The sequence below is a fragment of the Lutjanus erythropterus genome, chromosome 20 (assembly GCF_056507025.1).
Source record: "Lutjanus erythropterus isolate fLutEry1 chromosome 20, fLutEry1.hap2, whole genome shotgun sequence".
NCBI lineage: Eukaryota > Metazoa > Chordata > Actinopteri > Lutjaniformes > Lutjanidae > Lutjanus > Lutjanus erythropterus.
The window spans coordinates 14,843,106-14,980,000 of NC_139336.1; the positions used below are offsets into that span (position 1 = coordinate 14,843,106).

At 37.7% G+C, this 136,895-nt stretch overlaps 1 protein-coding gene across 1 annotated transcript; it reads right to left on the minus strand.

Annotated features, from left to right (window-relative positions):
- Positions 1-44,546: 44,546 nt before the first annotated feature.
- trabd2a (TraB domain containing 2A) lies at positions 44,547-120,535 on the minus strand. Its single transcript, XM_084746459.1, has 7 exons — positions 119,881-120,535; positions 117,370-117,930; positions 85,978-86,124; positions 85,296-85,470; positions 57,022-57,112; positions 51,540-51,812; positions 44,547-45,399 (listed from the first exon to the last, which is right to left on the minus strand). The coding sequence occupies exons 1-7, from the start codon at positions 119,983-119,985 to the stop codon at positions 45,207-45,209; spliced, it is 1,545 nt and encodes a 514-aa protein (XP_084602585.1). The 5' UTR covers positions 119,986-120,535; the 3' UTR covers positions 44,547-45,206.
- Between the last annotated feature and the right edge of the window lie 16,360 nt (positions 120,536-136,895).

A 136,895-nucleotide genomic window follows, 5' to 3' on the forward strand; every position in this document is an offset into this window, starting at 1 on the left:
CCAGAAAGTCTTGTTAACACGTGAAACAGTAGCAGTTTGTTTGAGTTTAGGCAACAAAAGTGCAAAGATCATGGTTTGGGGTAAATTAAGTGTGTGACAATATGTGCGACATGTGACTCACCTCCTCCAGACACAGAGTTAATACTATGTTGAAAGTCTGGTGTGTCTCATACAGCTGTGAATGGGTTTAAATTCAAGTCATTTGATAGCCAAGTGTGGCACATACAGCCACTAATGGGTACCTTGTGCGTCTGTATGAGTTGCCCAGGGAAAATGGACTCGTCAACTCATAATCTACCAGGACTATACATATTTATTATTGCTAACTTGACTGTGGTGCCCTGCACTTACAAAACTGATGTTAGAGGGGTACCTACAGCATCATAGTTTGAAGTATAGGGCCATTGACCAAGGTGCCATATTAAAAGATTTAAAATAATAATAATAATAATAATAATAATAATAATAATAATAATAATAATAATAATAATAATAATAAAAGAGCCACGTATCAAGTTAGTTTGATTAGTGTGAACCTTGCACTCCATGTGGATCAATGAACCATACTGGAGTCCACTTGAAAAGGTGCTGTTAAGAATGGTTTATGAGTACTGGAAGCTGTGAAGGCTAAGTGTACCTCAGGCTTTTCTTCATTATGGCAACAGCATAAACAAGTGTTGTGTAGGTGATGATGCAAGTGTACTCAGGTACAAAACAACATTAACTAATGTGAAAGCTGACAGGCGAGGGAGCGGAGAGGACAAAGGGTGGGCAACTGTATTCAGGCACAGTATGCAGCAATAATATTTAATGTGAGTTTCAACATCTGCTGGACAACGCTGAGGATGCTACCCTGTTTGCTGTGGTATGCCAGGACAGCAGGCTGAGGGCATAGCAGACACCAACGGAGTCAACAAACTGATCCACGAGGGCAGTGATTTTGTAGGGGTGGAGCTTGAACAATGTCTCCCGCCCACTCCATGACTTGTTAAGTACAGGAGTACATTCAGTGCAAGAGTCCTTCCACACAGATGCACCACAGAGTGTCACAGGAAGTCACTCCTGTCTGTGGCAATCAAACTTTTCAACTCTTCCCTCGAAGTGTCAGACGCTCTGTGTCAATAGATTGGACTTATTTCCCCTTTTTCAGCAGCTATAACTCATGATTTAGTTATTATTTATATTAATTTAAGAATTATTATAATAAATCTTACTCTAAAAAAATAATCCCTTTTGACTTTTGGGGTTTTAAGCAACGGAGACTTAACATTAGGCAAAAGTTAGTGATTACCTTATGCCTGAAGCTACCAAGCTACCTCTTTTTTTTTAAACTTTTCAACTAATTAATTCATGAGTGTTGAAAAATGAAATGAAACTACTCCAAACAGTGCTGAAAAAAGGAGGTACCAAAAGACAGTATGCACCCCAGCCACAGCCTGTTTACCCTGCTAATGTTGAGCAAGAGATAGAGAAGTATCTATTGCCTTTCACCATATTTCGTACACCTGTTTCTTTTCTGAGGGTGTGAAACACCTCAATTCATCCTTCGCAAGCCACCATGAATAAAAGTTTATTTTTTACGAGTTAGAATTTAGTCAAGGATTGGAGGGCCTGTGTTTGTCTATGCCACAAAACAGTTAAATCTGCCCCTGGTCTTAACAGGAGGTGTCAGAAAAGTTACCACAGGGATAACTGGCTTGTGGCAGTCAAGCATTCATGGCAATGTTGCTTTTTGATCTTTCAGTGTCAAATCTTCCTGTCCATGTGAGACAGAATTCACCAAGCGTTGGATTGTTCAACCACTAATAGGGAATATTATCTGGATTTAGGACGCTGTGAGACAGATTAGTTTTACCCAACTGATGATGCAGTAAATGCAGTATGATTCACTGTATAATGCAGATTTTTACACACTTGATATGTACATTTTTTATTTTCCCAGTCTTATAATAATTCTAAATGGTTACACAGTATTTATTGTTTGGATCAGCTGTAATGTAGCCCATTTTCCACCCTTGGGATCAATAAAGTATTTCTGATTCTGATTTAAGGGAGTGATTTGATGCTGTGTGTAGATGGTTATGTTTTTAATCTCAACATGCATTTTTTTACCTTGTAAAGTTCGTAAAGTTTTGCTTTGAATAGAAACAGTAGTGTTGCAGCTTTTTAACAGTGTAGCTCACAACAGCAACCTGTTGATTTCCCGCCATAATGAAAATCTGTGAGTAATGTGCAGTTATTCAGTAGAGTAAAATTAAAGCAGACAGGTTTTGCTGGTGATTACGCTGGAATGAAAGGTAAGGTTGTAAATATGACTTCTTGGGGGTTAGAGCTCAGGTGGAGGTAAAACAATTCCCTACATATGTTAGCCAGCACATGAGTTCATATAACCAATGGATGCGGACTGGCCATCCCGTACACACTGACCCGGTGATCAGTTGCATTTTTCTTTTTAGTAAGTGCAATGGATGCAAAAATATTTCATACATTGACTTTTTTTAATTCATTTTGTTTATTTTGTAGGGGCTTGCACACATATCGCAGTTTTTGTCTTATTGTGTTTAACCATAGCTGTTTTAATTTTTCTGGACTCTCAGTGACAGTCGGTATACAATAAAACTCCAATTCTGAGCAGTTACTACTTAAATTCTGGCAACTAACAGTAAAGCAAAGAAACCATTTTGTGATGTTCTGTAATGTACCCATGACTTAAACTTCAACTTTATTTTTGACATTGGCATTAAAAGTGTCTGTAGGGGTAAGACATGCAAATGACTTCTCTGGGTGGCTGGCAGTTACTGATTAATGTATGTAATGTGTATGTAAATGTTATTTCCAGCAGTACTTGTTCTGTGAAGTTCATGCTGCAGGTAATTGTAAATTATAATTGTAAACATGCTGCCCATTAGAGAGATGATGCTACAGCTTCTATTGTATAGTTATTTTCAGTATAAATAAGATATTTCACAGGTAGTTTCACAAAATACATGTGACTGAACTTTTTCTTAATATTGTCACCTGATTATGTGAATTTGTATTCTGACATTTTACTGTACAGTACTGTGCTCAGATAGAAATAAACCAAGACTTGTAAAAACAGTCTGAAGAACACCTGCAGTAAAAATCAAATTCATCAAAAGTGCAAATCTTGACGGTGGCAGCACACTTTGGAGCTGCAGGGAAGTAAAAGGGAAGTCTTTGATAACATGGTATTTATCTCAGCTGCTGACATTAGAGAGTTTCTCTCCGTAGCAGAGATAAAGAATCCTCAGGAGGGGTAGGGTGGCGGCTGCTGTTTTACAGTTGAAGAGTTTAACTAAGAATTTGTGTCAGAGTTCTGCTTTTGCACTTTTGCACTTATTCTGTCAAATTTTATTTCAGGGTGAGAAGAGAAGACCTTGATTTTTCAAATCAATTACTCAGAAGCCAATTTACACCATATGTCCTCTGGAACTCTTGTGACATTTCAGCGGTGCAGCTACTCATGAATCTCCTCTGTACTCACATGACAGGGAAAACGAGGGGAGGGCAGCGAAGTATGTCTGCCAAAAGTCAGCGGATTCTGTCTGTGTTTGGGATAGAGTGGGGAAACAAAAACAGTGCTTGGGCCACGTCAATTCACCTAATGATGATAAACACAAAACATAAAATGACAGCCAGTCTTCCATCAGTGCAGCAGAATCAGACAACCATCTGTGAGGAGTGATGCAGTCTGCCTGGACTCTGCTCCCTGCTAGTTACTCCTCTGCTCAGTTATTTATGTTTTTCAAAGTGAGGAGGAAAGTGCACAGTCATCCAGCATCTGCTCTTTTGGAAATCGTATCAGCGGAGAGATTACCTCGTTTGAATTTTCCTCACACATCATACCTCAAAACACTAATTTGATTTGCTCCAGTGTGTACAGACACTATACATTTTGCATTTTAAATTTTAACTTTCTCAGCAGTAGGTGGTTGCCGTTAGTTTGAAACATAATGATGTGTCAGGAAGCAACAGCCTTAGATAATGGATATTACGTTAATTAGCTATTTGAATCCATTAGTAGGCAATGCTAAACTTGGCCTTTTAGAAAAACAGTCATGTGGCTCTGTGAGGCTGTACACAGACACAGTGGCCAAATGCTAACGTCAACACAGGAATGAATAGTTCAGATTATATCATGTAAAGTTGTATGAGGTACTGATCGGTAGTCAGTGTATTACAGTATCACAGCAGATATCTACTGTGAGTAATACACTGACTACTGATAGGCACACCTCCAGTATGGCAAAGCAGAGAGGAGTACCAGCACAGAAGCTAAGCACTTCACTGCTGTGGACAGGGCCAGCAACAGAGGATGAACTGGGATATATTTCAAGGACTGCTAAGTGATTTTCCCTCTTCAAAAACATGGCACCGTCAATTATGACTATACTGACAGCTGTCTGCATAGGCGGATACAAGCAGATTTGGAGTAGGTTCAGATGAGATTCTGCCACTTGTTCTTAAGAGCCCATCTCTTTGTTCAACAAGGTCCTGGGTCAAACTTCAGCCTATAGATGCAGCAGGATTTCAGTAGAGGTGCAAGGTTGTTATACTCTTGCTTGTTAGCCCTCAACAAAGGAGTATTTTCTTGAAAAAAAAAACAAAAAAAACACACACACAATTATTACACATGTTAGCACACTCTACACTGCACTGTAGTCCAGTATTGAGCCATTAAATCAAATCAAACCTTGAATGCCAAACAATATGTCAACTTTAAAATGGAATAGGTAGAAACTTCATTCATCAAGAAAACTACACTAGCATAGCACTGAAATGTTACTCATGACAAAGTCACAAATTGTGTCTAAAAAGTTGTTGGTACTTGAAAAGTACATTTGCACTTAAGTATGAAACCTTTGTCAAAACAAGTGAGTAACTTCGAAGGTTACAGTTTAATAATCCCCTTTTGTGTTACTCTCCCTCCACCAAAGGTCAGCACAAACACACTGTCCAGCAAAACAAAACGGAAACTTTGTACAAAAGAGACTGAATTTGGAAGATACCCACTTGATTTTATTAACTCAGAATGCTGAAGCCTCATAATAAATTCACTTTATATTTGCTGCAGTAGATAGTTATATGGCTTATTTTAGTCTGCTGCTTTCAATTCAATTCAGTTTAATCACCGTTGCTTTATTGGCATGAACATTTGGTAAATAATATTGCCATTAATGACACAATTACATAACACAAATACAGTATATTATCATGATAAAAATGACATACAGCATCGCACTTCACTATCACAATGACTTACATAAAGCACTACAATGACTAATTAAATAAAAGGATGTATTATCATTATAATTCAGTCTTTTATTCACTCATTATTCACAATCATAATGAAAGTGCTGTTGTTGAGGAGATGGGGTCGAAAAAAAAATATTAATGTAGTTAGCGTCTTCAAAAGAATTAATTGTCTTAGGATCTTTTATCTTGAAATGGACCACACCAGCATTTACTCTTGTTTCTCTGTCAAAAAAATGAATCTGTTGTTTCTTTTCTTAATTTTTCTTTTTTCTGTATGCAAACTTGTTTTTTATTAGCTGGTAATAAAAAAAAACAATTATATACAGTATTTATTTTTTTTCCACTGTGACTATAAATTATTTAAAAAGAATAATAATCAAACATTAATTGTAATTTTATTATATCTATTCTTGTTTTGCCCTCAGAACAAGCAATTCTGAAATTAATGTGTCGCTCTGCGTACTTTTAGCAGTCTGCCTACCCTGGTAAACTCCCTAACTGATACAACAACTTCATTATGCTTTATAGAAGAGTTGGCTGAAGGAAACATGATTTTAGAGGAACACTCTGCCCATGGATGGACAGCTCAGTATTATAATTGGATTTCACAGCCTTCCCATACGTTCTACTGACCTGCAAGAACCCAAAAACACGTGTTAATGAAAAAGAATAGAGGCAACTAGCGTATGTGTGTGAGAGATTGTATGTGACAGAGAGGAAGACAGGTAGAATGGAGAAGTCAGTGAGAAAACCAGTTGAAAGAGTTCACACTCTGTGATTATGCTCCCCTGGAATAACAGCAGTGTGGATTGGATCGCTGTTGTCATCGCTTATAGCCTATTGTTTCCTGCAGAGCTGATGAAGGTTGGTATTCAGCACCACGCAGAGAGCCAACCAAGAATATCAAAGAAAATACAAAAGCCTGTTTAACTTGCCATCAGCCGTTCAAATATGTTAATGGATTTGAGGCCACCTCGGTTGTGACTGTTACCGCGGTGTGATTATGAATTTGTGCATCAGCAGTGTCAGAGGAGGTCTTGATCAGAAACGCTCCACCAGCTTTCAACCTGTTGCTTTCCATTTGTTTTATGAAATTTCTAACCACTTTTTTGGGGCATTTTTATTGTAATGCACACACTGAAAAGCTACAGTATATTAAATTTATATTACAGGCCTCTCTGTATTTACTTTCAGCACATATTTTACGCCCCACAGACAAAGAACATTTTCTCTTTTTTTAACTTTTCGGGGGCTACAGATAATTCCCTGCCAAGATTTCTCTGTAAATTTATCTGTGCGCTATACTACTATTTATTGGTTACCCCAATAGAAGCAGCATTACCGTACTGAAAATTGGATAATAAAAAATTTAAAGAGACGTGGGGCTGTTAAAAAGACAAGTGGGGCTGATTCAGTTCATCTGCATTATTGTCCTGAAATAACTCAAAAAAGTTGTGTTGCTCAATTCAGAAGCATGGCTCCTTAAGAACAGAAATTAAATATCAGTTTGGTCAATCGCAGTGGTTAAAGAGTAAGTGCAGTATTATTCAGCCTGGACCCCATTTTCCTATGTTTTTGTGTCTAAGTGACTTATGTGGACAACAATTTTTGAAATTGGTTCAGTACTGAGGGAAAGCGCTGCAGCCAGCAGAAGCTAAAACTGAGCTGTAACATAATCCCTCTGGGCAACTGCACACAGTCCCAAGGAAGTCCACTAAAAGTCCGTGTTTTTACCACTGACAGTCTCAAACTGTTATTCTAAATGTCTGACAACATTATGGAGAGGATCGCTACAGAGAGAGAGACCTTTAATGAAAGACCCACATACACTTTGATTAACAAGAAACTATTTTATTGGTCTTGCCAAGCCAAGATGATTTTAGTGAATTTTGTTTTGTTTTTGTCGAGTTTGTAAAAATGTTGTTCAGTCTGGTGAGGGCCTCTCCCTTCACTTTATACAACAGCTGACAAACAAGACACAGGAACTTCTTTGAACTTTATCTGCAGTGTTTTCATGGGCAATTTGTTCATTTCCTGCCATTCAGCTTCACTTCTAAACTTTAATCCCTCTGCTCTGATCGCAAACACCTGTCTGTCCTGAGCGCAGCCGCGGGCACACTTTTTTCCTTTCTCTCCTTTACTCATCCGCTCGCGCTGACAGTTTGAAATGCACAAACCAGACAAAGCCTATATAAACAGATGCTTCATTGCGGTGTGAAAGCTGTCATCATCAGGTGAGCGTGATGCTGACGTGATGTGTGAGGTCTAGGCAAGGGGTTAGAATAATAGTCTGAGCCTGTCAGTGGCAAAAACAAGTACTTTTAATGGACTATACCTTAACTGTGTGCGGTTGCCCGGGGGGACTGTATTGTAACTAGTTTCAATTATGACAGCTGCAGTGCTCTCCCTCGATGCTGGACCAATTTCAAAAACTGTTGTCCCTGTTCATCACTTAGACACAAAAACATGGGAAAGTAGGGTCCACATTGAAAAACACAGAAGTTAACCTTTAACTCCAACAACACTGCAATTGTTTTGTCATTTGGGAGGAGTGTTGTCCTGAAGTTCGGTTTCTTGTTTCATATTCCTTTGACTAGCCGTGACAAGGAAACTGTAATTTTCCTGTCTGTCACCAAGAAACGCCTCTCAAAGAAACAGCCCCTGTTCTATTGTCTTGTTGACTTGCTATTCAAAAAAATGAATATATGCATTGGGCATAGACGCTGATTCTTTGTCGATAAAGTTTTCTGAGGGACTCAACTTTGGCCGCTGATTTTGAAGTAGAGTTTGTCTCATGTACAAGTTGAAGCTGCACATCCCAGTCCTCAAAGCAAGGCAGAATATGAACAAGAGAAGAGAAGAGAAGAGAAGAGAAGAGAAGAGAAGAGAACCTTGTCATCTGCAGTTTACATAAATACAGAGAAAAAAACAAAAAAAACAAACTACACTATAAACCCAAATGTTTCAGCCAGACTCATGCAATGGACTTTCACACTGTTCTCAGGTCTTCAAATTCTGATGTTTTTGGAATGAGATTCAACAAGCAACTCGCTTATCGACCTGTGATTGGCCAAAGTCACTCATAACGGCAAACCCACAGAGAATTATTACCCAACTCTGCAGTTCCTCGATCACTATAGCTATAAAGCTCCTCTGTGGAGCTTTATAGCTTCTTTCAGCTCTTTTTTTTCCCTTCACCCTGACCACTCTCCTAGTGTTGTTTTTTTTTTTTTTTTTGTAACAGCAGGCAGATATTTTCAGTGAAAAAGCTCTAAAAAGCCACCGTGTGCTACCTGCCCAGGAGCATTCTGCAGCTAAAGAGTCAGACATTTCAGTTAGTGAGTTAATGACCTAAAACAGAGCTGAGAGGAGAGTGAATATTAGACCTAAATTCATCTGGTGTGCAGAAACACTCCAAATCACTGCTAATGCATCTTATTTAATTTCTGTAACTTCCTCTGAAAGGTGGTTCATTTGATCTTTCTTCAGATCAGTAGCACACAGTATCGCTTCAAGCAGCCATTCTCAACCAGTGGGTCAAACTCTTTATAGCAGCAGTGTACCTCTAGAGGAAAAGAGTGACAAGAAAACATGAAGGAGTTAACCTTTAAAACTTGTAATACTTGAAATATTGTTCTCATTTGGAACATTATGACTTATTATGAAGAATTGCTTCATGTGAGTCAAGTTTTGTTTTATGGAATTTCCAAATAAAAGAAGAAAACAATCAAATTTGATGAATTACAGTATGGTTATTTTAAATTCTCATATTTAATTTAATTTACATAACAATTACTTTATCATGATATAAACTGTTACCATGATATGAAACTGCATGTTTTGTTTTGGTAATTGCTTATTTCTATATCTAAATGTACCCAATAATTAATTTAATTGAAAAAAAAAAAAAAGTTAATTAATTAGTTTAATTAAAATGTGTGTTTTCAATGATAAGTTCTGTCAATCACAACACATCAACAGCAGTAATGGTAATGTTCCCTTGGTTGCAGTGATACAAAAATAATCTTTTTTTTTTTTCGCATGAAAAAGATGCAGGAGACAACCCTTCACAAGTAAAAGCTCCAAACCCTGAAAATATGACCCTGAATACATTAAACTTGGATTCACAATGGCAGGCAGTGGTGCTGAGCCAAAAGTTCTGTCAAAGTGCAGTTTATTTTTTCTCCTTTTTTTGTCATTTATGTTTTTGTTGTTGCTGTTTTTCCTCATTTATTTGGGAAGATGTTTGCTTTTTTCAACAATCAGAAGGTTGAAAACCTCTAGCTGCCTTAAAGGGATAGTTCACCCAAAAATGAAAATTCAGTCATTATCTACTCACCCACATGCTGACTGAAGGGCGGGTTTAGTTTTCTAATCCACAAAACACTGCTGGAGTTTCACAAGAAAACAGCATTGCAGAATCTCTCAAATAATGGAAGTGAATGGTGGCCAGTTTTCAAATGTAAAAAAGCAGCAGAATAAAAAAATAAAATAACTCCATACTGCTCATATGGTGTAATCCAAGTCCCCTAAAGCCTTCATTGCAGATTCTTAGCTTGGAGCCACATTCACATTCACATGCACACCATCTGAACTGGGTGTGTGTGGTGTGACAGTGTCCAAACAGCATGCTGGGGCTTTGGGAGACTTGGATTATACCAGATGCGGAGTATGGAGGAATTATGTTTTGGGGGTGTTGTTTTTCCATTTGAAAACTGGTCACCATCCACTTACATTATTTGGTAGATTTTGTAATGCTGTTTTCCTGTGAAATTCCAGCAGTGCTTCAGTTGGCATGACAGTGAGTAGATACTGACTGAATTTTCATTTTAGGGTAAACTATCCCTTTAATAATTCTGGCATGTTATAGTTACAAGAGGGAATACAGCCTGAGAGAGATGACTCAGCTCTCCAATGCAGTTGTCTGCACACACCTCTTCTGTAATGATACCGTTTCATGTCATTAAGTCTGAAAGACTCCCTCGGTGCAACAGGTGGAACATTGTCTATCTGCAGATCAGTTAAACTTATTAAATTGTTACAATTGCAATAACATTGATTTGGAAACATTCTCTCAATCACTAGTTGAAACTGAATCCCATGACTCTGCAGTGTGATTTATTTTGTCATTTCCTGCCACAGTTCGAGTTTCTGTGCATACATTTGTGGTTTGTATGGCATTGTTTTTGCGCCTCTCTTCCAGACAATCCTCTGCAGACTTTGGTTTCCTAATAAATGAATTTCACGCCATTCAGCATGAGAGACTCTCTAGTGAAATAAAGACCAAAGCAAAGTGTCTATTCATAGCTCATTAAAGCTAACATAATAGTTACATAAACAGCCTCGGCCAGACAGAGCTTGACAACATCATTTTGAACATTCATTAGAAGAATGTAATCAAGACAGTCAGCTAATTGGCTTGACTACTGTATTAGCATCAGTTTGCTGTTGTGTATCAGCTCTTGCTTTGGTCACTAATGACACTCGCCACAGAAAAATACAATAAACAAGATGTGTGGCTGTGCATTGCAGTGGATATGTGTGTGTGTGCACTTATCCCTATAAATACAGCATAGGCACAATAGTGTGTGTGTGCATATGGGCTCACTTTTTATGCCAGCTCATTTAAATGTCGGAGTTGAAGGCAAGAAAATGAGCCAGCTTGCTTTGAAGTCTGATTTCCTGTCGCGCTGATGTTTAAGCCTCGCCTTTAGGCACCTGTTCAATACATAAAGCACAAGAACACAGCTAGAAATGTGCAAAAAAGGAAAAAAAACAAAACAAAAGTTACATAATAAATCAGAGCACCAACAGATGAGAGTAAAGTCTTTTTTCATCTGTGTACCAGAGTTAATAGGATGGTGGAATTACTGTTGATTAGTAGGTGGTCACCAGCCAAAGAATTTGCATTCAAATTGTGTTTACTTACCGGTTTAGACCTGGAAGAGGTACAAGATGCTTTATTAATTATATTTTGCTCTTCAGTCAGTAAACAGCTCTAGGCCATTAAGTAAGACGGTAATGGAGGTTTGTTTTATGTTGCCCTCAACTGTTGCTTCTTCTAATGACTTTTAATATACGTTCTGTCTATCATCAAAGAAAAACCCTGTGATGTCTCCTGTGTTTTTCAGAAGTGAACTCCTTAGGCGTTTGTTATATATTCTTTAAGAATGCTTTTACAAATTGGAAGTCTTGTAAAATGTGGGATATTTTTATGAATGCAAAAAGAAACTGAATGGGTTTAACCGGGTATTAAAAATACATTCAGGGATGAGTGCTATTGTAATAGGCAGAAAACGCTGTATGTTGAGTTTTTCACTATGAACAAACACCCCCTTATTTTTTTTTGAGATAACACTGTAAAGAACTACGCTAATACAGTTGACTTGAACACATCGTGGATTTACTCCACCAGATCAGTAGATGGCGCTCGCGCGCTCCTGTGGATCAAGCCGAGTAGTCTTTTCTCAAGCCCTTCCTCCTAGCGCGAGTCAGAAAATAAAATGGCGCTGGCTTGATTCAGACGGTAACCGTACGTCTGTCTCTTCATTGATCCACAGGTACTGTAAAAACACCTCACAAAAAAACTCACTAGTTTATGCTCACACAAAAGCGAATGATTAAGAAACAACTACTCTGTGTTTTAGGATGACTGTGACAGATACATAGTGTTTTGGTGTGTAGTTAATTGTGTGTAGCTGCCGAGCGCTGTAGCTATAGCCGACATGCTAGTTAGCATGCTTCGTGGTCAAACAAGGTTGTAATTGTAATATTGTAGATTTCATAGTGATGATTTGAGACATGTAAATGTATTTTCAGGTCACTAAAATGTGTTATTGAGTTTCCAGTGTTTTTAGAAATGAGTTAACCATACACCCTCTTGTTGAGAGTAGTGTTTCTATTGTTCACATTGTTGTTAAACCGCTGCCGCCATGTAGTGTGTTTTGCCAAGAGTGTATTGTGAGTGTTATGTTGAATAAGCGACATTAGCGCAGGATTCGTGATGCAGTCATGTTCAAATAGTTGTTTCTAATTAGTAATCTTTTATTTACACTTATTTTGTATTTGTTTACATTTTATTTTGCACATTTATTTTATATGAACATTTATGCATCTGACTATACATACAATGCAGTTTATAGACCAGTATTGAAATGAAATATTTTTCTACTGTTTAGTGAGTAATATTGAGAACTGAGATGAAGGAAAATATTTTTTATATTGTCAGAAAATAAAATGGCGCTGGCTTGATTAAGACGGTAACCGTACGTCTGTCTCTTCATTGATCCACAGCCAGTGCACCACAGATCCACAGTGCTCTTAAGCCTGTGGATCACATGTCGCCGGCACAGATACCCCTAGGTCTGGCGCCGGTTACACTATAAATCCCTACCAATTGACTCCTGGATAGGTGTGATTCATTTTATTGTGCTTCTGCTATATTCATCTTCCAAATATGTTGCAGGTTTCATTGGTTGGTTGGTTGGTTGGTGGACTGATTGACTAACTGATTCATTCATTCACTGATGTAAAAGGATGAATATCGCTAATTTTGCTTTTGCTTGATCCTTTGACTTGTCATTAAGTGCTATAATCAGGTTAAAAATATTATTTTCTCCAAAAATGTATTTAATGCTAACAGCAGTCGACTGGTTTGGTTTATATTACCTGCAAAAGTAATGACATTGCCATGAGCTCGGGCTATACTTTAAAACATATCTACTAAATATCACAGTAATAGCATTGTTAGCATGTTAGTTGCTATCGCTCGCATCAGCGTACAGCTTCAGAAAGCCTCTAACATGGCTCTAGTTTCTAGGCCATGTTCTTTTCCAGCGTTGGTTAATTGCTTCTGCCAGTTAAAGCTACACTATGTAACATTGTTGTTGTGTGCTTCCATTGTCCCAAACTTTTCCAACAATGGTCAAACAGTGTGTCATTTATTCAAGGAAACAGGGAGTTTCATCAAACTACATCTTTTGTCATTGTTTTAATGTGAGAGAGACCTATCACAGTAGACCTGACTATTCATATTTTTTCTTGAGCTTTTTAGTAGGTATTATGTGTAGTTTAACTGATAAAAAGTCTTTTGGAGGTATTCAAAAAAGGAAAGAGTCTTTCTGGAGTAAAGTTCTGAATTGGAACAGCTCTATGAATCCTATGACACACAATCAGAGTAGAAAGAGTTCACAGCAAAGATTCACGTCTCTCAATTCAAGTTTCTTTTATTACGACAAGGCTAGGCTGGAAGTAATCTCAGTACAGATGGAATGGCTGTAACAATACACTACATAGGCTACAGACATCATCAAAAGATGGTATATATACGGTGTACATATAGTCCAGTGTGGGGAGTTTGCAGACTCTGACCTTTGCTCTGCTTTCTTTATTGTGTGCTTAGGTTTGTCTCCTTACCAGACAGTAATCAATAGTAACAGGATGCTTTGGATGATAGCTAGAGAAAAACTGGACCACTAGACCTTGACTGGCTCTGTGTTTTCTGAGTTGTCTCCTAGGACGTAGAGTCTCTGTTTGCATTTAATGGTTGGCATTGAAGTCAGATATTGTAATTGGTTGGCTGTCAGTGAAGATTGATCGTTTTGTTCTGAAGTCAATGATTGTTTCCAGCAGTCAATTTTCCATTCAGGAACAGGTCATCTTCCCTGCACCAGTTGACTGACTTCTTTAACTCCAGCCTCTAGGTGTCTTCATTGTTATTTGGGACCAGTCCCATGATTATGGTGTCATACATGTTTTTCAGAATCCTGATGGAGATTGATGTTGATCTAATGTCAAAGCCTGTTCTCATTCCTAAGTTGTCAAATACCGACGTCTTGTAACACCCCTCTGCAATTCATACAGACAAAGGACCTTTTAGCTGCTTTCAACATAGAATAAATAGCGAGAAAGGCCATGTACTGAGGAGGTGGGGTTATTAGATTAGATTAGACAAGCACAGGACTTTGACCTATGGGAATGGGGTTTTGGTCCCATGTGAAACCAAAATGATAGTAAAGTTTTAAGGTACATAACGTTACATAAGTTATGTGATTTGCATCTTCCAACTTTCTGTACTTATGTAGCATAACATATGTAAAGCAACGTAATTATTTTAACCCAAAACAGCCTAGCCAAGTATTTTTGCTGTGACCATTTCACAGCATTAACCACGTGTTTAAAAGGCTTTCTGGCAGCATCTCATACAGCTGCTGAAGGCTACCTCGTGCATCAGTATGAGACACCAAGAGACGTAACAAAACAGTATTGGGATTTGCCGAGCTGGGATGAGAATGGTTTTTAAATCACTGGTAAAGAGGGAGAAAAGCAACAGGAACAGAACGCATCCCTGTGGCACCCCAGTACTGGTGGTGAGGGGGTGGGAAGTGATTTTATTGAATCTGACAACTTGGCTCCTATCCTTCATAAGCAGAAATTGTCAAGTCAAGTTGTTTATATATTTTTTTATTATTATTTATATAGCCCAGTATCACAAATCACAATTTGGCTTAAAGAAACATTAGTGTCTTTGCATAAGTATTCATGAGATAAATAATTGCAGCAAGCTAACTCCAAAATGATAATGAAATAATAGAGCTGTCTGTCGTCATATTCACCCCTTTCTGTATGTTCTTCCTGCATTTTACCTTGTAATTCAAGTATTTCCAAAGATTTACAAAAAGGCGGCATAAAGTTAATTTGTATGGCTGACTTAAGTGAAGCTGGCGGAGAGAGAAAGGCAGACTCATGAGATGTGATGTTTTTACAGCTCCTCTCCACACACATACACACCTGGATGGAGCCGTCCAGACACTCCACAGCCAGACTGAACAGCACAGGACTTTTTTTTATTTTTTTTATTTAATCTGTTCTTATCAGTGTTGCTAGACTCGCTGCAGACCCACAGGGGTGACTGGCCCACCGGGAAAACTCCCATCAGTCCAGATGGTCAGTTCACCACATAGTGTGAAAAATAGAGGAGTGGATGTTGTAGGATTGTGTAGAGTGTGTACACATGGGAAGTGACTGGAACAAACTGGCAAATTTGAAGACATAGTAATGATGACTATGACTGCAGGTAAATTTCACAGTAGATTTAACTACGTACAATTAAAACTTTTAATTCTAATGTGATCAGCAAAACTTGCATTAAATAGATTTTGACTAAACCAGAACATTACATAACTCACTGTATATTTCATTGTACAGTGACAAATCAGATTTTGTGAATTGTGGATTAGCCACCATGAAAGAAAAATGTTTCCAAACCACTAAGTCAATTTCAGCATAAAGCCCACATTCAGCCTTGAAGTGCTCTGTTGTCCTTATCGTTTATCAGAGAAGACACGTGTGTGGTAAGGGTTCACCGAAGTACAACCCCTCACAGATTTGTAAGCATCAACACTGCCACCAACAGGTCTTAATACAGAAATATTTCTCGCCCTCTGCGTCTACTACATTGATCCTTCACACCTGCAAGTGATCTCTCTTAAAAGCTCACATATCATGTGCTTTTTTCTCCTCTGCGCTTTGTTTCTCTCCCTGATGATCTCTTTTTCTCTATACAAAAGCAAAATGAAAGTGGAGACAAGTTTGTCTTGATGTGTACGCTGTGCATGTCAGCAGGAAACAGCTGAAAGCAAAATGGATGCAAGATGAGAAACCAGAGATGGAAATAAAAGACAATAAGACAGAGGGGGTAATAATAGTTGCAGAAATGAGATATGACAGCATAAAATAAACATTATCAGTAGGCTATGATCACTCTGAGACCTGAGGGAGTGAAGAGACGGCATGGCAGGTAGAGACACAAGCCAGGCAAGGAGTTACTCCTATTGCATCAAATGTTATCTCTCAGTCTGTCAATCAGTAGGGGAGGCCAGGGAGTGTTGTAACGCTGGGATAGCTGTCACACTGTCAGTTTGTGAGAAACATTGCAGATTTTGCAACCAAAAAATGATTAGGTAAGGTAAGAAATTGTAGATACAATGGTTTGACTTACATTAACTGAAGTAGCAGTTTAATTTAGTTCAATTTGATACTTTGTTTTCATGTTATGGGGTGGGGTGTCATGCTTGGGGTGGGGATAGCTAAAACACATTCATTCATTATGTGCCATCAGGAATATAGTCCATACATAAGTTTTTTTTTTTTTTGGAGAAATATGTTTTTTTGCTGCTTTGACTTGTTTATTTTGTTCAAATTTGTTTATTCTTTATTCTTCAGTAAAGTTCTTTCATGAATTGAAGCTAATTACCTCTAATTGACTTGTGTTGTGGTGGTCAAAGTTTTTGATATCTAGCACAATCAACCATTGTGTTACTGATGTTCAAACAAAAATTGTTACTACCATCCCCGGCCTCCCCTCTTATTGAGATTCTCTTATGGGTTTTAGAATTATGTTTTCTTTGCAAAAGAAAAAGTTGTTTCCTAAACTAGCTGTTGGACTAGAGTTAAGAATCAAAGCTATTGACAAGAATTACAAGAAACACCTACACAGTATCTTTTTATTTTCTTCAAGGAATTTCATCTTAATATCTGCGAGACTGAAAAGAAAAGTCAAGGACGAGAAGGGGACAGAGAAGAAAAAGCTGTAAAACAGCACTGAGAAAAAAAATATTAAGGACACTGACACAATATGCGCAATAAGGTGAGCCAATTAAATAGAAGGGAACAGAAAGAAAAGTACAGTCTTGTATCAGACCCTGGATTTTGATTAAAGCATTCTTTAGCATTGAGAATGAGAGGTCCAGACAATAATATTCTGTTTTGGAAGGTTAAAGTCTTATCTGCATCAGCATCTGCATAACAATGGCATCTCTTTGCTATAATCTATTTTTGCAAACAAACCATTTTACTTTTCATTTACGATTTGAATAGGCACAAATGAAAACTCATATCTCGACTTGTTGACTGGAACGAAGGAAAATTTCTCTCTGAGCGCTGCCATTTCTGTGAAGGCCTAAAAACTCATAATATTTTGAATTGTTAGCAATTTCCCTTTTAATGAAATACATCCACATGAGCGCTGATAGCGAAAGGCAAATCAATTCTTCTCTGTGTGTTTCAGGCACCACCACCCCTCCAGGGTTCCCTCATCCCAACGATGTGCCATTACAGTTTTCATTATCAAACCTCTCAGAGTTTACAATGAGGGTATATTAAAAGTTATGCTGTTGCTCAAAGTGTTTTTAATTTTCAGGTTCCAGCTCAGAGCCAAAGACCTCATACTGTAGCTTGTTACCATTATTCTGAAGGGTCTTGTTGGATGATTGTGTCAGTGGTTTGGAAAAGTCTATTGAATATTTACCGCATTCAGTGCTGGTTACAGCCAAAAAGCTTGTGATTACTGTGACAGATTCTCATTATGTCTGCTGGCTGCTAAAAACAAATCACAGGTTTGTTCCCCTTTGCATGAAATGTGTTTGTGAACCATATCTTTGTCCTAATAAATGTCTCTGCCAAGACTGGATTACCAGTCTGCACTGGGCCCTTCAGGTTCATTGAGTAATTTGGGTTGAGGTTATTTGAGTAATTGCAATTTTGTTCGGAAATGTGTTCCACCAAAGTACAATATCAACTGAGGTAACCTTGTTTTTTAGCCAGTTGTACCTCATGTGGAGGTCCTGTGGGACCAAATCTAGTGTTACGATCTTCATTTTCCTGAATCAATTCAGTTTAATAAACTCTCTGAGAAAGGCCAGGTAACATTCCAGCATCGGCGCACTGGTTTGTTTCTGCGGATAAAAAAAAATATAACGAAGCTGCCACTTTCAGTCTGCTGTCTGCACTGGATTTAATGAAAACACCAGGATACGTGCACCGTGCAAAGAGGTCAGGAGGTGGGTCAGTAAGTACATTTTTTTTCCCATGGGCTCCCTAATAGGTTGACCCAGCCTGCCAACTGCTGTCGTATATTAATGGGGCATCAAATAAATATCAAGTTAGTCCAACATAGATGGAGTTTTTTGAATCAGCAGCTAATAAACACCAGGTGTGCCAGCTGAGTGTGCACTTGTCAGTTAGACTGATGATGTCATAGACTGATGTTGTCAGCCTAATTGATACAACTGAGCAGTCGGCCGGCACACCTGGTATTGATTAGCTGTTGTTTTCTGATACCTCTATCTACTGGAAAGCTTGAAGCTGCAATAATGTTATTTCTTTTTCTTTTGTCCTTTTTTTGGAGTAATTCTTACGTTTCAAATAGAAAATAATGTCTTTGCTGACCTTCAGTTGATTAACTTGTCATTTTTTTTACTATAGTGGTCGGTACCAGCATGCAACATCACTGTTGAGTGGCGGTCAACAGAGCATACTTGTTCTGATCACATGCAGCCACGCCTATTGGTGATTTTTCTGGGAAATGGAAACATGCAAGTAGGAGAGAGGGGAGCATGTGAAAGCGGCATTTTTCTTAAAGGTCCTGGTGGCGAATATTTGCTTGCAACAGACATAGCTAAATAAACAGTATTATTACATAAAAGTTAATCAGTGAAATTTAAAGTAATTTGTGTAAATAGCCCTCGGGGTTTGGGTCAATTCCAATGTCTGACTTCTTCCTTTCAAATAAATATTATACATTTTATGTCATATGTAATCATTTTTAAATGGTATGGGTAATTAGTAGACAGATGTAAGTTTAAAATATAAAATATAAAGTCCAAATAGTATGTGAGAGAAGTGCAAAAAGTGTTGTAACCATCCCCAGTTTCTGCTACAGAGTGAGCTTGTGAGAGCTATGAACATGTAAAATCCAAGAAAAGTAATAACGGAATAGAAAAGGGCTGCTGGAGAGCATTTCTTTTGATATGGAACCTGAAACCTTATCACAGCCTTTGAATTTTAAAACACACATCCGCCTTGTTGGCCAAATTCCTCCTTACAAATACACACAGACACACACGCACATGCAAACTGAACTGAGTTTAATATTCCAGACAAAGATCTGGAAATGAGATGAGGCTGAGGACAGAACCTGATAAGAATCTAGAGGGAGGTAAACACGGCTTCAATCAGCATCGCCAAACAACAGCAATTACAGCAATTGTTACTAAATGAATTTCAGCCTTTATTGCAATGCTTGCAGAAAACAAGACAACTCTGTGTCAAACTGCCATCTAGTGTTCACATGTCTGTCTTCAAGACAGCTTTGTTGAGAGGTTCCTCTTCTTCCCTTTTTTTTTTTTTTTTGTTCGCAAAGCAAAAGCCCTCTTCTCTGCCATGGATCTCTGTAGGCTTCTAACAGTTACCATAAATCCTGGACAGAGGTAGCCATACCTGTTTCGAGGGCTCTTCATGTATCAGCTCTGACGTGCGCCTCCGCATCTCCTGTTCTGTGTCAGTCTCCTTTCTCCCTCTCCGGCGCTGTCACGGCTGTGATCAGTGATGCTTCCAAGAGTCGATGAGGTTCATCTGCTCCAGCTTTGCCTTGTCAGTGTCGGTTATCTGAGCTTCACTCTTGACTGCAGAGAGGAGCCTCGAGTCGAGCTGCAGCATGAGGCTCAATCATCTGCTTCACCCCTGGAAACCAGAATATCTCTAATATGTGGCTGAGCCTACGTGGATATGCAGCGAATGATTAAGCTATTAAAAATTACTCTGTTTGATTGATGGGATAATCCTTGGCTTCTTATTTAAGGCTTCAAGCTATCCAACATGAGTTGAATATTTCATATTTGATACAGAGTTGATTTTTTTAATTAGATTTTCAGGTCGGGACAACCTCGGAGGTTTATTCCCATCCTCTTAACATTATCACCGAGCATGTTTCAGTGTCCAGACAGTCAGTTTGTCAATGTGAGGGTAAGCCTCAAATCCTCCATCCACTGTCAAGTGAGCAGAAAATTAGGCTTAAAATAGAGAAATGTGTTACATAAATCACTCATTTTGTTCACTTCAAACATTTTTAATGATCTCGGCTTGTCCTCGCTTGTCCGGCTCAACACAAAGGAGAACCATCTTAGAAAGGTTTGGTTTCCCACAAAACCCCTTAAGAGAGGTTCCACGGAGACCCTTTCTGTAATGGTTTTACTTGGAACCCTCTTTGGGGTTTCTATCAAGAGCCTTTACACCTTCTGGGTGCTAACAAGAAACCACCCAGGGGGTTCTACCAAGAACTTGTATTATGTTCCAAATGCTTTATCTAGGAACCATCTGGGGGGTTCCACAGAGAACCTTTTTTATTCCAAAGGTTTTGTCTAGAACCCACAATGGGGTTCTACTGCCAACCATCTCATATTCTAAAGCTTTTACTTAGAATCCACCTAGGGAGCTCTACTGAGAACCCTTTAATATTTCAAAGATTTTATCTATAACCCATTTCAGGGGTTCTATAGAGACCCTTCTTTTTATTATAAAGGTTTTGTACAGAACCAATCCAGGAGGTTCTATGAGAACCTTTTATATTTCAAAGGTTTTATCCAGAACCCGCCCAAGATGTTTCATGATCCATTTTAGAGCCCACCAGGGGGTTTCTACCAAGAACCGTCTAATGTTCCAGTGGGTTTATCTAGAACCCAACCAGAAGGTTCTAATGAGAATCCTTTTATATCATGGTACAAAGAATCCTTGACAAACCCATGATGAAAAACGTCTTCAAGGATTTCAACAATTTCAACAATTCTCGAACAACTCTTTCTTTTAAAAAAGGTTTTTGGAGGCAAAAAGGATAGCTTATGGAACCCTCAGTCTTACAAAGAACGCTTGACAAACCCTTTCTTCAACAGATGCAAATGGTTCTGGGTAGAACCAGCTCTACAAGAAAACCATTTTTGGAGCCCCTATTTCTAAGAGTGTACTGCTAATAAGATTAGTTTCTCTTACTGAACATTAACCTTGTGAGTCTTGTCATTTTACAACAAAACCAGAAAAATAAACCCTCAAAATTTCAAATATCTTTTTTGTATAAATACACTTTATTTCTGGATATATTTTTTTGCTACATCTTCAAAGTTAACAATAGTTCTTCAGGATGGGTCACATCTCTCCATTTCACTATTTGCGATCCTCCTCTGGGTTTGTTTTGGCAGCTATCTGTCAGCTGGGACCTTTAAATTGCCATGCTGTATTTCCCTCAACATGATATTTGGATTTCCATGAAACCATGATGACATCTGTTCATGGTGAGCCCAGACGGACAAAAGAACTGCACTTGGAATGTGTCCCTTTCCCATCCCTCTGAAACAAAGTTGAAATTGCAGAAAAACAATTTTCTTTTGTGTCGAGTGAATGCACGACACACAACACAGCAAGATGCAATCATGAGCTATTTGCATTGAGTTGTGCGGGCAGCTAAACTGTGGTGGCGTGCCTCGATGAAAGCCAGGACACTCATTTCAAAAGAGAAGCTTTTAGTTGAAATTAGTGTGAAGGACAGTGATGGGAAAGCGTTAGAGAGAGGAGAGTGTCATTGTGAAAAACATGCATTTCTAAATCACAGAAAGTAACAGGAAACTGTTGCACTCTACAGTTTTATGGTCATCTTTTGGGAGCTGAAATGCACTCCACATTCCTCGTTCTCCCCCTTTTTCAATTCTTGAAGAGATAAAAATAGATAAACTGATAAAAAATAAACTTCATTTCATTGTGGAGTATGGAAGAGGAATTGAGGAGTCTCAGTCTCAGGAAAGAAGCTTTTCTGAAGTTTCAGCTGATGCGTCTGTATCTCTTGCCAGACAGCCGCAGGGTGAGTGTTGCCTTTTGGTATCCTCCCACTTCCACCTTTTTTCAGCACAGTTGGTGTAGCCCAGTAAGGTCATGGAATATTCCAAGGTGGTGGGGAGGCCCTGAGACACATTCTGATGCCATTTTAGTGTATGGTTTATAGAAAGAGAATCAATTAGTGAAAAGTTTCTTTAAAAAAATCTTAACCATAAGTTCATGTGGCATTTAATGGGGCCCTTGTTGTTGGGGCCAAAGGCAATGTAGTCTTTCTAAGCTATGGAAGATTAAACTTCCTGGTGTCCCTAAATAAGATGAGTGGAGAAGAGGAGTCTTAGGTCTCAACCCACAAGAGCACATAAGGAGCAACCAGTTCATGCTATTAATGGCTCCCTGTGGAGTCCTCAGTGATACAGTTAAACTCTGTCTGCTTCGCAAAACTTGTGTAGCCCTGAGTTACTTGTTAAACTTTTTCCTGCAGGTCAGAGAAGCCCAGAGATCACAGCAGCAGGTCCAGCATACCAAATATGACATTGATAAGAATCTGTAGCTAGATGGGTAAAAGTTCTTTCAGATACTCTGGTTCCCATTGGAATAAGGTTGTACAATGGGAAGTATAATGGGAATAGTGTACTTTGACCTGTTGTCAGAATAATGGTCAGTAATTACCAATGTGAATATTTTCTGTATATTGAATCTTCTTTGTGCTTTTGTAATTTCATACTTCGCTGTCTTCATGCACAAGTATGCACACATACACATCTCAACAACATTTAACTACAACAAAGACCACAACTGAAATAAGTCCTTTCTTGGGTCCTCCTCGATGCTCTTTTAATTGGTCTTGCAACCATGTAATTATCCTCCTTAAATGAACTGTCAAAGAAGCAAGCAAACAAAACAAACAATTTAAAAGAAGATGAGAACAGGAACTTTTCATTTCATGGAGATTATCTGAGATGTTACTCTGAAAGGCCAAGGAAGGAGATGGAGGCAGAGATGAAAGGAGAAGAGTCAATAGCAAACTTCATTTTAATTGCTGTCTCAGCAGGCCAATGTCTGACAGGCAGGTAAACACTGAGACTACTAATTTGCCCTCTAGCAGTGACAGCTGATGAAGTTTTCTCCAGGGGGCCTATATTGAAATTCAGGTCTTAAGGTATCGTACCAGTGTATTTTAAAATATGAAAAGGACCTTTACTTGTATTTGCTGAATGAAATGAACATTTGGAACAAGCAAAATGTACCTCAATAAGTATGAAAGAATTCTGATAGCATAAACCTTGAGGCAATGGAGGAAAATTATGAACACATTAAAACCTTAGAAAATAAGATTAGATTTAAGATTAAATAAATAAAAATATGGTATTACATTTTAAACTTGAAAATAACCTCAGATGAATGCTGAGGGCGCAGGTAACGTGTGCCCCACCAAACTCATATCTCTTGTATTGAGACGATCGAATGTACAGTTTATAGCATCAGTAGGCCAAAAAATTGCACCCCAAGCCAGAAACACATGACCTATCCATAACTTAGACAATGTAGAACATTTTAACAGCATACAACATATTTTATTGCAGATTATACACTTTACTTACTAACTACACAATAACATCCTTGCTTAGACAATAAATATAAAGTATATATTTCAAAATAATTAAGTCTTCTTCACTGATGTTTTAGGATGTAGGAAGAGGTGGTTTGGCACCCTAGCACCCTGTACTGGCCAGACACCGCTGCTCTTAGGCCAACGTTTTGCTGTTTTTTTGTTATTTGTTTTTTTTTTTTTTTTTTGTTACAGGATATCAGTATGATTGACCATGAAGACAAAACTTTGCTTCTTTTCACATTCGGACAATTAGGAAACGAGAGATTAAGTTCTTATGTAAATGATGATTAGACCTCCACATTACTCTGAAACTTTTATCAATTAAGTAACAAATGCATGCCTTTGTAAAAGAATCCTATTCTATGCAACTTTTCAAGAGGAACACCTATATTTTTAGGTGTTTTTAGAACTCGGTGATATTTCACAGTTTCATTTCAGAGAGTTTTTTTGTTACTTTTTCCACAGCCTCTGACTTGAAATCGATCTTGGCAGGGTGAAGAGCCGGTCTTGGGTGCTTTATATTCAATAACCTTATCTCCAGGTGCTCAGAAAGAACCTGAGGTGAGGAGATGGGGAATTTGGAGAGACTTCACACTAACATTTGAGAGGTGGAAAGGAAGAATATCAGCGGGGCTGGTAGCACTGCCATCCGTCTTTTAAAAAAAGGTGATGGATTCAGCCTAAAGGAAAGAGCTGAAATGTCTCGAGAAAGACTACACCACAGAGAGTTTAATATGTGATCCTTGTGCGACAGGCAGCATTCTTCTGCTCCACAGTCTAAGTAACAAAACATGCACTTAACTGGAGCGAGAGACACTTTAATGAACAGTTTTGTGTTCGGCTGAAGGATTACAAAGGGTAAACTCGAAAAACATTAACTTAGACAAAGCAGTTTGTTTAATGTATCCTCTCAAATCATAATAGTTGGTGAAATGTGCCATACTTAATGATTATTTGTCTAAAGTGTCCAAAGTGTGATTTGAGTTTGGAATTAATGCACATATCCATATGATTATTCGGATGACATGGACAACATTTTCCTTTGATTCTGGCACATGAAGGTGGTGGATTCTGACCAAAACTGCCCTCTGCAGAGTCTTTAAAGGTGCAGTAAGTGATTCTGGAGAAAGATAGTTGGAAAATGAAAAAAGAATATAAATAGATATACAAGTATACTACTATGTAATTCAAAGGAGCTCAGAAACACTTATTTCATGTAAGTAATAAGGAGGATTAAGGAGAAACTATGGGGCAAAAGTCATTAAAGAGTATAAATCATGTTTCAAATATTGAAAACTATACAGCATAAATAGACAAAGCATAATTTTAAAAATATCCCTTCTGTACAGATTGTTGTTCATGCCTGAGCACGTATACATCCTAGGGGGGATTGGAAAAAAGAAAAAGGACAGAATTATATCAAGGCTAGGATAATATGAGTCAGAAATAAATATATAGACTATAATAATAGGGTTTGCCTATAAGAAGGGCTTAATATAAAAGTGCTCATTTAAACCATGAGGGGACAATGTGTTGAGGGAATGGATCCAATATGTCTCCTGCTGCTTCTTGCAGAGCTTCTTGTTGTAATCACCTGCTCGAGGCAGTTTATCAACTTTTTCAATGCCCAGGTACTGCATTTCAAAGTGGATATAATGAGCAGGTGGGGAATTAGTCACCTGTCCTAATATTACCCCTGTGCCTCTGTGTAGTTGGTCGAAACACTGAAATAAAACCAGGCGCTCTGATTCAAGTGTGTGGGTATTCTTTGTATTGCAGTTTTACTGTAGATAAAGTGGTCAAGCTGAACGCATTGATGAATCAGTTTGTGGAGCTTGAGCACTTTTGATCAGATGTTGCTAAATTTTTTAGGTCCATTTCTGCATTATTCATGCTGGTTTTCCAGAATGATTTCATCCAATTCTCTCACAAGACAGCTGTATCAGTGAAAAGTTTGTGATGAAATGTGAGTAAGGAGGCTTGTATGTCTTTTTATGTTGGATTTGTTGGACTAACTGTATTAAAAATCAATCAAACCACTGAGAAAACTAACACCTGTACTGGTCCTTCCCTGATGTTCTGAAAATATTTCATGGAAGTGCAGCTAGAAAAGCCAGGTTATTGTCTTATGTCTAATTAAAACCCTGAATTAGTAACAGTAATTGTACACTGTAAAAAGTAAACTATTTGTTTGAAATTGTGATAACATCTGGGCTGCCTTAAATTTTTATAAGTTGACTGAATTTGAAAACACAAGTTGAAATAATTTTGTTATGATTCAAAAACAAATAAACTTTTCGAGTCAAATAATCTTGTTATCATTTCAGTTGTCTTGAGATATTAAGTTGAACCAACAACTCTTCAGTCACACTGATGAACACTGCAAACAAATTTACATTTTTTTTCTTCAAACTATATAAACAAATGTTCTCATGAGAGTTCTCTCAAACAATGAATGCTGGGAAAAATAAGCTGATCATGTTTCTAGTTAGAGGAACTCATGTTTATAAGTTCTGAAGTGTTCTGAGAATAAATTAGTTTAATCAACCTGAATAAATAAAGCTTGTATATGTACATTAAGTTAGTGAGAAAAGATTAGTTGATCCCATTAAATTACTGAATGTTTTTTTGAAAGTGTCTTCCCATCATCCCACTGTAGTTTGGTCTGTGGGTATTCCTCCATTCTCCTTTAACTAAAAGACCACGTCTGAGGTGCCCTTAAGCACGGCAGTCAATCCCTACCATCTCCAGCGGCGCTTTACTTATGTTTATATTCTCTTTCTGGCAGTTTTGAGCAAAAGGCAGCCACCCTGCAGGGATCGATGAAGGTCATTAGTTGTGGAGTAAGTCCCATTAAAAGTGCAGGTATGAACAGGAGAAGAGTTAGTCTTATCAGCTCAGACACTATTAAGATGAGCGAGGCCTCAATCCCTGCCTGTGCCTCCGTGCTGCAGGGCTGTAAATATCCACTGGGTTAATGAGGTGTTCCATGTGTGGGAGCTTACATTTACTCACCAATAAACTCCTGCCAGGGACAACATCACTCCCCATTTCTTATAATGGCATTTTAATAGATACTCATTTAAAAACAGCATCAGTGCAAGAGACGGCGGCAGGTGTGTGGGATAGGAGCGGCAGAAGGGCATGTGTGTGTGCATGGGTGTTTCTGCGTGCATTTGTGTTTGTGCCTGCTGACCACGTATACAGCTAATGGTGGGAGGGACAAAAAGGGAAAATGACAGAAAGAGAGAGGACACAGGAGACAGATATATAATGATGACGTTTTAAAATCTGGAAATAAGACCAAGACAGAATGTTTTCTGATATGTCTACCTGCCACACTGTAAAAAATGAGAATCATACTCAAACTCTTCAGGTTTGAAATAAACTAAACAAAGTTTTTACAACATAAATTGCTTTGTTGAGATAAATTTGAATCTTTGAGTTTTATAAAAGAAAATTGTGCTTCAAAAATTGTTCACAGTGACCTGTGAATTTCTATGCTTGGAAATTAAATTCAGATCAGTTCAAAATATCAAATTATTAACCATTTTACACTTTTGCCTCAATATGGTTACTCAGCAAAAAAATTAAATATACTTTTGGAGGAAAAACTCAAAGATTCAAGTTTATCTAAAGAAGAAATGTAAATTATCTCAATAAAACATTATAGGTTGGCAAAACCTTGTTTAATTTATTTCAAGTTACTTGTTTTACTTTTTCAAAACGAGCCTTTAGCCTTTATTGGGCTTTAAACTCAAAAATTTACTGAAGACTTTTTTTTTGTTTTTGTAGTGCAGATCAGAATGTTAGTAAAGTAAATCACCTTTCATCCCCGGCACAAATCCCAATCCTCAGTCCTGTGATAAGAGGCATTTTTCAGGTCTGAAAAAGGCAGACATTCGTATGTGGCTGCTGTCTGCATCACTGAAACTTTGCTGTTTACATCAATACCTGTACGGTTTATTTCCCAGTCATGCATCAAGCAAATGACTGCAGGGTGGGTGGATGAATACAAATAGAGAATCACAGCAGGGAAAAACTGCAAATAATTCAACAATTAACAGAAAGAGTTTTGGGCTAAATGCTGCGGTTTAGTAACCAACTAACTGATTGTGTTTTCATCTGAATGCATCCAAAAACAGGCCCAGTATGGAAATCTGCAGTTGTGCTAACTTTTCTTGTCCTCCTCCATCATCCTCTTCCACTCAGTGCCCTTAAGAAGGCTCTGTACAGAATATAAAGAACAGGGAGTGGGTATTTAAAACCAGCCCATGCAGTCAGTATAGTTTGGTCTTGATGAAAACAACATCCCTTTGGTCTTAGGAGGTTTAATGATTCCTCCATAAGAACACAAATAGACCTGCTCAAGGCCTCTATTTATTAAAATAATTCAACTCCCCCAAGGTTACAATCATTTCCTTGAAATCTGAACCTAATTTTCACCCTCTAAAGGGCCGTACTGAAAACTATACTGCACACTAGAATTTATATTACCTACTATAAAATGTCTTGAATGCCCTCTTAAAATAGTAGATGAAAATTTAGTGATTCCTGAGGAGAAATCCACTGCAGATGCAGCAGAAAGCACCTACATCCAATATATATAATAGAAAATAGATAGTATGAGTACAAGTGCATATGAAAAAGCAAATTAATATAAAACACACCTGTATTCTGAAGAGATAAATTCATTTATAGAACAAAATAATTAACAAGGTGGAGTGCTGAGGATGAATTAAACAGCCTCACAGCCTGAAGGAAGAAGCTGCTATGTAGTCTAGTGGTACGATAGCAGATAATTTTGTGGCTCCTGCCTGATGGCAGCAGGATGAACAGGCTGTGGCTGCAGTGGGTTTAGTCTTTTACTATCCTTTGGGCTCTGCGCAAGTACCTCGCCTCCCCGATATCACTGATGCTCTGGCAGAGTTTTCTTGTCCTTGGCTGTGCACATGACAGGGATGCTCACAAGTCATTTTTGGTAGGTCCAAGTCAAGTTTGAAGTCTTTGAACTCAAGTCAAAATCGAGTCCCAGGTCTTTGGTCACAGGTCCAAGTTAAGTCTCAAGTCTCTTATGGTTGTAATGAGCATTCCCTCATCTGGTACACGCCATCTTGCCATCTGGTCTCCTTCACTAACACTGCCTAACTATAGAGGACAGTGGGGAAAGGGTTACTTATTTATTTACTTACTTATTTTTACTTATGTTGCCCTCTATTATCATAATTATTATTATTAGTAGTAGTAGTAGTAACAGTAGTAGTAATAGTAGTAGAAATACTTTCCTGAAAATCAACAATCAGCTCTTTGGTTTTGCTGATGTTGAGCAGTAGGTTGTTTTCTGTACACAATACAGTGCTTTTGTGTGTGTTTGTCCATTGTCCAATGCCCATGTTGTCTTTTATAGATACTATATGCAAGTTTTTTTTGTTTTTTTATGTATATTATAGTCTAAGTTTTGTTTAAGATGACATGGTGTGACAATGTTGTGGGTTCATATAATTGTATAAAAACAATATAGAAAGAATATGGGTTGATAAGTCCAAGCTTCTTTCTGTTTCTGTAATTTTTATTATTGTGTTTTTTTTTTTTATTTAAGAAGGGACAGTGAACATTAATGATCACTTAAGTCACGTAAATGTGCCAGATTTAGCCATACAGGCTAATTTTCATCTGCAGTCCATGGCAGGTTGATGGTAAATGTATATATGTATGAGAAAAGGTATTAAAATAATATACAAAAGCACTGTCCATGGACATTGTGTTTATCTCAAAGCAAGATAGACCTTTTCGCCATCAGACATGTTGGCTTGTCACAGCACAAAAAGTACAGGTGTAACTAATAACATAAATGGTGACTGCACTCCTTTCAAATGCTCCAGTTGCAGCATCCTGGCATTGTGCATGATGACATATGAATACAAGAACCATGTAATAACATGTCATAATATAATCAATTTGTAATTGAGGATAAGTATAGAGTAGCTTCTACAGTGACTTGTTATTGAGTTAACAAAATGCTCAATATGACCAGATTCAAGGGGGTTAGGATGCATCATTTTATTGCATCCTCTGCAACAAACTTGTACTGCAATACCCAGACACTGCAGAAACATAAAACATCATGCATAATATATAAAATGTATATGGCATGTTAACATGTTTATCCACAGCTGCAGTGGGGTCACAGATTTATCTCCTGTGTTTCTACTTTTATAGACCTCTAAAGGCCACACAGCCTACATAATCTACTGGATGTCACACTGATGCGTCCAGCTCTTCGTCTTGGTAATAAGTGGCCGTTTGTCCTTTGCCACCAGACATAAATCCACCTACTAGTTACTAAAATAGATGTTTCCAGTGTGAGGGCCTTTTTAACTATAAAAGAACCTGCCTAGCTATTTTTTATTTCTGTTTTATTCACCTCAAAGGACCAGGGTTTTTAAGGCCTGAGATAAATCTATATGGGATTATAGATTAATTATTTTTCAGTGTTAAAAATGTTTAGAAATGTGTGGCTGTGATATAAATATCTGGTAAGACTTTATTTAAATAGATTTACAGAAGACTGTCATGACACTGTCATAATCATGTGATGACACTTGTCATAAACATGAAGGAGTCTTTATGAATGTTTATGACTGTTGTCATGAAGTGTCATTCTGTCAGTTCTGTAATTTTTAGTACAAAGTTTTCATTGTTTGAGATGTCTTTGTTAGGACAACTTTAAATTAATCGAGCCCACAATATCTTTGTCAAGTTGTCATAACAAAAACATTTTAAACAATGTCAAATTTTCATTAAAGATGCCAAAAAGACACTATAATAACACTCATCAACCTTCACAAAGACTCCTTCGTCTTCACATTCATCATGTTTTATACACACTCCTTCAAATGAGAATATGTTATCAAATATCTCCACATGATATCATGTAGTCCATGACAGACTTTTTATTTGTGGAAACAAGATAATATGGAGAATGACTATAGAAAATAAAGATAATAGAGCATTTTTACAGACTGCAAGAAAGTTGTCTTTCAAGAGAAGTCTAAGTGAGGAAAATGGTTGACATTTACAAATATTTATATATAAAGTTTGGTTTTCTTATGAAACGATTCTGCTTCACTTGTCAAAAAAAGGGTCAACGCTGTCTCTGCTGTTTTAAAAAAACAAATATGTAAATTCCACACTGACAGGAGATTTCATTCTTTTTAAGTTGCTTTAAATTTTCAAGTTGGACAGCTGGTCTCTTAAACTCAATATTAACTTCTAAAAATACTAAGACTTCACTGGAGTTCAGCAGTGCAGTCTGTCTGTTTGAACAGAAGGCACTTTGGGAAGAAAGCCAAATCGAGTCTTGTTGCTGACACTATCTGTCCATCCCCTCAACACAACAGTTCAGATATTACCTCTGGTTGTTTTTTCCGAGCTGTGAAAAACAACAATCTCTCTTTTGTCTCCGTGCTATTGCTCCAAGGAGTTCTGACCTCTAAGTGCTCACTTTTTCATTCCAAGTTGGTGAATTTATTGTATCTCGTAACAGTTTCAGATCATAACCTTTATTTGATTACTCAGTTTTTTCATATAATGTTGTATTTTAATATGTAATACTTGTTATGCAGTGGAGGAATGTAGCAAAGTGTATGCACTTAGATCCGCCACAAGGAGTTTATAACTGGTCTCAATACTGATGCCTCTGTACAGGATGACCTATATAAGCAAATGAGAAGACTGTTTCTTTACAGTTATTCTTAATGCTTACCACTGAGCTTGATTCTCCTTAAAATCTGATGACACAAAACATTTTCCCAGGCAGAGTTACACAGTGACAACTTTAGCTAGTTGAGGCAGGAGGAGATTTTCATTTGGAAAATTTTATTTTTGATGTCATTATTTCGTGGTTAGGGCAGTGAAAACACTATCGCTTTTGTCCAAAAGGCTCCAAAATGAACAATATATTAAGTTCTTTGTTGACACTTCAAGTAAGGATTTGAATGAAGGACTTTAAATTACAGTGGAATATTTTCACAGTGTGGTGTTGATGCTTTTCTTAAAGTAAAATACCATTCTGTTGCTGAAAATCCAGTTTGAGTTCAGTGACTGCCTGTCTTACTGTCTGCCAGACTCCATTAACATTTTGTTCACTTTAACTGTTACAAACATGTACATCTTCTACAAGATGATTAATGATTTCTTATGACTCATCAACAGACACTAACATTCAGTATTAAATGTAGTCAAGTGAAGTAATAAAGTTCTTAGTGTGTGTTATATTGACAGAGAAAGAGTTATAATGCTGCAAAATCTGTTGTTTGTCCTGCATCCAGTGTTGTCACAGTGGTGTAGTTGGTGTTAATGAAAAACTTCAGGCTATTTCAACTTGGGTGTGCTAGATGAGCACTTCTATCACCTGTCACTGGCCAAAGTAACAGCTAATTCATTAATTAATTATTTTTCATAATCTGAGCAGATGGGTAGAGCGACTCTTTGCACAGGAAGTTATGGGAACTTGGGATCTTAGTATCATTTTGCAAATTAATTCAATACACACAGGTGTGTACTTTTGGTAACTGATATAAATGTGCTTAGTTAAATTCCACCACTGATTACAACTGTAAACTAATGCAAGATGGAAATTAGTGGATCGACAGTGACTGATCATTGACTAAGTATGGACTAGCAAATCAATTAACTGACTAATTACCAGGCATCAGACCCAGAGCACAGTGTTATGTTTTAGTATTTTCTATATTTTATACAATCCCTAATTTCTTATTTAATGTCAATATTCACTTAAGATTCTGCACAAAAATATTGTTTTCAATAAATATCGGTACCTCATTCTGGTCTATGTAGATTTATTTATTCTTTGACTGACAAATGAAGCAAATGGACCCCAGAAAGTGGCATTAGTTGCCGCTAATGGGAGTCTGAATAAAGAATAAGGAATAAGGAATATTAGGTCATTCAGTAAAAAGATATGAATTGTCCAGACATGAGTATTTCCTCCACCACTGTTGCTGTGCATCATTTAAAAATGTTATACATGTGTATTTTTTATGTAGTACCATTTTTATTAGTAGTAGTAGTATTTTATGCAATCATCCACCTTTTCTTTCTTTTAAATGTAACATTTGCTATTAAATTAATTGCCACTCATGGGGACAATAAAGATGAAGTACACCACAAAATTAACAATATAATGAGGCGTGAAATGCAGAAATGCAAGATAACTCTAGAAATAGCCCTGTAATAACAAGGCTTTGTGATAGCTTGCAGGCAACCACATTTACTGACCCATTTAACTTTACCATGCTCTTATCATTATTCTTTAACATGTGGCAGTCTTAGTCTTAATTTATTGCCTGCCTGTTTTCACATGGTCAAAACATGCTTCTTACGGTAAATGTATTTCCTCTCTTCCTCCTTCTTTTCTCTCTCCACTGGCCATGATGTAATCTTGGTCTGAGCTCTGGCTGTGGTCCAGAATCTGTGCAAATATTACCCAGAAGCATGCAGCAGCAGCAGCAGCAGCAGCAGCAGTACAACAAAATACAACACAAGCTCAGAAATGAGATCTGTCTCATGGGCTGGATCATGAGGCTATCACCTGCTACCAAACTCAAGATGAGGAGGCAGCGAGAGCTTTATCTGCTGACAGGACTGATGTTAAAGAGGTGTCCATCAAGTGACACGCAGTACTTCAGTTTACAGGCAGAGGGCAGCAGTACACAGAACTTTATTGTAAAGTGTTTAACATAAAAGAACAAAACTCCAAGGACATGCCAGCTGTAATTAGTCCTCAGATTTATTTGACATATTATTATGATTGGCATAATTTGCAGTTTTCTCTGATAAAGTGGAATAAAATGTAGATCTTCATCATTATACTGACTATGCAGATTTAATTATATTAATAGTTCACATGCAAAAAAATACCCAAAGTCTATCACTTTTATTACCATATTTTTCACTTAGCATATCTCTTGTATCTTTTCATCAGTACTGAGGCTTTATACATACTGTATCCTTTTATCTCAAGCTTTTATTTTAAAAATAAAGGGTAGTATACTGAAATGTCTATATATGTAGAATGTGAATGAGCATAATTTGATCTTTCACATTTCGCATCACTCTCATGCTGCTGTTTTGCAGCAGGGGGCTATAAACATCCTTGTGATACAGACACTGTGGTTATAAAAGTATTAGGGGAAAGTTACAGTTAATTTCCACTTGTGCAGAAAGAAAATAGACAGATCACATTATGAAATCTGTATCTGCTGCATCCGTGTCTGTCTCCTTCAAAATGACTGACAGAGGGCCCTGTACCCCTGATACTGCTGCTAAATAGCACCACCTATTAAAACTCTATAGATGGGATTCAGTGCTGTTGACTGGGGTCCTCCAGGACCCCAATACACTGGTATTCATAAAAAGCATAAATTAAAACAGAAGCAGAAAACAATGGTATAAATCGTTAGGAACAAACTGATTGACAAGGTCATGAAAATCTGGAATGATAGAATAATGCATCTGTGACAAAAAGTATGCTACTAGGGTCAGTAAATGACACAACATCTATATATAACTAAAATCCACTTACATTAACCACAATAACTGGTCCTTCAAGGCTATATCAGGATGTAGCAGCAGCAAAACTCTTATAAACTCATGTATTGAATTGAGTAAGGGTTTGTGTTCTTATTTTTCATATGGAAGAAGAAAAAGTAATTATTTCTTCTTAAAAGAAATCACGCTCTTGTTTTTTTTAAAGCTGCTATGCACACTTTTGGAGAAAGATGGTTGATTGTTAAGTCTCACTCCCAGATTGTCAAATATCAAGGCTTTAGGGTTTGCAGCTCAAACCCAAAGTATGAGTATTTGACAACCTGGAAGTGAGACTCAACAATCAGCTATTTTCTCCAGAACTGCTAGTATCAGCTTTAAACAGAGCAGACTGATAATTGCCAGTGTTGGCAGTAACAGCAGGAATTCTGCAAAGCTAAGCTTGCACCTGCTACCACCATTCTGCATTATGGAAAGGATTCCAAAAATTTGATATAACATAAAGACATAAACTACAGTAATAACGGCATCCTAAAATATGAGGGAGTCCAGCTGAGTCCGGTGGCGGAGACAGAGATATTTGGTGAGAAGTCATCTTGAAGTCATCCTGACGTTTTAGCTTCAGCTCTCTCCCTCCCAGAGACTGTGTGTGTTGACCCTGAACACACATTCCTGACGCTGAATCTGAGAGCCTCTGAGGGGGGTAACTTTTACTTTGAGAGTATATTGAGGGTGAAAATGGATGTAAATCAAACAAAACTCACTCGGAACTCGTACTGATCCAGTTGAACTGAATTAGCATTTATACTTAATGTGTGTATGTGTGTGTTATCCTATTGCATGTGTGCACTGGTATACTGTGTGTGTGCACTGTTGCCTTGTGAGCTATAATGTACGTGCATTTGTGTGTGTTGTGACTCTAAGTTCAAACTCCCAGTGTGGGCTTCCTAGGCATCAATAACACACCCCCCCCCCAAAAAATCACTCTTGTGAATGGGATCTATTGACCCAGACTGCAACTGAGTGACACCCTGTGGTGTAGCACCGGCACAGAAATGGTTCATTTGTTTATAAACTGACAATCACAGGCAGACCAACCCTGTGAGGCTCTGAGAGACATAAACAATGTTTTGCTGTAAAACGCCTGCTGAAGTGAAAATTTTAAGTGCACAAGGGTTACACAGCTGCTTTGATAATTCCTCTGAGACCGGTTTCTCTTAGATTTTGCCAAGAGAAAAATTACTTTTCAACTCACACTGTAGTTTAAAAAAAAATACTTCTTTGATTATGTACCAAAAAAATCTTTTTAGTCATGATTATAATAAATTCTCTGGCTATTGTGGTGAGTAAAGAGGAACCAAATTCTAAAACATAAATGCCTCACACAGTTTGAGGTTGGGATTTTGAACAAATTCCTGACCTCGTTGCACCCCATTCACCCAACACTACCTCTTCAACTATACAGACAGAGACAAAACACAAGCTAACCACAGCATGACATACCAATAGTCTTCATACTCAATATACGGTATGTATTTTGGATTGTCACTGCACCAAAATGTTTGTGTTGCAAGCTTAATCTTTACAGAGTTTTTCTATTTCTGGTGGACATAATAAACTTGACAATGAGTTAATGTTTCTTGCGCTGAAACGCATGTCAAGTTACAGGTATGTTAAAAACAAAGCTCAGAGGAACAGAAATATACAGGCATAAGTTACACTCAGAATTTATTCTTTGAATTAATTATCATGTAAACTCTTGTAAACTCATGTAAAGTATTAATGGCTTTCTTTTAGCATTAAGCAACTCCGTTGGGCCAACTTAATTACTTGTGTTGGATCAATGTCATTTGCCAGTGTAAATTTGCTTCTGTACAATTAGTCCAACTGACCCTCTTTGAATTAGGTCAGACCGAGAAAAAAAAAAAAAAAAAAAGAAAGATTAGAAAACTCAAAAGTTCAAGGCAGCTTAGTTTAAAAGATTTTTGAGTTTTGAGACCAGCTTAAGTTTTGAAAAAGTTTTACTAATTAATAATGTTTAGTTGGGATAATTTACTTTTCTTCTTTAGAACTTTTTTAGAACTTAAATCTTTGAATTTAGAAAAAAAAAATGTTGAGTAAAGTCCCTGAAGTGAAAGTGAATAATGGTTAATTGATATTTTCTTTTGCAGCCATTTAAGAAACCTTTTAAGCACTTTTACAGTAAAAGAATTGTGTTTTTTTTTCAGTTAAGAATAGAAAACATGCTAATTCATAAATGTTGCAGATGTTGGCGGAACTTTCTTAACCCTTCTGTCAGCAGAGAGGGATCCTGGAACATCACTTCCTTGTAGCAGTGAGCCCTCTTCATAGCAAACATCTGACTTTGTCATAGCAGGAAAAGCACAGGTGTTACTAATAATGTAAATGATGGCTCTGCTCTGCAGGTGTCCAAATGAGCCAATCACTGTGTGCCGGCCTTCAGCCATCGTTCATTTTATTATCTCCACCTGTTCTCTTTCTGTGACATGCCAAAATATTCTCTGTGAAGACCTGCTAATCAGGTGAGAAACTAAACTCTTATGTAACTCAGGTATAGAAACAGAATGGTTATTTAGATTCATTTCAGTTCAATAACTTGTCAGTTATTCATTCCACTCTCCTACTGACCGAGTACCATACATAAAGATAAGCAAGTGTTTCATTTCTATATATGCCAGGTTGCTAATATCCTTGTGTTGCCAGCAATGTGTTGCTGTGTATTTTTTACCAACTGGTCCAAGCAGTGCTCCCCTTTAAAATCAGCATTACGGTTGAATATATATCGAATATATACATGTATTTTGTTATCATATTACATTACTGAATATACAAAGTAGTATAAATAATTAAATCAAAATAACAATAATATTTCAGTTTGGGTAGCCTACAAGCAAGGTTTCAAACCCAAACTTTGCTTAAAAATTAAATGATGGCATGTTGCTTATTATTGCTGCTAATATTGTTACTATTAATGTTACAAGCTACAACCACTTGCCTAGAACGCCACTGCTGGAAACAGCTTGAGATGATATTTCACATATACTGACATCTAGAGGATAGGAGTGCATTCTGGGACACAGAGTTTATGGACTCCATAATTCTATGATGCTGCACAGAACTGTATTAAACTAGTTTCTTTGCAAGCTCTCACTTTCCACAAAAAATGAGGCGCAGACCTTGAGTTTGGCACATTTGCTCAGGAGTAAGCTCCTAGTATTGTAAAAATCCCAGTCCTGGTCCTTAGAAAAGGGATCTCCTAAGTATGGTAATAACTAATAATCGTTCAGAATAAAAGATTTAATGGAAAATTGCAGAGCACAGAGTGGTACGATGGAGGAGAAACAGATGCACAGACCTCTGCAATCAACTTAATCAAAGCCCTGAATATTTCCAATATATGCATCTTCCATTGTCCTTGCAACCGCTTTGAACTCACTAAGACTAATGGGTTCCTGAAGTTTCGAGCATTTCTTTGGGCAGTTTCACACAGAGGAGGTAGGCATTATGAAAATGTTTCAGTTCAGCGAGCCTTTGAAAAAACCCAGCAGTCACAGAAGACCGTCAGAACCTCAGCTTGCAGCACATGAGGTGTGATGTATTGTTCATATTTAAGGGTAGAGAAAGAAGTCTCTCTCCCAACAGGTTTTTCTTCCCCTATGAAAGTATTCCAACACTGAATGCTACAATATAAGGCAAAAAAATAAATAATTTCCGGTTGGGGCTGGAGAAACCATTTGTGAAAATCTATATCTCCATAAAACTGCCCCCTTATTGAAATTAAATCACTTTAAAAGTACTGAGTATCAGTATTATCTATACCATAACTTACTTGGATTTGTCTCTTACTATACACTGTGTTTGTAGAATTAAAATTAAGATGTAAATTAAAAAATAATTTACCATGCAAAAATGTTTCTGCTGGTACCAGGTCTGCAGTTGCGAATAGGTGCTGCTTTTAGTTTAGTTTAGTTTAGTTTAGCTTTAATTTAGTTTAATTACACTTTTTGTTTAGTTCAGTTCAGTTTAATTTAGTTTGGTTTAAATAAACTTTAAATTTAGCTCAGTTTAGCTTAGTTTAGTTTAGTTAGTTTAATCTAGTCTATAGTCTAGCCTAGTCTAGTTAACTCACATCGTAAAAAATACCAGAGCACAATATACAGGAGTGTTACTGTAAACAGAAAGAGGGATGAGGCAGAGCAAGACAGATAATAAGAGAATTTATAAAACAAAGAATAAAAGCTATCAGATGGGAGAGGAAGAAAAAAAGGAGGGAAGTGACATAATTTCTCCTTTTGCCCTCCAAAGTGTATAAATATTGATAGACAATTCAAGAATAGAGGGTTCTCTAATAGAGAAGTCATGTTGTTGACACGATCCCCATTGGTCGAAGCTTTAAGCTGCACTGATAACATATTATGTATAACCCCGAGGAGATTTACTCTATAAATATACAGAGGACTCAGTCAACAGAGCACTTATTACCATGGGTCTCAGTTAACACACCGCTATGACTCGTAGACTGACGCAGTAATAATAGCCACAGTGAGACCTACTCTACACATGGGCTTATTTGTGCAAGACTGTAAGGGATCGACCAGCGCTTCATCAGATAAACAATAACATGCTGAGCTTGTTTTAACAATGGGAAAGCGATTTGACCTTGTGGCTCAAAATGTAGAGAGCGACTGGATGTATGAAAGCAAAATTGGGTGGATGAATGTTTCAATGGATTGGTAATAATTGGTGAACTTAATATCCATGTTCTAACAATAAAAAGCTAAGAATTACTAAATAATCTGGACTGGATCAAAGAAGTCAAAGTTAGGTAGTGAACAGATTCATCCTCCTTTTAGAAACACTTAAATGCGTGCTTTGACAACACACACCAGAATCAGTCATTCCTCACAATAGGTAATGGTTATTAACACTGATGTGCTCAAGAATGTTAATAAACCTCTTATGATGATTATGATTTTCATATACTTTATTATGCATTTATTAGCTAGTTAGTTAGTTAACCATGCTTTCTGTTAATTATTATTACACTTATAATGATTTTTCTAAGCATTGTTAACAGGTAATAGGTGCATAATAAAGGATTTATTCACCTCTATTTTCACATATTAGATATTATAAACAGGGTTTAGGATTAAATCAACCTTCTTAAGCAGTCTATACTTAATTGTGTTATAAAGGAACAATAAACACTTTCATGACGCTACTAACAGTTATAATATTATTGACAGATATTGATGTTGATAAGAATCTTATAAGGGCCTCGTCAGCTGTTAAGCTAGTTAGTTAAGCTGATAGTTTTAATGAGAACTTTAGCTACAAACAAGCACCAATAAATAACAGAGAATTTTTTTTTCCAGAATTATTAAGAGAACATAAACCAAATAAGATTCTCAATGCCATGTCTTTATTTTTCCCCAGCTTTGTGCTCCACAGGAAACAGACGTCTGCCTGGACATCTGCTTTCAATTCCTACAGGTTTACTTTGTTCAATCTGGCAACCCCACCTCCAGTCCAGTGCAGTGTGTTTTTATAAGACCCATTTTCTTATTCGATTGCATTTTAAGGAGTAGATGTCTGTCAAGAGCATATTTATTTCTTATTGCGATGAATGGGGACATAATAGGAGCAAAATTCCCACAAGCAAGTGTAGTAACAGATCCTAAAAAAAAGCTCTGTGTTATGTGATGGAAAGATGTGAAAGTCTGTCATTGATTCACAAATTAGTTTAAATGACTGATGTGTAGGATTTGGAGGCATCAGGCAGTAGGACTGCAGATTGCAGACACCTCATCTCACTCTCACCTTTGACGTGTGTGTAGGAGAACAGGGCCATGAAACTCTCAAAGGCTGTATCTAGATCTGATGGTTTTTTCCATTCTGGGCTACTGTAAGTAGCTCTACTTGCTGTATAATCCAAAGGCCAATGTGGCTTCTGCGTATGTATGTCTATGCTCAAGCCCTCTTTAGATATAAGCTCATTCTAAGGTACCAAAAAAGCAACACTTTTTCTTTTCAGGTACATTTTACACAGATAATAAACAAAACAAATATTATATTCCATTTCTGCCATACTCTGCTCATTAATTCCCCTCAAATCTTACAAACTAAACCTTTAATTACCATTTTGTTTATGAGTGCTTGATGTTGATCCAAATGATTCTGGTTGGAATACAATCCTCCAGCTAATTCATATCTGTCATGTTCATGGCAGGAGACTCACCTGTTATCAACGTACAGACTATGCAACCTTAAGTTACACATGGAACACAGTTAGTGAGCAGGAAGGTAAGAGAGCACCAGAAAAATATCACTCAAATTAGAGTTAAGGTAGGCCTAATTGTCTACTGATCGGAGTTTAACCTAATCTTGGTTTCGTGTCCCCCGTCTGCAGTTACAGCTCTAATGGCACTCAGTTTGACTTATGGAATTCACACTATTCTTCATGCAATGTAAATGAGCTGTAACATCTGTCAGTAAAAGCACTCAGCGGGAGGCAATTAGAGGAGCAACCTGCACCTTTGTTTGTTTATTCTTTTATGGAATGACTGAGTGACTTACAAGGTCTGTTGTTTTAACGTTTTGTGTTACACGGGGCAGAGGAAAGATCTCGTTTAGAGTCACATACTGCTTTTAACGTGATGTGGGTTGAATGTTTTTGTGCCGTTTGAATTGGCCACAGTTATGACTTTAGTTATGAAGTCTGCTTGTTCTCTGCACGTTCTCTTTCTAGCACACAATCACACAGTGAAAAATTTACAGATGTGCCACAAGGATCAACAGAAAAAAGTCAGAGAGACAGATTACAGTCGCTATCCAATTAATCAAAGTGTCACAGGTAGAGGGCCCCATAATTCATAGAGGGAAAATCCAGATGCTGTTTGTGTTAAATATGATCATTGTATAATGACCTTTGTATTCCAGATGTTATTTAGCGAGCAAGTGAATGAATTTATCTTCATGTCTCCTCAACTTTCACCACAAACTTAATTAGTGATTTTACTTCATTTTCCAGAATTCGTTTTCAGCAGAAGCAATAGCCTGAACTGTGCTTGCATTTCTTGGAGAGGAAAAAAAAATGAATAAATGAAAGAACTAAACAAAAAAACTCTGTTACATTATATTTGCACCATTTTAAATGCAATTTTTTAAATTATGCTGTGACAAACTTTTGAACTAATCTCTCTTTAAACCTCAGTTTAGTTTTTACTCTAAACATAGATTAATTTTACATCTGTAAACCCAAACTTTAAACTTCAATTTAAACTTTAATTCAGTATTAACTTTAAACTTACACTTGAGGAGGTTTAACTTTTCAAATGGCTGCCTTTTTTAGATGGATTGAGAAAAATAATCAAGGTCATCAAAGAAAGACTCAACCCATCTTTTTTATACATCTCTTCTTTATTTCTCTCCAGTTTTTCTCAAAGGAAAAATTAAAGCTTCTCTGCTGAGCCATCATGAGTACACTTAACAGGCTAACTAACATTTTAACCAGCTAGCAAACGAAGAAACATTTGAACTTTTAAAACATTTAGTTAACTTTTTAACTAATAAGCAAACAATGCAATGTTTAATTAACTTTTCAGCTAGTTAGCAAACAGAGCAGCCCACATTTTTTAAAATGTATTTATATTGATTAAACTCTATTTAATTTTGGTTTACAATCTTAAAATTACTAAATTCAAAGTACTTTTTAGTTGTGTAACAGAGATCTGCTTAATTTTAAGTCTAGATTTACTCATTTTAAACCTAGTTTTGCTAGACTCTGACTAGACTCTGTTTGTGCAACCTAGTCAGAATAGATCAGGATTTCAAGGTGCATCACCTGTTATTCAGCAATGATTTGATGCAAGAAATCGGACAACGCAGACAGAAAAAAATGTTCTGTTGCATCTTAGTAAGTACTTTGTGGATCAAACCTTTCATACCTCACACCTCATTTATTAAGGATAAATCTTGTGTTTCCTGTTTTAGCATTGCTTGTGGACATCAGTCATACATGGACCTCTATGACCTCCTCTAGCACACAGTCGCTTCTAAATCAAAGCACAAACTAACAAGTCAATTAGCTTTCTTTTCCTGTTGATATAACAAATCAATTAACTCTCATTTCCTGTACATCTAAAGGGTCCCTTTAGCTCTGGTTTCCTGTTTGTTTCCTGCAGCATCGACATACTCCGGCCGAGCAGCTGCCTTGTTTGTGTCAGACCACATGTACACATCAAACAGCTTCTAATAGCAGCCTTATCATAGCACATTAACCTCACATAAACACGGCCTGAACCCTGCGTCAGGTCAGCAGAGAAACATGCATGTGTGTGTGTGTGTGTGTGTGTGTGTGTGTGTGTGTACGTGTGTATATCCACCCACACATTAATTTAGCCAGACCACACAATCAGTAATGCCACTGTGATACCAGACTACTGATGTGGATCAACAGTCTGTCTTAAAGTAAAGCGTAAATCTGGCACTTTTCATGTGGATGACCTGTTAGTGTTGATGGTAAATGTAGTCAAGTAAATTCCTCAGTGGGTGCCATACTGACCAGTAAGACTAAGTTCTCCTGCTGCAAAGTTTTTCCTCTGCTGGCATCGTTCTGCAAGCAGGTGAACTCAGGTGCACTGAGTAATTCATTGCTACAATTGACTACATTTACTGTCATCACTGACTGGACATCCACGTGGAAAAATCTGATTTATTTCCCTTTTAAAGTTGAAACATGTTTTTATGTAATGTGTGCATTTCATCCCCTAAAATGTAAACATGTATTTAGGCATTTAGAGATAACCATGATGCCTGAATATACATGTACTAGAATGAGTTTCCTAGTAAGACTTTACTTAAAAGTGAATTAGTGAATAAAAATAAAATAGTTGCTGCTAAATTGATTGGGCGTTTTTGTTACCCTACAATGTATATGTACATAGTCTGCCATGTTGCACTGCTCACTCTAACTCGTGACTTGGGGGATTCAAAACAAGTTGTAAACATAACACTGACATATTGTCACATCCATAAGTTGATGTTAGAAAGTAGTTGCTTACTTTACACAACAAGTAGACAAGGTCATTTTCGTGTCCACCTGATCAATGCAAGTCAAATATTAGCTCACCTTTTAGCTCTGTTTTGGTCTTAACTAACTCCTGAGAAAAACATCTGACTTTAGGTAATCCTCCACTATGTTCACCATCTAATTGCTGTTTGTGTTGTTTGGTGCAGGGCAGGTAGTGTATGTAGGCTTTTTTGCTGAACACAGTGCTTTGTTGCATTGTAAGTTTACATTTGGCTGGATTGGTGAAAGGAAACATTAAAGCTGGAGGACAGCAGTGAGTTTAAAGATGCTCTGTAGAGCTGAGGGGAACTGCTGTCAGATGCTAATTATCTAAGGGTTTGTCAACATGAGTGACCTCTCTCACATTTCACATAGTCCTTTGATCCATTGTTAGCATGAAAATATTGATTATAGTAGCTTTAAAGTCTCTCTGTCCTTAGGATTTTAAAACATCTCACTTTGGCAACGCCCAAAAAAGATGCAATGATAAATAGCAATGCATGCCAAGTGACATTTTTCTACAAACAAAAACACAAATTGAAAGAATCTGAAGGGCGGGTCCTCACTGACTCCCCATGATTTTCTTTGCAGCCAAGCATAAACCATAAAATCAGATTTTAATCTAGATAAATATTTTATTGTTGTCATGGTAATACTATTACAATCATCTCATGCTATAAGTGATTTGTAAAAGACAATGCTGTTTGTGGTTGTGGTTTGTGCTGCATGTACTGAATTATTATGACCATCATATGCATTTGAAATCATATATGAAAATATTTGAAATAACACATTTGGACATCATAGTGACTGCAAAAATATAAAAAAAACAAACACTGGGGATGTTTCACATGGCCTACAGCAAAACTATTGTAGTTAAATAAATTAAACAAATGATCTCTATGTGAAAACAACACACACATAATATGAATCCTTTCAGCAGACACACACAGCAAAGCAAGTGATAACACTGATACATAAAGTACAATACAATCATATGTCTCTTCCACATTTCAGTGAGACACATGACACGGGTTGTGGTGGTTAGTTCCTGATTTTCTTTTCAAAAATATACTGCATATCTATTTATATATTTATATAAACAACAACAAAACTTTTGATAATTTTCATTTTTATAATTCTAAAATACATCTATAATATTTAGAAACAATATGTACAATTTCCCCACCACTTTTATGCAACATTAAACAAATTCTTCTAAAAACGGAAGAATAAATTAAGGTCTGAGGACGACCACCTCTGTTTGCAAGGCCGGGAGGGTTTAAGAGCTGATAGACTTTGTTTGTCTCATATGCACACACACTTTTTCTCTCTCTCTCTCTCTCTCTCTCTCTCTCTGACACACACACACACACTAAGGACATATGATTCCAGTTGTACTTATTGAAGGTATTTTATATTCAGTAATAATTTCAACAACAGTCATTTTAGTGAGATCTCATGCTCTCAGAGGTTTGAATGTTGAATTATGAGTGTCTACCATAACACTGTAATCCATAAGGGAGCTGACATGTTATGTAATGCCAGTGACACGTCCCATAATTCTTCCTGTTTTCTTTCCTGATGCTTTCTGTGTACTCGCTCCTGCTGCGTTTGTGTAACATAATGGAAACCTTATGAAATGTTCCAAGAAACCTGACATTGTACAACCTTACATGCTCATAGAGGCCTCGATTTGTAAGCGACATGCTCTATTGACATGATTTAGCGCTCAGTCCCAACAACACAAACTTTATCTAACCTAATATCCATGGAGCGTAACCATTACCTGACAGCTAGAACAGATTTCACATCGTTTTTCCATGCTTTTTTTGTCGTGAACAGTCTGAGAGTCACGGCTCTCTTTTGCAGCCTCCTCTAGGTATTATGATGCATGATCAGACCTCACTTTGCATCAGCTGCTGCATGAAACCATCATATGTTGAGTTTGTGCTCAAGGAGGCTGACTGTTTTTAAAGAGTCCCAGCTAATGCTCTGCTAGAGGAACACAGTCCACGTCTTCAGTGTGAGGAATGTGCAGAGGAAGACAAGTAAAGATGAAGAGGATGTGGTGGATGTTGAGGATGTGTGATGGTAGTTGTAGTGGCTGTGGACTCTGTCAGGTGGCTGCACTGTGATGTAACCATTGATGATGCGAACCAGCGGTGGAGGTGGAGACTGGACCATAGTGCTGTGGAGAAAAGATGGAAGTAGAAAAGATTAGTTAGAAATTCCATCTTTATTTATATTTATCTATTTATATATTTTTATTGTGGAGGTCATCCGCAGTCCAAGTTTAAACACATTCACATAAATATATAATATACACATGACTCAAATAACTGCATTAAGCCTTGCTTCTTCTCCCTTTCATTGCACTTTAAATAACTACGAGCGTTTGAGCAAAACAATGCCAAATACACTCATTTATCCACAAAACTCTGCTCCTTATATAACACAGTCTCCTTTGCAGACCAGAGGAGAGGGCAATTTCAATTAAAGCAGGTTTGATCTCAAAACATCCATTTCCCTAAATTGTAAGTTCATTTTTCCTCCCTCGGTTTTGTATTAAAAATGTTACTTGAGGCTACAGAGGTTGGACGATGACTTCATGGTGTTATCACTTGTCATGTAGTGTGTACAATATGTGTAATTTCTGGTTGTGATTTCCAGTATGTGCTGCTTTGTTTACATGTTGTTTTTCACTGTTAAAACTACGGAGGCAGCTTTATACGTGTGCAGTATTTGAGTCCTGTCATATCGAACCATATCATATCGTATTTATCTTTTAAAGGACCCCGAAAACCTATTTTCTACATCAACTTCTTACAATCCCAATTCCAAAAAAGTTTGGATGCTGTGTAAAATGTCATTAAAAACAGAATGCAATGATTTGCAAATCTTTTTTGACCTATATTCAATTGAATACAGTAAAAAAGACAAGATATTTCATGTTCAAACTGAGAAACTTAATTGTTTTTTTTGGTAAACTTACACTCGTTCTGAAGTTGATGCATTCTGTTTTATTAACAACTCACACAGCATCCCAACTCTTGGAATTCGGGTTGTACTATGAATGATCTAGCACTACACGAACGCAATTTTCAGGGGATTTTAATAATCAGGCCCTCCAACAAAAATGGGCTGAGACAGTCCAAACAAGCTGTGTGTAATAATTTTGAGCTCTACTCAAAGACCTTTCCATATTCTGGTGTTACAACAGGCTTATTATTTCCAGACTAATTTTAAGAATTTAAAAATAATAATAAATATATATATATAGAAGTCTGTTCTGTCTTTGCGCTAAGCCTCTATACTGTGTTTTACACTTGAAAGGAAAATCATGGTTTAATCTGCAGAGTAACAGGACTCCCTCTACATCCCCAAATCATCCACTGCTGCCAGAGAAAATATGCAGACTGCAGGAATAAAACAATGGAAATATTAATGATGGCGAGGCCTACAAAGGAAAAATTCTTGACAAAGGAATCCACTGCTATAGCACTGACCAATCAGCAGAGCTTTTATAAATACAAAACTCCTGAGCGTGCAACTCATTGATCAGCTTATGGCTGTATACCAACTGCCAATCCGCCTGCCTGCTTCTGCTCTCTCTGTCTCTTTTTCTTCCTGTCCTAATATTATATACTCTGTCTGCCACTCCTTGGCTGTCTCGAGTTCTCTCTTTATCTGCCCTTTTCTAAACAAGTCTGGCAATTAAATCATTTTTGCTCCCTTGTTTGATGCAGAAACTGCAGCGCTCGTGTGGTTTTGACTGGGACGAGGCCAGGCAAAACAAATACACAAGTTCCTGAAGTCAGGATCTGCTCATACCAGTGGGCTGCAGCAGCAATTTGACACAGCCTTCTAACATCCAATATAAAAGAAAAGCGATTGCAAGATAGTATTTTCATTTTACTGGATTTATGTTTTATTGGGAAAGATATTTTGATAGGCATCCGCATAAAGAAAAATGAAAATATTCCTATTATAATTTCAAGAAAGGAATTCAGTCATCTCCCAGTCCTCATCTTGACTTTGTCTGCAGACAAATTGAGTGTTCTTAGAGGGATTATTATAGACAAATGAGCTTCAGTTTGGATGGCAGGCTGCAAACTCCTTGGCTGAGGAAGAGACACATTTGGAAGAGTTTGGAGAGTCAAGTGCCAGTCAAATTTGGATTGCCAAAATACGCTGCATTAGAGTCAATGATGGATGACAGACCCACCACACAAACAGTACATAGATCTCAGTGACAAGCTCAACCAAGCAGTTTCCTAATAGATGATCATAATTTCTCAGTTCTTCAAAACTGCCTTAACAGCAACAGCTCTTGCCAGAATCAAACAAGCTTGTTAACGGATTAAAATCAAATTACTTTTGGTACTGGACAGTTTGAAATGGCGATATCACAAGTGTTTAAATATTCCCCACAAAATTTCTAAATGAACCGCAACTGAAGTCTCCACTACTCATAGACATTGATTAATATTATCTAATTTGCACTGATTGGTCTTGGCTTAAGGCTGTAATGCCTGTAGCTATGGACTTAGTTATTTAACATATTTTAAAAGGACAGTTCATCTCAAAATCAAGAATATATATGTTTCCTCTTACCTGTAGTGATATTTATTTTTTGGATTGTTGTTGAGTTTTGGAGATATGAGCCATAAAGATCTCTCAAATATAATGGAACTACATGACATTTGGCTTGTTCTAGGACTATTTTTGTTCTACTGTGACATCTCTGCTCATCATCAACATCAAAAGCCACAGTGTGGTTTCATTAGTTCATCACCGTCTCTCTGTGACACAGATCCCCTCTTCTATCATGGAACGGCCCTTTATCATTTTGGTTTGTTGCCATAAATGCTTATATTATTTAGTGATTTCCATGTTGCTTCTGTTCTTTATTATTTTGTAAATAAACATGCTTTTTAGCAATGCCACAGTCCACATGCCTACAAAATAACTTCTTGCACAGTGACACAGTTGGTGTGGGTGTAATACCATAGAAAGAAAATAGTTCCTACATGAAACTGCTCACTGCTCAGTTACCAGTTAACAGGTCATGATTTCTGGAAAGAGACATTGCTGTTGAGTTTTTCTCTTTTTTTGTCTCAGTGCACCACAAGCCAAGTGGCATCTAGTTCCATTATTTTTGAAAGAAGGCAGACATCTCCAAACCTCAGTAATTCACACCAAAACAATCTAGATAAATAAACAGCACTACAAGCAAGAGAAAATATATTTATTTCTGATTTTGAGGTGAACTGTCCCTTTAATATGAAAGACTATTTCAGACTACCAGGGGTAGATAATTTAACTGGTACCTTTTAGCAACATTTATTCCTTTAAAGTTTCTGTAAATAGCTGAAATAGATATTTAATGTTCAAGGGGATGAAGTTATGAAGCAGGTTTATTTAGGTTTGAGGTTTGAGGAGCAGTGTCAGGAAACCAGGTGTGACACGTTGCTCTGTGGCCCCGCCTCAAACACAACAGAGAACTGTGACGCTGTAGTCGCTTCTGTTCCTTGGACTCCCTCTCCCTTTCTCACCCGGCCACCTTTTCAGACATTAAAATATACAAAGACGCGCACCGTGTACACTTTGTAACATGTGTACACAAACAGTCTGTTTCCTTTCCGTTCAAAATACAGGGTCTCTCAGCGAGAGAGAAAACATTTCTGCAGACATAACGTACACAAACGTTCACAAACGTTCTCTGTTCCCGTGAAGAACAGACCCTACATGGTTGGATTTTCCTTTCCATCGGTAATTTGGAATAGTGCATACTGTATATGGAAAAATGCATGTTCATACGGAGGTAAAAAGCACATGGTTAAGTGGGGAGTCCTGCACGGGACCAAATTTGTAAATCCCTATGCGCTGGTTAGATGAAATTATTTCTAATGCCATTTTTAGCAACTGATAATCATGATTTACTGTAGAAATACTTGTACGCCAACTAGGCAAAACAAAAAAGACAGCACTATTTTTTCCCCCCATTTCTTCTGTTTCTTTAATGTGTGATCCACCCACGCAGCACAAGACTCTGCTCCAGGGTTTTATAGCGTGACGGATGGCAATTCAGTGACTATATTGAATGATCTTCTGTCGGCAGTCTTAAGACGCTGGAGATAGTTGAACTTATACATCGCACTGTTCCAAACTGCAAACTGTCTTCTGCTAATATAAGAAACATGAGTGACTTTAACCCTATAGCAGAAGTGTTGAGCCTATCCCAGCATGCAAGCCAGGAAAACATCCTACAGCATCTTGAAAAAAATATTCATACACCCATGGATAGTTTATATCATTGGTTCCCAATCTGGGGGTCCCCACTCCCACTAGAGGTCCCCAACGCTTCACAGGGGTTCATGACAACTTCTTGATTTTGAGGGGTTTGGGAAATTTGTCAAAATAAAAGCCTCATGATTGACACAGAAAGACAGACAGACACAGAAAGAAACCACATCTCTAATGAAACGTAGACAGGAAATAATCTGCTCAGAATTCATTCATCACTTCTTCTACACTAACGTCATGGTTGATTGTAAAATTAGTTCATCAGTTGTTCTCTACTGTTATTGTTATTCATTGACAAAAATATGAAATATCCATACAATATGTCACTTATAGTAAGGGGACATCAATTTGCTCAATAGAAGAAAAGGAAAAAGGTTGGGAGCTGCTGGTTTGGAAATAAAAGAGGAAGTGTAAAAAAAAAAGTAAAATCAACACAAAATGAAATCAACGAGGTCTTAATGGGATACACAGCTGGTAATCTCAGGCCACATGCAGACGTTTTGAAAATGTGAGCCACAGATTTCAAATATTGTGCTGAAATGAAATGTGCAACAGTAGAACTAGAGTTTACGTTCCTGTGTTAGCGGTCTCTGTCTGTGTAGTGTTAATACTAGCCATAGCAAACAAGCTCTATTTGCCACACAATTTAGGAGTCTGGAAGGGATGACTCCAGCATGAAAGCACATGCTCATTCAGGAGACAGATACTAGATACACAGATGAAAAAAGATTTGCCAAAGATAATCTGATTTATCCTTGACTAAGAAGAAAAATCTGCTTTTCTGACAGCAATCCTTTTTACCACTTGGAGAATATGCTACAGCTACACAAAAACATATTTAAATTACTGAACTGCAAGGTTTTTTGTACCTTCCTTAAAAGTGGGGCAAGTTAATCTGGATGACAGTTGATTTTTGTGTCTCTACTCCCAGGTCTTCAAATACCAGCACTTTCACAAGGAGACTCAACAATCAACCAAATCCAAAGCGTCAGTATTTTACAACCTGGGAATGAGACCCAACAATCAAGTATCATTCTCCAAAATTGTTTACCCCAGCTTTAAGCTGTTTAAGAAATTTTTGCCCAGAGTTAAGATTGTCACCCTGACCTTAGGGCTGGTGACTGTGCCGCTAAATCAATTTCCCTCAGTGAGGCATTGAATTGTAAATTTAACTAAGCTGAAGCTGTTTTAACACATAGCTTTGGTCTTTGGCACTGTCTGTGTAAAGTTCTCCTCAGGTTTGCATGAGTTTACTTCAGGTGCTCCGATTTCCTCCAGCAGTCCAAAGACGTGCAAGTCAGGTGAGCTGGAAACTCTAAAATCGCCTGTAGGTTTAAATGAATCCAGCCGTCTGACTAACAGTGATCGCCTCCAGCTCTGAAAGGGATAACTGGGTGTAGAACATGGGTGGATTGACGGAGAGTCACATTCAACTTTTTGTTTCCTGCCCACACGCACAGTCACATCTATGAAAACATAAAATTTTGCCCCTGACAACAAACTGAGAGAAGTTTCAACACGGCAGACCACACCTTATGCAGAGGTCTCCTTTTTGTCTGAAAGGTGAGCTTGTTTTGTTGTCCGGTTAGTCCCTGCCTGGAGCTACTGTGAGACCAAAACCGGATACTTAGTAGAAATTCCCAGGCTGTTATTTTCACATCCAAGACACTTATACCAGTTAGGAACTAGTCTGGACTCATACCACACTGCAGGGTGTGTGTGCGTGCATATGTGCTGAAGTGTGTGCAGACTGCATCAAGAGTATGGTGATGTGATACGGTGGCTGTTTGAGCCTGCGGCGCCACACCAGGAAGTGTCAGTTTTATTCTATAGACACGAGGAAAGACTGCATTACACATTTCCAATTTCCCCTCTGTCTTTCTTCTCTCGTGCTCTTTTCTTTTCTCCCACCTGTGACCTCACGTCTCACCTTTTCTACATTTCTCTTCAGCCCCCCGGAAAAGAGACAAACAAGTCACTGATGTATATATGAAACAAGACATCCCCCTCCCGTCTTCTTACCTCTCCTCGATGCGAACCCAGAGGTCATTAAAATGCCGGTGCCGCTGTTTCTTCTGCTTGTTCCTCCTCTTTTTCTTCAGCAATTTCCTCTCCGCTTTCTCCAGCAGCTCCAGGCTGTCCGGTGGCAGCAGCATGTGGGGTAACAGATCGTCCTCCAGGAGACGCCCCTGATCATCCTCTTTGTGGGGGAGCTCATGGAGGAAGGGCTCCAGGAGAGGCGACTCATCGGGGTGCTCCTCTGACTCTGGTGAGGCAGCTCTGGATGATGACCTCCTAGAGGGCGCACAACGCAGGAAACGTATTTTGTCAACAGGTAAATGTGACCTTTAAAGAGACAGTTCAGATTATTTGGTGAGTGTGAGTGAGGCTGCATGCGCCATGGTGAAGAAGCAGAGAGGAGCACCAGCAGTGAAGCTAAACACTGAGCTGCTGCGGAGCAACAAAAAGTGTTTCAGACGCTTGAAAAAGGTCCACCTAAAAAAATCAATATCAGCTTAAGTGTTTGCAATATTTAGAACATTTTTATCGCTTTACTTGCCATCAGACAGACTCTTCTGATGGGAAAACATAGTAATATAAGCCAATTATTGCTACCTTCAAACCAACCAAACTCCACAGACAAAATCAATAATTTTACCTTGCAGAACATGGGAGTTGCCGGTCTTCCACTGCCTAAATATCTTAGTTTGTTTGTGTTATTGTGTGACTTACTGTTTTCAAAATATAATTCGGATTCACCAAAGTCACACAATAACACATACTAACATATCGTAGACCAACTTCTGTGTTCTGCAAGGTAAAATTACCTTTACCTTTAGAGAAAGTGATATTTGGCTCATATAATGGCAGTTTCCTGTCAAAAAAAAGGTGTCTGACAACAAGTTAAAGTGGTAAAAATATTTCAAACATAGCATACACTAAAATGTGTGTTTTTTTCAGGTGAACCTTTTTTTTAAGTGGCTAAAATACCAACCTTTGTTGCTGACCCTGTCCACAGCAGTTCATTACTTAGCTTCTGTGCTGGCACTCCTCTCTGCTTCTCCAAACTGGGGACGTGCCATCTACCGTAGCTGCTATACTTACTATTGATAAGCCCACCTCAAATAATCTGAACTATCCCTTAATTGTCAGCGTATGTGTGATGTGACCTCTGTTTCCTGCACAATATCAATAATTCTTGGTTAAAAGTTGGTGACTGCTTTCAATTTTTCTTCTATGGAACTGGGACCTGCAGCAGTCTTTTGAGATTTTTGTTGTTTGCATGCAAATTACAGCAGACAAAGCCATACTTGTTTTCCTTTCTGTTTTTGTTCCTGCCAGTGGGGTGCATGGGATGTAACAACTTTGAGCCAATTCATAATTGAGTTTGGTTTGAAGAGAGAAATGCAGATTTCTAGGACTGTCGGGAGACAGTAAGAAAGGAATCCTCCACCAAAAATCTACCTTTTATATATCAACTCCCTGTGCGTATTAGATCCTGAACAAATGGATTACTGGCAGAGAAATGTATTATGCTGCAGGATGCTGTGATACATTTTGGCAAGTTTTCTTTTTTTGTTGTGACTTTCTTTTAGAAGCCATTCTAACTGTTGTGAATCCAGTCTGATTATAGCTGCCATTCTCCATAACAGAGCTTCCAGAGTATCTTCTGCAGAGTTGCTGCAGCTTTCAGCAAGTTAATATCGTAAAACCTTTAAAAAGGTTATTTGAGACCTATTTCATACCCATAATGACAAAAAAATACATGCAGGTTGCATTAGTGGTTATTGGTTCAATGTTTATTTCATTTTGACAACACATGTAAAAGTAATATTAACTTCCTAATTCAGTTTTTTACTCAAGAAATGCTAAGGCCTAAAAGTCAAATTATTGGATTTTAGAATTTATGAGACCTTTCAAGGACCCAGAAAAAATCTGCTTGTAAGTCAGCGACAATGAAATTATAGCTTTTCTGTGGTTTAGGAAAGGAAAGGAAAGGAAAGGAAAGGAAAGGAAAGGAAAGGAAAGGAAAAAAAAGGAAAGGAGAGGAAAGAGGAATTCCTGCTATGTAAGAATAGGATGCTGTTGACCTTCCACGAACTGACATGCAGTCTAATAGAGAACATATCCAAGATTTTTTGGAAAAACAAATTAAAGTATCGGAATTGGAAGCATGAGAGCAAAACCAAAACTCTTCTTTTGATTAAAGACCCTCTTGCTTCTGATGAGCTGCTGGCCATGTCTAATGAGGTCAGCAACTATCTTTAACTGGCACTGTGCATACAACATGCAACACACACACACACACATTTGGGTTGCAGGTTCATCACAGGCTCATAACCCTGCACCAAACACTGAGTTTGTGTGTGTGAAAGTAGATTCATTCATTCATTCACTCACACACACAAGAAACACAGATCTGCAGTGAGATAGCCACCCACACAGAGCGCCATGGTAGACTGCACTACATGCTTCACAGCAGGAGGCATGAGCTCTGCTGAAGTTGGCCTTTTCAACAACACTTCACTAGTGGCTGGTGGGGATTTTGCCAGATTTATCTGTAGTGTGATCTGCATAGTAGAAACAGCAGAGAAAAATAAAGGCCCCCTGAATAAGACACATCAGGGAGCATAATTTTTTTTCCTAAAACTGAAAAATCAAAACATGAGACCCCTAGCAGCTGCCCCACCACCGTTTTATCAGCCTTACTTTTTACAAAAAGCTTAAGCCTGGTTCATGAAAAAGTTTATACTCACAGATCATTCATCATTTTAACAAACACCAAACCAATATCTGGTAGCACTGAATAATTTGAAAAAATGTTTGCAATTATTTATTCCAAAACACAAAAGATACTTTTTTTTTACTTTTACAGAAGTATCAACTGTTGTACCAGCAGACTACAGCGCAGCTTCTTCTCTGAGGCTGTACAACTGCTTAATTCATCCTCAGCTCTCCTTCCCGCAAAATAATTTTATTTTTGTGTCTTCAACCAATCTACTGTACATAATTTTAAATTGTTTAAGTTGTTTTTATATGAGTAGCAAAAAGGGAACTTCATCTAAATCTAGCTGTTGTATTATGATAAATGAATCTATCTTCTATCTTATATGTATCAAAGGCATTTAACTTTATTTATTTGCTTTGCACCGAATTTACAGTATGCCTTTGGGTGTATTAGATTTATACTATGATATTGTCTCTTTGGCTACAAACACATTTTGAAGTTCTTATCCTTAAGATAAGATTTCATTTCTCTCTGATTTGGCCCCAACTGTGGCTACTGGTGATTATACATCAAACGTTCCCTGAGCAGCTACTTTGTCAAAAATACAACGGAAGAGCAGTACAGTGCAGCCAAACAAACTCACACTGTTTTAATAAAGAAGTCAGTCAGCAATTATTGCAACCATCTGGTTTCCTGTTGTGCGTGGTGCAAGTAGTTTTCCACACAACACCAGGGTAAAGTAAGTTACCTTGCCAATGAGTTGGAGGTGTGTGTCTTGTTAGATGGAGTTTTGACAAATCAATGTGGTCAGCGCTAATCGCTTTGACTTCTACAGTGTGTTCACTGTGACTGCTTCACAGTAAAAGCCAGTGTGTGTTTTACCAGTTGAGTGTGTTTCATTTGAAGCAGCAGCAGCAGCATGAAAAGTTTGGTTTGCATTAGCAGTAACTGTCTTTAGTGTAGTTCACTCTTGCTAAATGTTCCACCCACAGTACTATCTGACTGATAATTAGGGTACTTTGTTTACTGCTGGGTAGCTTAATCTCAAACAATACATGAAAAAGATTCATAATAGTTTATTTAAATCGTATATTAATCTGAATCTAATTAACATAGGAAAGTGGAGTAAAAAGCACAATATTTTCCAAAAATAGTTATTCTGAATTTTGACATTAAGACCTTTCTGCAAATGTATCCATTTCCTTGATTACTAATAGCAAGTATCATCCCTGAATAAACAAAACATTGATTGATCTCTAACAGTAACTTAACACAACTCTTACATAGTGAACAATGAAAAGTAAACAATGAGATAAAATTACAAACAGTAACGCTGGTTTGTATGTTAGCATCATTTCTTGTGAATTCCTCTTGCATATGAGGACAATCTGAATAACAATGAAAACTAAGCAAATTCAATGATATTTTTGGCAAAATATCAGTGATAAATAGTGTCACAAACAGGGTCTGATTGCATGAAAATCTGGAAGCAACCTATTTCCAGTTAACAACATCAGGTAAATTATGATTTAACAGTTTAGTTTAAAATTCCAGTGCTGCACATTTAAAGCCAATGAATGCCCCCTATAATAAGAACACTTCACTCTCCAGTTACGATAGTGCAAGTAAATTAATAAAACTATAGCAAACTTAAAAGATGAGGTGGCAAAACAAACATTTAGGGACATCTGGAGGGGATGAGTACTTAAAAAGGGAGAATCACTCAGCGGATAACTAGTGAGTGCAGTTTTTGATTATTTGCAGACAATACATTTCTCACAAGGGCTGAAGCAGAACTAGAACATCTGTTTCGGGTCTGTGAATGAACACAGACCAACTATGGAGTTGTGCTTACTTGGAAAATGATTTCCCATTTGAAATCCAGTCGGTGAAAAAGTCGAGAGAAATATATATTCCTGTCAGGGCCATGAGGCAGCAGTTGCCCTGTATCATGTGGCCGGGACATGAAACCTTGCACCCATTTAAGTGATAAAATATGGGCCTTCGAGTTTTACAGACTTGTGTTTTCGGAAGAAATCATAATGTGCAACAACTAAGGCGAAATATAATATCTTCTGCTCAGTTCTCTATCCGTCATCCCAGTACTTCTCACTTTGTCTGCTATTTGCTTTGTCAGTCTCTTCTCACGTCTCTCAGACACTTCTTCTGCTTCTTATGGAAAATTATTACCTAAAAATAAAATAGTCCCAGACCTGTCTCTCACGCTGAAAACAGGAGTTCACAAAACTTGCTGGAACAGAATTCCTGAGAAATCTTCCCCTCAATAACTTTACCTAACCCAATATGTCTTTCATTATTTAAGCAATTTTAAAGAAAAATTATTTAAAATTCAAAATTGTACCTAAACAGTCTCACCAGCAATTTCAGCACCATTTCACACACAAATCAAGAAGAGGAGACATTGCAGGAAACAAAACATACAAAAACTGCGAATGACCTGCAGGGTCATAACAGTCATTGGTGCAACTAAAGCCTTTTACTTTTTGAGAAAGCATTACTCTGCACTTTGAAGTTTTTGAAAGATTTTTGGCATGAACAGAAAAATGTTCAGTAATGCATAAAAGCAAAATTATAAGAAAAACATTCTGAAGAGAAATTGCAGTAATTTTGTAAAATTAGAAGCCCATATAATATTAGGGGATTCATTAAATTTGCACGGTGTATTGCCATGATAAATCATAAACTCCAGCCCAGTTAAATGTGTCACAAGATGATGTATGTGTGTTTTTAAGGGTGTTTTAGCAGTAAATTTACCTGTTTATGGGCTGCCCGGCAGGGGTGTGCTCCACCTCGTATCCCTGGCGACGAAGCACATCAATGACTGTATTGTTGCCAAGAAAGTGACCTGTAACCCCCCAAAAAAAGAAAAAAAAAGGTGATTGAGAATATTAAACAGAAAGGAGAGGTTGTCACACACTGAACACAGGCAGGGGGCATAGCTTCCAATGTTCATGGCTTTTATGTGTTATTGTAGACTGTGTACATGAAGAGTATATAGCTTCCAGGTCTGAAAAGTGAAGCCAATGAGGAAGTGCCTTAAATCTACATCCTCTCTAATGGTCAGCAGGAGGGGACTCCATTGGTTGTAAAAATAAGTCATATTGTATTGCAAATCTGTAAAATTTCCCTCCTTCTCATTTTATTTATGACCTCACTAATCAGTTTCCTATTGAATTTATGGTCTAGTTTCAAGTCTTCTTCAGTACAGCATGTTCATGTTCATTCATATTCATTTTTTTTTCAATTTTTCAATAAAGCAGGGTATGCTTTAGAGTAAGCCTGAGTAATAAAACAATAACAATATGTATCAGCAATAGACATTTCATCATAGCATAAATATAATGTTCACTTTCTCCTGAATGCATTAAATGCAAACCTCTATGAAAACACATAACAAATGTGCCCTGGATCATAAATAGCCATTCATATGCCTTGATTATAGACTGTGCTACAAATGACATATAAATAAAGTGGTTAAATTCAATATGAGGTGGTTGCATTCAAAATAAAGAGGTTAAAGTCCAGGTCTTTGTTAAAAATAGGTAATTCAAATTATACTTCTTACTTCTTCACCTCCTGATTGCTTCAGCGCTCAACTCTTCTCTGAACCCCATTTCTTATTCTTTCACCCACTGTTTTACCTTTACATGAATCATCTCATTCCTCATGAGGCTATCATTTGTTTTATTCCTCTTCACCTTGTTATCTCTTTCCCTCCATCCACAATCATATTTGTCTCCTTTCCTCTCCCTCCATTTTCATGTCTCCATTCTCCTTCCTTATCTCTGACTTCCCCTTTTTTCCGCTCCTGCTCACTCTGACCCTCTCGGCTACGTGAAGTGGGGGCATTGAGGCTTCAGGTTGCCATGTCAAGAGGTCTCCATTCTTCCCCTCACTCTGACAAGGGGGAGCAGGGGCCCATTGTTTGGGCCTGCTCAGCCGTGGCACCACAGAGCTGTGTAAACAATGAGCCCCGGCACTTTAATCTGGCCCAGAGCCACTGATAGAGAGAGGTTGGCCTAGATGCACTATGGGTGCCATGATGCTGCCCCATCTTTAGAACTAAGAAGTGCTGGTTAAAACCATGTCCCAGTACTTAAAGGACTACTGAAAAGTGCAGTGTCAACAAGAACTTTTTCTAAACTAGTCTTCTTGGTAAATGCGAGTATTTTTCATCTGCTTAGCCACTCTGAGAGTCCCACAAAAATTAAGAGTGATGGACTATTTAAAAATCTGACAAGCCTTCCACAGGCTTTGACCTCTTATTTGGTCTTTAAATAGAAAATTATTAATTTATGTTTCACCATTTCTTGGAGTGACGGTGAAATTACCCAATAAATCTTCTAAGAGCTCCTGTGCGAGACTAACCAACAGTTACCTTGCATTTATTTTTTACTTTGAGCTGAAATCATTAGCAATACAGGTGGTCAGTTAAATGAATACCCGGCAGCTCTTAAACTCTCCATGGGAGTTGGAAACCAGAGCGAGACAGACAGACAGAGACCGAGTTTTCCAGCCTGCCCACGTTTAGAAACAACTCAGTGTGATTTATGTGAGTTTACGTCAGGGGATTAAGGTGGGACAAATGGAGCTGTTCGGCACAATGTAGGGCCACAGAAGGGTGGGCGGACTCCAGAAACTTCAAAGGGACACACACACACACACACACACACACACACACACACACACACAAATACGCAAATTCTAATAGGAGGTAAGCCATCAATTCTGACATGTCCCCAAAGGCTTCAATGTGTTTTGGGGGAACGAGTGTGTGTTTGAAGAGTTGAACAAAAAAGTGCTGTTATATACTTGAGATTAAAGAGGATATTTTAAAAAGAAAAACCCTGTGGCACAACACAAAAAAAAAATCACAAAAATGGTTAAAAAGTTACTTCTTTCTATGAAGTGAAGCTACTATATAAAGACAGAAGTTCTTCTTTATAGTAGATTTTGTCTTGGTATGCTTTCCATTTTGGAGCAGCCCGAGAGACCTTAAGCAGTATCACAGAAAATGATGAAAAACCCCTAAACAAGTTTGGACCAATGGTGCAGTTTCACATACTTTTTTGAGAGGGCCTATTACTGGAACATTTTGTATTGAAATTTGACTCATTTCACATGACGACCACAGTCCATCTTAACAAGAACATGTTTCATACTTCGCAAAAAATAAATGAAAAACGCCTGCTTGTGCATCTAAGTCATGGAATAACACGCAATCTTTGATTAAAAATGATTGATGCCCTAGAAAGAGGCAGAAAGTAGGAACAGAAAATAATGTTTTAGAAGGTCTGCACTTTCCTCATATATGACATCACCTTTGGCAACAGACCTGAAGTTTGAGGCCTAAATATTCCAGGTTATTTGTGACAACTACCTCTCTTATAGGCTAATGCTAATAATCGGCGCCGAGCGATACATTATTCTGAGGTTTCTTTCAAAACGAAAGAAGAAAGAAAGAGAAATAAAGACATGTCTCAATCCCACAGGAAATAACTGATGGTAGGTACATTACTTACATAAGTTAACGTATGTTATATCACTTATGTATGTTATGCTACGTCGTTTATGTGCATTACAATACATCACTTCTGTGTGTTACTTTACATCACTTACATGCATTACGTTCTGTCAAATCACTCCAGAAATGATGCCCCTGGATTAGAAGCCCCTTTTACACAGCCTGTTCAAGGTGGGAATTTTACGCCTTTATTCTGCATTACCACTTAAAGGTACAGTGACGCAACGGGGAGCACAGGGGCGCTGCTGATTTGCCAGCGGAGGGAGGAATAGAGCCAGAACAGAGCCAGATCGACATCTATGCAAAAGGGTAAGTCAGATAGGGTAAGTGTGTTCACTGCAGTTTGTGGCTGTGTTCTTAAAATTATGTTTATTCCACATGTTAATCAGCTGTTTTAGGCAGAGAGAGAGATGAGTGGACTCTTTTTACAGTGCAGATACAGCGCTGCATGCACACACAGGCAGGGGAGACACAGCATCCCTCCTCACAGATCATCACACAAGGTGATCTTTTAAACTTCTCTGTAGCAGACAAGGCAAACTCATAAAGAAGCTTCATGTTATGAATTGATTAGGTTATCAGCTCTGTGTGTGATTACGAACGACCAGACGAGCAGAATCACTTGTTGACCAGTGTGCTGTTGTGTTATATCACGCCTCTTTTGGTTCCACAGTGCCAGCACACTATGTAAAAGGACACACTGAGGCAGCTTGATGCTGGTGCTGCATGGTTCAGTGTAAATACACAAAGCCGGGTTAAAGGCGAGCCTTCGTTGTATCAATATTACAGGATCTCTGTGTAACAAGGGCTATGGTTTGAATCATAGGGACACTCACACAGTGAGAATGGGCTGTTCAGAGAGGTCACAGTGACACAATGCACACAACAAAACTACTTTCATATTTACTTTTCTACTTTAATGCTTCAATATTTGCTTTAAAACAAAACACACATGAAAATTGTGAAAATGCAGATGCCTTGGAGCTGACAAATAAACATTCCTCTGCGCTGTATTAAGTTTGGTTCTGCCACGCTAGTTTCACAGATGTTTTCCTTGCATGTTGACTCACAAAATCAAAATCAGTTTTTCTGCTTATTGGTTGTCTCACGGCAAATCAAAACGAAAACATTTTTTAGGACCCCTGGCTCTAAAAAGCTGTAATTTTCTTTCTTTGGTAACTTGACATGATTACTGTGCGCTTTCATCCTCCACACTGTCACTTTAATAAATTCATTGTTTTGATCTGGAGATCATTACAGTTTTCCAACTTAAGGCCCAGTTGTGTCACTTCAGGGTTGCTTTAGGTTTCCTACATAAGAAACAGTAGAAGTCATATCCATTTAGCCTCCTACTAGAAACCTGCAACCCATGTTAGAGCCCAGCCCACACTTTAAGAAGCACACTTCTGGAGTGACGTCTGTGACATCTGACATATATTACTACAGATTATTTATTTAGGCCAATTTCATACATTTTAAATCAATGAAATGGGCCAGGAATATGTACATCAATGCACAATATGTTGACTGTATGTGTTTCCAGCAGCGCTGAGAGAGGGGAGATGGGAGAGATAAAGACCAGGGACGGACCTGAAAGCTCTCATTCACAGCTAACTGCCTACATGCAGCGACGTTCATACATGGGACTGCTGAGTTAGAGGGTCGCACATTAGCTCATGTCACGGTTATAGAAACTTACAGCATTTTTATATGTTTGCTGAACTTTTCTATGAAGTGACAGCTTTTATAACAGTCTATAACAGTCAGGTGGCATAGTTTGGTTACACTAAATGATATATTCTGGTTCTGAGTCAGAGCAGTTAATTATATATTGTAAAAAAATAAACTTTGTCTTCTTACAGCTTCAAAATCAACCCTGTCTCCCACAAAACTGGTTTGTATAATAATTTGCTGAAACCAATACAGTTTGCTGGAAACACAAAGATGACAATAATGTGACAAGGAGGTGGGGCTGGGCGCACAAACAGGAGTTCACATCCCTCATACCATGTTGTTAGGTTATGGCTCCTAAAACATTTGGTTACGGTTAGGGAAACATTGTGGCTTTTGTTAAAATTGAAAAAGTCAAAATGTTGTGCTTCAAGTCAACATTACATTTTCTAATATTTAAGACCACAGTCTTTCCCTAAGCTTGACCAAATCCTTCAACAGAACACGATCATTAATCTTTACAAAGGAAATATACTGACCACAAGCATTTTACAGACACCATACTTCTAATATAAATGTATCATTTTTATGTCATTAAAAGAAATTAATCTAGCTGTGTTTCCAACACATCCTCACGCCTAAACAACAGAATAAGTTGATTTCCAATGATTCCCAAATGACATACAACCTTTGGGAAAAATTCTTTCTCCAGTTGAGCAAAGTCATGACTCTGAGTCTGGCTTGTACTTGTTGCCTTCATTTGTTTGGGGCGTTTGGGTTGGGTAGGTTTAGGTGTGGGGAGTTAGATTATGTAGGGTTAGGGTAAGAATACCAGGCTAAGCCAATCAGAGGTGGGGCAGGGCGAGTCATGTCTTTGCCTTCCTGGGGAGAAAAAAAAAAATTTGCGAAGGGCGAACCAGCGACAGGTGTGCTGGACCTTAAGTCACATAAGTCATGTGGTGTAAGTCACATGACATGGTCAAAGTTGTGAAACAGCAGCAGTTAGGTTAAGATTAGGCATCAAAACTACTTGGTTTGTGGTTTGGGTTAAGTATGTTACATACATCACGTTGACAGAACTGACAGAAGAGACATATGTAATGTAAAACCTTAAATAAGTCATCATTGCCTTTTGCTTCATGTGAGAATCGAACCCTGGCCAAAACACATTCTTTTACAGACTTTTTGCTCTTTATACTACATCACCCAACTTCCTCTTTTGCACTTACTAGGTCAGTGGCTAGTAGAGGTCGCCACTGAAAAATAAATATCAATATTTGTCTTAATAAGCTGCTTGTACAGACAACCTACATACCACGTATTTGCTAAAGCTAAGCTGTGATATATGAATGTTATTTTTGGAGGCAACTGTTTGCAATCCTTTTTTTTTCCTCACCACAGTTACCTCGATGCTTGCTCTTGGTGGGAACAATTACAAGGAGTATGGTCTAGACCTGCGTTATTTGAAAAGTGCTCTGACATAACTGTTATAGTTTGTCGCTATACAGTGAATTACTTCTACATCCAACAAAATGACGCTTGCTTTGTTTTTTATAAATTATAGTGGGATATTTTCACTTACACTACCTGGCTGCCACTTATTTCTACTGTACTACATTCTTGCCTGCAATCTGCATGAGTACCACAGACTTTTTTACTCTTGTTTCAATATGACAACAAAAGTATTAACTGTAAAAGACCCGTTAAAAGATCCGTTCAAGGAGTGACCTTTCTGCACACCTGTACTCAGTCGGAGGAACGCCAGATGAGAACCACAACAGCACCCGTCCTTAAAAAGACATCCAGCCTCCACAATCAGCAGCTCAAATTATTAGAACATATGGTAAGCCTTAAATACCGTTCCTTTTCCATACACGTTAATATTTACATTACAAGTTGTAACCAGGGCCCAAGCAGCAGTTCTCATAACATTACAGCATGTTGGATAAACAAACGCTACAGGCAGCACTGAGGCCATTCTGCCCCATACAGCCTCCGCTAGCTGTTTATGTACACATGTTCCCTGCTAGTCAGCTGGGCTCAGCAGCCCATAATCACTACTACGATGAAGTGAATGAAGCCTTTTATTGAAGACGATGACAGTGAGGTGTCTGGTGTCTTTCTTTGCTCTGTAGAATGCAGGTTGTTATTTCCTAGAAGTTACTTTTATTGCCTATGACATAAAGCCACGCAGTCTTGGCTTGAATAAACCTTGCAAGGGGCCAGTTCCTCAGGCTTTCTATTCTTGTATAGATATTTGACACTACAGTGGTTTTAGCAACATCAATCGTGCATAAATTACAGTGCACACAGGCAGAAATGCTATTAAAAACATAGATTTAAGCTATTCAACCTATTGTCAAAACTAAATAATGGACCGAGTTTTAAGACATGACATTTCTAGGGCATCAGAAGTACTAACCAGCCAAATATTTTACTGGAAAATCACTGTTTTGGCTCACCGAGCCGCTAACAGATGAGTAAAACCTCAGTGTCCTCAACAGTCAAGGAGACGAAGCCATCCATAAAAGTGACAGTCATGTCAAAGACAAATAACAGGAAAATTATTGGTTATCCACTGGCATAAAGATCACAAAGTCATCCTGGTGTTTTGCAAACAATGCCAGCGCTATATTAACACACATATCAAGTGTCTGGAAATACAGGCTCTGCTTACATAGCACTTCTTCTTATCCCTGGTTGAATCAAACTGTTGTATGTCTTTGATGGACAGTCGATTTCTCTTTGTATTAAATTTAAACCTCGCCTATTATCAGTCAAGTCCAATTTGTTTGAAAAGAACAGGATACTGTTGGCAGTAGTCTCAAAACAGAGACAAATATGATCAAATACTGTGAAGCTAGCTGAGAATAATTACATGTGGTGGCATAACAGTCTATAGTCTATCGGTCCACATTTCATTATTCTTAAGTCATATGTAATAGAAAAAAAATCCATAGCCTTCAGATGAACATAGGCCTACTATATATTTGGACATTTTATTTATAGTTTGTTGCATTAATTTTATTTATTTATTTTAAACAGGTGATATGCATCTTTTTATGGTCCAAAAAAGATATTTATAAGATGTTTATGCACAGGGATACTTTGAGCTACATGCTAACATCAACATGCTAACCTAAGCATGCTGTTCAACAGCAGATGGTAACATTACCATGTTTATCATCTTAGTTTAGCGCATGCTAGCATGCTAACATGAACTGATCCTGATGGGAATGTCATTAGTTTTGCTGTCTTTGGTGATAAGACAAGTATTGGACTAATGTGACCTGTTGATGGTGCTAGATTGTGATAAGCAGACAGCAGACAGTTTTATCGGGACTGTCCCAGTTTCAAGCGGGGTGTCCACAGTCCCAACAAATGTCTGAAAACACTCAAATGTCCATGTTTTCAACATTCACAACCAAATTGTCCCAGTTTTCATTACAATCAAATGGGCTACAAGGGTGCAAAAGCATGCACTGCTCCCTCAGTTGAATATTTTGCACCCTTAGTTTATTTTGAATAATAGTGCACAAGGTGGTAGGACGCACTGACTGTGCATCTCCATGTGCACCTTCTAATCTGGTCCATGTATGCACAGCAGTGCACCGTGCAAAAGGACAGGATGAAGGTGACTAAATCAGCGGGTGTGGTGATTATTATCAGTCAGATAATATCTGATCTGATTTTACATCACTCTAAAACAGCTGCCAGTCACAGTCAAATGTAATAGCCGCACTATTTAGCACTACATTACACAGCAGTGTTTGCAGTGCAGTGTGTTTCAAGTGTCAGTAGGTGTGCCATGCACTGACATAATTGTCTGATTTTTCCTTTTAATTTATAATAATATAAGTTTACAAACTGTATATAATTTAAATGTATCCAGTAAAAATGCCTTGTGGTGTGTGCAAACTACAATATTAGGAAACATCATCTGGGAGCCATGAATATCTGTGCAAAAATCCATTAAGTACATCATGGGATATTTCACTGGATATGAGAAAAAAACAAAACAAAAAATAAAATAAAAAACATAAATGTGAGCCTCACGGCAGCACTGAAGTAAGTAGGATTCATCCTCTCAGATAACAAAATTTCAAGGTAATCCCTCAAGTAGCTGTTGAGATATTTGCTGATGGAACTGACACCAGCGTCCTTAGAGCCAAATTGCTGGAGTGGCTGAAAATGTTAGAAAGAGACAAGACAGGAATGCAGCAGAGCAGCACTGAGTGTTTTATGTAAAGAGCTCTTAACCACAATTCAATTACTGGACAGCGGCAGTTAATGTTGTTTTTTTAAGTGAAACTTTCATAATTTATGAACCATAGCCAACTTGTGGTGTTGAGAAGAGCCTCTTAATGTTAATATAATATTCATCCTAGAAGGCACCAAGATTCTTTACCACTGGATGAGCCATGGAAAAAAAAAGTTTCAAAAATGACTGTTTTTGCCTGGAATCAATTTAGTATGATGTTACTTGCAGCTATATGTTGTCATTTTGATCCAAACTCCCTGCAGGATAAGGATAGTCTTAATATAATAGCATAGGAGAGAAAGTCAGTAGCCAAAACCAAGAAATAGTTGGTTAAATGTCTGCATACAAGCCCACAAATTCAACTTGAGTTGCAAGAAAAAAAATCTTGTACCGTCATTGGTTCAAACCAATCCAAAACCTACAGCATATTAAAGTTTAGCTCCAATCTGTTGCATCTGTAATTCTCTCTATGTACTCTATCTCATAAAAGTAAATGGTAGACCTTAAAAACAAAATGACATATGATTTAGCCCACTTATGTGTATGAGGATAAAAAAAACATAATTTGACGTAGAACCAGAGAAGTCAGGCTTCAGGGTGAAATCAGTGACTGAGCCAAACCAAACCTCCACATGTTGTTTTAGTGCTTCTGCTGCTCAGTCATTAATGACCTACTGTATGGGCCTTGTTTCTGAAGATGAGGTCATAATTTCCTTCAAAACTGTGTCAAAGTTAATGAAAACTTCAATTCTACGTTTATACTAGATCCTGGATGAAAAACATTTACAGTATCTGCAAGGGGATCACTTGCTATAGAGGCAGAATTCATCCTCAGGGCACCATGAACAACTGAGTGACCGACAGTGCCTGGAGCTACACTGCTAAAGTGTCTGAATAAATAATCTATAGATTTGTTTTATCCTTCTGCAGTTGCAGCTTTCTTTGCATTCACTCTTTATTTAGCACCTTTTAAAGTGTTCTTATTCCACATGCATGGTATCAATTTTTCAGCACAAACTCAGCTACAAGTCTGACTTGTCCATTTAATAAAGTATAAAGCTTTTTCACTGAAATGTCTGTGAATGCGTGTAAAACACTGAAAATATTATTAATGGACAGCTATAGATTTTTACTTTCAAAAACATTTTTAAGGCCTTCAGCCCCACATCAGCACTTCCAACTGGTTTTCTCAGCTTATCTCTAGATGATATATATATATACATTTATGTTACTATAAATAAAACATGCTCAGTGTTTTCACTTCCTAAGGGTTAAATAAGATTTGTGTGCAATTAATTCAAAATTCCTCGGGTATATCTATGTTTATTTAATATACTGTGAGGTTTATTGTTGTTTTATTTTTATTTCTTTATGTATCTTATTCATTCATTTTTACTTCTTAGTTTTATTGTTATATTGAGAAACTGTGAGTCATATGTGATGGTTTGCAATTTGTCTGTCCTTCATACACTGAAGCTTTGAACAAAGAGGAAAAAATGTGTCAAATCCTGCATCATTTCTTATAAATTGATTAATCAGGTTTGATGCAACTTAAGCAACAAAATACGTTTCACCTTCACCGAGGCCACAAAGTGTTGAAATCACTGTTATAGTTTTTGGAACCTCTTGAAATACGCTTGTTTGATATTCTTGACAACTTTACCTAAAAATCTAACTTTTTCCATTCTCATTGCTCCAGGATATGGTTTTGAATGTTAGTTATCAGTGACGTGAGAAAGCTGTGATAAAAGACAGCTGTGATATGGCTGCATGAATTTGAAAGACACAAATGCACCTCTTTTCCATGAAATCAGCCTTTCTTAAGTTGAGCCAAAGAATGCTAACATCTCAACCACCAGCACAACATTTCTCTTTCTATTTCTCTCAGCCATTGTGAGACACACAGTTCAGAGACAGGCCGGATTGAAAAGGTCGCTCCTCGATTGCAAAATTGATACCGATCACCATTTCACAAACAGACGCAGACTTGTGAAGGAGACGCAAAAACAACAGACGGGACATGGACGCAGACAAAAAAAAAACAAGACAATTCGAGACAGACAGGAGCAGAGATGAGGGAGCAGAATGATGTCAATTGCTGAATTTAACATGGAAAGAAAAACAGGAATAGAGACAAAGGGAAAAGGCATGCAAAACAACACAGGAATGTTAAGTCGTCAGATGCCAGACAGTGATAGCTGAGGATAAGAGCATCCTGCAAGGCCTTCAGTTTAGGCCTTAAACACGTCTCTGCTGAGACTGAGTAGACTGTATTTTGACATGGTGCCCATGTAAAGTCTGCTTTACAAAAACAGGAGTGGAGTCAGGGCTGCTTGAGGTGATATCTCAGTTTGGCATGGAGGCTCTACAACCATTTTTACTTCAGAATCCAAAGCTAAACCAAAAAAAATGAGTGCGCTGGAATTTAGTGTAATAAATCTTACTTTTAAACTTTTTTATCTTTAGATTTATTTATTCATGTTAATTAAACTTTCAGAACACTGCAGAACTTTACATCAACATTAGTTATCAAAGTTAAAAAAATAAGTTAATTAAGTTTATAGAGAACATTATTTTATTTATTTAAGGCAATTAAACTTAAAATTTCTTGTATTTATTGATTACACAACTTACAAACATGAGTCCTTCTAACTTGAAGTCTAAACTTGAAATAATTAGTTAAATGAAAACTTGCTGTGTGTCTCCAATACACTTCAGGAGATTTTACTTACTACTTACTTGGTTTTCTCAAGTACAACTAATTTGGTGCTAAGTTTATTCAGCTATAAAAGTTTATTTGTTTTGAATAATTACAAAATTAGCTCAACTGGTCTTTTCAAATTCAACTTAAAAATTTAAGGCAGCCTTTTTTTTTAAGTTAAAATAAATTGTGTATTTTTACAGTGTGTATAAAATGCAAATCTTTGAAGAGATGTGAGTGAAAAGAGGTGAGCGAGATGTGAACTAAAAATGCTGTATCAGAAAACTTTAAACATACAGTAGTTCCTGCCGTGGCAATTGTGGATTTCTTCACTTCCACCTCATTTGTAACTTTCACATATCAGGACAAACTGGTGTTTATCAGAGCTGATTTACTCTCACAGTAGATGCATCTAAAGGTTTCTACCAGAAATACCACTGGCCCAGACAAATGCATAAGACTGATGATCTGTTAAAAAGCATATAAGTGAAATTTATTATGGACAGTATTTGGAGGAATGTGACAGGGATGATGGGAGAGGTGGTTTGTTTAGCTTACAAAGAAAGCTGGATGAGTAAAATCGCATGCAAAATGTGAGAATTGAAAAGACAGATCGTTAAACAGCCACACATTTTAATTGCTTTGTCTTGCTCTTGGCCTTTTCTTTTATATGAGTTATGTTCTGCCGTGTTTGTCATTAGAGTAAAAACGGCTAAATTGTCTGCACAAGTTTCCCTGAGATCGTGCTGGGCAACTTCAGCTTTGAATTTATGCTGAGAATAAATGAGAAACAGAGCACATAAGAGGCCTGTGGTGTGAGGTGGTTTTTTAAATAAACCCTCACTCAAACTTTGTGGTGGCACACAGCACTTTGGAGCCGTGTTAGGGATTACATCTGTCAGGCTGCAATAGTCTCTACACTCCCTCTCGGTGCTCAGTTCTCAGTTTGGCTCTTTCTTGCCAAGAAATTATGGCGCTTGAACACACACACCAGCTCATTCACTGTGGTCGTGTGAAAGAGTGATCAAAGTTTGAAAATTCTGTAAAAGCGAGCAGTTTTGACAAAGTAAACCGGGGGCACTGCCAGCTCTGCACGTCCCTGCCACTGAATGTCTCGTTTTACTTAGAAATACTGTCTCGGAGAATATTCTCGCTATGAAAGCGAGTAAAAAGAGATTTTATACGCAGTTTAAGAGGGGTGGGGGTGGCGGGTACCACCTGAACTCAGGTTGGCTGAAAAGAGTTTTTATGAAAAGGATCATAACGCCATTTGCATAGGAACTGTAGCTGTCAAATCAAGTGGACTAAAAAGTTCAGTGTTACACCGTTAAATTTAGAGGAGTGGAAGTATAAAGTACGATTAAAGTAAAGCTCCCCAAAATTGTACTTAAAGATTTTGCAAGCTCCATTGGTAGAATATGTCAAGAATATATTATTCATAAGCATGTTTTTATTACTGTATAAAGCCACTAAATCAAACACTCTGGTCTTTTAAGTTCAATACTTTTTGTCTTGCAATCTGCTTTTACCACATATAAATATCTACTCCTGGAATATAACAGGTGTATTGTTGTAAGGTTAACTAGCAGAAACATTATTATTATCCTTACTCATGAATTTGGTTTAGTATATTTTTTCTATCACAGCATTATGACTATTAAACACAGCAAAAGTCTGTTCTGGGTGTTGAAACAATAGCAGTATGTTCCAACGATAAATATGTCATCAAGAGCAATAAGAAAATAGTTTCACTTACATGAAAGCACATGATGAACACACCCCGGCTCATAAACAGCCTGTGATATCCCTTGATAATGAAGCGTGCTACAAGGGACACGTTACCACAACTGACACACATGTATCAGCCAATCATGTATCAGACAAACCCCAGGCCTGCTCCCCGACTCATTAACAACATCATATCCCTTGGTACTATGAGCGACACGCAAACAAGACAGTCATTTAACAGGGGTGATGTTCACTTGCACCTTCAACACATGACGACAACAGAAACAGCGTGGCCATGTCTTGTTTTTTTAAGTCAGACAATAATCAGTTTGGACATCATCGGTTGCAGAACCACTCCTCCTTCACGTTGAAATGAGCCAGCTGAGGTCAGGGAGCTGGCGAAGGATAATCGGACAAAAATGGATGAACAAACTTTAATTTTTATCACCTTAGCCATGTCCATCCTTTGGAGTATAAATAATGTTGACAGTCACAGCCTAAATGATCAACAATTACAGATATCGACTAATGTGGAACTTAACTATCAAGATACATTTTTCAGTTATATCATCCAAGCTGACTGGTTCACAACCTGTGGGTCAGGACTGCCCAAAGGGTCACAACAGGAAAGCAGTAAAACACATTAATGCTATACGTTTTGTGAATCACTGGATAATTTTACATTTTTAGGCCCAAATAAAACAATCTGAGTCACAAATCGACTGTAATGCAATCTGCGATGGGGGCTGCAAGCACACAAAGCTTTGTCTTGAGGAGTCACAAGCCAAAAAGGATGGAACCATACTGACTGAATGAGAGCATAAAGGCCACACAAACTGCAGAGTCAAATGATGAATTGTTGGTTCCCAAGGACTAGATTGGCAGCCATTATTTTAAAACAGCACCAAAAAGTTTTAAATTGTTCTGAGACAGATTCACCCAAAGTGAACTGAAGTAGGAAACTGAGATTGGTTTCTACCACACAACAGCTATACTTTAGATCAATTGCAGACCAGACTGTCGTCCAATGGAGGCTTGATCACAATCATTCTGCTCATTCAACCAGCAGGAGTTCTGAAGCTACAACAGCGTTTCTTTTGGTATTTTTTTTTTCTTTCTATGAACGTGTGCTTTTGCTCGTCCGAACCTTCCAAAATGTATTCCTGCACTTCGCATACTGCAGCCTCAACACTGCTTCCTCTGAAAACACACGTACCCCTGCCAGCCTCGCATCCTGCTGCGAGCCTCTGCTCAGCCTTTCAACTGTCTCCGTCCAGAAAAAAAAAAGGATACCGAGGGGAGTCGGATGCCCGCTCGCTTTTTTCAAAAAGCATTCCACGTCGTAGTTTTTCTCAGATGTTTTCTCACAGAGCTTCCATTTAAAACATGTGGCTTAGAGTGCAATTTTGTGCCTATTTAGTTTGAGTAATCTGCAAGAGATCTTGTAGATGTCAAATGAGGCCTGCATATCATCTGTGATTTAGGTCTAGGTTATAACTAAGAGCAGATACGCAGGATAGAGGTCTGTAAATTCACACAGACTCTGTTTTTGGCTGTGTTATCTCACTGTATCTCCCCCTACATCACTGTCAAAGTCTTTTTTTTTTCTTTTTATCTCCCTCTTCTGCCAGATTTTCTTTTTCTATAACACCATGTTTGTCTCCCTCTGTCAATTACCAAACATCTGTTAATCCCATTTCTCCTCTAATTGTTCTTTCCTCTATCCCTCACTAACTAGTTAAGGATAGAATTGTGGGTTTAATTTTCCAGGTCTCCTGCTTCCCTGCAAATACTTCAGCGTCACGACGAAACATGGCCAACTTTCACATCTGCACCTACTAAAGTATCTGAAACGGCCTCAACAAAAACAGAAAAATCATGTTTTTATGATTGCAATCTCTCCTTTGCTCTAGCCCTTCAGTGACGTAAAACAGAAGTTCAAAAACCTATGACAGTCATTTCAACATGAGGTGATTAAAATCAAGCCTGTTTGTGTTGAATGAAGAAGACTGTTTGGTCAGGATGGGATCAGTGGTAAGAAAATTTTGATTGTTTTAAGTGGGATTATATGGGTTACTTGTTGATAGTCATTTTCTAAAGGAATACTGCCGTTATATTAGTCAAATATTATATAAGTATCACTCTCCAAACCAGCCAAACTCACAAACATGGATGACATCAGTTATTTTACTTCACAGAACATAGGAATTGCTGCTATCCTGCTGCTTCAATCTGTTTTTTTTTTTTTTGCATGATTGTGTGACCTTTCTGTTTTAAAAGGACAGAGCCAGGCAGCAGTAAACCAGTCCAGCGTTCTGAGTTCAGTTTTGGAGAGAGTGATATTTGGCTTGTATAACAGTAGTCTCCTGTCAGAAAAGGCTGTCTGATGGCAAGACAAAGCGGTGAAACTATTTTAAACAGAGCATTCACTTACAGTGATACTGATTTTTTAGGGTTGATCTGTTTTAAGTAGCTAAAATACGTTTTGCTGCTGACCCTGTCCACAGCAGTTCATCGCTCGGCCTCCATGGTGGTGTCCCTCTCTGTCTGTGTGCCGACCTCCATCTACTGTAGGTAATACACTGGATATTGATATATCTAACTAACTCACTCCAACTATCCCTTCAATACCTTATTAAAGGATTTAATATCTTATTCTAGGATATAGGACTGACAAAAGTCACAAAAATACACAGTGAGATATATATGGATAAAGGCTAAGATATGTAATAGAGACTGAGTTTAATAAACTGGAAAAACAAACTATAAAAAAAGTTAGTGCCTTGTCAGCATTCAAATTTTAAGATGATAGAATTTAAAGTTGCAAGGACAAGTTGGGGTAATTTAAATCAAATACATTTTTCTAGTCAAACAGATTTGACACTAATTCAGTTGTACTTAATATATGTTCAACACATTTAAGATATGAAATTGAACCAATACCTCTTCAGTCACATTGCCGAACGTTATGAATATGTGTCCTAAAACACTATTAATTTCAAGTTGAAATAACTTGAATAAATAAAACTTGTATATTTGTGTTCAGTTAATGAGAAACAATTTGTTGATTCCACTGAATGATTTTTGTTTTACAATTAATTAAATTTCAATTAATTTCAGGATTCTTCAGATATTAAACAGTCATTCCTTTGTGTTTTCAAATTGCTTCCTCACAAAGAAAAAGATTTTCCAGCCACTGATAAGGCAACTTTTAACACCAGAGCAGGATTTTTCATCACAGCAGTGACTTTGGGTTCTTTTTGGGGTTTTTTTGCAAATACTCATAACAAAGAATTTATATGAAATGCTTCAGTGTGCACACGAATTCTAAACTGAGAACGGATGTTGCAGTTTCAAAAATATCCATATCTATGCAGACACACACCCAGTAACCCTGGCTCATTTCATGAATAATTCATGAACTCTCATCAAGATGCCAAATATAAACTTTGGATAAATAAATATAATAAAGCTAATTTAAGCAAAAACTGGTGCTCTGTGTCGTCCCAGAATCCTGCACTTTGTGTGACGATGTACATAAGCCATGTTTGGCCAACAACACAGGCTCATTCATACAGCGAACCAGAAACCTCCCCGCACCAGTGAAACAAAAAAGTATTCAATAACTCCACATTGAGGAGAGTGGAAGCCACAAATCACACAAGTCATGTTTTCCTCTGTCTCTTCATATCTTCATCCCCTCTGGGCAGCGTGGTGCTCTCCTTTATGTTTCAGCCCCAAAATGAAAAGGGACAGCTCCTTCATAACAATTCCCACTCAGAATCATCAATAGATGCACTGCTGCTCGCGAGCTACATATATAATTTTCCTTCCTCTTTTCCCTTTCATATAGGAGTGAGGTATTTCTGCTCCGAATGAAAGTTTAGCCCCTGGGCAGGCATGTTAAGAGCCCGTTCCAGGTGCATAAGGAAATACTGCTGGGTTTGAATGGGGTCATGGGTGAGGAGTTCAACTCTTTCAATAAATCACAACAAGCTGTTGTGACAAGCGTTCACTGCTATGACTGGAGAGAAGTGTGGGCCTTATGAAATATGTCTTTCAAGTCCAGAGACGGAGGCCTTTGACCCAATGAATGCAACAAAATGTATATGTTTAGGTGCTTTTCACTCAGCAGCTTAACAGCCAGTTAGTCATTTGGAGGGGCTGACAGGTTTATCCTCCCATTTAAGAAGAGGCAGAGATGTACCAGATGATACAGTACAGATGCTCCTGACATGTTAACATCCCGCCGGTTAAACGTTTTTCATGTTTATCTGGGCTGTATTTAGGATCGTAAATATGTAAGCTCATATTAAACTTAAAAAGGTGACAGGTGGTCAGTAAGTCAGTGTGTCACATCTCATAAAGGAGAGAAAGACCAACACAGTCATCATAAACTTTCCATGTGTAATGAATAGATGAATTTTAAAGCAGAAGAAACAAAGGTGAAGAGATGTACTGTCACTGATAAGACACCAATACACGTAAATTAACTGAGAAATATGACTGAATTTAAAGCTACTACAACTGGTTATGAAACAATCTTAATTTATTACTGTGTCTATATGAATTATGTAAGTTAACGAGACAAGCAGCGAGAAGATTGTCTGTTTCTTACGGTTATTCTTAATGCCTGGCATCATGTCGGATTCTTCATGAAACCAGATACAACAAGCCTATGTTTACTTTTTTCCTGGCAAAGTTACAGTGGGTCAAATGTTCAGCAGATATTTTATTTTTAACATTATATTTTGTGGTTATAACAGTGGAAACAAACAATTTTATCAGCAGGAGCTTCCAAAATCAACAAAATATTCTCACTTTTGCTATGAACAGACTCAGTGTCTTGTTGCAGGGCAGACTAGTTACTGGTGAGTAGATTCAGAGGTGTGCGACCAAGTGCTGCACCATCTTTTGAAGCATCCGTGCTCGACGCAACAAAGGATATGATGTCATGTTTGTCATGCGCCAGGCTCACCACAGCGAGCATAAATCCTGCTTAAGATTTTGCAGCGCTACAACAACATCATGCAACTCCCAACTGTATTCTCAATATATACTGTTTAGGGGACCCCACTGTGCAGGACTATACAACTTCTCCATTTTTAGAAAAGGTGAAAATAACACATTTAAACTGCAGGCAAAAAAAAGAATTTTACTGCAATTAACATAAAGTGGGGGTAAAGAGGTCTAGAGACCACTTTGAAAATGACCATGACAGTTTTTCATTTGCCAAAGTTTAGCTTAACTTTGAAGCGTTATTTATAAATCCATGAGATAGCTGGTACCTATTGATGCCATAAGTCATTTAGTTTCATTTGACACCAGTATTTTCACTCTACCTTTAAAACTGAGCCTGCTACAGCCTATTAAAGATGGACAGATTTTATGCCTGGCAAAGATAATTAATCCTACAAGATGTAACTTTTAAGACCTAAAACCTTAAAAAAAAAAAGTTGTAGCATAAAGGTGTCATTCAAACTTAAATCTGGGAGTTAATCCAGGTTTGGCAGACGTTTTGCCCCTGCCTGCCCGCTTCCCTACCAAGTGTGTGGTAGGTCTGGTCTGGATTTTAATGGTGCTGTATGACATGTGTGTACTCATGTCAGCGACTGCCCCAAACAGTTGTAAACTGGCTGTTTACGAGGGTGAGGTGCTGCGAAAAAGCACCACATTTTTGACTTTCACACCATCTGGGGAAGAAAAAAAATGTCAAAAGAGGGCAGCGACCACAGTGATGTAGTGCTCAATGTGAAAACACACCGGAGGGATTTAGCCTGGGGATTTATAACAGATTTAATACACCAAATTTGAATAGGAATGTCCAGTCAATCAGCTATAACTCAGAGTCTAAAATATTACACACAAATGAGTACTTAAAGCAGTTTATATACAAAGGCATTGTAGAGACATATATTTAATATAATTTAAAATTCCTTAAATTCTCTTAAGACTGGCCTATTTGCAGAATAAGGTCAAATTATCTCTGCCCTAATATCCTGCATCAGTTCCAATTCTTTACCGAATACACAAAGGGAAATACTCCATGTTTTCACGGCTGCACCATTCAATTCAATGGAAATATTCCTGATGCCTCTTGCATTCTTTTAGGGCGTGTTCACACCAGCCTCATTTAGTCCAGTTGAACCAAACCTTTGAGTGTTAACACCCTTGGATTCTTTGTTGTGGGAACACCACTTGAGTGTATCGCAGTGTTTCAGTGTACCACTGTGTCATTTCACAAAGACATTTTCTCTTCCTGTTTTGGTGACTGATGAACTAGTAGCACATTTGCTACCAAAATGTGAAACCTGGGCTCACGCATAGTCACTGATAAAAATCTAATTCACTGTCTTTGTTTTTTATTAATGTTCATTACTGTTACTGTCACCATAAAGCTCAAAACATTCTTTACCTGTGACTCCATGGCATGGGTCGTCGGTGATACGCCGTAATAATTTAAAACATTAGAGCTGCTTTAGTCTCTTTGTTTGTTCTTTTGTCTCATTCATATATCCGCTTTTTGCTGATAACATATAGGCTCTAATGCTAAAGGTGAAATATACCACCTTTACCAGCCATTAAGTCATATAGCTTTACTACTAAATGTGTCTCTGTCAGCACACGGGACTGGACTCAGTAAGTACGGTGTATTAAATGACTATTTTCCCTGCTCCAGTACCAAGAGAGCTACCCACATACTGACAAGTCAAGGTGCTCTGTGTGAATTATGAGTTCATGTCAACCTCTGTCATGAGCCACAGCTCATGGGCCAAGCCATCCATTTATTACAGCCTGCCCACCGCACTAAACAGCTCAGTAACCGAGGGGTATTCACTTCAGCGTGGCCATACCAACCTAAATAGCAAGGGATCCAAAGGCAAACCTTAATTGTCTGTGAAAAGAGTCAAACATTTCAAAGTACAGTAACCGTTAGAGCCTGTCAACCACACTGGCAATTACACCACCGCAAATATTTAAATTTGTGGTTTTGGAGCAGAGTTTGAGGGGAATCATGATGTGCTAAGCAGCTTGGGGCAGAGACTAAAAACATGGATGCATTTAAGTTCAGCCCAGAAAAAAAAAAAAAAGACAAGAATTAGTAAGAGCCGGCAGAAACGGAGCCCTCAGCCTTCAGCGATATGTAAACACATCATTTTATTAAAGTCAAGAGTGCCAGGGTATGGCAGAGATTATAAAGGGAACATGGGTTCAGATTGTATACATGGATTGGGTTACTGTACCTATGGAGCGCAGCAATAACCGCTTCCATATGCCTGTCTGAACATATGGCGCTTTTTCAACATCATCATTTATGTTGAGTGATGGCCGTGGTATTTCAGACAAACAGATGGGGGGAAAAGACAAATTTCTAGGAGGTATTTACTTACAGTACAGTGAAGTATAGCGAGCCATGACAATACCCTGAGCTCAAGGCAGGGTGAAGCAGGGCAGTGGTTTAGTTTAACATCGAAACACTGGAAAAAACCTTCATAATTCTGCCCTCATGGATACGACTATACACTGTAAACAATCATACAAGAATTTAGTGGAATAAACTGAACCTAATTAACTTAACATAAATATAGTTTTTTAATTTGTTCCTTTTAATCAAACTTAACTAAACTTTATTTTCAGAACACTAAATATGAGTTCTTCTAACTTTAACTCATTTGACTTGAAATGACTTGAAATGAGTTGAATGAATGTACTGTACAGGAATCAATCAACTCACTAAATAAAGCGTCTAAAGAAACAATAACCAAATAATGAAAAAACACTGTACTACTGCAGCTGTAAGTTCTGTGTGACATAAAGACCCGAGAACTGAGAAAATGTAAAAGGAGGTCATATTTGTTTGAACTGTTCATCAGTGTGACTGAAGAGTTGAACTTAATATCTGAGTACAGCTTAATTAGTAAAGTTTATTTGACAAGATTTTTTGTTGTTGTTTTGAATCACTGAAAAATTACCCCAACTTTCCTCTTCAAATTCAGTCAACTTAAAAATTCAAGGCAGTCTGGACATTCTTTTTTTAATTTAAAAGAACTAAATATTGTTTTTTACAGTGTAGCCCTTTATGTTAAGTTTTATCTAGGTTACTAAAGATACTGTGGGCCTGTTGAGATTCAAACACTTGATGACAGAGTGTAAGAACAGGGACATTTTATCTGTCAAAAGTACAAATCCAGCCAGCAAGCAAATTTTGGAGTAATGGTGTTCAACAAAAATAAGCAGATCACTGAAACCCTGCCAAATTTTTGGATGTGGATGTCAGTAAAATTTGAGGCAGTGGTTCTTGTTACCCTACTGATTCTTTTCTTTTTTTTGTTTAATTTAACAGAGAGGCTGAAAGCTCTTCATGAAAATCAGGAAAACACTGGGATAAGGGTAAGGATAAGGATACGGAACTTTGTGTTACATGTTGAAGTTTTTTCTTATTATATTTATCATCTCACAACACCAGCAACAAAATCAAACAAACTACTAGGTGGCCATCGTGGTTGTGCACTACATAAATGTGACGTTGTTGTAAGCAGCTCTTATCATCATGAGATCTTAGACAGACACACCCGGTGTGCAGAGACAGACAGAGAAAGATGTGTGTGTGTTCCTCTGGGCTGACCAGTGACCACTTGTGTTTGTTTGACCGTTGCCTTCCTGACCGCCACTCTGACCAGACCGCTGGAAAAACAACAGCGAGGGTTTGGATGCATTACTGGTTACAGGCTTCATTCTGGTTGAGTCTGAAAACGGCCAAAGAACCATTACCTTCATCAGATTTCTATAGGAGCTGTACAACTCTCTCTAGTTATAAGATTTTGTCAACTAATCGAAAACTTGAATTCACTGGAAATCTCTCAAATACTTTCACACAAACTGCATCTTGTAATGTGTTATTCCTCTTCCAATGTGTTTACTGACTTGGCATCGACGCCTAAATGACTCTTGATAAATGACACATGCTTTCAGACAAAAACATCGTATAGAGGGTGTTCTGTCTAAGCAGATGCAGCCCTAACTTTCTTGGTAACAAATATCTTAAGGTCACAGGATATCTAGCCTCACATAGCCAGACGTATGTCCAGAGTGATGAGTCAGCACTGGAGACAGATCTGTCTGAGATCATTATCATTTTGCTATAGAGAGGTGAAGTACCTCCCCTCCAACATGCCACATGGGCCCTTAATTTGGAAAAATATGAACTGTAGTTAGCAACAAGAAACTAGACGTCTGCACCGTGACGGGTATCCACAGGCAGGTCACCTGCAAAAACACTGTGCAATGGGGACAACAACTACACAACAATTATAACACATACAATACAATAATATGATGTCACTGACAGCAATGATGGCAAGCTGCGGGCTAAAATAGATGACATAAAGGTAAAAATAGCCAATGGAGGATATCAAATTGTGGACAATACATTGTTGAAGGGCAAGTTGGACATTTGGGAGGATTTCAGGGCGCTCAAAGACCATGAGAATAGCATTTTCAGTGGCTTTGCAAGTTGTAAAAAGTTTCAGAAAGTATTAGCTTTTGACAACAGCAAGTTAGGTTCACTGTCACTATGGAAACAGTTAAGGTAACCTGTCATTTTTAGCATGTAGTTGCTCAGAGGTTGTTGTTATTGTCTTCTTTCTCATAACGACGGAGATTTTGAAAATGGAAACATGCAGATAGCAGAAAGAGAGGAGCATGTCACCTGAAATAGGCGCCAATGGTAGGCTTTATTTTAATACGTCACAATAACTAGTTATATACTATGAAATAAATGATTGATGTAAAAAGCATAGATTCTTTGCTATTAACGCAATGTAATTATAGCTTGAACTCATAGAAAACAAGAGAAAGAGAGAGTGAGTGCATGGCCGTGTGTGTGTGTGTGTGCGTGTGTGTGTGTGTGTGTGTGTGTTCTGTGTCTGTGAGCTGTAAGCACATGAGAAATCATTTAGGGTTAGTAAATGTTAGCTCTGGTTTGGCAGTGTGTGACTGTCGACCATTAATGCATTCTCCATAAACAATTTCCAAAACCCCAAAATATCACTAAATATTTCTTCCCCATAAACACAGATAACAATGAAAACCAGCACATTTATTCATTTTTCTCCACTACTGTCCCACTTTTAATACTACATGATTATAGCCCAAGTGTGGAGTTCAGCCTCTTTCAATTAGGATTTTATAACATTTATGCTAACATTGAGAAGTTACTCAACTTCAGACCAAGACTGATGTTTTACTTTAGGAATGAACAGCAAAAAATGATTGTCACACTCCACCTTGAGAGAATCAAATTTATCATTAAAGACAAGTTAAAAGATTTTGAGAGGATGCAGTCAGTTATGGGTTAGAGGTGTTGCCCCCTTGTTTAGACTGCAAATGCCACGTCAGTCTCATATTCACATGACGATGGCGTTCACGCCACAGTGAAGCATCTGTCTATATAAGCTCGGTCTTGTTTGAGCATGTCAAAGCATTAGTTGCAAATGAAGAGCCAAACTTTCTCTGCAGTGTGCTGTTGTCCTTGTCCTCATTTCTGTGTGCGTAGTGGGTATGGATGAGAAAAAGATAGACAAGGGCTGCACTCAGAGCAGACAGGTGTTGGCCATCAGAGCAGAGGAATTTAAGTTTAGCAATGAGGTTGCCTACTGGCTGTAAACGTACAGTTTGCTGAAAAAACACTGCAGAAGAAGTCCAACCAGTCCCCAAGTCTTTCTTCCCAGCTGCTGGGTAAAGTGAGGGGTGATAAACCCAGAGCAGAGCGAGCTGCTCTCTGGCTCTGGAGCACACTCTAGCTTACAAAACATTTAAACACATGATGTTGGAAAAAATGGACCTGAAAATAAGCAGAGGTGGTGCAAACAGCTACAAAGATTCAAATGAGAGTGTTTCTGACGTTTTGGGACGTGTGAGTCGAAAACATCTGACTTACTTGCCGCTGAATCACAGGGTTATGTTTTTCTTTTTCTTCCAGTTATTTATTTAGATTTATGTTTTGATATTATGTTTGCTTATGTGGGAAAGGAGTATTGCAATACCTTATTTTAGTTATCTTTGAATATGATGCTAAACAATAAAAATATTTTAAGTGAAAAATGATGATCATCAAGCTTTTATGATGGTCTTACAAAGACGTTTTGTAGCATTTGCCTAACCGGATGAAAAGTCGCTACAATCTACATTTTCAGACGCTTACTGTCATCAATCCTGACAAACAAACATGAGCAAGCCTTCCTTAAACACTAAATCACCGCGATACCCAAACACTTGTGATATCTTAAGTTTCCTTTGGCAAGGCACAATCTGCATCCCACCACGCAATTTGACAGGGAATAAATTATCATGTAGAAACTGTTTTGTTAACTTGTTGTGGCAATAAAGCTTATTACAGGGAAAAATGAAAACCCTCAACAATTTTCCACAGAGGTCAGTGAAGAATCTGCAGGCCAACTCCTGCAGGCTAATGGGATCATTACTCGGGAAGAGAAATATGCTAAATATGTTTGTGCTCTTTTGAAAAAGCACAAAGCTAATTCCTCTCAGTCTGATTGGAAGTCAATTTCAAGTAATGATAATTTATCTAAACAAGTTAAGGGTGCAGTTCCTTCCAAGTTTCGGGTCACTGCAACACGACACATTGAGAAAAATGGCAGAATAGACAGTAATCACGTCATGAATGTGTTGAGATGTTTCGTACGGATTCGGAGAGACATGAAATGGTCACTGATAAGACTCGTCTCACACCTGATAGTAACAGGAACGTTGAGTACGCTGACATAATGGGCTCCATTGTAGTGTGTGTGTGTGTGCGTGTGTGTGTGTGTGTGCGTGTGTGTGTGTGTGTGTGTGTGTGTGTGTCCTCTGACCCCTCCAGGGATAATTAAGGACACATTTTACTCAGGTCTGTCTTGGGTATGGCTTGGGGGCTGGGGAGTGTGTGCGAGTGTATGTGTGTAAATGTGTGTGTTCGTGCATATGCACATGTGCACGGACCCTAATGTGCCCCATCCTGTTCCTTGTACACGCCGACCCAACCTGCCCTCCGTATGTCTAAGACCGGTGCTTCTGGGCTGATTGCCCATATCACTTTCACTCACCAACTTATATGCTCACAGACACACACACACACACACACACACACACACACACACACACACACCTTTTTAGACCAAGCCCTTGTAAAGGCACCTCCTTTGGGACACGCCGTGAAATGCACTCCTTGTTAGGGCTCGAGTGTGTGTGTGTGTGTGTGTGTGTGTGTGTGTGTGCGTGTCTGCTTTTCCTCAGCTGTTTCCTGCCAGCTCGCAGACCAACAGACTGTGAAGGCCTCTCTCTTTCTGCTCAAAGTTCGCTGATTTTCTGCTTCTATGAGGACGTTACTGACGATGTCATCACGAGGAAAGTCTGACTGCGAGATTGATGGCACTAAAATTTGATCCCCTCTCTTCCATACACATCCCATAATGAGCTAAATCAAATTACCGTATGGGGGAACAGATTCTTTCCAAAGCGTCCGTCACTGTAAAAATATCATAAACTTTGTTATGGCTTTTATGGTTTCTATGATGATAGATCGACTCGGTTGCCACTTAAAAGTCCTTATTGTGCTGTTTATGAGTGTGATTAACTACAAATTCATGACATGCAAAATGAACATTTTAAGTCAAGCATTTAGCTGAGTACATTAAATTAAATAATAATGTTGAAAGCAGTATTTTCATGCATCTAATCATAGAGTTATGACTAACAGTGACAGAATCAGTTTTACTTTTGATTTCTTTGCTCCTCAGTCCTCTCCACTCCTTTAGTTCATTGTACAACGTGAAGAAATTAGGTCTTCAATTTTTATCTAAAATGTTACAAATAAAGTTGGATTTAAATTGACTTAATAATAAATAAAACAAAAGTTTAACTTCATCACCCTGAGCTGTGTGTAATGATATAAATAGGCATTGTCACAATTTTATAGACAAAATCATTGATAGATTAAAAGAGTTGACCACATAGTCCTGCCTCCTCTCACTTACTCATAGTTCTGACTTCTTCTTATCACTAATCTCATTTGTTATATCAGCTGTCATGTTACAACCTTGTTATATTTATCTTTTAATAAAAAATATTTTATGCCTTCAATTAAGTAAGTTTTTCCCTGTGGTATTGAATATCAATATTTTGCAAGGTATTCTATCAGAATTAGAAATTCCAGTATTGTAACAACACTATAAAGAATAAAGGCAGATACGTCAATATCAGAATTGTTGGACTGCGTGATTTCAGTATCAACCCCAGACATCCAGTCGTGGTTGGGCCCCAATTAAAAATGAGAAATGTTCCCTGTCCATGTTTCTCCATGGGGAAGAAAAAGTCAATATACATTTTGGAGACATCTGGCTACAATAACTAAAAGTACTTATTCAAGGAAATGGTAATTCAGTTGCGCTGATGTTCTCTCCTCTGCTTGTTGCATAATTTATTTGAAATTTGGCGCAATAAACATATGTTACTTGAAAGTGTGCGTTACATTAATGTTTTTCTTCTTTTTTTTGTTTTTTTTCTTTTGTGTGTATTTGAAAAATGTCTTGCTGTATTTTTTTGATGTTGGATATATTGTGCTGTCGTGTGTGGGACGGGTTCAATGTCTACGATTACATAAAAACTAACTTACTAACTTTATCTGACAGGAAACCCGCCTAAGCAAATGATTACACAACAGCCTTGTCTCCTGTATTAGGTGTAAACAAAGCTTTGATTAAACAACCAGAGGCCTAACAAACCAGCACAACTCCCACAAGACAAAGACTGTCTGCCTTAGTCACACATTGTCCAACCAAGACACATGACAGACACACACACACACAGAGAGGCATCCACGGTTAAGTCGACATCTTTGTGGAATCTTCTCTGCTGTTATCTGGTCTCTTTATCCTCCTTGTTTTAAGTCAAGTCTCTTATCAGGCGGCTGCTACTTATGAGATTGCTGCGCGCTTATGGAGGAATTTAAAGTATTGACATGTCTAAAACTATGTGAAATGGCTCCACATGTCTGTTTCTGGTCAGTCCCGAACTGATAAAAGGATGTTTTATTGAGCCGCTGCTTTAAATAAACATCCAAAACAAGTCCTGTTTTATTTGGAGCCGAAGCTGATAAAGCTGTAGATCAATGGTTTAGTCTGGACCTGGTTCAGTTTAGTCCTTTAAGCCACTGATTGCTTGCAGGGCTGCTTACAACAGAATCGACAAGTAATTAGAGGGGAATTTGTCATAAAACGTTAATAAGAAATGTGTCCTTAGTTCTACAAACCCTGATGCTAAATAAGTTGGGACATAGAGTAAAATGTTAATAAAAACAAAATGCAATTATCTGCAAATACTTTTTGACTTGCAATTTTTTGACAATTGAATATAGTGCAAAGACAAGATATTTCATGCTCAAACTGATTAACTTAATTGTTTTTTGTAAATATACACTCGTTGTGAATTTGATTTCTGCAACAGGGTCCAAAAAAGTTGAACAGGAGCATGTTAACTACTGTGTTACCCCTCTGATTAGATTACTTTATCTTTTCTTTTAACAACACTCAGTAAGTGTTTGGGAAGTGAGGACACTAACATTCTTGCTTGATATACAACTTTAGGTGCTCAACAGTCCAGGGTCTCCGTTGTCGTAATCCCTTATGTGCAGAGATTTTTATATATTCTTTTTATATGTATATTTACATTATATATTATATTTCTATATCTGAAAGGAGCTGTGTCGCCATACTGATTAGAAAGAAAAAACTAATTACTGAGTTTCTCCCTTCTGATCAGATTTCTGTCCTGCTCTGTTAAGTTGTCTTTGTTTTCTCTTCCTCTCTACGTGAGTTTGTTAAGCTGCTCAGACTAAGACTCCTTCTATCTCCTTTGCAGAAGTGCTCTCTAAACAAGAAGAGGAATGTAAGCCATTTTGTTGCAGGGATAAAAGTCTTACTGAGTGCTTTGATGAACAGACACATGAGCAGAGACTAATGAAGATCTAAATGTTATCCCCTTGGGTGACATTTTAGCCTGAAACACTGGCATCCGTGGATTTGATGCTTTAATTTGTTGTGCTTCAGCCCGTTTCATTCCTTTATGATGTGTATATTAACACCAACCTGCTCCAAATGCGAAGAAGAAGCTCTTGTCGGGGTGTTCCTCAAGCAGCGCCTTGACCCTCTTCCCCATCCTCTCGTTCCTCTTGTAGATGAGCTCCTGTCGAAAGTAGCTGTCTATTTCCTGTGCGGTCACCTGCTCGCTGGGTGGCAGCGTCACATTATTGAAGTTAGGGACCTAGAGTTGAAGGGGGTGATGGTTCAGTCAGGCAAAGAAGGTGAAAAGGACAGGAGATTTCTTTTGTTTTGTCTTTTAAAGAGCTTTCATTCAGATTTCACAAAAAAAACTGCAGAAATTCCAAAAGCTAATTATTTCAAATTTGCTAAAATTTCTTAGCAAATTACAATATGATGGTAAGGTTGACCAAAAAAAGTTTAAAGAATAAATTTAAGGCAAATACTTGGACTGACCGAGGAGGACAGAGTGAAGAAAGAACAACTAAATTGGCAACAGTATAGAGAAGAGAGGGTGTAGGAGGAGGTGTGGGGGATGAAAGGTCAGTCAGAGGGTTAGGGGTGAAGGTAAAAGGTCAAAGGTCATGGCACCGGGACACTCTCTCAGGTCAAGGGGTCAAAATGACTCTTAGCTTATTAACTGGAGTGAAAGTAGTTAAAGTCCACCGCTACATAAGATAAGATAAGATAAGATAAGATAAGATAAGATAAGATAAGATAAGTTACTGACCTGTGAGGTGTCATGGTTGAAGATGATGGAGTTGAGATCTCCACAGTTGTAGTGTCTGATGAGGTCTTCCGTGGTGTACGGGACCTGGAGGCTTCCTGCCCTTAAAGACTCCTGCTGTAGTAATGTCTGGTTCAGGGCAAAGATCACCTAGAATGAGACAATGACAACTTGTTATTGATTAATTCAGTTTTACCCTGATGGAGGATCACAGCTGTACTGATTCAGCAAGAGCAGATAAATGTAGAAGAATTTGACTTGATAGTATCAATCAACACATGCATCCATTATGCATTCTTGAAATAAATTAAATTACAGGATTAATAATCCACATCATCATCTGTTCAAATCTACACTGTCACTTCTTAAAAGCATAAAATTCAAATGTTCACTCAAGTTAAAGACCTTCCTTGCAAAGTTTAAAACTACTCTGAGAAGTAACATTGCTTGTGCTTCCAACTCTGAAGGGGGATTATAGGTGGAAGCTGTGATATTAGTTGACAGCAAACAGAATTAAAAACAACAGGTTTCAATTCCAGTACTACTTGCACAGAGAGATAAAAGAAAACAAGATGGATATGGTTCATGAAATGTTTCAAAGACCAAAGCTGGGAGAATCCAACAATAGTTGTCGTCTTTTTAACATCAGTAAGGATCAAATGAACTGAGACCTGATCAGGACCAAAGCCTGTTTCACAGTATGTGTAAAGTAAAATTCTGTTTTTTATGTGTACTGTGTAGCCTGATGTTGTGTTATATACATGTTAAATAAGTTGTAGGCTATACCCTATAAGTTAGGGAGGATTCTGAATGGCTGTCAGTGTTTCTATCAATCATCAAATCACCCTGAAAGTGATCCCAATGACATCGATCGCCACTGACTTGTCACTGAGTTGTCTTAGTTTAGTGTGTTACCATGCCAATGTTTGCTTATTAGCACTAAATACAGCACCCAAGGCTGATGGAAATGCCATTAGTTTTTCAGGGTATTTGGTCATTAACCAAAGTTTTGGACCAGCTACATTTTTGACCTAGTGATGACTCTAAATAAAATGTTAAGGAATCACTAAAGTTATTAGGATTAAACCTCAGGGACCATGAACATCCGAACATTTCATGACAATCCATCCAATAGTTATCAAGACGTTTCACTTAAAACCACAAATCTGAACCATATAATAGTGCAAGAGGAAAAGTCAGGGTATCACTAAAGTTATTGTAATTCATCATCCAGGGACCATGAATATCTGTTCAAGTTATTTTTCCAGTCCATCTCGTGGATGTTGAGATATGTCACAGAATAAATTAAATTCTTGACTTGTCGGTAGTGCTACTGGAAAAGTAAGGGGATCACCAAAGTCATTAGGATACATCTTCTGTGGACCATGAATGTCTGTACAAAATGTCATATCAATCAGTCCAATAGTTATTGAGATATTGTACCAAAGTGGTAAACCTGACCAACTGACCAACCAATAGAAATTCAAACATAGCACATGTACCACAAGGTCACAGTCATGTTATCGGGTCGACACAGAAAGAAAATGGATCTTTGGTCATTTTGACTTGATCTCTTTTTCTTACACCTACAGTAAAACATTTAAATTTACTGAACCAACTCATACAGCAAAGGACAGTTTGAGTTTTTCCTGCCAAAACACTCTGTTCACCCTGCTGCAGAGATTCAGCTATTGTGTGAGCGTGAAATCAGCCAGTGTTTGGTGAGAGGGCCCTAGTGCGCCTGCCGCCTATGATCAGTGCCGCCAGGACACACATATGCATACATGCACACACACATACACATTAACACACACACTGAAGGTCCTACAGGTCTACACACAGCGAGATTGAGTCGGACACACAGAAACCACCGCCACTCACCGCAGCACATGGTCTCCCTCTGATCTCCCCACCATACTCACACACACACACACACACACACACACGTACACACACACCTTTCACCCTGCAACCATTGATGCTGATTCCCATAAAGGAAGAAAGTTTGTATGGTTTATTTGTTTCTCAATGGGAACAATCAGTCAAAGTGAAGATGTGTTTTGTCAGCTGTGGAACTATGTAAATGTGTCTACAGTACGTCTGCGTGTTTTTACAATTCCTCTATGTGTGAGAGCATGTGCACTCTTAGAACAAAGGGTTCCAAAGGGCTGAGGTTCTACTCAGAATCATATGCTTCTGAAGAAGACTGTGGGTTCCACTAAGAACCCTTTTCAAACTGTTTTTGGAAGAAAGAGTTCTTCAAGGATTCTTGAAATCCTCGAACAACTTTTTTGACAAAGGTTCTGTGAATCCTAATGTAACAGCATACTCAGTACAACCCCCTGGTAAAAAGGTTCTCAGTAGAACTCTCTGAGTATATTCTAGATAAAATCCTTGGAACATAAAAAGGTTCTTGGCAGAAGCCTCTTGGTTGGTTCTAGACTAAATCCTTAGAATATGAAAAGAAATCTCCTGGGTGGGTTGTCGATAAAACCCAAGGACAATTAAAAAAAAGTTCTTGGTAGAACCCCCTGAGTGGATTCTTGTTAGCAACCTTAGAAGGTGGAAAGTTTCTGGATAGAACCCAAAGAGAGGCACTGGGTGGAACCATTACACCATAGAGGGGTTCTTTGTGGAACCTCACATACAGGGTTCTGAATGAAAACTTTCACAGCTGGTTCTAGGTGTAAACCTTTATGTTGGGTTCTAGATAGAGCTCGCAGAAAGGAACCAGGAACCAAAAAGAGTTCTCCTATGGGGACAAGCTGAAGAACACTTTATGGTTCTAGTTAGCACCTTCACATCTATGAGTGTGTGTACCCTCAGATCTTTGTCTGATGAATTCTGTATTGATATGCATACCCGTACACCAACCAGGCCGACCCAAGCGGCTGTTTCTTCTTCTTCTGTTTTTTTTCATGTTCTGTTTTCTAAGGTGCTCTGATGACACTTTTCTCTCTGGGCCGGCCCATTGTGGGAGCCTCAGTGCAGCAGAGGAGAGGAGGAGAGGAGGGCAGCGTGGAGCAGATGCCTTCTTGTCAGGGGACAAAGAACCCCTCCGTCACCCTCTCTTCTCCTCTCCTCTGCGCTCCCTCCAGCTTTCATCGGCCGCGCATCAAAGTGGCGCTCTGCATATGAAAAGGGCCCCGTCTTTATGCCACGCAAATTAGCCTATCGCCACCCCTCCCCAACTCATTTCACAAAAACACCCTCACATCTGTGCCACGTCCGTGAAGGAAGGCCCTCATCTGCAGGGTCTCCCCTTTTTCTCAGCTCCCTCTTCTCCTCTTTCTCCGCTTGCCGTGCCTTTCAGCCCCTTAAATTATGGCTGTGAAGGGAGGAGGAGGAGGAGGAGGAGGAGGAGGAGGAGGGAGAGGTGGAGGAGGGGGAAGAGAGGGGGAGGATCAGTCATAGCCAGATAAAAAGAAAAGGAGTAAAAAGGTTTGAGGAAGAAAACACAAGTGAAGAAAGTGAGGAAGGATACAGAAAACAGGAGAGAGTGAAAGAAAAAAAAACTTAATGAATGATTTCTTTCCCTCCGCTGTGATCCTCCTCTTCTGTTAGTGCACCGTGGGTCAGTGGGTGCATTTTCCCACTCGGCTCCTTTCATCAGCTCCCCCTGTTTCTTCTTCTCCTCCACTGCCCCCCCCCCCCACACACACACACCCTATCCCGCCCCCTCCAGCACGCACACACAGACACACCCCTTGCTGATATCAAAGCAAGCGGAGCCAATGAAAGTCAATAATTGTCCTTTGTCATGGAAATGTCCCCTCTTGTTGAGATGGAGTGGGGTGGGTGTGTGCATCCAGAGCAAACATCATCACAGTCAGATTCCCACATGTGGAGATCTGGAGTGTTTCGGCCGCTCGGCTGAAAAAAACTCCTCGCTGCTCTCGCTCTGAAGTGTGTTGGCTCAGCTTAGGATTTGTCGAGCATACTTAGTGGAGGATCTCTGAGGAGAGGTTACATTAATTGCATTTATGAAATAGGAGATCACTTTCCAACAGTCAGAAAATCATCCGCCTGTTTAAAACTATCAAACCAAAGAAAGATGACAGAAATTATGTTTGAAGTTAATTAGAAAAAATGATATGTTGCACAAATATCACAATTTTTTGACCAAACACTTTTGGTGTTTTGATATTTGGACATTCTAGGGATGACTATGGGTGCTTTCACAAAATATTAACAACAGCTACGAGAAGTTGATCAGGAATGAGGCACCAGAGACTCACCGCCACACCGCTGGAGCCACAACACCTATACCAGTGTGTAATGGCTTCCTTTCTGAACAGCTGCAGGTCACACGCCTGTTAAAAACCAACACAGACAGCATTTCTGCTACAGCGCTGCTCCTGCCTGCATTATCTTCCTACACTGAGCTTGCAGGAGCGTTTTATTTTAATGTATTTCTAAGTTATTGTAAAGCACCTTGAATTGCCTCGTGTCTGAATGGTGCTACATAAATAAAGTTGCCTTTGCCTTTGCAAAGAGATGAAAAGAGCTGTAACCAGAAAGCAGTGCGATTTTTTTGTCACTACACCTGCGTCAACGTCAAGGAACAAATCACAGAAGTTGTAAAATGGTCATTACATCATGAGGCGTCCAAAATGATGTCTCTTGTACTACCACAAACATGATAAAATGATCAAACTGATATCACATGGTCTGTTATATTTTCATTGCTTAATTGCCAAGAATAAGGAAACTGAGTTTGAACTATTAATGTATGTTTAGTTGCAATTCATTCAAACTAAGTTGCTTTAAAACTGACAGCCCCGCTGAGGAGAAATGCTAGTTTTAGCAGTAGGACGGGTTGGCAGCCCAGTATATTTCAGCCCTAACACTGCCGTCTTATTCACCACAGACATAACAAGAAAGATAAGATAACTTGAGGTATTTAATCTCTGCAACAACGTGTCAGCAACACATTGTGTCTGTATATAAATGTATGGTGTGTGTAAACTGTATGTGAGGTCCTGTCACTGCATGAATCTGCTGCAATGTGAGAGGCCTGTAAACACCAAGATAAACTCCTTGTATGGTCAAGCCTCCGGCTAATTGATGCGATTGTGATCGTAAGCGCTGGCACTGGAGCTGCGGAGTGTTTCAGTAACTTCATTTCATCCAAGTGAATTTTGATAAGAAACTAAAGAGGAGCATGTGTGGCCCTGCATGCAACTGTCTTACTCTTGGTGTGTTTTTGTTTCTCATTTTTCAGACTGATTGTGTGTGTGTGTGTGTGTGTGTGCGTGTGTGTGTGTGTGTGTGAAAGCCTCTGGGTTGAAACAATCATTTCAAGTGTAGCCTGTCCACACTGCTGACAAACCATGTGCTTTCACACACACACACAGCACTTGCAGCCAATTCAATGAGCTTTGGCCATCTCCCAAGTACAAATGAAGACTTCCAACAGCTCCTCTGTTTCCTTCTGACTCCCTGATGTTATCAGAGTAACACAATTCTCTCTCTGACACACACACATACACACAGACAGGGGTGCAAGTGTCTATGATTTCTACCAGAAATCAGCAAAGAAAGAAACACAGAAGTCGAACCAATAAGAAAGACAGAAAGAGAGACAGAGATGAGAGAAATGGACTGTCTGTCCTGATGCTATCAGTGAATTCTCAGTGGAAAAGAGCACAGACAAAGATGAAGGCAGACAAAAATAGACAGAGAAAGGACTCTGAGTTACTTATGAGTGATGATATCAGTGAAATGTTAGTCAGAGCAGTCAGCCCTAAAACAAGACCTATCAGGAGCAGCCCAGCACTGCCTGACAGGCTTTTACAGAGCAGATACATATACATACCAGCACCTGGTTATTTGACTACACTGTTATCTTTGAACAGCAGGAGGTACCCTGTGCTTTAGTTTTCAGAAGTAGCTGAAACAAATACACTACTGATTTTGTTTAGGACAGATTTTAGCAGCAAACTTGTAGGGCTGACTGTAATAAACTGCACGGGACTCAATAAATCATGAAGTCTGAGGTCACAATTTTACGTTACAAGTTTTCTAGTTTCTTCATGTTTGCAAAGATTTCAAATGGATATCTTGTCTAAAATTAAGGTGTATTTGACAGTGTTCATAGCTCAAAAAAAAGTGTTTGGGTCACTTCTAGTCTCCAGACAACAGGACATATCCAGGTTGCTTGAAAGGTGGAGAGCAGAGCCGCTAATAAACCGACATGCCTTACCTAAAACGGTGCTCTCCTCCCATCTTCCTCAGTAATATGCACATGATTTCTGCATGTCACCTCCCCACTATAAAAGGCTACCCTGGAGACTTTGGTTCGGTTCTGCAATGGTGAATTTTTTAAAGAAAGTCTACCCAGTTTTGGCAACAAAAGCTGAGAGAATGAAGCGTTTAGAGACTCATGAGTCTGGGTCACTTCTGACAAATAAACTGATTTTGTGGCTGTTTATGTGCCACAAAGCTGCACATGTACTTAAAATATAAAATAACACCTGCTGAGGCCATGCTAATGGCAGCTCCTAACTGCATTGAAACCCTCAATGATATTTCTCTTCTACTCCTTGATGAATGAATATTCTTCATTCCACTGGTGGATAGCAGCTGTGGTCAGCTTGGATTAACAGCAGGAAGCAGTGTATTTAGCCAAAATGTGAAACCAAGTGCTTGAACCACACTGAACACACAGATAAACAGTGGAGATGATTATGCTGCACGAGTGGCTTAAGCAGTTTCTATTGACATTCATGCACATTATGACAATATTATTTTTTTGCCATGACTTTGGGTCAGCTTTGGAAAACACTGTAATCTAAGCTGGCTATAGAAGCTGTTCAAAGCTGCAAAAATATCTTTAGGTTACCTTTGAAACCTACAAGTGGTGACTATTTGAAATTCTAAATACGTTTCTGGTGGAGTATTCGCTTCACGGTTTTTTTCTTTTTAAACATACAATATGACGGTTCTGCCACTAGGGGTTCTCTCAACAATAACAAAAGATGTAGTCTGATAACATTGTGAACTAGTGTGGAATTATGAGAGGTGTTATTTTCAACCACCATAGCTATCTGACCTGACTCAGGCAGACATTATGTTCATGGACAAGGTAATAATAAAGATTTATTTCCTTTCTCGCTCTTTGATGTATCTGACGTACCCTGTGTTTTCCCAGAAGTAGCAACTAGCCAGCAACAACTTGCAGGAAATGCACCATTACCTTAAATAAATCTGCATTTCAACATTGTTGGAAACATTTCACCTGCCTCTCCTGTGCTCTGCTCCGTGTGTGTGTGTGTGTGGTGAAGCACACATAGCTTTAGAGAGAAAAGAATCTCACACTGAACTGCTATGAAACAAGTGCACATAAATCCCGTAAACAACATAAATAAAATATTTTGGTTTTTTTTCAGGGGTCCAGGCAATGGTGGGAGAAACACTGCAGTCAAGAGTGTCAAGAGAAGCTAATGGCTACTGCAGATGCAAAAGAAATGCCCACAGCAGGTATTCACTGACACTCCCCGTTCACACACGCACACACACACACACACACACACACACACACATCTGCACATACATAAATCTTTCACCACTGCACAAGTGAGCTTTCACTTTCCGGCAGAAAACCCACTATTTAAATACAGACACACACACACACCTGTCAGTTTGAATTATCTATATTGTTTTTGTCCCTCTCTCCTACCTCTACCTCCTCTTTTTCCTCCCCCATCTCCACCTTTTCTCTCCTTCCAACTCCCCCTGAGCACATTTTCTCTTACTATACCTCCACTCTCACTCCTCCATTCATTCATCCCATCATTTCAGTCCTCTCTTCCTCTCCTCTTTGATCCTGTACATTCCCTCCCTCCCTCTCCTCCCTCCATCCATCTCTCCCTCCCTTTCTCTCCCTGTCTGTCCTTTGATCCCATACATCCCCTCTATCAGCCAGGTCTTTAAAGATTTGACCCCTGCATTCCTCGGGTCACTCATGACCTCCTCACTGTGTGTGTGTTTCTGTGCATGTAGGTATGTATACACCTGTACAAGATTAGGTATTTTCTCTGTGTGTTTGTCTGTACATGAGCACGTGTGTGTTTAAATGCGTCATCATCGTGGATTACTGCAGAGCTCAAAGCCAACCTTTGAACATAGCTTTATTAATTTTCCAATATGAGGCAAAAGAAAGGAAATATGGCTACAGATTTCCCACGCAGAGGAGAAAGAGAGGAGGAAGCGAAAAAAGACAAAAAGGAGGATGGGGGTTTCTTTGCCAAACCACACAGAGAAAAATCCCCAGGCCTACATCAGTGACAATAATGATGACCAAAAATGTTTTTCCCCCTCTTTTTGAAAAGGAAAATCCATAATTGATATATCCTATTCCTTTTGATCTTGGACATTTCAATCAATGAATGCTGACATGAACATCTCTCTCTCAGAGCCGCACAGCTGAGGTCTGTGTGCACACAAAGTTTGTCTCCTCAAAATCAGCATGAAAAAAATTTGTTTTCACAGGACAGGGTACATTTATGAAGGGTTCATTTTTAAATGGGCAATTTATTTTCAGTTCTACAATGGCACTGATACAAAGCTGCAACTAAAGATTATTTTCATTGACTACTCAGAGAATTATTTTTCTGACAATCCAGTTAATCTTCTAATCCATGAAATGTTAGATAACACTGTAACAACGTATCCCAGAGCCCACGGTGACGTCTTCAGATCACTTGTTCTGGTTGATCAACAGTCCAGAATCCAGAGATAATTAACTTGCAGTTTTTTTTAAGTAACAAATGATTTTACAAAAGGACAGGTCTAACACAGTGACAGATTACTATGAATCCTAAATCAAATTGTTAATGCTCATCATGTGTCAGAAAATGATTGTTATAGTTTTATATTTTATGTACTGAATGCTCAAGTCTGTATGCATTCTGTGTTTTATCATGTCTCCGGGATAAATTTCCCTTTGGAGTAGGGATGTCAGAAGAACTGATACTTTGGTACCAAGTTTATGCCAAAATTCTGAAAACATGATGGCCTAAAAGTGATCTAGTCTGCTATTAAATGCCAAAGGAAGAAGAGGAACACATACCGGCAATGAGAGCGCAGCTTCGACTCATCAAAAAGTAAAACAAAACAAAAAATATCCTTATCCTAAAAATACCATTACCATTATGTTTGTTTGAGACAGCTGGCATTACTGTGTAGCCAACTTTAATCAACATTTATAATGGCTAAATGCAAAAAGCTACTGTTTTCAGGCTAACGTAATATAACCGTAGCTAGTAATAGTAGGCTACTTCCCTGACTCCTTACTCTTCAGTGTGTCTCATCTGTCATCAAAAGCATTTTTACTAAAAATGTTTTGGACCAAAGGCCTGTCACCATAACTGTCAACTACTGCTTGCATTATTTTCAAAGTTCAACAGCAGAAATAACTTTTGCTTTGGACTCCACAATGGGCAACATGTTCCCAGTGATTTAGAGTCGGGCTTAGTAAATCTCCCCCTCAGTCTGTGAGTTTTTATTTCAGGAAAAATAGCAGTGGCTGAATTTTATCATTATTATTTTTACCGTGGTATCGAATTGGGTATCAAGAATCGTGGAATTTCACTAGTTTTAGTATCAAATACAAAATTTCTGGTACTGTGACATCACTACTGTGGAGTAAATTATTTATCAATTCAATCAATTTATCAATTTGAGTATATAATGTAGTTATAAGCATATATAGGGACATTTAAGTTTGTATAAATGTATAGTACATGTCAACAGTTAGAACTTATTAAATGTTATATAATTACAAGTGTATTTGACTATATTGGCATTCACTTTTAACAGTCAAAATGTTGACAAAGTACATTAATAAATGCTTATATCATGTGCTTACAAATATTATAGTGTACACTGCCTTTAAGTAATAAATGGGGTGGTTGGATCTCTTACAATGAACATTTGATCCAGTAGATCACACTGATGGCTGACACACAAACCACATTTATATGAAGCCATGGATACAGTTCTTCTTCTCTGTCTCTCTACTTCTCTTTCTTTATCTCTGTCCAAACCTCTCACTCTCTTTCTCTCACTCTCTCTCTCTCTCTCTCGCCCTGTAAAAACATTCTTGTGGGGTGCATTCACCTTGGTGCCCGGACGCAGCCAAATATTTAGGCTGTCACAGGGAATCAGCCTCAAACCAAATGGCTGGAGGTCTGTGTTCGTGTGTGTGTGTGTGTGTGTGTGTGTGTGTTCGTGTGTGTGTGTGTGTGTTGTGGACTGTGGTGATTGAAATGTCAGCCTCTCAAACCCCTCACTCTGCCCTGCTTCACTACACCCTGAACAAGCTGGACATGAGTCCCAGCCAACACACCCTTTGAGACAAACGGGCCAAAACGACATCTGCACACATCTGTCATGATAAAAGATCCGGTGACAGATGAATGAAAACTACAAGGAAAAAAAAGGGCCTGTCACAGTCAGCGATTAACCAATCAATCTACTGACAGAAAATGAATTGCCAACAATTCTGATAAGGAATTAATCATCAAGCAAAAATGCCAAAATATTTGATGGCTCCAGCTTCTCAAATGTGAGGATTTGCTGTTTTGCATCTTTGTAATGTTTTTGACAAAACAAGCACTTTTAAGATGTCACATTAGGCTTGCTTAATGTTTTGACATTTTATAGACTACACAACTGATCAAAGAAAAGTTTTAAAAGAAAGCACTTTTATGGCCTGAGTCATGATATATTTCCATCATGTAAGATGTTGTATTGGTGGTATAATTTGATTACTATGGTGTTACTAAAAGACTAACAAAAACAATATTTAAGTTTCTCTTTTATAATTCTCTCAGTCGTTTGATCATCAATTTGGAAAAAAAGGATAAAAGGATTGTGAAGTTCTTGGCCAACATTTAAAATACAATTTGGGCAACAGCTGATGCCATTAAGAATAATGACGTTTTTATGTGATTGTTTATTTTGTTTTTGTTATTTATTTATTTATTCATTCCCACTTGTGTCTTTATAAAAACACAGCTCACACATCACACCAGAGTTTGTCCAGCCAGTGGCCTGTGGGTCCCACAGGGCTGTGACAATAACTGCAATATCGCAATATCATGGTCATGTGATGCCTGCTGTAGGATTGAGCTCATTACCGTCAAACTGTTTTTTTGGAAGGGTCAATCTCAAGCTGAGATCAGTGCATAGATTGATAATACACCTATGGATCAGCACCGTCACACACCAGCCAGGAGCACAGCCTCTGACTGGTCGACAGACTTAATCCAAGGCATCTTGGGGCTGCCAGTTGGTGGCCAATGGCACGCTAAAAACAACACTGAAAATGGATAAAAAACTGCGGACGATGTTCAGTGTTGGATTGATCATTATAGATTTATTTTATCATGTCTCCAAAAAATCTGCTGGGAAATAATAGACGTGCGATAAACTGCAGCTTTTATTTACTGACACACTGTAACCTGAACTGTACATTTACTGTCAGACTGACAACTTGTTAAGTTTCTGCTTCACTATGAGCAGTGCTGTCACTCTCATTCTGCTGCTTGCTTTCACTCGCTTACACGCCATACGCATATTACACACTGCCTTATTCCTTAAAGGACCAATGCCATGTTTATAACAGTATCTTTAGTCCTACCAATGAATAAACAACAACACAACAGATCAACATTGGCCACTGTTATCTGTAAATTTGATCTTATTTATTGGCCGACTGCAGTCATTGTGGTGAATACTGGCATATGCCGATGTTTGGCAGATAAATCGTTGCATCCCTCAATATTACATAAATATACAAATAATTGTGAACACACATTCACTCTCATATACACACTATGATGACACCTATCAGTGCAGTGACCAAACAGAAGAAAAGAGTTTGTGAGAGTTGGCAACCCAATACATCCACTGATCACAGACCCTCTCTACCTCTGCCTTTCTGTCCGTCACCCTTCCTCTCTTGCCCTCTCTCTCTCTTACATACACATACGCCCACACAAACACACATACAAAACCCCACAGAGCGGCCACGCAGTCCATCAGTCCGCTAAGAAACAACACGAGGATCTTGAAAACACAGCAAGCCACAAGGAAAACAGCCATCAATCTCTACGACTTGTCTGTCAACTGAGGGAATGCTGTTAATCTTCGGGACAGCACGAGTCAAGAACAACACTCGCCAGCTGCTTCATGCTGAGATTCAAACCAATACAGCTGTGAGCACTTAGTATGGATACATACTCACCATCTGAGTATTCACATTGTGCGTGTTTGCTATCATGCAGACAGGGACAGAAGATTTAATAAGATAAAGATTTTCTGCTTGCACGCAAGCAAAGAGTAGCAACATTCAACATCAGTGTCAGTATAGTAGTTAGGGTCATTCTCTTTACAACATTTGCATCCATATCATCTCACTGCATGTTAAACCATAGTCTCAGTTCGTTGACACACCAGGTTGTTTCTTTGCATCACACACATCTCCAATGACACACTAACTTACACAGTTTGGGGCTCTGATTCAATCCCCCAGTTGTCAACCCAAGGCAATAAAACTGAGTTAAATATTCACAACTTAAACACTTTTGGCGTTTTATATTTCAGGATAGCAAAAAACACACACACCTAAATACACACAGCTTCTGGTGAGGTCAAATAGTTTGACCTGTCCACCTCCTCAAGACTCTAAGGGTCACTAATGGACTTCCTACACTGACCACTCCATTACTAAAGTCACGTAAAAAACATTGTTAAAATTGCTCAAAATGAAGGAAAATGGCTCATTAATACTTCATTTATTCTTTCATGCATATGAATGTGAAGGGCAGAAACGCTGCAATGTTCAGCTGTGGTAATGTATGAATTAACAACTAGAACTGTTAACTCGCTGAGGTGAAAACAACTTAAAAACAATCTCTTTTTTTGACATCATTATTATCTATGATATAGTATTAAAGGTAATGTTAGAGATTTTTATGATTGAGGAAAAAAGTAATAATATTTCAAAAATTATGTAATATTTCATTTAAGTTTATTAAGTTGCTTTGACAGCAAAATGTTGTACGTTAGGCTTATATAAGTTTGACTGTATTACTAGATTAATGTTTATGTTCAAAACGTGTCCACTGGTTTTATTTTTATTTTAGAAACCTAAAATCTATAATTATATGGTGCTCATCTTTAAATTCTATCTGATATTTGACATCTTGGAGCTCTCGGCTTTTTTCTCAAAATATTATAACTTTTCTCTCAAAATCTCTGATTTTTATTATTCCCATTAGTGACCCTCACACTCGGTCATGATTTTCCCAGCATAGATTTTGTTATTTTTACATTTTATTTAGCCTAAGTGGACGGAAATATTTGCTTCGACAGTCCAGCTTGGACTGTGTCTTATAATAAATTAACATAACAGCATACTGTCAAATTAAGCTGCCATGTCAAACAATTTTTTGAAATATGTGCTCTTGTATGTGTAATTTTATTGTCTTGGGTTATTGGGTAAGTTTACTGTTATGAGTTTAAGACAAGGAACAAACTGAAAAGACTGGTTCCTGTGAATATTTTCCCAAAAACTTGCAGCCAGTTTAAACATTTCTTTTGGTCAGTTTTCAAAGATTTAATAAATTATCTATAACGATGCATGATCAAATTATGGTCAAGGGAAATGAAAATCATATAAAAACAGCTTATTTCATTGCACTCCAATGAATATCACAAAATCATGAATCTTGAAAACTGACGATTTAGATTTTTTCATATAAATTGAAAGAGGTATTCCTTTGAGCATTGAGAATTTTTCTTGCTTCCTCAGTTAATTAAAGCATTTAAAAGCCTGTTGGATAAGCTGAAAAAGGCATTACCAAAAAGCTGAAAACAAGGCTGCTTTTCATAGCTCATAAAAAGTGGATGTTTAGTAGAGCTGTCACAGTAAGCAATTTTGAAATACCCTGCTATTGACAAGCCAGCCACAGGAGATGGCAAGCAACTCCAACAATAGGTATGTTCATGTTCTTTTTTCCTTCCTGTGTTACCTTCAGTGCAAGATGAAAGAATGAATCAATGCTACAAAAAATTACCAAGCAGTATGGGGGCCAGTAGCGGTTCGAGCTCAAGGATTGGATCAATACCAACTCTTCGTGACCCATCTTGGGAGCTGTAAGTTTAACCAGGTTTTATTTTGTTTTATTGTTTACTTTGTCAGTCAACCTGTTAAAATTAACATTGGCATGTTAAGTGGCTAATGTGGCTACTAACACAGGCTGGGGCAATGTTGGACCAATGCTGTAATATCGAGGGACAGTCAACAGAAACTGTGAACCTTAAGCCTACTTTGAGGTCAACTAAATAATGAATGTTGCAGGTTGGATGCTATAACTGTTTTCTTGTTGCTTTTTGTGGAAGTTTATAATGCAGCGCAAGTGCCTTTGGAAAACATTGCCTTTGGCCTTAAATACACCAAGTATCCAACTGCACAGGATGATGGGTACAATTCTGTAAAGACAACATGTTCTCAGCACTAGACACAAAAAAAAACAGCAGCCAGCAGCACCAGAAATAAATCTCCAATTTTTGACTCTGCAGAAGTCAGATAGACAGAGACAGCAGGAATCAAAAACCCACACGGCGCTATTTGCGAGTATCTGCATTTCCCTTAAACCACTGGCCCAGACTCAGAACCAAAGCACCGCTAGTGAACCAAACTGAACAGGCCACGCACACACACCAGCACACTGCCAGGCACGTTCACATTAATATGCGTGTAAACACTTTCCGTCAGCTTGCATCAATTCCCTTGTTCTAAACAAGACTCCGAGTACAATGTGTTCAACCCCGACCTTTAACGCCGTCACCAGCACAAACCCTAAACCTCACGCACACATACGCAGAATGAGTCAGTGTCATGGAAAACAGCACTGAGGATCCAAACCATCTGAGGAGCTCATCTGTTTGTTGTGGTGAAAGACTGATCAATAAAGGAGACAAAGGGACTGAGAGAGATAAACAGGAGGTGAAAAACAATATTGAGAGTCAGACAGTGAAAGGAAAGACAGAGACGCGCCTGAAGGGAAGAAAGAAACGATCAAGTGATAAAAAGAGATAGGTGGAAAGACGGAAAGACAGAGGGAAGAGAGAGAGATGGTTGTTGTTGTGCAGACGTCTACCACGACCCACAGCCCCACGACCACAGACTTATAAACAGCCAGCAAAAAAAATGAAAAACATCCAAACATCCTCATTCAGCTTTCAGAAATGTGTCCCTTTGCATTCACTGAGGATGGCACACACATAAACATGTTCCTGTCATGTGAGGTTATGACCAAAATAACGACTGTCAGAGCTACACAAATGATACAAGACGGACTAAAAAAAGATTTCCACTAATTTTAGAACAGGGGAAGAAGTTCTGTGGGAAGAGAAGGGATGGGTGAAAGACACACACTGAGAGATATGGGGACAGACAGTGGTTTGCATCTGATTTTAGATCACGATGTAGAGATTCAGCTGCAAAGTCTGTAGTGTCTCTGTAGTAAAACATGGCAGTACTAATCATTAATAAGATACAAAACACACTTTTTCTCAGTTTCAAGTTTCCTTATTGAACAAATGCCTCTGCCAGACAAACTATGTAAAAACAATGTCAAATGAAGCACAATTACCATTTCTATGCTATTGATTAATTATTCATTTATATATTTTTAATCAGTTGAATTCTTAAATTTTTAATCAAGTTATGATTAATCATTAACATCCCTAATTAACAATTAAAGCTGCACTGTTGTCAGTACATTTTCTGTCAATTAACTGATTACATAATCAACTTTATTGTTTTAGCAGTCAATTAGAGTGAACTTTTAAGAGGCAATATCTCTGTTTTGTTTTATAAAAAGAAAAAACTGTGCTGTGTCAGTGCAGTGCAGTTTATGCCCTCAGATCATTCGGCTTCTTTAGAGCTTTGTTACTCATCTCAAGTTGCATTGAATATGTTATGGTTTGGGGTTTTAGTTTAGTTATTTCCTGCTTTATGCTGAAATTTTGTCCTCATGCGTCCTACATTTTTCTGGTGTCTCAGCGTTCCTGCTTCGTTCCTATAGTTATGCTCGGTTGCCATCTGGATTTTTTTTCTTGTTTTGTTGAACTACTCTTGTTGGCATTATTTACTGTTGGACTATGCTTGCTTTTACCTGGACACCTCAGCTGCCTTGAGTTATTTTGCCCCGCCCTCTTCTCTTACCACCTCCAGTAAGTCATTAAAGTGAACTTTTCTTCATTAAACTTTCCCCTGTATCCTGTCTGCATCTAGGCCCACCTTTGAACTCAACTTAAAAGGAACACTCTCACATCAAAGTGCTTGTCCTGAGTTTTTAGCTGAATACCTGAAATTACTGCAAATAGGCATTAAACCTGATATTATCTATTTTTGTGGCCGTAGATATAAAGTTTTAGTGCATTCAAATTAGGGATGTGCGTGATTTGAATGACTAAACGTTGCCACCATTGCTAGTTGGCACCAGAAATACTAGTCAGTTAAACTAATTATCAATATTTTATTCATGTACAGTGCCAGTTAATGTTATGGAGCTGCCCGCCACAAGTCAGGGCTGCAGCCCCATCAGACAGCAGCCCCTCTTTCCCAGCGCATACGCCCTGATGGCCCACGAAACCCCGGATGTTTTTATCAGCAAAGTCAGACAGATGACAACTCATAAATCAAGCCAGCTGCTGCCACTAGCTCTGCTAACAAGCTGAGGCTAAGCATGGTCGGTATTCAGACCAAATCATGTGTTGCAGTGATTAGGATGGGGTTATGTGTCGGCATCGAAAGTGTTATTTGTTAAATTAAACATATTAAATTTTACTGCTGTGAAACAAAGTCCCAAAATCATTATGTTTCATCCTCTGGAGACCATTTATGTCTGTACCAAATTTCATGGCAATCCACCTAAAGGTTGTTGACATTTCAGTCTGGATCAAAGTGGTGGACCAACCAACCAGAAGACCAGCATTACTATCCCTGGAGCCATACTGCTAGAAAAAGTTATCATATCCAGAATGGTGTCCAAAGCTATGAAAATAACACCAAGGTTGTAAAAACCTCTGTAAAGAGACCAAAACATAGAGAAGACAGGCGCACAGAGAGAGTGAAAAAGAGTGCTGAAATGAGCTGAGAGGCCAAACAGTGGCGTTGCTGTTAAGCTCTTACAGATTTTATGATCTCAGCTACCGCAGGCAGACAAAACCCCCAAAACACAAACAGTCTTCGGGTAGAAACAACCCTGAAAACCTTCATCCACAGCATGGGGCTGAGTCTGGGTGGTGGGCGGAATCTGATACACATGTTTATGTATGTGTTGCTCTGACGTGTGTGGACACTTGCACGACTGCTTAAAAGCATGTGTGCACATAATAGCCTGCATACACATCTGTGAGCTCTTAATTATGTATCTGTATCTACTGGTTGCATGCAAGTTTTAACCACTTTTTAAAACCTCATTTATATATATTATAATTTCACACAGCATTGTTAATTTTATGAATGCACTGTATATGGTGTAAGGGGGGAACCAAGAAAATATAAGAGAAACTGAGGTGCCTCTGTTAGAGGTCAGAAATATTGTTTACCGTTTGCTTCATTGGAAACTTCGCAGATAAAAAAACACACAAACACATATACAGTATAGTGCCAGGGAGATGGACAGAAATGCACCACACACTGCCACACACCACAGGTTTAATACAACATCTCTCCCCTTTCTCTCCTGTACGGACGCAAAACAAGTCTGAGCAGCGGACCATCACATTTCAAGTTGTGTTCAGACCAATATCTGTCGGTCATCCAAGAAGCAACAACTATTAATCAAAATGAAATGTTTTCCACTGAAAAGATCTTATCTAGAACCTATAACTATGGGTTGTCAGAGCCGGCAACTCTGTTTTTTCATGCGGGAGGAAATGGAAATGGTGTCGGTATGTGGACGTGACCCTAAAATCCTCACCAACTGTTTTGCAAGGTGGTAAATAATGGCAACTCTTAATGGGTTCTCAATCACAATATACATTTGGGGAGCAAAAAGAGGCAACAGCTGGTGAAATATGCACAATGGATGAATGTATGGTGATTAGGGTTGGTACCAAATTCTGTGCTTTTATAAATGTATCAAGTATCTTGTTATCTGACCGCTTTTATTATGAAGCAGCAAAATAGGAAATGCTTGGTTTTCATCAGCAGTAACAACACAAACTCTATCCAGCTGAAAACGAAAAATGAAACAGTAAAATAAAGCAGATATCAAACAGTGATCCAGACCAGAAACTAAAAGCTACAAAAGTACTAAGAGCTGAACACACAGACACTTTCAAAAATGTCTTTCACTCTGCTGTCCTGCACACAAATGAGCAACATTAGCTCATCCATGTGATAGTGAACTGCTGTTGTTGGCCAAGCTAAACCATTATGTCGCTAGACAGCTGGGCTAGCACTAGTTTGTCAAACTGCGGTTGATGCAATGATTTTTTTCTCTCTTTCTTCCCCTGGCTTTTTGTTTACATTTGCACACCATTTGATTCAACAGAAAGTTATCAGAGGGAAAGTAGAGCTTATCTAACAAGTTTGCTAACTGACTGCTGGAAAACTCAAGCTTTAGCTTTTGTGGAAGAGTTTTTAATCTGACAGAAGAGGTTAAATAAAAGTCAAAGGTGCAACAAGGCTATGATAGCTTCTTTTATTTTGGACTCTCAGCTCTCCATCCCCTCAATCCCATGAATGTCAGAGACACAACTTCGCAGTGTTGTTTCAGAAATTCACCCAGCTGAGAGAAATTCCTGCTGGTGCTTAAGGCAGGTCTTCATTTTACTCCCTGTATGTGTGAAGACATATATACTAGCATTGAGATGTTTGCTTGTCTGAGTTTGAGTCTGGTCAGAACATCTGTGGCGAACAGCGAACTCTCACAACACCCGTCTGTGTGGTGCTCACCTGTGAAATTCCACTAAAGCCACCAAAAATGTGGACTGGAGCCAGAAAGACACAAGTGGATTTAGATCAGGTCGACTCAAAAACTATATACAGCCCATCTGACTACAGGTCGACTCTGCAAAGGCTTAAATATGTTTTATCAGCATCTGTTTATTCATGTGAAATCACTTTGTGGACATCACACTCAACTTTATACAATTCAAGCGACTTTAAATCAACATTCCTTTGCAAAAGTTAAATCACCTAAAAGCAAATGGTAGAAACATGGATCCTTTCTCATTTTTACAATCACACGTAAAAAAAAAACAGATTTAATCCCAAATAACAAAGTGACTACTGCGCAAAAACCTTTCCACTACTTTACTCTACAAGGTGACACTGTGAGGAAGCAGAGACTATTAATCGTCTGTGTTGGAGCTTGTGGACAGCTTTGGCCTTGTACTGCTCGGCTGAAGTCCAGACAGGTTTGGCTCATTTCTACAGCAGCGAAGAAACTTGATTTAATCCAGAACAGCCAGAAAACTGACCAGCACAGATAAAGCATTAGCTTACCAGTAGCAATTTATAATACTTCATGTCAAGCTGCTATATGTTACTGCTCACTGAAAACTAAACCTCTGTCTTAAAAAGCATCTTAACCTTCAGGCTAATTTCTTTCATCTCAATTCAAATCAATACAGTACTGATATACAGCAGGTTTTTAATGTTTAGTCAAGATGGCTTGCTAATTAGAGAATGAGTGTCAGCCCAGGTAAATATCCAATATGCAAGTTGATTGATTCAAAAACACGTATGTTAATTCCCTTTAAAGACTAAATGTAATATTAATGTTAAGTTATTCTTTTCACACATAAGCAACACTTATGTCCACCGTTACAGGAGAATAAAAGTGTTGGTGTGTCAAATTTACAAAATATGGCAGTATGGAAACGTAGCAGTAATATTATTACATGCTGAGCAGTCAGATTACCTCATCTGATATAGTATCCTAACAATACAATGTCAGTTCACTTCTCCTTAATAGTAAGAATAAATAAGTGCTAACAGCAAAAGCTGCACACAAAGCCACTGACAGCTATTACGCAAGTAATTGCTAATGTTATTTAACAAGTTTAATTAACAAGTGATGATGAAATCCCAAGAAAGTAATGCTTTAATCTTCTAGTTTGCATAAAAAAAGATTTTGTATCATTTTTGGGGAAAAGGAGGTTATAAAATGAGATTTAACAGTGCAGTTTGGATTTCACATCAAATCAGACATTGTAAATTGTGCCCTCTGGGTTAAGATATGTTAAAAAAATTCAGACCACCCACAAGTTGTTTTGAATTAAGATTTAACTAAAATCTGCAATGTTTTGATGTAACAGGCAATGTCTGATAATCTTCAGGTAAGATGAGATGTTGATGATTAATCATTAATAGACTGATCGCCATTAACTGATTAAAGATCTATGAATCAGTAATTAATCAATAGAATAGAATTGTGCCTGCATTTACATTGTTTTGTCTGGCAGAGCCACTTGTTGGATAAGGAAACTTAAACATCAACTTAAAATTAGATTCTTTTAAGAAATGAAAATAATTAATAATTGATTAATCAATTGTTAGCATTTTTAACGATCAGTTATGGAAAACTGACAAAATTTGCAACCGTACCTGCAACAGAAAGTGTGTTGAAATTGAATTACTCTACTAATACTTCTGCAAATTCAAGTTATATATATTTTCCAGTGGACAAAATTACTTTTTCTCCCAAAAGAGCATGTATGACATTCTTTAATTTTTATCAACCACATACTAATTCAATGCTGATTGGTCGAAGCTCAGTAATAACAACAACCCTGGGTTCTTGGCCACAGTCAGCCTGCAAAAATCTCAACTTACAAAACAATAGAGGGAATGATGGGCACCAAACAAATTAAAATTAGCATCGTAATGACTCTAATGGCTCTCACGTATAACTTACATTAGCTTTCAATACGGGAAGGCCGCTGTTAGTGAGTGTTAAGTACATTTGTAGATGCTGAGCTTTTCTTATTCAAATGGAGGTGGGGGCACACTGCGAGATAACAGAATTACAAATGTTTTTCAGTGTTTTTCCACGGGCTGTTTGCCCTCCGCGAGCGAGGTTTCACAATCACATGTTGGAACGGTGAATGGAAAACTGCCTGCTAAAACACAGCAGTGGCAGACATATCTGTTATTTTATCTGTAATTACATTCAGAGTTATTTTTACTTGTTTCATTTCAGTCATTATATATTAATCTCTGGAGCAGATCAAGGCATTGATTAATTAGTTGTAATGAACTGTGTTGAATTTGGACCCCTTTGGCCAAATAAAAGTATTACTGAAAGTTGTATTATGTGTAATCTGAATAAATCTATTTTAACACAGGCAGCACTTACAGTAATATACACACACACATATATATACATATATATTTACTTTTTTAGAAATATATGTGTTGTGTATGATCAAGCATGTTCTCTGGTCTGCTTTAAAATATTTAAAATAAAATAACTAAAATAACAAGACAAAATGACAAAATAACATGAGTTAATTGTCTGTAAATTATATAAATTTTGTGTTATTTTAAATGTGCAGCTAAATCATGGTAATAAGCATTAAGTTACAAGCACCACAGAATATTTTAAGGTATCAAACATTAGCGGTGGTGTAGAGCCATCATCTTGCTCCAAGGCTCCTCAGCCTGCACAAGTCTTCATGACCTGGTCTTAAGTCAGAGAGACAAGCTATTAAATCCCTATTTGAGCTGCAGAAGCTGGCGTTACACAACCAGGAAAAGCCTGCAGCGGTATCCAGAAGTCAGACTCTCCTCCGCTGGAGTGTGTTACTGTATACATTTTCAAGGATCTAAGATCTTTTTCTTGGCACCATCCAGCTGTATCTGATCCGCTTTCAATTAAACATGCTTGAAAAATAAAATGTCATTTTTTATTTTAAAACAGCCCGAGTTTATCATGCCTACACCGTTGACCTTTTACTGTAATAATTGCGAATTTTGAGGCAGCTAGGTGGTTAAAAGTGTCACCTCAAACCCTGAGGATCATGGGTTTGAATCTTTGACGTGAGTCACATTTCCACTGCAGGAACTTCACCCAGGGACTGGGAACCTTTGGAGGAACCACTGCAGGGACCAGGGTTTAAAAATAAGTTCCAGGGACCTTATTTTACCCCCCCAGTCTCAATGGAAGGAACATTTTATTTCCTTGAAAATAGTTCCTGGGACTTAAAAGTTCCAGGAGTGTAAACATGGCTAGAGTTCTGCAAAATCTCTCCATCCTGTTACCTTGTTTGGTTTGGAAATGAGCATAATCTCATTTTCATTTTTTTTCACAGCTGGTTTAAATGATCTTATAATCAATACAAGCTCACTGGCATTCATCTTTATCAGTAGTTCATTCAACAAATCAGACTGATGACCTCTGGGGCTTCTTTGCTCAGTAGCTTTTCTTCATGACGACTTGTCGACAGACTTTACGCTTCAATTTCTGTCCATAAAGCTTTTGAAAAAGAAAGCTTTTGAAAGTGAGAGGAGCTCCGCATCTGTGTCTCCGGTGTCACGTATCCAGACAGATGGACAGATAGTGTCTGAGGGGATGTCAGACATCTAATATGGAACTGTTTGGTCAACAGTAGGGAGGAAATCAAGCACCTCAGCGCCACATGAAACCAGTGACTCAAAGGAAGCCGTGAGGACACGTTGGAAATTCAAGCATAGAACTGTATGCATGCATATATATATACACACGCAAACACTTGTTCATACACGAACTTGAACTCTCGCAAACATGTACAGAGACACAAACAATAATAAACAAAACATACAATTACATGGACAAATACACACTGGATAATTACACACCACACAGCAACTAAACATGGAAAGTGCACTCCCTTTGATCTAAGTCCAGTGAAGCAAATTTTAAACTATTTGAGGACTAAAGCAAACATACTTTTTAAGTTACGTAACATTATACACTACTGCGCACAAATACTACAAATCATTTCCTATGGTATGTGCAAGAATAAATTTACAGCTTTACTGTGAGCGGCTATTTATCTCATACGAAGACTGTTTAAGTGTAAATGTTAACATATTTCACTTTAATCTATCTTACTGACATCCACTTTTAAGAAATTACATTGTGTGTTTCCTGTTAATATCTCATATGGTGACATTTACTTGGAATATCTCTCTCATCAGGTATTTAAAAATGTCCACACGATTCATCATTTGTCTAAATAATGAATGAATATTCTTTAAGCCGAGACAATCATCTGGCACGGTATTAAAGTCCCACTACAAATACCGTAATGAGCTTAATACGTTCGAGTACAGGTTAAGATTTATTGCTGTTCTTGTCATTTTTTTGGCTGCATTTACCCATGTGTGGATACGTATACATTTCATCACTGCAGGCCATTCTGCTCCGATGATCGCTGAATCAATTGACCGGATAGTTGTGGTTCTTTCCAGTGGGACAAATGAGATTTAATCAGATTTGCTGTCATCATGCCAGCATGTGTTCTCTCTCTCTCTCTGTCACACACAAACACACACATTCATCCGGCGTGTGCAGCTACCCAAACTATTTCACAATTCAGAAAGTTTTTTAAGGAATAGTAAGCAATTTGGTAAATGTGCCTATTTGCTTTCGTGCCAAGACTTATGAGTGAAACCACTCTTACTGTATATCTGTACAGGAAATTAGAAGCTACAGCTAGGGGACTGTCAGCTTAGTTTAGCAGCACCTCTGAAGCTCTCTAATTGTTAATCAATACCAAAACCAAAGTGTAAAAAGTCAATATGTGGTTTTATGGAGGGTTACGTGCGGGACTATTTTTTTTAAGTGCAGTGATGATGAGAGTTCATCAGCCCAGATTATACAAACGTGATACAACATGCTAATTATGCAGCAGCAGCTTCATATTTACTGTACAAACATCACAGACATTCCCAAAATGTCTGTCCCAACAAGAGGCTAGTTAATGTTAGTGTAGCGGCACGCCAAACCTCAAAACTGCCAAACGAGATTAACTGACCGACTCAACTCACACTGCAGAACAAAACTCAGCTAACTCTGATTACATGAATAAAATTCCATAATCCCTATAAAATCAGACTGTAAGAATCCCAAAGATTCCCACTCCTCCTCCTCCTCTTCCTCATCATCATCGTCATCATTCTCATTTTGCCATCTAATCTCATTACCCAGGAGATTGAGACGAGTTTTCCTTTGTGGGCAAACTCTGGGAATCAGTGGCAGCTTACGCAAAGAGCTGCTCATGCCAAGCTGGAAAATAAAGTAAAATAAGTAAAGTCGTTGTACTGTCCAGGATATTGAGCTTCACATTTCATAGAATCTACACAACCAACATACTCAGCGGTAATTATGATCCTGACAGCAGCGTGGGTGTGGGAGTTATAAGATGCTCTCACTTTGTGACAGTGTCTGTCCCGTCCAGTGAGTTTTGGTTTTGGCGGCTTTGGTGAGGTGTCAGATTAATGGTACTAGACGTTTTCCCACAAATCTGTTCAATTAAGAACAAACTGTGCTCTGATTTATTTAATGTTACAGTTTAAATCTAACTAACCAAGAGAGATTTGCCTTTTCACTGTAATTGGGGGCAGACTTCAGATCAAGATGATCTGTTAAAAAGAAACTAAACCATTTAAACCAAATCTCGAAATGTGTTATGTAAGAAGAAAGGACAAAGGCAATATCAGATGTAAAAGGGCCTCATATGCTTAAAGCTATATTTAAGGAGGAGCATTTATCTGAAATTGGGTATGGAAATGTCTAAATTACAGACCGGCAGGAAGATATGATAATTGGGTTAAAATCGCAAGTGCTGCTGAACGTGATTCATGTAGAGTTTTTCATTGGGCAGAAGTCATGTTTGCTTTTGGTTAGTGAAGCACTTTCCCTGTATCTTATATTTCTCCTCAGGCAAAGAAAGAGATGAAGCGGGAGGAGAGATGAGAATTGCTCCATTAAATGCGAAACCAACTGTATTTTCAGGTTGATGACCTTGTATTTCTCCGAGGTTATAAAAGTGGATTTTGTTTGGATTTCATCAGACCTTTGCCTCGTGAAACTCGACAGATCCAGAGACCCTGCAGCCTGTCGGCTCAAGCGAAAATAAAACACCACAACTGAAGTTACAAGGCTGTCAAACAGAGGTAACGTCATGATACCTTTAATGGGGACCGAGTCACGCCTTCCTTCCTTAATGGCTCCTCTACTGATCTCCATCTGCATCTCAGCTCTCCTTGTTCCAGTCCCCTCCTCATCATGAATGAACCAAATGGACTTCAAACATTCCTTCCCTGTTCTCATAGACGTACACTGAGACCTGCATTCATCACCTCTGCATGCACCATTACTCCCAGTGATGGGAGGAAAGAAACAACACTTTCATTAGCAGGTCTGCTCCACTGAGGTGTGGAATGTCCCGCGGGTTTCCAACAACAGTGACAGAGAAAGCCGGCCTTCATACGGCTATTGTTGTCCTCAACAAGCTCACTTAGTGTAATGGGCAAGGCTGAGCCCGCTCTTCAAAAGACGAGGGGCACCGCGCAAGAATAAGAGCAGTCATGCTTAGCCAGATTAGAGATCTGAGTAAAGAAAGTATAATTCATTGTGGTTTGAAAATAATGAGCTCAATGGGCTTAATTTATTGTGGCAGACAAACTCAAAAGTGGACACATCACTTGGAAGATGAGATTCAAAATAAAACATACAATTTTTTGAATACCTTAAATTATCTTATCTTATTAAGTCTACCGGATGTTAAGCAACTTAATACAGCTGCACAAAGCCAGAATACCAACATATAATGTGTAACATTTTGTAATAACCATCATTAATAATTGGTAAATGATAAAATAAATAAAAATGATAAATAAAAACGTTCAAAAATGCTTATATGTGCTTCATAACCATTTACAAAGTTTTATAAACATCAGTTGCGATTTTATAATGGCCATCCATATAATGTTTGACAACATGTTCTTACTAACAATTTGTCAAATACGTCAGTTTAGTCAGTCATTTAGACAATTTTAAAAATATTTTAAGGGAATTTTCCTATTAATAAAGACTTGCCACGAGAAAATAATGACAATGAAAAACTCAAGCAGACATTGAAGGTTTTCTCACAACATGTTATAGTGGAGACACCCTGGCTTTCATATTTATAAAACATAAATCTGAGGGAAAATAGGGGCTAAGGCTATGAGTGTGCTGTGTCTGTAATAAAAGATGAAAACCTTAAAACTTAAAATAGAAGACAAACAGCTCAATCTGGTACTCATGTGGGTCAAGCTGAAAGTTAGTTTGATAATCACAGCTTGAACAAGTTTTCCCCCCAAGTGTCTGAATCGAGCTGAAGGTAGTTTTAAGTTTGTATTGACAAGCTACAGTTGCAGCCAGCAGATGATGGTGTGATTCACCACTTCCTGAAAACTCTCAGACTTCGCCAACAACTACTTATCATAGAGGTAAAATGAAGCATAATTGCGAGGCCTGTCGGATGAAGTGGTGTGATCATCCAATCAGCTGTTTCACTGAACAAAAAATCATCTGCATCAATTCTGGCAAGAAATCCAGTGAAGATCAGTAAGCAGGTAGGATGTCTTTCTTTGTTTCCCTTCAACGAAAGAACGAGAAGAGAAATTTTCACCACTTTAAATACATTGAAATATTTAATTTTCCATTTGTCCTTCCTTTTCCTTTCAGGTCTGTTTCATGCCAGATGCAAATGGCCAGTGAAAACATTACAGAGACTATTACAGACTGTAAATATGGCTCTCCGGTTGTAGCCCGATTAAACAGTATTTTCAGTCAAGAATGGCGGCTGTGGCGGCAGTATTGTTTCACCATTGTGTATCTCACTCATCACACTCTATCTGGACGTCTTACAGTTGGTTTGAGCTAAAAGGCTTTAAATGGAATTGCCCTTTTCAACCACACTGCAGAACTGTGAAAAAAATGTTTACTGAAATATTAAGCGGGCTGCTACAAGCCAGAGTCCGTCAGGCTGCTGTTGATTAGATTGAAACTGAGTGTGGAAATTATAGAGTGCCAAGCTGTGTGCTGTGCTGGTGCAGTGTCAGGGTAGGGGTTGTTTCTGGGACACTAGAATTCATTGTTGAGCCCTCTGGAGGCTTTGTGAACCTAATTCAATGAAAGCTGTGATGATGGGAGGTTTTCTCTCTTTATAGCCCTGTTGACAAATCCAATTTAAGCCACCCACTTTCTTTCTCTGATGTCTAAACAACAAGTCCCCGTGTCTAAATGACTAAATATACCTTTTTTAGATGAAAATTAGAGCGTACATGCAGGGTTTTTTAAATGCGATTGATTCTTTTCCCATTCCCCGCAGATGAATTTATTTATTTTTTTCTTCCTGATGTGTCACATTCAACATTACGGACATACTGGAAAAAGATTATGTGGGAGTGATCATTTTAACCCAAACCATGATCTTTCCCTAAAAGCTCAATTATGTACGCATTTCAAACAGTGTAATTGTTACAGCTCACATACTTGTATATGTCCTTTGCGTTGGCATGGATGTTAAGCAATACATCCACTAGAGGGCACCGCTCAGTCAAAAGTTAGCCCAAAGAGGAAGAAGAGTCAAAAGTGTCTGACAACAAATGCGTGGAGGTTTAAATAATAGAGGCAAAAACAAAGGCAGCATTCTGGACAACCATTAAACAACCAACATCACAATATATGGACGGATAAATTTTTTTTGCTGACGACAAGCATCATTTCTAATACTTTCGGATTTTTAAAACTCGCTTGAACTATTGGCTACACTGCTACCAGAGGCACTGCTCAGGTGCAGACATGACAGAAAATATGAACGCAGGCTATAGACAGAAGTTTCCATCCATATCCATAGCTGGAAAGCGTTGCTTCTTAGCCTACTGCCACCACAATGTGGCAACAGATCAGTGGAGGAAAACTGATGAAAGTTTGGATTTATGAATGGATAACTATCAGCACATTGCTGTGTGTGTAAGCTGTGCAGAAATACCATCCTTACCAAGACCAGAAAAACAGATTTGTATCACCTTTCAGTTCTCGGAGTACACAACATATTGTCAGTCACAACCTACATAGTTATCAATATCAGCCAAAACTTCACTATCATGACAGATCTTTTCTCTCTGTCGCCCAGGCCTTTACTAAACTGCAAATTAAAAGCCTATGCCATAGGTGCCTATGACACGTAAGGACGCCTCTTAACCTTTGCGTCAGGCACAAATCCAGCTTTTAAAGAAACAAAGGAAAGGTGATGCAAACCCTGGTCTCAAACGTCAAAGTCAAACAAATTGTGCATCCAACTAACCACGCTGTCAGACAGAGGTCAGCCAGCAGTTGATGCTGCAGTCTTTCTGGTGATGACAGTCTCGTCTAAAACGCTTGTACTAATTTAAAACAACACCAGAAATTGTTACATCTAATCTGCCAAACATGAGACATGAATGTGGATCTGAGAAATAATGACGTCACTGTTCATGGTGTGAAAATGCTTCATCAGCAGGGGTGTTTATTACACAAGTTAAATTTAATTATCTCACCTAAAAAAAAATCGTAACTCCAAGCAAGACTTCATGTGTTTATCAAGACAGAAATATTGCCATGGGAAACTGATTTCTATTTAACTGCCTATGAAAAGACGTGACAGACATCATCAGAACAGATTATATATGCTGTATGATAACTGGCACCCCCCTTTTTTTCTCTACGACTCAAGAGAACGCCATTAAATGTGCTGCTGGGTGGTTTGGACCGAGACGTATAGTCTGAGGGGGCAACGAGACCCGCTTTAAAATAACAACACTTAAGGCTTCTGGGTGTTAGGGTAAATGGTAAGTGTAATCCCCTTAGCTCCTGACCAGCATTACCAGAAATTCCTCAATAATACGCGACATGATTTCATAGTGACTGCTGCCTTTGAGAGATTGTTTGTAATGCTGAAAGGGTCACCGGGGGGCACAGACAGACAGACAGACAGGCAGACAAGGGGACTTAAGTTTGTCGGTTTGAGGAACAAGGTTCCTTCTTTCCTGGCAATTTCAGGCTTGAGTCATTAGGATCCATTTTTCTTTAATAATAATACAGAGTGTGGTGGAGCACGGCTGAATGTTTGTACAGCTGATTATTAACACCACACCTTTCTCCGCTTGACTAGGCCATGGGAAAATTAGGAAAAGATACAACTACAGGCCTCTGTGGTAATAAATCACAATATACACTGTAAATACAAACTATTGGTTTTAGCTTTAAAAAGTTAGTGTCCGCGCTGCCTTAAAATTTTAAGTTGACGGAACTTGAAAAGACAAGTTGAGGTAGTTTTATAATGACAAACAATACTCTTCATATGTTTTCTTCAAACTATAAAAAAAGAAACTTTTTAACTCCTGAACATTGCATGCTGGGAAGTCTGCTGACATGCTGATCATGTTTCTTTGGAAACTTAATTTAATAAGTTGAGTACATTTGACTAATCATTTCTAGTCAAAAGACTTCAAGTTTGAACAACTCGTGTTTAGAAGTTGTGGAGTGTTCTGAAAATAAATACTACAAATTTTAAGTTTAATTAACTTGAATAAATAAAAAATTGTATATTTATGTTAAGCTAATGAGAAAACATTAGCTTTTACAGTGTACATATCTGGTCTTTGTCATTTGAATTATGCGTTTTAGTGTCTTGTGCTGGCATTTTTCCAAAATTTTGCTATTTTAACATTGAGTTTATCAAAAAAAATTAATTTGAAGTCTGCAGGGTAAACCACCAGTTGCATCACATGAACAAATTAGGCATGCACATAATCCATCTTTTTCACACCGGTTAACAATTCTGCTTATTAAACTCAGCCAAGACCAAGTACCAAACCAATACCATTGCTCTTTTATTCCCAAAATGTAAAATCTGTGAACCTTTCCACATGAAAGTAAATTAAGATGTGAAAAAGCTAATGTAGAGCTGTAGCTACACAGACATTCTTAACAATAGTGATGTTCATGTACCAAGATCCAAGGTTTAGAAACCCTATTATAACTGACAGAGCTCCTGCTGTAGGATTACTTGTGTACAGATGCAGCCCTCAGAAACAATGCTTAGCTGCTGTCATAAACAATGAGCCAATGACGCACACTGTCCACTGTGTATCCACACAGCACCAGCTTCACCTGGACATAATTAAATGTTCATCTCTTCACCAATCCACTTGTTTTTTCCTTACAAAACCAAAGCAACAATGATCTGCCAAACAATGTAGCTCCTCAAAGTGTTTTTAACTCCAGTTGCTAAAACTTTGTTGTTAACTGAATGTAATGTCAGTCCTCTTTCTCATCAGGCTTCATAAAAACACATAACAAAAGGTATTCAATCCATACAGAGTTTAAAACCAACCTTTTGTCAAAAGTCCAGAGTTGTTAATGTTTGAGAAAAACTGGAGTAGAGTAAATATTAACTAATGTTAGCTAGCTTAAAATCACTGTCAACAAAACAACATTGTTTAAAGCCTATTAAAAGATAGCAACAGACACTATGAATCTTTGAACTGACCCGAATAAAATGATTCAAATCAGCAAAGTGATTGGTGATTTCCTCTTCTATAACCACAGCAAATGGATGAATTATCACTTGTATTAATGCAATAAAACTGTTTCTGGACTGAAACAACAATGTTGGTGTATGGGCTTAGATAGAAATTAATAGCCACAATAGTCTTGACCATTGACTGAATATAAAGATCGATAACATGACAGCTCACCAACAGTGAAGCCAAAACATCTCCATTGCCCCCTAGTGCTTGGCTGCAGTATAGGTCATAAACTCTGCCCCCTCCATGTTAGCAGATCAGACATAGGCCAAACTAAAAAACAAGGGTGCATTTTTTAGATAGGCATGACTTGAATTAGGTATTTGAGGTCATAAAAAGAGGGTTTAAAGTCATGACTGACAGCTAAGCCCTATTTGCAATTGAATTGGCCAGTTGTATCTGCAGAACCTCAATACCATGGCTCCAACCCTGATCACTACTGTGCAGACTATGGCTCCAAATAACATCACCAGAGCAAGATGGCAACATTCATATCTGGGATATTTTGGCTTCATTTTTGGACAGTGGGAAGAAGGGGAGACACACCATCCATCTTCATACAGCTAATGGTCTTGACCCACATTGTTCATTATACCATACAATATAAAGGTGTTTCATTAAGCCACAAGTCTTCAAGTATGAGATAAACGGACAGAATTGTGAATGCCTGACTGTTATTTATGTCATTACAAGAGAGACTATTCCAAATTGTGCTGAAAGGGTGCAGTGGAGAAAAGGCAAACCTGAGGACTCACCTGGGAGAAGTTGAGCCCATTGAGCGGATGGCACTGTTCCTCCACCTTCTCCACAGCCCCTGTCCTCTTCCTCATCCTCTCGGCCTCCTGGGCCAGATACAAGTCCAGCACTGGCACCCCTCGTGTCTTAATATCTGCCTCAGTTAACGAATTCACCATCAGCATCACCCACACAGGCCGCTTCCTTTCCCAGTTCCCAGCAATAGCATTGAAGAGGTAGTCCGCGTAGAGTCCCTTCCCTCTCTGATCCGGGGTCATCCACGAAGGCATCATGAGCTTCACATACTCAAGGTGTCTTTTAAGTCTCCGATAGATGTCCCTGGGTAGGACATCCTGCAGGTTCTCGCCCTGAGGAAGCAGCTGGCAGCTGGTCAGAGCTGAGATGGTGTATGGGTCCGTCAGGTCCAGCTCAAAGTAGACGATGTTGCTCTCCTGGAAGGCCTGCTTGGAGTTTTCAGGGATGAAGTCCCAAACGCGTGTGTAGGGAACATGGATTGTACCATAGAAATATGAGGGAGGGTCCCGTTTGATCGTCCACAGGAAGGAGTTTAGGTCTGTTTGCTGGGAGGAGAGAGGTTATTAGCTAAAATTAGAAGGGCTGCAACTAACAATAATGATAAGTCTGTTAAACATTCATTGATTAATGGCTTATAGATTCCAGACAATTATTTAAAAATGTCTTATAGGTCAGATTATTTGATTTAGGGTTGTAAGACGTACTCATCAATAGTCAGTGTATTACCTACAGTTAATGGCGGTAGGTTGCTGGGGGCACACCCCCAGTTTGGAGAAGCAGAGAGGAGTACCAGCATGGAACCTAAACAATGAACTGCTCTGTATTCTGGCTACTGTACTTAAAAAAGGTCCACCTAAAAAAATCTATATCATGTTTAAGTGTACACTGTGTTTAGAATATTTTCACCACTTTACCTTGCCATCAGACAACCTTTTCTGATGGAAAACCGCCATTATATAAGCCACATGTCGCTGTCTCCATACCAACCAAACTTCTTGTACAAAATCGGTCATTTTACCTCACAGAACTGGGGAGTTGCTAATGTACTGCATACAACCCCACTTCAAATCATTCAAACTATCCTTTTAACACTGCTTGTTTTTTTTTTTTGTATCAGTTTGAGAGCCAAAGACACAGTGGAAAGAAGAAAAGAGAAGCCAGAACCAGTGAATGTTTGCCATATCTGATCATCAGAATTGTTGTTGTTTAACTTTATTTCACTTCACTAAACATTTCAGCAGTAAATATTAGTGGGATAGAACCAAATGATCGATGTATAATGGGAAGGGTGCTGAATTCGCAAAAACAGCGCGGCAAAGTATTCTTCACTTGAAATTTGCTTTATGTCATTTACTTTACATGAACCAACACTGGGCCTGTCTGACACCAACCAGCAACATCAGCACTCTGTCTGCAAGAGGCTGTTTATTACACAGACTAACAGGCTGATAATGACTTATTAACAGGCCACTTAGGACCCAAGTGCCAAACAAACAATACACATGTCAGTGATTGTCAGAGTGTGAGCTCAGTGTTCTGCCTTCCTGAGATAAGTCTGCGTGATTCTGAAGAACATGATTTACAAGTTTAAAACAAACAGAGATTAAAAGGTAATCAATAAAAGTTGGGAAGCTGGGAGATCTCACTGGAGTGGAAAATAAAATAGCAAAAGACTGATGGCGTCTACCTAAATACACCACCTGCATGTCAGTGTATTAAGACATGTTACTCAAAGCCCATATACAAAATTAGTGCTGAAATGATGAGTCAGTCGTAGAGCTGCAATGATAAGTCGATTAATAGATTAAAAAATGAGATGCCAACTATTGTGATTGTCAATTAATTGTTTCAGCCATTTTTCAAGCAAAAGTGTCAAACATTTGTTGATTCCACCTTCTTAAATCTTCTTCATATCTGAAGATTTGCTACTTTTCTTTGTCATTTATGACAGTAAAGGCAGAGTCTGTGGATTTTGGACTGTTTGTTGGACAAAAGTAGCAGTCTGAAGATGTCGCTTTGGCCTCTGAGAAATTGTGATGAGCATGTTTCACAGGGTTTTTTCAACAATTATAACAATAATTCTGACAATTGACCACTCATGTAAACTATCACTGGGTATGGGGACTTGTGACAAGCATTTAAACTGCTTTTTTAGCAATTTTATAGGCTAGAGAGTTAACAGGCTTATTGAAAAATTAATCAATCATGAAAATAGTCAAAAGTAAAAGGGTTAAATTGTTTAAAAGTCCAAAGATTAGACAAATGGCCTACAGAGAGCTGGACCAAATCAGTGTAGAAGAGGTGAACAGAGTGTTAAACTGCAAAAAAAAAAAAAAAAAAAAAAGGGGAAATGGCAATTCAGGGCTCATTTAATTACATTTTATACAACAAAATAAAACAAGAAGTGGCAGTTTTAAAGGCACTGATAATCAAATATAACGGACATAACCATTAAAGCTACTTGCTCGGTGTAATTACTCATGTATTTCACTTACTTTCCTGTTGAGCTCGCAGTTGGCGGAGTCCTTCAGCCTCCACTGGTCTGCCCGGACCAGCAGTATCACACAGGTCTGAATGAATGCGCCCAAAGTGCCCCGCATCGTCGCTCTCTCCCTCCAAAGTGTGCACGGTAGCTTGTGTTTGTTTCACAACGTGTTGCACCAACTTAACGCATGGATGAAGTTTCTACTTCCACAGCTCCGGCTCCATGCGGTCGCGTAAAACGAGCTGACAAGTATCCGACAGACCCCCGGACAGAGTCATGCTGGCTCCAGCCGGGACATGGACGCGCTGCTGCTGGTTTCACGTGTGTTTAAGGGGCAGAGAGGTGGTCATTTGGGGTTTACTCAGGGTCACATCATCCTCTCACTGCCGGTCAGGCTGCTTCCTGCCCGCAGCTCCCTGTCTGCATCGTGTTCTGCGAGGTATGAGCGAGTTCATCCAAAAGTTTGGAGCAACAGGTCCGCGCCGCAACAACGCACCTGGAGCCAGAAAAAAAAAACGCGTAAAAGTCAGAGTTAGTCTTCCAGATGTTTGTTTGTTTGGGAGGAATCCGGTGTGAATAAGGGAGGAGTTGCACTTTACAACCAAAACTTCTCTACACACTGCTGCTCTGTCTGTCTGCAACTCTCTCTGGCGTGTGTGTGAGTGTGTGTGTGAGCATCTCTGTCGGGTAACTCCACTCTACCTACCCCCTGGGTCGCCTGCATACCCCTCCCTCTCTGTCCCCCACATACACACGCACACACACACACACACACACACACACACACACACACACACACATACACACACACACACACACACACACACACATCTGTAATCTGATTAAACATCACCCCGCCTTGCGCGACGCGTAAAGTCTCCATTCACATCATCCATGTCAATAAACAAGGTGTGGAAGGCTGCAGAAAAGGCAGAACTAATGCAAATAGTTTGAATGAACAACTGTAACCCTATAATGTCATTTACGGCTGCAACTAACGATTATTTCCATTATCGATTGAGCTGTCGATTATTTTCACGATTAGTTGTTTGGTCTATAAAAATGTGGAATCAATCAGTGTTTCTCAAAGCCAAAAAAGACGTCTTCAAATGTCTTGTTTCGTCCACAACCTAAAGATATTCAGTTTACTGTCATAGATGACAAAATAAACCAGAAAATATTCAGATTTAGGAGCTGGAATCAGAGAGTTTGGGCTTATCGTTTATTAAAATAAAAATTATAAAAATTAACAGTCTACAACTACTGGATTGATGGTTGTAGCTCTAGTATCATTACCTTTTTTATTTTCAGTTTCAGACTGATGAGATCTCTTGTTGTCGCCCTACAGGAGGCCTACAGATCCCGTGGACAGATTATCACGGCCTGCTAATTAATGCCTTACAAACTGGAGGCATTAACATGAGAAAACCTGCAATAACAGCGCGTTTCTCTCTTACGTCGGAGCACAGACATAGAACACATAGAACTTCTTGACTTCTGTAAGCCTGTTCCACCCCACTAGGGGTCGCCAAAGCTGCAGGCCCTCTTAATATTAAGGTGAGTAAGAAAACATAATAAATAGATAAATGAAGAAAACGGAATTATTGTTTGGTTAGTCTTCACTGTCTGGCTAAACAACTTTGTCCTGCAGGCAGTTGAAACAACCAAAGAGTAAATACAACAAGGGCCAAGTGTCAGGGAAAAGAAAAGACTGAAATTGTCAAAAAAAAAAAAAAAAAAAAGCCTCTTTAACATCTATGATTATTAGAAATTAAAATAAATAAATAGAAAATCCAAAATACAGGCAGAAAATTGTATACATTTTCCTAAAGAATATCAGGAAAAGTCATCTGAAACATGAAATAATCAGCACAAAATTCATCCAAATATGCATATCCATAAAGCATGTCACTTAGTCCGGGAACGTCAGTTTATTTAATGATAGAAAAGGGGTCACTTAAGGAAAAAGGCTGGGAGACAATACCCGGTTAATGTTGTAGTTTTATCACAATAAGTACGTTTATACCTCAATATTTTGGTGACCTTTGTGGGGACATGAAAATAACTAGCAGTGCTTATTCATATTTAGAGTCCATGTAGAAAATGTCTTTGTAGCTTATAAATACTTAAATGTTTACTTTTGCATATTAATTAACTAAAGTATTCAGTTCATGATGCAAGATCACTGATTACTGTATTATTGTTCTGTATATTATTCTGATCAGGTGCTTTGTTATTGTTGTTTTTATTATTGTGCTATTGTGATTATTGCTTGTCTATCGATCTGTGATATAAGAATTAATCAATCAAAACATACACTTAAGTACAAAATGTGAATCTTGTGTAACTTGGATAGAACTGTGAAAGGTGTTATCTAATGATCCCTCACTGATGATCTTTTCTTTATCAGACAGATTTCTCACATTTTTCTTACAATAAAAACAGTTTTCATATTTTGGATCATCCTTACAAGTACAGACTGTTTGGCTTGTTTGTATCTGGAGGCCGATCTATGCGCTTTGGCTCTATGCTCAGCACAGTCAAACCCCTGGTTCACGCGGGGTCAGAGGACACATGTTGATGCTGTCAGACGTCTGAGTAAATACGAAACGGTTTGTTGACGCTGAGAACGACTTCAGGGCTTCATCTTTGCTGGTCGTTGTTTGCAGTCACAGAACAGGCTGGAAAAATCAGGATGAGGCTGAGCTGTCTGTCGTGACAGACCTCTTCAGTCCAACATGATCACAGCTGTTAAAAACTCACTGAATATGAAAATGACATTAATCAACAGACAGTTGTATCAGTGTTGTGCTGAGAAGAAGAGCGCTCAAAGTTTAAAATCGAAATAAGATAGAAAAGGTCATATTAAATGCACGCATTGGCCTTACATATGTTCATTAACATTGTGAGTAAAAATATTTAGATACTTCATAGACAAAATCTACATTTTCTGAGTATGTCAAATATGGAACCATTATTCTAAGCCCACTTTGCCAAAACCAGTCAAAGCACCCCCTAGTGGAGAGAATCATTTTTGCCACGTGCTGTCCTCTATACCCAACCAAGCTTTAAATATGTGTTTTGACAGCACCACACAAGGTTCAGGCATACTATTCAGTACCACTTTCTGAATTTTCTTACACAGATAGAGAATGACAAGTCAAAAATATTAAAGTGAGGATGGTGCAAGAATAAAACACAGACTCCCTCATAGTGGGAGTCAATAAACTGGCCCTTGGATTTATTCCATGCCTGTTGGCAGCAAATTATTATTATTTATGTGCCATTTATATCTTTAACTGTGCATTATTGACCTGACACTACAGTAAGTTTGTGCAATAATTTAACTGTGCAAAACTCTATGCAATAATAATTCAACTGCGGTATATACAGGTTTACGCTTGATTCAATACTACTTTGATTTATCCATGCTGTACATTTTAACCAACCAAAATGTCAGTGAAGATTTGATTTATCATGCTAGGCTAAATTCTAGCCAGGGAAAAGTTGATGGAACAACGGAGGGACGATTTGTTTTATCATGATTCTTTCGTCTTGACAGAGAGGGGTAACAGTAACTATGCGCAGTGTCAATTACTAGTCTGATTGCGTCCAACTCATTTATCCAAAATGTAAAAAAAAAAAAAAAGGCTGGTATTGGCTGACAGAGTTTTAAAAAGTGAATTTGTCAAATCATGTTGTTGTCTGAGTAACAAAATGTCAATCATCTGATACAGCCCTGTGGAGATGATTCCTGCCTCGAACTAATTCATCCAAGCTGTTTCTAGATCTCAACGAAAGAAGCAAAAAAAAATGTCTGATTGCTTTGTCAGAATAGGATGGAGGAGGACCGTGTGTGTGTGTGTGTGTGTGTGTGTGTGTGTGTGTGTGTGTGTGTGTGTGGTGTGTGTGTGTGCGTGTGTGAATGTGTGTGAATGTATGCTAATCTTTGTTTGTGTTGAGCATCTGTATGAAAGTAAAAAGAACACCTGCAGCTGCTTCCTCTTTAATGTCTGAAAAGGTTGAGGCATGTGATTCACAGAGAGGTACGTGCGCACACACACACACACACACACACACACACACACACACACACACACACACACACACACACACACACCTGTTCTCTATTTCCATTATCTCCCTACTTAGCCCTCAGAGGCTATTCTATAGAAATACTCATCCAACATACATCATCGTCTGTGGCTCTGCTCAGCATCACAGATGTCAGAGCTAAGACCTGTTAACTGCTGCTCTTTTTTCATCAGTTATTGAGATTCATCGCAGCAAACTGAAACCACATATTTTACCTTTTCACTAAAACTGGACTCGGGGGGGTCACGGCTTCTCGGATAGTCCGGAATCCACTAACCAGCACATCACCCCGTCACACAGCGGAGCAAAACATTTCCATAGCTCAAAACCATATGACACACAAGTCTGACGGGATGATGAGTAAAACAAATGGTCTGATGATATGAGTTGAAAACTGTGGGGGTTTTTGTAATATAGTTATAACTTGCACATTTTATCATTTTTCAGTCAGGTTTTTTCTTTTATAATGAAGGTTATGTCAGGATTATTTTGACTGATAGTTATTTGGTTAACTAAAGCAGTCCAGTTTTGCAATACATCATGCTCATGATGGACTTTTTTTCAAATAGATAAAACAGGCTGTCATAGAAAGATCACTCTTTGCTTTGGTGTTTTGTTACTTTTTCTTTATTTGTCTGCATTTTATTTTGAGTGAGTACTGTATTTGCATGACCTTTTACCTGTAAATCTCATTCAGATCATATAACATCATCTTTTTTTTAAAAAAAAAAAACAGTTGAAATAGTGATCCATAGCCCATTTCCCTGTGACATTTTAATGCACTTCAATCACTGAATGAAAGGGAATCCGTTTGAAGCCGTTTATGCACTTCAGTGATCCCTGTCAATACTGATACTACAGCACATCTGTACATTTCCACTTTAAAGTGGCTCTGTTTGTGAAGATCAAACGGACCTGGGGTCTTCTGAGGGTTCCCGAGCAAACATCTGATTCTGCCTCTTTAGAGGAATCTTCAAAAAGGATTTCACAATATGGAAATGACCACATATGTTTCATTTTATAAAGACAGGGAGGTGGATGTATTTGATCCTGTCAGGTGACCCATGCACACAACTCGGCCTGTCTCTTTGGAACAGCAGAACGAAAAAATAGTGGCAAATATCTCTTGGCCAAAAAGCACATCCAGATTTTTTAATTCATAACATGAAGTCTTTTTTTTTTTTAAGTTTTTAAAGTCTTAACACAACCAAGACATCTGATTGATTAAACCTCAAGCAAAGCTGGAAAAACATTCCTAGCAATAAACAAAAAGAACCTATGTACGTTATACAAGTGTGCAAGTGCTTCCAGATTGTTATCTATAGTTTACAGTATTTACATGGTTGGATGCATGCTGGGTTTACGCATTCCTGAAGTTTTTATAATCCCAAAAACAGACCATAAAAGACATGACTTTCAGGAAGAAGACTGCTGGACAGATGTAGAGAAGAGAAGAGAAGAGAAGAGAAGAGAAGAGAAGAGAAGAGAAGAGAAGAGAAGAGAAGAGAAGAGAAGAGCAAACAGTGTTAGTCTTCCAGTAATAGTTTCAGTTCATATGACTCAGTCCATTTACAGATGGTCAGTCATATTGACTATGGTCCACTTCTTTCACAGCTCATTAAACTCTGATTGAAAAGGACTGGCACTAGTATCTGCAATTCTCTCTCTCTCTCTCTCTCTCTCTCTCTCTCTCTCTCTCTCTCTGTGTGTGTGTGTGTGTGTGTGTGTGTGTGTGCGTGTGTGTGTGCACTGTATGTCTCACTGCATGAGCAGCACTATGACTATCTGCATGCTTGCATTGACTGTCTGTGTAACTTGATCAAAGGTGAGATATCTCCTCCATATGAGGCCAAGCCATAAAAACTGCAATTGTGAAATTGAGTCAAAAGTAGCACACAAATGTAAAAAAAATCCTCAATCATAATATTTTAATTGTTCATGTTTTTTTTTCTAAACTTGTCCTTGACTTTTTGTTATTGTTAGGCTGTTTGCCCACACACACAGCCAGCTGACAGTTAGCTTAGCTTATCTTTAAGACTGGGAGCAGGACCAAAATTCCAGCAGGCTCTATGTAGCCTGTCTGGTTTTGTATAGACTAAACAAATAAATTATAACATAATGATTATCGATCTTTAAAAGTGCTGGTAAGCTGATTTGTATAAAACTGCATTCAATCATACTGACTGTTTTACTGACACCTAAAATGATTTACTAACCTGCTGGACTTTCACTTTTCTTGTACTTTTTAAACATAGAACAAAAACAATAAAAAGCTTCTGACAATCTACATTCTTATGCTGTGCACCAGTGACAGATTGTCCGTCTATTCTATTCTTGATACATGATACCTCAAGAACACCTTGAAGGAATTTCACATTTCAAACATTGCACAAATGTCCACTTGGACTCGACGATGAACTGATTAGACTTTTGTGGTCAACTTCACCGTGACATCATAATGTTCAGTTTCCATCAGTCCTCTGTACACCTCCTAAAAATATTCTCTTGGTGATGACAGCATGTTTCTTACTAGAAATTATTAGTTATTAATAATTACATTATTATTATAAAATGTTTTACACAGATAAATGTTGATCTATAGGCCTAATCTTAGTCATCTGAGATTTCCTTAAATCTCTGGTGTCTGAGTGGAGTCAGGAGACAGAGACATCATGGTCATAAATCACTCATCTGGATTTCCAAAGTTATTTCAACAACATCGCTGGTTTTAGAAAAAACAAATTATGTCAACCACATAGATTTTCTTTGTGTGAAATGATAATCAGACACGACTACACTAATTATCTAAGTGATGTTTTTGCACCGCTTACAGTAATTCCATCTATTCTAATCTGTGACTTCCCAACACAAGCAAACAAACCTTCCGGATAACTCAACTTCAGTAAGCTTTATGCACTGACCTTCTAGTTTTAGCACGGACACAAACCACATGATTGCTGCTTTTGATATTCACAACACATCCAATTATCTTATTCTTGTAAACATGTTACGTTTCAGATTTCAAAAACAAACATGACATTAACACTAAATGACACGCAGACCAGAAAAGACATGACTGCACGGTTCGTTGTGATGGAAGTGGTTGTGTGACTGAGCCCTTAGTCATAGCATCAAAGCAAGAATGGTGTTCATGGTAAAAAGCATTTACTGGAATCCAGGGTGTCCTGGCGGCTCTGTGGGCAGACTAACATACCACGTATTCTGGATCCAAAGGTCTGCTCCCAGCTCATGTCCTTAATTACCAACCCCCTACCACCTATGTCCTGGTTCTCCTCTCTCTATTAGGGAACTTATTTTTCAGATTTTTCTGATTTGTATCAAAGGGCATTCCCGATAATTATGGAAAAACATTATCTATTTTTCTATTTTGTTTTGTCCTTTTGTCCTTTGATGTGATCTATTTGTCAGAAGGCAATTTCATAGTCACTACAAATACTGACAAAGACAGGTTTAATTGATTTCTGTCCATGAAAAGGTCATTTAACACTTTTTAAAATGAATTCTGTCGAAATCAGAAATTAAAATGACATAATAGAATTAGCATTATAGATGAGGTGATATTACTCTTGTCTTTTAAAATATTTCAAATAATCAATCAAACAAAACCCCAATTAAAATGCTATGACACAACTGCTATTTATATACTATTTATCACTTCCTCAATAATCTGATTAAAGTCAAAGTATCACAAATTCATTTATTTTCTGAGAATTAGCTGCTTGTTCAGTTTTCATAGTAAATTTGCTTAAACGAGTAGATATGAAACACCGGGAAAGTTTATTTATCTCAGCCTGCGGCTCTCTAACTGTGGGTTACGCCACTGAACGTGTGCCGTGGATGACCAGGGAAAATAATATGAACTGAAACCAAACTTAATGAATATGATTTCTGTAGAGAAAATAAACCAACAAGAGTTTGCTGAAGCCATTGTGCTTACCTTTATTACACTACAGTTCAACTTGGATGTTTTTATTGGTTGCTTCCCCCATCACTATCCATGATTGATAACAAAAATTGAGGGGTGTGAACTTTTTTTGGTTTCTGAAGGGGGGCAAGCCAGAAAAAAGTATTCCAATGACTTTGACTTCAAGGAATGAAAGGAAAACAAAATCATAACATGTTCTCCACTAAAATTTCTAAATTCAGACCACTCATACCAGCAGAACTGCCACCTTAAATAACTCAATTTCCACTCCAAATTTATCTTGACATTTCAAGTTTTAATTTCTTTAACAGTGTATTTGTTATTATGGTGGGAATATTGCAGTATTCATTAGAATAATTGGTTTTCGATAGTTTTCATTTGTCCATTAACCCTCTATGGTACCATGTTGCCCTCAGGCAACAAACCCATTTTTGCCCTGTCACATCTCCACAATGCATCCCTTTAAATGATGCAATACTTTAAAAAAGAGATAAAACCATAGGGAACCATTAACAATGCTTTAAGTTGTCACATGACCTCCAGGAAGCGATTTTGAAACCCTTCTTGGCGGGCTTTTTCTAAGGAGACAGCTCTGCTATCTTGCTGCAAAAAAAAGACTCTCAAAAAGTTATTTTTTGTCCCCTTTCCACCTGGAAAAAAATGTCTTCACACTAATAGGTGAGTAAACTTTAAGTTTTGATAGTTTCATGCAACTTATTTACTAATTTAATAGTGAATACTTGTGAAAATGCAGCTGTTGCCCTGAGGCAACAACGTGCCATCATGGAAAGTTGCAATGTTGCCTGCAACAGTGAACCATTATGGAATCACTATAGCAAACACAACACTGACCACTGGCCTATTTGGGTGGAGAAAAAGGGCAGATGCAGATACCCTGGATGTAAGGGTATAGTGAAATCACAGTGCACAAAATATGTCACCTGCCTGTGCTTCACTCCTGAAAAAAATTGCTTCATGGAGTTCCATAAGCACTGAGCAGCAACACCACAAGTGATGGCAACACATGTCAGGAAAGACACAAGGGACTGACAGAAAACATGCACTGAAATAAAGCAGTGATGATCAAACACTGGAATTTGTTGTTTTTGTTTTTCAAATGGTTATGGTAATGGTTATCTTTGTTGATTTAAGTAGTTTAAAGTTTTATACTTTACACATTGGTTGTTCCTAAATGGTACAATTTTGCCTACAGGCAACATTTAGCCAAGAAACTTTTTAAATTCTTTTTAAAATTCTTTTTAATTTAAAATTTAAAATGAATTGTGACTTCTTGATGTTATTGAATATTTTTGCATATGTTTATGAAATACACAATGTTCACATTGGAAAAGGAACGTTCTTTTTCACTTATGCACCATTATGGTACAATGTTGCCTACAGGCAACGAACCCCAAAAACTTCCAAAAATAAAAATAAAAATAAAAAATCTTCAGATTATGTTTATTTAGTCTATTTCGAGACATAAAAACACATTTCCCTCACTGGCATCATAATGTGTACCATAGAGGGATATGACCATACATACATACATACATACATACATACACATACATACATACATACATACATATGAGCATACATACATACATACATATGACCATACATGCATGCATACATACATACATACATACATACATACATATGAGCATACATACATAAATACATATGAGCATAAACGCATACATACATACATATGAGCATACATACATACATACATATGAGCATACATACATATTAGCATACATACATACATACGTACATACATATGAGCATACATACATATGAGCATATATTCATACATATGGCCAAACATATGACCATGCATAAAAAACATACATACATATGACCATACATACATACATATATACATACATACATGCATACATACATACATACATATGACCATACAAACATATGACCATGCATACATACATACATACATATGACCATACATACATACATACATACATACATACATACTTATGACCATACATGCATACATATGACCATACAGACATACATGCACACATACATATGACCATACATACATATGACCATGCATACATTCATATGACCATACATACATACACACATACATACATACATATGGTCATACATATGACCATGCATACATACATACATACATACATACATACATACATACATATGAGCATACATGCATACATACATACATACATATGACCATGCATACATACATACATGTGACCATACATACATACATACATACATATGAGCATACATACATATGAGCATATATACATACATACATATGAGCATACATACATACATACATACATACATACATACATATGAGAATACATACATACATATGACCATGCATACATACATATGAGCATACATACATACATATGACCATGCATACATACATATGAGCATACATACATACATATGAGCATACATACATACATACATACATATGACCATACATACATACATACATACATACATACATACATATATATGACCATACATACATACATACATACATACATATATACATACATATATAAATTCTTTTTATAATTTTTTTTAATTTAAAATTTTAAATGAATTGTGACTTCTTGATGTTATTGAATATTTTTGCATATGTTTATGAAATAAACAATGTTCAAATTGGAAAAGGAACGTTCTTTTTCACTTATGCACCATTATGGTACAATGTTGCCTACAGGCAACGAACCCCAAAAACTTCCAAAAATAAAAATAAAAATAAAATTTCTTCAGATTATGTTTATTTACTCTATTTTGAGACATAAAAAGACATTTCCCTCACTGGCATCATAATGTGTACCATAAAGGGATATGACCATACATACATACATACATACATACATACATACATATGACCGTACATACATACATACACATAGATACATACATACATATGAGCATACATACATACATACATACATATGTGCACAAATACATACCTACATACATATGAGCATACATACATACATACATACATACATATGAGCATACATACATATGAGCATACATACATACATACGTACATACATATGAGCATACATACATATGAGCATACATTCATACATATGGCCAAACATATGACCATGCATACAAACATACATACATATGATCATACATACATACATACATACATACATACATACATATGACCATATATACATATGACCATGCATACATACATACATATGACCATGCATGCATTCATATGACCATACATACATACGTACATACATACATACTTATGACCATACATGCATACATATGACCATACATACATATGACCATGCATGCATTCATATGACCATACATACATATACACATACATACATACATATGGTCATACATATGACCATGCATACATACATACATACATACATACATATGAGCATACATGCATACATATGAGCATACATGCATACATACATACATACATATGACCATGCATACATACATACATGTGACCATACATACATACATACATACATACATACATACATATGAGCATATATACATACATACATATGACCATACATACATACATACATACATACATATGAGAATACATACATACATATGACCATGCATACATACATATGAGCATACATACATAAATATGACCATACATACATACATATGAGCATACATACATACATACATATGACCATACATACATACATACATACATACATACATACATATGACCATACATAAATACATACATACATATATATATAAATTCTTTTTATAATTCTATTTAATTTAAAATTTAAAATGAATTGTGACTTCTTGATGTTATTGAATATTTTTGCATATGTTTATGAAATAAACAATGTTCAAATTGGAAAAGGAACATTGTTTTTCAGTTATGCACCATTATGGTACAATGTTGCCTACAGGCAACGAACCCCAAAAACTTCGAAAAATAAAAATAAAAATAAAAATAAAATTTCTTCAGATTATGTTTATTTAGTCTATTTCGAGACATAAAAACACATTTCCCTCACTGGCATCATAATGTGTACCATAGAGGGATATGACCATACAAACATACATACATACATACATACATACATACATACATATGAGCATACATACATACATATATACATACATACATACATACATACATATGAGCATACATACATGCATACATACATACATAAATATGACCATACATACATATGACCATGCATACATACATATGACCATACATACATACATACATACATACATACATATGAGCATATATGCATACATATGACCATACATACATACATACATACATACATACATACATATATATGACCATACATACATACATACATACATACATACATACATACTTATGACCATACATGCATACATAAGACCATACAGACATACATGCATACATACATATGACCATACATACATATGACCATGCATACATTCATATGACCATACATACATACACACATACATACATACATATGGTCATACATATGACGATGCATACATACATACATACATACATATGAGCATACATGCATACATACATACATACATGTGACCATACATACATACATACATACATACATACATACATATGAGCATACATACATATGAGCATATATACATACATACATATGAGAATACATACATACATATGACCATGCATACATACATATGAGCATACATACATACATATGACCATGCATACATACATATGAGCATACATACATACATACATACATACATATGACCATACATACATACATACATACATACATACATACATATATATGAGCATACATACATACATACATACATACATACATATATACATACATATATAAATTCTTTTTATAATTCCTTTTAATTTAAAATTTAAAATGAATTGTGACTTCTTGATGTTATTGAATATTTTTGCATATGTTTATGAAATAAACAATGTTCAAATTGGAAAAGGAATGTTCTTTTTCACTTATGCACCATTATGGTACAATGTTGCCTACAGGCAACGAACCCCAAAAACTTCCAAAAATAAAAATAAAAATAAAATTTCTTCAGATTATGTTTATTTAGTCTATTTTGAGACATAAATAGACATTTCCCTCACTGGCATCATAATGTGTACCATAGAGGGATATGACCATACATACATACATACATACATACATACATACATACATACATACATACATACATATGACCGTACATACATACATACACATACATACATACATACATACATATGAGCATACATACATACATACATATGAGCACAAATACATACATACATACATATGATCATACATACATACATACATACATATGAGAATACATACATATGAGCATACATATGAGCATACATACATATGAGCATACATTCATACATATGGCCAAACATATGACCATGCATACAAACATACATACATATGACCATACATACATACATACATACATATGACCATATATACATATGACCATGCATACATACATACATATGACCATACATATATACATACATACATGCATACATACATACTTATGACCATACATGCATACATATGACCATACATACATATGACCATGCATACATTCATATGACCATACATACATATACACATACATACATACATATGGTCATACATATGACCATGCATACATACATACATACATACATATGACCATACATACATACATACATACATACATACATACATACATACATATATATGACCATACATACATACATACATACATACATATATACATACATATATAAATTCTTTTTATAATTCCTTTTAATTTAAAATTTAAAATGAATTGTGACTTCTTGATGTTACTGAATATTTTTGCATATGTTTATGAAATAAACAATGTTCAAATTGGAAAAGGAACGTTCTTTTTCACTTATGCACCATTATGGTACAATGTTGCCTACAGGCAACGAACCCCAAAAACGTCCAAAAATAAAAATAAAAATAAAATTTCTTCAGATTATGTTTATTTAGTCTATTTTGAGACATAAAAAGACATTTCCCTCACTGGCATCATAATGTGTACCATAGAGGGATATGACCATACATACATACATACATACATACATACATACATATATACATATGACCGTACATACATACATACACATACATACATACATACATACATATGAGCATACATACATACATACATATGAGCACAAATACATACATACATACATATGATCATACATACATACATACATACATATGAGAATACATACATATGAGCATACATACATACATACGTACATACATATGAGCATACATACATATGAGCATACATTCATACATATGGCCAAACATATGACCATGCATACAAACATACATACATATGACCATACATACATACATACATACATATGACCATATATACATATGACCATGCATACATACATACATATGACCATACATATATACATACATATATACATACATACTTATGACCATACATGCATACATATGACCATACATACATATGACCATGCATACATTCATATGACCATACATACATATACACATACATACATACATATGGTCATACATATGACCATGCATACATACATACATACATACATATGAGCATACATGCATACATACATACATACATATGACCATGCATACATACATACATACATGTGACCATACATACATACATACATACATACATATGAGCATACATACATAAGAGCATATATACATAAATACATATGACCATACATACATACATACATACATACATATGAGAATACATACATACATATGAGCATACATACATACATATGACCATACATACATATGACCATACATACATACATATGACCATACATACATACATATGACCATACATACATACATACATACATATGACCATACATACATACATACATACATACATACATACATATATATAAATTCTTTTTATAATTCTTTTTAATTTAAAATTTAAAATGAATTGTGACTTCTTGATGTTATTGAATATTTTTGCATATGTTTATGAAATAAACAATGTTCAAATTGGAAAAGGAACGTTCTTTTTCACTTATGCACCATTATGGTACAATGTTGCCTACAGGCAACGAACCCCAAAAACTTCCAAAAATAAAAATAAAAATAAAAATAAAATTTCTTCAGATTATGTTTATTTAGTCTATTTTGAGACATAAAAACACATTTCCCTCACTGGCATCATAATGTGTACCATAGAGGGATATGACCATACATACATACATACATACATACATACATACATACATACATACATACTTATGACCATACATGCATACATATGACATTACATACATACATACATACATACATACATACATACATATGACCATACATACATATGACCATGCATACATTCATATGACCATACATACATACACACATACATACATACATACATACATACATATGAGCATACATGCATACATACATACATACATACATACATATGAGCATGCATACATTCATACATGTGACCATACATACATACATACATACATACATATGAGCATACATACATATGAGCATATATACATACATACATATGACCATACATACATACATATATACACATGAGAATACATACATTCATATGACCATGCATACATACATATGAGCATACATTCATACATATGACCATGCATACATACATATGACCATACATACATACATATGACCATACATACATACATACATACATACATATATATGACCATACATACATACATACATACATACATACATATATATAAATTCTTTTTATAATTCTTTTTAATTTAAAATTTAAAATGAATTGTGACTTCTTGATGTTATTGAATATTTTTGCATATGTTTATGAAATAAACAATGTTCAAATTGGAAAAGGAACGTTCTTTTTCACTTATGCACCATTATGGTACAATGTTGCCTACAGGCAACGAACCCCAAAAACTTCCAAAAATAAAAATAAAAATAAAAATAAAATTTCTTCAGATTATGTTTATTTAGTCTATTTTGAGACATAAAAACACATTTCCCTCACTGGCATCATAATGTGTACCATAGAGGGATATGACCATACATACATACATACATACATACATACATACATACATACATACATATGACCATACATACATATGACCATGCATACATTCATATGACCATACATACATACACACATACATACATACATACATCCATACATATGAGCATACATGCATACATACATACATACATACATATGAGCATGCATACATTCATACATGTGACCATACATACATACATACATACATACATACATACATATGAGCATACATACATATGAGCATATATACATACATACATATGACCATACATACATACATATATACACATGAGAATACATACATTCATATGACCATGCATACATACATATGAGCATACATTCATACATATGACCATGCATACATACATATGACCATACATACATACATATGACCATACATACATACATACATACATACATACATACGTACATACATACATATGACCGTACATACATACATACACATACATACATACATACATACATACATATGAGCATACATACATACATACATATGACCATACATGCATACATATATACATACATACATACATACATATGAGCATACATACATACATACATACATACATACATACATATGAGCATAAATACATACATACATACATATGAGCATACATACATACATACATATGAGCATACATACATATGAGCATACATACATACATATGTACATACATATGTAGGTCAGCGTAAGTTCAATCAGGAGGATCTTCTATTACGCTGCCTTCATTCACAACTTTCCTTTACTCCGCCTCTCTCCTCTTATTCCCTCTAATCAGCTGTTTGTGGGCGTTCACCTTCGTCTTTACCAT

What these genes read in the sequence shown, in the direction of transcription:
- trabd2a (XM_084746459.1), bottom strand. Translation starts at nt 119,985, where the DNA reads ATGCGGGGCACTTTGGGCGCATTCATTCAGACCTGTGTGATACTGCTG. An exon ending in ACTGCGAGCTCAACAGGAAA is followed by an intron (nt 117,931 to 119,880) that starts GTAAGTGAAATA and finishes CTCTCCTCCCAG; the next exon opens with CAAACAGACCTAAACTCCTT. An exon ending in CTTCTTCGCATTTGGAGCAG is followed by an intron (nt 57,113 to 85,295) that starts GTTGGTGTTAAT and finishes GGGGGGTTACAG; the next exon opens with GTCACTTTCTTGGCAACAAT.